Genomic DNA, 120664 nt, shown 5'->3' on the forward strand with positions numbered 1-120664 from the left:
TATGCCATTAAATATTTTTTTTGCAATTACACAATATAGAAAATTATTAAGGAGCATACAACAAAGTGCCCTATTTCCTTGGATGTCCCATGCTGACAGTCCTAATACCAGAAGTCTACAATCTACTTCTCTATATTATAAAATGTGTTTTTTCCAGTACCCTGTTGGAGATATTTCCCATTAGGTTCTGTTCTGAAAATGTATTAAATGAAAATAATTTTTCTATTTAACATATTCTGCAATAATTGTAATTTTACCTGTTTTGGACACAGGACAATTTAATGCAGCATTGTTTTAACCATTGCAATTTTTTATTTCACATTAGTTTTCTCAAGACTAAAAGGGCTTCATAGTATATATATATATATATATATATATATATATATATATATATATATATATATATATATATATATATATGTGTGTGTATATATATATATATATATATATATATATATATATATATATATTATTTTTTTTTACTATCATTGTAATTTTTAATAAAAATTAGGCAAAACACTAAAAAATATTTTATTTTTTTTCTAAGTTCCTTTAAATAAAAAAAAAATTACTGCCCAATAATTACTTAGCAAAATTTTCACCCTGATAAAAATATAAAATATATGTAGCAGGTACAGATTTATACAAACCCAAATCCGATCCAATTTAGTATATTATTAAAATTGCTGTTGTAATATGTATAAACCATAGTGATCTATTTTAAGAAGATATCCGCCATGTTAGAATATTTCTTATCTTTAGGCAACATCTGTTTCTCACTTACATAGAACTATACACTTTTGTGACAGATCTTGTGGCTTGTGGTTAGGCCGAAGTCTCAGAATATATTTCCTGTTCTAATTGTAATGTGCGTCATTGAGAAGAAAACAGGAACATGCATTATCAGGGTGGAAACAGATGTTTTGCTGAAAATGTCTTGTGTCTTTTCCTGATAACATATAGGAACTCCCTCATTAGTCCCCACCTTTCCTTTTAGAAATTGCATAAATACTGTGTACCTGTTCTGACTAAAGCAGAGACCTTTTGATAAACAATCAGCAACTCACCATGTGTAATCATTGGTTTCTCTCAGATCTGATGGGTCACTGACAGTTTTCCTGCATTACCTAAGAGTACACCTGGGTGGTTATATTACCTGTTCCTCTTCAATTACTATAGTAGTTTTAAGCCTGGTAAAATACTAGATGCATTCTCGTGAACAATTAAAGTCTTACTAAAGGCAAAATGTTTCTTTAGTTTTGGATAGAATGGAGAGGGATTAGAACATCTGTCCCTGGAACAATAATAGAAGTAGTATGTTCCAATGGGTACACTAGTTATGTTGCCCCTGGTGACCAAAAGGTATTCCCTCCTATTTTGGCTATGGGACAAGTGAAGGGAAATTTTCCCCAATGGGACACAGATGTCAAAAAGAACACTGACAGGGGTGATAAACATCCCCCACTCTATCAAAAAGTTCTGATTTTAGTTCTACTTTAAGTACAGTATGGGAATTGTAAAAAAAATTCAACATATTTGAACAGGCAAACATTAGACCATTTGTATTACTGCCCTTGAGTCTCTGTCATTGACATCACAAGATGTTTGTTGGTTACCTGCACTGTCTGTTTCTAGTTCAAATTAACTACTTGCGGACCAGTAGCCGCAGTTATACGGCGGCAGGTCGGCTCTGCTGCACGAGATCACGTAGCTACACGTGATCTCGCTATGCAGCCAATAGGGACGCGTGCGCCTCCCGCTCGCCCCTGGTCCCGACGCGTGTGTCCGGCGGCCACGATCACCGCCGGGCACCCACGATCGCTCGTTACAGAGCGAGAACCGGGAGCTGTGTGTGTAAACATACAGCTCCCGGTCTTGTCAGGGGGAGAAATGACCTATCGTCTGTTCATACAATGTATGAACAGCGATCTGTCATTTCCCCATGTCACTCCCACCCCCCCTTCAGTTAGAATACACCCAGGGAACATACTTAACCCCTTCCTCGCCCCCTAGTGTTAACCTCTTCCCTGCCAGTGGCATTTTTATAGTAATCAATGCATTTTTATAGCACTGATCGCTATAAAAATGGCAATGGTCCCAAAAATGTGTCAAAAGTGTCAGAAGTGTCCGCCATAAGGTCGCAGTACCGATAAAAATCACTGATCGCCGCCATTACTAGTAAAAAAAAATATTAATAAAAATGCCATAAAACTATGCCCTATTTTGTAGACGCTATAACTTTTGTGAAAACCAATCAATAAACGCCTATTGCGATTTTTTTTACGAAAAATATGTAGAAGAATACGTATCCGCCTAAACTGAGGATTTTTTTTTTTTTAATATACTTTTGGGGATATTTATTACAGCAAAAAGTAACAAATATTCATTTTTTTTCAAAATTGTCGCTCTATTTTCATTTATAGCGCAAAAAATAAAAACCGCAGAGGTGATCAAATACCACCAAAAGAAAGCTCTATTTGTGGGATAAAAAAGGACGCCAATTTTGTTTGGGAGCTACGTCGCAGGACCGCACAATTGTCAGTTAAAGCGATAGTGCCGAATCGCAAAAAGTGACCCGGTCATTGACCAGCAGTATGGTCCAGGGCTGAAGTGGTTAATCTTTTGGACATATGGCCTCACACGTTCATCAATTTAATATGATGCAGCATATATAAGTTGACTCAATTACTGCATAATGCCAAGGCCCCGAAGCTGCACAGCAATCCTAAACTATAAAGTTTACTCCACCATGCTTCACAGTCATCATGGGGTTCTGCTCCTGAAATGCTCACTTCAGTTTGAGGCACACATGTTACTGTGGCCAAACTCCTCTGTATTTGATTGATCAGTCTTCAGCACATTGTTCCAGGTTGTCCTAACTATATTTTTGGACAGCAAAAGCTTTTTCTTAATACATCTCTCATGCAGATTAAATTGGTGCAATCTCTTTTTGATTGCAGATGCATGCACTTTAACCTCAACTGTTGAAAGAATTATCTGAACAGCCCAAAATTAAGTTTTACAGTTCTTAAAGACTTCTTTTAGCATCAAATGGTCAGCTCTTTTCAGAAATAGGAACTCGCCCGGCCAGAGTTAGCAGGTAAAAGCAGCTTTAGCTCAATTCATCAAAGCCACGTCCCCAAAATGTTTCACGCTAACCCCTGGGGCTTAATCAAGGATCTCTGGGTGAGATGTGCAGCAGTCGGGCTATCTGTTCCTATTTCTGCAGTGTGCTTTGGGTATGAAAGGACCTCTCCTCAGCCTGCACCCTCGCTGGTCAGCGACATCCAACTCATCAGACTTTGATAGCCTGAGTGAGGACCCTTAAGCATTATTGTGGGTCACAAATGGGCTGGCCAGTCCTGGACCAGTTAACACCACTTGTTTTCAGATCATTTGGTGATATTTTAAAATCTGACAATAGATGGTGGACGGGAGTAGGCGGGCAGCAGGAAGGTGAAAGGAGTCAGTGATATTGGATGGCATAACAAAGCACTGACTCCTTCACCATGGATAATGCAGTATTCAGATAACCCTGCTGATAGCATCCAAGTACATTACAGGCATCAGTTATCTAAAAGCTGTAATTTTGGGGCAATGGGGTGGTCTCCTGCTGTAATATGGGGGGGATAAGGGCAGTCCTCTCCTCTCTCTCACCCTCCCTCTCTTACTCCTCTCTCTCAGCCCCCTGCCTTTTCCCTCTCACCCCCATTCTCTCAAATCTCCTCTGACCCCTTCCCTCTCACCCCCCTTTCTCTCTCTCTCCCCCACCCCCATCTCTCTCACCCCTCTCTCTCCCTGCCCTCTTTCACTTTCACTCCTGCATCTCTCACCCCTCTCTCTCCTCCTTCCTCCCAGTTTCCCTCTCACCCCCTTTGTCTCACCTCTCCCTCAGACCCCCTCTCTCACCCCCTTTATCTCTCTATTTCCCCACTCCCATTTTTTCACCCCCTTTCTCCCCACCCTCTTTCTCTCCCCTCTCTCTCAGCCCCCTCTCTCCTCCCTCATTGCCCTTCTCCCTCCTGATAACCCTGCTGATAGCATCCAGGTACATTACAGGCATCAGTTATCTAAAAGCTGTAATTTTGGGGGATGGGGGTGGCCTCCTGTTGTAGTATGGGGGATACGGGAGTCCTCTCCTCTCTCTCACACCCCTCCCTCTCTTACTCCTCTCTCTGTGCCCCCTCTCTTTCTCATGCCCATTCTCTCACCTCTCCTCTCCCTCTGACCCCCTCTCTCTCACCTTCCTTTCTCTCTCTCCCCACCCCCATCTCGCTCACCCCCTCTCTCTCCCTACCCTCTTTCTCTCTTGCCTCTCTCTTGCTCCTCCCTCTCTCCTACTTCTCTATCTCACCCCTTTCTCTCTCCCCACCCCATCTCTCTCTCCCCCCTTTTTCTCTCATCCCTCTCTCTCTTACATCCTCTCCCTCCCCCTCTCTCTCTCGCACCCCTCTTTCTCTCTCTCTCTCTTACGTCCTCTCCCTGACCTCGTCTCACCCCTCTCTCTTGCTCTCTCTTACATCCTCTCCCTCTCTCTCTCACCCCTCACTCTCTCTCTATCACCCTTCTTGCTCTCTTACATCCTCTGCCTCACCCTCTCTATCACCTCCCTCTCTCTCACCCCCTCTCTCTTACACCCTACCTCACCTTCCTTGCTCTCTTACATCCCTCTCTTTATGCCACACCTCCCCTCTACCCTTTCACCTCTTTCTTTCTCTCTCACCCCCTCTCTAACACCCCTCACCCCATCTCCCACCTCCCAATCTCTCTCACCCATCTCTCTCACACCCCCTTTCTCTACCTACACCCCCCTCTCTCTCCCCTTTATTCATCTCTCTCCTTCCCTCCTATTCCTATCTCTCCCTCTTCTTTTATTTTTCCCTCCACCTCCTCTTCCTCTCTTAGATTATAATAGGAGTTTCTGTCATATTTCAGGTTCTCAGTAAAAAATGTGTTCTGTTAGTAAATTTTCCATGTTTTGTACAAAGTAATAAAATAATAAAAAATAAAAACTCCTGACACTGTCAACTTCTCTACTAACACCAACCTCTACTCTGTTGACACCATCCTTTTTGGAGGGAGGCATCGAACAGATTAGAACCCCCATTTTTCACACAAATAGAGCTTTCTTTTGGTGGTATTTAATCACTACTGTGTTTTTTATTCTTTGTGATATAAGTAAAAAAAATGTTTTTAAAGTTTCTATTATAAAATTTAGCAAATAAGTAATTTTTGTTCATAAAATTGGGCCTAAATTTATACTGCTACATATCTTTGGTAAAAATAACCCAAATTAGTGGATATTATTTAGTTTTGTGTGAAAGTTACAAAGTCTACAAGCCATGGTGCCAATCATTAAACATTTATCACACCTGATCACATCTGATGTACTGATGGCCTATCTCATTTCTTGAGGAACTGAAATGTCAGGACAGTAAAACTACCCCTCAAATGGGTCCTTTTTGGTAAATAGGCATGGTGAGTTTTTTGAAGTTGTAATTGTGTCCCACAAGACTTGGGAAAATTAAGAAATGATTATGTGTTTTTTTACACAAAATTGTCATAATAACAACCTATTTCTCACACACAGCATATGCATACTTGCATTTACACCCCAAAATACATTCTGCTACTCCTCCTGAGTATGGTGATACCACATGTTTGAGACTTTTACACAGCCTGGCCACATACAGAGGCCAAACATGCAGGGAGTACCAACAGGTGTTCTAGGAGAATAAATTACACATATTGGCCCGGATTCACATACATTGGCACATATTTATGCCGGCGTAGCGTATCTAATATACTCTACGCCGACGTAGCGCAGAGAGGCAAGCACCGAATTCAACAAGCACTTGCCTCCGAAACTGCACTGGGTTCCCTCGGCGTAAGCCGTCGTAGGTGGAAGTGGGCGTGAGCCATGCTAATGAGGCGTGACCCCATGCAAATGATGGGCCGAGCGTCATACAAGTACTTAAAACGAACAGTGCATGCGCCGTCCTGTGGACGCAACCCATGCTCAGATTCACGTCGAAACAACTGCCTAAGATACGTCGAATCACTGCCTACGACGTGAACGTAACCTACGCCTAGTCATATTCATGTACTATACGTAAATACGTAAACTATGTAAAATACGACGGCTGTGTTCCCTGGTCCATACCTTAGCATGAGTTGCGCCTCCTATATGGGGAATAACTTTACGCTGGACGTACGACTTATGCAAACCGCGTATATTATTGAATAGGAAATCAATGGGAGCGCCCCTTGCGGCCAGCATAAATATGCGCCCACAATATGCCGGCGTAGGAAAGTTATGTTGGTCGGATGAAGCCTATTTTCAGGCGTATCTTGGTTTCAGAGTACGGCGCATAGATACGACGGCGCAAATTTACACTTACGCGGCGTATCTCGAGATACGTCGGCATGAGGCCCCGTACACACCATAGAATCTATCCGCAGATAAATCCCATCAAATGGGTTTCAGCGGATAGATTCTATGGTGTGTACACTCCTGCGGATATTTATCCTCGGATAAATCTCCCCTGGGATGGATTTTCAGCAGATGAATATTTGCTGACATGCTCAACAAATCCATCTGCTGAAGTCCATCCCAAAGGATGGATCCGCTCGTCTGTACAGACTCACCGGATCCATCCGTCCAAAGGGATTCCCCGCACGCGTCGTAATGATTTGACGCATGCGTGGAATTCCTTATATGACAGCGTCGCGCCCGTCGCCGCGTCATAATAGCGGCGACGGCGCGACACGTCATCGCCAGAGGATTTCAGCGCGGATTTCAATGCGATGGTGTGTACACGCCATCGCATAGAAATCTTCTGAAATCCTCGAGAGGATTTATCCGCGGATACGGTCCGCTGGACCGTATCTGCGGATAAATCCTCTCGTGTGTATGGGGCCTAAGTGCTTTGTGAATCTGGGCCATAATTTCCAGAACAGGGGAATTACCTACGAAATAACCTCATTTTGGAAAGTAAACACCCCAATGTATATTTTACAAGAAATTATGAGTCTTTTGAACATTTCATTTTTTCCATAAGTTTTTGGAAAATGTGGAAAGAAAATGAAAACGTATTATTTTATTTTTTTTTACACAAAGTTGTCAATGTATAAGATTTTGCAAACACATAGCATGTACACAGCAAAATTACACCCCAAAACACATTCTTCTACTCCTCCCGAGTATGGTGTTACCACATTTGTAAGACTTTTGCACAACCTGGCCACATGCAGAGGCCCAACATTCAAGTAGCACCTTCAGGCGTTCTAGGAGCATAAAGTATACATATAATTTCCAGGACAGTGGAATTACCCACAAAATGACCACATTTTGGAAAGTAAACACCCCATCATATATTCTACAAGGCATTATGAGTTTTTGAGGCAATTATGAGTCATCGCTACATCTAGAACTCCCCATACTTTAAATCTTGTGCATGCTTTCCATAGAAAGCATTGGTACCTGTAAAATGTGTCAGAGGTCCTGTAAATAATGTACATGCTGGAAAAAGCTGTATCTGTAGCCTGTGAGCACTCCAAACAATTAGGGCAGCGTAAGACAGAAAATTTGTATTTGCAAGACATGTAAAGGTTGTAGGTCTATTGGGCTGTCGATTTCACCTTCATGCTCGGTTCACACTATTGCAGGATCCCCACATCCAATTTGTAATAGCAGTAGATTGTGAATGGCTCTCTATGGAGCTGGTTCACATATCTCCGATGCAGCTCCAGTGCGTATTTGCACCGGATCCCTGTGCGCCTTTTGGTCAATTTCAGGTCCCAATTCAGCCAAAATTTGGGCCGAAATCGGACCTGAAATGGTTAACTAGGATGCTGGACCCCTGCTGGGAGCCGCATTGGTATTAGGTGTGAGCCTCAAAAATGTACTTACACTCCAGACATGCTCGTCGTAGCACTTAGCATAGGGTTAGCAAAAGTTTCACAATAACAAACTAACTTTTCTTGCATTGAGAGGGGGAGGTCAAAATATGTTAAATTATTTTAAATTCTGGTCTTGCCAACTGGATATCTATCAAGTCTGTGTTTTAGAATAGAGTTGCTATGAAAACTCAACTATTGGGAAGCATTAGCATAACAAAATGTACTAAGCCAAAACCAACAATAATGTACTATCCCTTTCTCCCCAGCATATACTGAATAGGCTGTTTTGTTTGGAACGGCAGTTCATGTCTTTATTCATTTTTCACATTGTACTTATACCAAACCTAATGGCAAACAACAAAAAAAAAACATACAGCTTGTGACAAAACTCTGTGAGTACAAACTATCATAAAATAACCTGAAAGCCTGTCTTAACCAAAAGTTAATGATCTTCATTTCATATGGAAAGACTGATCTTCTGGGACAATGCTAAACATAACTCCTTTAAGATCACTTGGACGATATGGGAACACTTATGTTATTCCTCCACCTTTTTCACATACATATAACTATACTTGAGTGATGTTGAGTGCTTGCTTGACCTCTTCTTCTTTGGTCACTTGGGACCCTCAGAGGCGATACTGTGGCCTGCACCCTGGAGGTGAGGATGTGGGAGTCGCCCCTCTCCACCTTCTCCCATTTGTTCATTTATTTAAACCCCCTCCCCATTTTATTATTTTTCTCTTCTTTTCTCCCCTATTTGTCTTCTTCTTTCCTTCTTCTTGTCCATCTTTTTTCCTGATTAACTTGATAACTGCTTTCATATATCAAGCCTTCTATATCATGTGTACACCTTAAAATTCCACAATTGCTTTATATCACAATAATGGATGAGCTTCGTGTTCGAGTCGAACTCATGTTCGACTCGAACATCAAATGTTCGACCGTTCGTTGAATTACGAACTTTATGTGCCGTTTGCGCCAAATTCGAGTGGTGTGTCACGGCCCTTAATTCACTGCAGCTTCGCAGTGCATTGCTGGCTGATGATTGGCCAAGCATGCACTATGACCCGCATGCTTTGGTCAATCACAGCGCGCAAAAAACGGAGAGCCATAATTGGCCAAAGCCAGGGTGGCTTCGGCCAATTATGTCAATGGGGGTTTAGTACACGCCCCACACTATATAAGGCCGCCTCCGTGGCGGCCTTGTGTAGTGTGTTGCGGTGGTTAAAGACAGATAGAGAGAGAGTGTGTCATTTATTTTGAGTTAGATAGAGCAGGCAGGCAGGCGAGTCAGTTACAGTTACAGTGTGTAGAGGATATATATGCATCCCAGGTGTTGTATATATATTTATACACTGTATTGCGTTTAGATAGATCCGTTACTGTACGAAAGAGGGCAAGCAGGCTCTGTGTCTAGAGGCAACAGTGCTGGTCGTGGACACGGTGTATCCTCATCAGCACGTGGCAGTGGGACACGCTCGCCCTTTTTTTCAGCTGCTGGCCACGTTGAGCCGCAACATGCCGAACACTTGGTAGAGTGGATGACCAACCCGTTCTCATCCTCCTCATCCTCTCTCACCCAGGCTCAGGGTACTTTGTCTGGCAAAGCAGCTGCCAATGCAGCCTCTTCCCTCTGCTCAATGGCATCAGTCACTCCTTCCCTAGCCCCACCATGTCCTACTGAGGAGTCCCCCGAACTGTTTGACCACAGTGTTGGGTACATGCTTCAGGAGGATGCGCAGCGTATTGAAGGCTCTGATGATGGTACACAGCTAGAGGAAGGCAGTAATGTGAGCCCAGAGAGAGGGGTGCCCAAGAAGGACAGCAATCTGGCAGTCATGTTCCCCAAGCTGCAGCATACTGTCAGGTTGTCTACAGTGATGAGGAGGGAGGAGATGATGAGGTCACTGACTCCACGTGGGTGCCTGATAGGAGAGAGGAGGAAAAGGAGGCACATCTCCAATGAGGCAGGATGCCCACCGCCTGCATCACAACGCAGAGCTCTGCATGTGCAGGGTGCTGCTGTCTCTGCGTTATTCCAAAAGTTATTTGGTGTGGGTCTTTTTTGGGACGAGTGCATCAGATCACACCGCTGCTATTTGCAACATATGTCGCAATCGTATCTTGCGTGGCCAAAACATCACCCGCTTGGGCACCACATGCTTGACCAGACATATGTCGACCTGCCATGCAGTTCGTTGGCAAGCGTACCTCAAAGACCCACACCAAAGAACAAAGCGGACCTCTCCTTCCTGGGATCTCTTGCTGGGATCTCCAACCCCACTATACCTTCAGTCCTTTCTGAAGCCTGCACTGATAGGACTGAAGGTGTAGAATTAGGTGTGCCACAGCCAAGTACTTGCGGGCAATCTACTATCGGTACACGGACATCAGATTGTACCAGGCAAATTTCCCTGCCCCAGTTGTTGCAGCGCTGAAAGAAGTTCTCTCCCAGCCATCCACATGCCCAGCGGTTGAATGCTAGCTTAGCACTTCAACTGCTGCCTTTTCAGTTGGTAGACTCTGCCCCCTTCCGTGAGTTTGTGGAATGTGCGGTACCTCAGTGGCAGGTTCCCAAACGCCACTTTTTCTCACAGAAGGCGATTCTGGCTCTCTACCGGCATGTGGAAGGCAATGTCCATTCCTCGCAGGGCGGTCAGTGGTAAGGTGCATATTACCGCTGACTTATGGTCCAGCAGGCATGGACAGGGATGTTACCTATCTTTCAAGGTACAGTAGTGTTGGAGGTTGTTTCGCCACCATGCCTCCAAAATGCTACTACTGGTGATTGTGACACACCTCTCTCCTCCACCCCCTCCTCTTCTTCCTCTGTGGCCTCTTCCTGTGCTGATTTGTCCTCGGAACCAGCGGTGCTCCGTAGGCATTCAAGGGGCTACGCAGGTACGCAGGCACGCAGGCAAAAAGATGCCATGCGGTGCTTGAGCTGGTGTGCTTGGGGACAGGAGCCATACTGGGGCAGAGGTTCTGTCAGCTCTGCAGGGGGAGGCTCAGAGGTGATTGACGCCACAGCAGCTTAAGCCAGGAATGGTGGTTTGCGACAATGGCACCAACCTTCTCTCCGCCCTCCGACAGGGACAACTGACCCATATGCCCTGTTTTGCTCATGTCCTTAACTTGGTGGTGCAGTGGTTCTTGGGCAGGTACCCGTGCTTACAGGATGTCCTGAAGCAGGCCAGGAAACTCTGTGTGCATTTCTGATGGTCATATAATGCCAGTCCTCGGCTGGCTGACCTCCAAAAGGAATACAACCTACCCAAGAACCGCCTAATCTGTGACATGCCCACCAGGTGGAACTCTTCGTTGGCCATGCTGCAGCGGCTGCACACGCAGCAGAGGGCCATCAATGAGTATCTGTGCCAATATGGCACCAGGACAGGGTCAGGGGAGCTTGGTTATTTTCCCCACGCCAGTGGGCCATGATCAGGGATGCATGCACTGTTCTGTCACCATTTGAGGAGGCCACAAGGATGGTGAGCAGTGACAGTGCATGCATCAGTGACACTGTCCCTTTTATCCACCTGTTGGAGCACACGCTGCATAGAATAATGGACAGGGCCCTTGAGGCAGAACAGAGGGAGGAAGAGGAGGACTTCCTTACCTCTCAAGGTCCCCTTTATCCAGACAGTGTTCCTGCTTGCCCGCCTATCACACAGGAAGAGGACGAGGAGGAGGTGGATTATGTCAGCATGGAGGTGGAGCCTAGTACTCAGTATCAGCAGAAGTCTTCAAGGTCTAATTACAGTTCCAAGAAACCCATGGACTTGTACATGGCTGGGACGAGGTGGCTGCGGATCATGTCGTCCTCAGTGACCCAGAGGACTCCACACCGAATGCCTCAGCAAACCTACGCTGTATGGCCTCCCTAATCCTGCAAAGCCTGCGGAAGGATCCTCGTATTTGTGCTATCAAGAAGAGGGATCATTACTGGCTGGCAACCCTCCTTGATCCACGTTACAGGGGAAGGTTGCAGACCTTATCTTGCCGGCACAGAGGGAGCAGAAGATTAAACATCTTCGGGAGGTTCAGAGACTGGGAGGTTACAAAATTCTTGTCCTGGACAATGTGTTGCTGAGGCTTCGGTCAGTCAAAGTAGGAGCGGTGGAGAAGGTGGCCGTCTGACCGATGCGTTCAGACAATTTTTTAGTCCGCAGCCCCAATGTATGACCAGTTTCAGCAACCATTGCCAGCTTCGGTTTTACATGGTGCGGGAATACCTAGGGGCAAGATCAGACTTGGACACCTTTCCCACTTAAAATCCTCTGGGTTACTGGGTACTTGAGGATGGATCACTCGCCAGAGCTTGCACAGTATGCAATTGAGCTACTGGCCTGTCCTGCATCCAGCGTTCTTTCGGAACGCACATTCAGTGCTGCTGGAGGCTTTGTAACCGATCACAGGGTGCGCCTCTCCACCGACTTGGTCGATCGACTGACCTTCATAAAAATGAATCAGGCTTGGATCACCACCAGCAACCAAGCACCTGATGCTGATGTAACTATATAATTTGTTTGCAAATGTCAGATCCCTTCAAGACTACCTATGCTGATGCTGAGTGACTATCCTGTCATGCCGAGTGACTATTCTGTTATGCTGAGTGACTATCCCTTTCCTCCTCAATGATCATGCTGATAGCATGTAAGAACATTTTTGGTTCTGGGCACCGCCACCAGTGGCTAAGGCCCAATTTTTCTGCCCCTGTTTAACAGGGGTGTGTAATTACAATTTTTGATGCAATACTTTGCAGCAGGGCTTATTCCTGTGCTCCAACTAGAGTATCTGTGAGGGGTTGCAGTGTTGTGGCACCAGCACCAGTGCCTAATGCCGCATACACACCATCACTTTATGTGATGAAAAAAAAAAAAATTTTCTGTGAAGTAAAAAATTACCTTTTTGAAACTTCAATTTTCAAAGACGAAGTTGCCTACACACCATCGTTTTTCTCACAATGTTCTAGCAAAGCGAGGTTACGTTCCACTGCGTTTTTCCATTGAAGCTCGCTTCATAACTAGCTTCTGGGCATGCGCGGGTGTAAAAACGTCTTTTTAAACAACGTTTTTTGCTACACACGGTCAATTTCTGTGAAGTAAAAAACGACGTTTTGAAAAACGACACATAAAATTGAAGCATGCTTCAATTTTTTTTGGTCGTTTTTTACAAGACATAAAACAACGTTTTCCCCCACACACGGTCAATTAAAGTGACGTTTTTAAAAACGTTGTTTTTTTTCATCACATAAAGTGATGGTGTGTACAGGGCATAAGGCCCAATTTGTCTGCCCCTGTTTAACAGGGGCATGTAATTACAATTCTTGATCTAATATTTCACAGCAGGGCCCATTCCTGCGCCCACCAAGAGTAACTGTGAGGGCTTACAGTGTTGTGGCACCACCACCACCAATGAAGGCCCCAATTTTCCTGCCCCTGTTCAACAGGGGCATGTAATTACAATTCTAATCCCTAATCACAATATGCTAACCTTATTGAAGATTGCATTGATTTTCCAATCATGAATACTCACTAGTCAGAAGCTCCTAAACCTACTAGAGGTGACGTAAATACTTGACCCGTGGTACATTTTTGCTGTTAGAGGTGAGAGTTTATTTATATGATATGTGGCTTTTCGTGTATACTGTTGAATGTCGACTTTATATTTTCTTGATACATTGGTTACCGGAATATGTTGATATGACCTACTCTGATACATAATACCTTTATTTTATTGCCTCATATTTAGTACATTGTATAAGATGTGTCCACATGATTTGTATTGCTTTTTTATAAACTTTCAGAAAATAAGATTAAACATAATTTAATAACATCTCCAGTCATCCTATTAATAATCCTACTATTCAAACCCCACTGATGCATCAATATAAGCCTATTTAACTGGTGGTTATGTTATTGTTACAATAACAAGCAAATAGTGTGGGAGGATAACTTGTCACAAGACTGGAAGAAACCTCAGGTTAATGGGTCTGCTCCTTGCAAATACTTGACTAACCCCCTACCCTACCACATTTTTTATTAAAATTATTGAAATTCACTTCAAGCTCATAGACCGGAGTGGCTCGGGTAGACAAGGGATATCAAACATATATGGCATACTGACCCAGTCGAGAGGATCGAAGAAGCTGAAATGTGTAAGGGCCTGGGAAGTAGAACTAAAACAAAATCTACCAGAGGACAAGAAGTGACAGGTCCTGGACTATGTTCACTCTTCCTCTATCACTCAAATAAAAGAGATGAACTACAAGCTCTTGACTAGATGGTATTTTGTCCCACCAAGACTTCACAAAATAGACAGCGAGACGTCATCTTTATGTTTGCGAGGATGTGGGCTGGAGGGAACTCACGCCCACATCTGGTGGCAGTGCCCGCGGATACAGAAATTCTGGAAAGAGGTCTTAGGTCTGATAAAAAAGATAAGTGGGACAGAGGTGAAATGAGATCCATGGGCCTGTCTGTTCCGCAGCACGATTACCCCAAGGAAAAAATATAGAATGTCCCTGATCCCTTACCTTTTAAATGGAGCAAAGGCAGTAATACCAAAGAATTGGAAGAAAGAAAATGCCCCATCAGTGGGGGAATGGCTCAGGGAGGTTGGGAAGATGGGAGACATGGAGGAATTATTGTCAATTCAAAACGAATGCAGGCCCGAATTTGAAGAGATTTGGAGAGGCTGGAGAGAGTTTAGGAAGACAGAAACCTTTATCAATACTTTAGGTCAGTAGGAGGGTGGGGATAATGGGGGGACTAAGGCTTTTCCTCTCGGTCTCCCTTTTTTTTTATTTTTATATATATATACACTGTAAGAGCACTTTAGAGATCTTAAATTAGCATCATGATATTAAACACTATATACACGTGTAATACACCTTTTTTTTTTTATTTAGAATTACTGCACAAGCACTTTAGAGACTTGGGAGTTCAGGGCCAGATTCACGTAGAAGTGCGGCGGCGTAATGTATCGTAGATACGTTACACCGCCGTAAGTTTTCATCGCAAGTGCCAGATTCACAAAGCACTTGCAATGAAAACCTACGCCGGCGGTCTCCGGCGTAAGCCCGCGTAATTCAAAGGGGCGTGTGCCATTTAAATTAGGCGCGCTCCCGCGCCAGACCTACTGCGCATGCTCCCTTTTGAATTTACCGCCGTGCTTTGCACGAAGTGACGTCATTTTTTCGAACGGCGACGTGCGTAGCGTAATTCCGTATTTCCGGACGTCTTACGCAAGAAGGAAAAAATTTTGAATTTCGATGCGGGAACGACGGCCATACTTTATACAGCACATACGTGTGCTGTGTAAAGTTATGGCACCAAAAACGACGACTAACTTTGCGACGGGAAACTAGACTAGCAGCGACGCAGCGAACGCGAAAAACCATTGTGGATCACCGCAACTCCTAATTTGCATACCCGACGCTGGTTTACGACGCAAACTCCCCCCAGCGGCGGCCGCGGTATTGCATCCTAAGATCCGACAGTGTAAAACAATTACACCTGTCGGATCTAAGGGCTAACTATGCGTAACTGATTCTATGAATCAGTCGCATAGATACTCTGAGAGATACAACGGAGTATCTGAGATACTCCGTCGTATTTCGGCTGTGAATCTGGGCCTCAATATCTAGACTTACTCTCAAGAGGCATGGAAAACGGCCATGTCCAGTTCACACAAACGGGGGTGTGCTTGGGGCTGTATGCACAGTCCCTCTAATTAAATTTCTTTATCGGGCTAAAGTTTAAGGCACTTCAGCTAACAATGGGGTTCCTTTTTTTTTTTTTTTAGGGCACTATATATTAAACACTATACACATGAACTTAATGGGATGGGTTTATTATAATTCACCCCTCTTTTTTTTTTCACATTCAACTGACATATTGCAGAAGCACTTGGGCACTTTATAGAGTGGGTAACTTCATAGTTAGATAACAACATAAGAGGCACGACCAAAGGGTCTGGTCCACATATATGGGGATGTGCGCGTTTTTTTCCTCTTTCTCTCTTTCTCTTTTCTTCTCTTTTTCTCTTTATTATCTTTCTTACTCTCTTCCTCTTTCTTTCTCTCCCTAACCCCCCCCCCCCCTCTTTTTCCTATTTTCCTATGTTCATCTCTATCCATTTTCCTATGTTTATCTCTCTCCATTTCTACATATTATGCTAATATGGAGACTTTGACCTCTCAGTAGAGAAATAGAGCCTGCTAAATCTCAAGTCTAGACAAGAGGATAGTGGGAAAAGGCGCTACAAAGCAGAATAAGAGTTTGGGACCTTGGGGTCTCTTTCAGGCTTAAAGTATTGGTTAAAGGGGTTGTAAAGGTAAAAATTTTTTTGCATTAAGGTAAAAAAACATCTTACCCTTCGAAAGTCCCGGGCGCGTTCTCGTCATCCTGTTCGGTTCCCAGCCTGGCCGTTGATTGGCTAGGCTGGGCGGATTGATAGCAGTGCAGCCATTGGCTGGCGCTGCTGTCAATCACAGCGGATGACGTGGCGCACCGGGGGGCAGGGCCGAGTGATACAGTCGGCGGCTATGGCCGCCGCTGTATCACGGGAGCGCGCTCGCAAAAGCTTTCCACCATGTGAGGGAGCTCGCATGAAGGTGGAAGCTTTTGCAAGGAGGAGCAGAGACAGCCGCCGAGGGACCCCAGAAGACACGGATCGGGGCCACTCTGTGCAAAACAAACTGCACAGCGGAGGTAAGTATAACATGTTTGTTATTTTTAAACAAAAAAAATCTTGCCTTTAGTGTCCCTTTTAGGCCCCGTACACACGAGGGGATCTCCGCTGGAAACGGACCGTTTCCAGCGGAGATTCCTCCTCCGGATTTGGATCCGATGGCTTGTACTCACCATCGGATCAAAATCCGCGCGGAATTCATCCGCGGTGACGTGTCGCGCCGTCGCCGCGATGATGACGCGGCAACGTGCACGACGCTGGAAGGTAAGTACTTCCATGCATGCGTCGAATCATTACGACGCATGCGAGGGAGGGGAGTGGACGGATTGATCCGGTGAGTCTGTACAGACCACCGGATCAATCCGCTGGACCCGATTCAAGTGGATAGATTTCTTAGCATGCTTATATCCGCTTGAAATCGATCGGCCCGAGAAATCTCCGCGGATAAATATCCGCTAGGCCATACAGACGACCGGATTTGTCCGCTGGAACTGATCCACGGATCAATCCCAGCGGATAGATCCGGTCATGTGTAAGGAGAATACGTTGAGACCGGGTATAATGGGGAAGGGTAATGTATGTATATGAAGGTGTACAGTATATTTATGTAAGATGAAATGTTTTTGTAAAGATTTGAAACAAAAACGAATAAAGAAAACTTTGCAAAAAAAAGAAATTAACTTAATTATACATTCACATGTAGCACCCTGCGCCCAATGACTAGGCACTATGTCAAATTTAGAGGGTGTCTGATCTGGTAGTTTAGCTCAGACTCTGTTAATTAGGATTAAATCAACCTCTGTTCCAGATATGGCTGTGCCTGGAGGGATTTCCTTTGCCTGTGGTGGTACCGCCACAGGCCAATGTTGGAACTAAGGCAAGCCATGGTGTATTGAGTGGGAGTGGTCTCCCCGCTGGGCATGCTGGGGAAGGATACTTAAGGGGCAGACACCATTTTACTGGGACCTTTTTCGCCTTGTGGCCCTCCTGATGCGAGGTATGTGTTGTGTGATTTTTTAGCCTCTGGACCATGCTGGCCCGAGGCTGCATTTTGGCCTGGTAGGCCCAGTTGCCCTGACTGGGGCCTACACCATAAATGTGATCCTGTGCTGTCTGTCCTGCAGGAGGAAGCCATTCAATGGAGGAAGCCAGGGGAGGACCTGTCCCGGAAAGGACCGAGCAGAAGGCTGGTACTTAGGGAGAGGCCTGGTAACCTATTGGAGGATGCATCGTAGCCTACAATACCTTACAGTGAGCCAGGTTGGCTTAAAGGCTCTATAACTGTAAGGCTGGATCTACGAGTATCAAATCCTGTGGCAGAGGATTCCGGAATCCCTCATCTGAACTTGCAACCAGTCTGTGGCAGAGACTGAGATTATCCTTGTCCGTGCATCATGCCAGCTGCTAGGCCAGGTGAGAGGAGCCTATCCGGGTGAGCAATACCCACTTAAGAGAAAGTGGTGAGTGTGACATTGAAGTTTAGCAATTCCCTGGTGATCTGTTTTGTGTGCCTGAACCTTCCCCTGATCCTTCACCCCTCTACTTCTACAAGTTGTTTAAAAATAAAAGCAAAAGAAAAGAAACTATAACTTGTGGACATTGAACTTTTTGCTGACTCTCAACCCCTAGAAGATGAGGAATGAGGTAATGTGCAAGGCCCAAAACTAAACAGCAGCTCCTACAGGGGTAGTGCTACACGCGAGGGCTCGTCCGGGATTTTCCGTTTCCTCTCGCAACTGGAATGACAGTTTTGTGTTATTCAAGAAGAGTCTACAATTGAGAGGGTGCTCGACTGTGCTTTTGAAAGAACTTAGTGCAGATCACTTCGGTAACTGCGTAGGCTCTGGGCGGAGTCCTAAAGGAAAAGCCTGTGAGCTGCATGCCAAAAAGATACCAAGGGGAGGAGTCTCCGCCTGTTGCGTGAGACGCGTGAGTGTGTCTGGCGCCATAGACCAGGAGCGGTTAGATCAAGAAAGAAGATCGGAAAGCAACCATGTCGCTACATTTGTGGGAACCATACATGGGAGCATAGAGGGCTTTCTGTGCCCACTGTTGTGGAAGCCGAGCCATCCGGAGCCCCACTGACAGATACGGGGATCCGACTGAAGCCATGCGGATGTTTTATTTTGTAGACGAGTAGAGATGTGGAGGCGCTGGGCATGCTGTGCCCTAAGTGTGAAGAACTGGCTGTACAGTTACGTCCATTTGCCCGGTGTCTATCCTGTGGGGAGTATTTGTTCGAGGTGGAACAACCCACGATGCCGCCCTGCGCCTATCAAGTAGACTGGAACACAGGCATTGCCATGTTGGAGGATATTGCCTTTGCCCCTGCAGTCCAGCTCGCTACGTCTGATACAGTGAGTTATTCCAGGAGAGATGTCGCTGTTAACACAGAGCCATCAGCGGACATCGCTTTGGACACCGCTTCTACAGCACTCGTCCCCTTCGCACCAATGCATTCAAAGGAAGGTGGGACATGTGAAGGCTTCCCGCGGCCGCCGGGCGAGACCTACCCCAGAGTCAACAGGAACTGGACCCCGTGAGAGGTGATATCCCCAGGAAGTCCACGTCAGGAACCGGTAAGGCAATTGGGGAGATAGTACCTGGGACTGTGCATACCTATTTTCCGGCAGAAGAGTGGGAGGACTCCGAATTAGACTCTCTGTTGGACATCGGCGATGATGACCTGTTTGAGACCATGTCTCGGGAGTTATCGTGGAGCAACAAGGGAAGTGTTGTATCAGCACATGGCTGTTCAGAGTGGATAGCTATGGACTCGGGGGAGACAACACCCAGGGTGAAAACCCTGGACATCAGTAAGGGAACTTTGCCTAATGAAGGGACTTTGCCTGATAGGGAGACTTGGTCTAAACCCACCAAGTCCTTGGTGAAGAAGTCCCCAGACTCATGTGTGCTACCCGGCACAGGAGGTCCCCGATCATTGCCCAGATTTGCCTGCCTTAAAAGAGTGCTAATTAAAAGGGTAGCCATGTAGTACGGTCTGGAATTACCTTATGTTCCAAAAGAGGTCATGCAGGAAATTGAGACCAACAGAAAGCAGTGGTGCAATGAAGCCATTTGGGACTACCTGGCTGTGCCAAAACCATTCAGAAATCTGGACTACAGTATTCGTTCATTATGGCTGAACGATTCAAATGATGTTTGCTACATTGGAGTTACGGCCGACACATTTTTGCTGATCGGGTGGTCATTTGCAGACCAGGTAAAGATGACATTGTTTATTTTATTACCACCCTGGACAAGCAAGGAAACTCACTGACTTTGCCGGACCCCAGGTTTTATCTGTGATCTTACAAGATGACCATTGCCTGCATTTTTTTCCCTTTTTCTCTTCTTTTCACCCAAAAGAGAAGAAAGTTCCAAATGAGAGGAATTTTTTTTCTCTCTCTCTCTGCATTAATTGAACTTTGGGGAAACTTAGACAGTTATGCCGCATACACACAATCATTTTTTCGGCTTGTAAAAAACAAAGTTTTTCAGCATCTAGAAAAAACATATTTTTTTCCAACTTCATCATTAAAATGACGTTGCCCACACACGATCGTTTAAAAAAAATGCTCTAGCAAAGCGCGGTGACGTACAACACGTACAACGGCACTATAAAGGGGAAGTTCCATGCGGATGACGCCACCCTTGGGGCTGCTTTAGCTGATTTTGGGTTAGTAAAAGACGATTTGCGCTATTCTGTCTGTTACAGCGTGATGAAAGTGCTTACTCCATTACGAACTTTGTTTTTTACAAGCCGAAAAATTATCGTGTGTACGCGGCATTGGGGTTAGGGTTGTTGAAGACGTCGAGAACAAGATTCTTCATCTGCTACATCATTTTTTGCTTGTTCTGAAGGACTGGTGCAGTGTTATGGTTACTGCCACCAGGTGGCAGTAGTCGGAAGATTAATAAGGGACTCCCTTTTGTTTTAGGTTTAGCCATATCTTTAAAATAAGGACAGTTCCACCTTTGAGGAGGTGCAGCTCTGCTTCTTTTAAAATGTCCTGATATTATAATGTCATTCGTTTGTATGTTTCTGTTTTCTTTTAGGTATGCCGGATCTTCTGTCAAGACCACTGGAGAGTGGGTGGGCTAGACAGTTAGGGAGGGAATGTAATGTATATATTAATGTGATGTTATTGAGAGTTCATGTCACTGTTTATATATTTGCTTCTTTTTCCCTCTTTCCCTCCCCATCCAAGTTTTCTGAGGTTCAGGTGCTGGTCTTCAGGAGTGAGGACTTTTTTTTCTCCCAGACACTGTGGACAGTGTCTTGTTAAAGCAGGGAGAGTATGTAGCGCCCTGCTCCCAATGACTAGGTGCTATGGCAAATTTAGAGGGTGTCTGAGCTGGTAGTTTAGCTCAGACTCTGTTGATTGGGGTTAAATCAACCTCTGTTCTGGCTATGGCTGTGCCTGGAGGTATTTCCCTTTGTTTGCCTGTAGGTGGTGGTACCGCCACAGGCCAATGTTGGAACTAAGGCAAGACATGGTGTATTGAGTGTCTTTCTTCGGTAACAGCCCAGTGGATCATGCTGGCCCAAGGCTGCATTTTGGCCTGGTAGGCCCAGTTACCCTGACTGGGGCCTACACCATGAAGGTGATCCTGTGCTCTCTGTCCTACGGGAGGAAGCCATTCAATGGAGGAAGCAAGGGGAGGACCTGTCCCGGAAAGGACTGAGCAGAAGGCTGGTACTTTGGGAGAGGCCTGGTAACTTATTAAAGGATGCATCGTAGCCTACAATACCTTACAGTGTGCCGGGTTGGCTTAAAGGCTCTAGAACTGTAAGGCTGGATCTCCGAGTATCAAATCCTGTGGCAGAGGATTCCGGAATCCCTCATCTGAGCTTGGAACCAGTCTGTGGCAGAGACTGAGATTATCCTTGTCCATGCATCATCTTGGCTGCTATGCCAGGTGAGAGGAGCCTATCCGGGTGAGCAATACCCACTTAAGAGAAAGTGGTGAGTGTGACTTTGAAGTTTAGCAATTCCCCAGTGATCTGTTTTGTGCGCCTGAACCTTCCCCTGATCCTTCACCCCTCTACTTCTACAAGTCGTTTGAAAATAAAAGCGAAAGAAAAGGAACTATAACTTGTGGACATTGAACTTATTGCTGACTCTCAACCCCTACACGTCGAGGAACGAGGTAACGTGCAAGGCCCAAAACTAACCAGCAGCTCCTACGGGGGTAGTGCTACACACAGAAAGTGTGCTCAGGTAACGGCCTCCTCACCTTATTCCATGCTTTCACCATGATTAAGGGTCCATTCATTTTGAAAAATATATTTAACCACTTCAGCCCCGGAAGATTTAGCTACTTAATAAACAGGCCATTTTTTTTGATACAGCACTGCGTCGCTTTAACTGACAATTACGCGGTCATGCAATGCTGTACCCAAACACAATTGATGTCCTTTTTTTCCCACAAATAGCGCTTTCTTTTGGTGGTATTTGATCATGTCTCTGGTTTTTATTTTTTGCGCTATACACAAAAAGAGAGACACAATTTTTTTAAAACACAACATTTTGTACTTTTTGCTAAAATAAATATCCCCAAATATTTTTTTTTTTATAAAGTTCATAAAGTGCAAGTGTATTATTCTACATATTTTTGGTAATAAAAATCGCAATAAGCATATATTGATTGGTTTGCGCAAAAGTTATAGCGTGTACAAAATAGGGGATAGATTTATGGCATTTTTATTATTACTCTAATTTTTTTACTAGTAATGGCAGTGATCTGGGATTTTTATCAGGACTGTGACATTATGGTGGACAGAGCAGACACTTTTGACAAATTTTTGTAACCATTGACAATTATACAGCAATCAGTGCTATAAAAATGCACTGATTGCTGTTTAAATGTCACTGGCAGGTGTGATCAAAGGGTTAACTGTGTTCCCTAGTGTGTGTTTTAACTGTGGGGGTAGGGGATTGACTATAGGACATGAGAGATCATGGTTCCCAGCCAGTAGGAACTCATGATCTCTCTCTCCTCACAGAACTGGGATGTGTGTTTACACACACACGTCCCGGTTCTAGCTCTCGTACCACGAGCATCAGCTTCCCTGGAGTGCAGTGGATGCACGCATGTGCCTGCTATCATGCTTAAAGGAGACGATGTACAGCTACGATGGCTCCCAGGATCGTGCCGACCTGCCACAGTATAATGACGTTTGGTAAAGGGGTTATACATATCACGATCACTTAAGTCCAGTATGAATTTGTTGTACTTTCACTGTTTCCTATTTAACTTTTAGTAAAACTTAATCAGATTCACTTGCACTTTTACAACTTCTCTAGAATTTGTATTTTTTTTAAACTGAGTTTGCTTTTGGGGTCAATGATTTGTAATCATTGCCAGAACAAGATACTGTGCCAAGCAAGGTGAAGATGTCAAAGTGTGCCCCTGTATTCTACCTGAGGCAGATGGAGCTTACACGTTTGCGCATACAGTGACAAGGTTGGTTTAGGGGCAGACATAACAGTCCTAGGGTTACCAATTTTTCCATGGAAATTCCTACAATAAACAGACAGCTTGGCTGCCTAGACTGCCAGAGGATTCTAGTAGAGTAGGCCAAGCCACTGTTGTGAAACTGTAGCTCAGCCTCTGTGACATGCATGCTGATTGTCCACTGAGACTGACGGAGTACTGGCAAGTACACACTGATGTGTTTTAAGCATTTGACATAACCAGCTCTTTGGTTTATGTGACGGAAAAAAAGAAAACACCGTATTGAATGTACTTTTGTGGCTTACAGATATCCGTGTTCAAATCATTTAAATCAATCACCAGGACCAGATGGCTTACACCTGAGAGTCTTAAAAGAGCTTAGTGATGTTACAGCCAAACCTTTCCAAAGTGTAGCGCTACTCTCGTGAGGGCCGCTGTTAGTGTACCCCACTGGTTGCCCCGACTCTGCAAATCCTCCATCACCCTGGGTTCAGTAATGTTTTCACCAACTATCAATAATAAGAGACTTGCACAATATCAATGAAACATTGAAGTTTGTTTACTGTAGTAAAAGGGACACATTAAAAAGTGCAAAATATTACACTGTAGATCACAAAGGTACTTTTATCTGAACAATATATCACTATGAAAAAGGCTATTTGGTAACTTAAACCTTGCAGTGACGAAAAGGTACAAAATACTTAATATGATCCAATTTTAGTCAAACCCTAATGCTCGTACACACGATCGGAAATTTCCGATGGAAAAAGTCAGACTGAATTTTTTCATTGGATATTCCGACCGTTTGTATGCCCCATCGGACATTAGAAACAGAACATGTTTGGAATCGGAAAATCGGAAATTCGGAAATTCCGTTTGTCTGTATGGAACTCCGACGGAGATAAAAACACGCATTCTCGGAATCAATTCGACGCATGCTCAGAAGCATTGAACTTAATTTTCCAGGCTCGTCGTAGTGTTGTACGTCACCGCCTTTTTGACGGTCGGAATTTGGTGTGTCCGTGAAAAACCCGTCGGAGTCTATTTTGGCGGAAACTCCGATTGTATGTACAGGGTATTATACGATTACAGAAACCTATGTGAACAGGTCAGCAGAAGTGTAAGGAACTGACACTTTATTTTTCTTGTCAGAGTCACTCACTTCTGTCTCCTCAACCCACAGACCATTAACATCAATACAACACAACAGAGCACTATGCAAAATAATGTATCTAAATTGGCTGGCTCCTTTAAATAGATTTGCAGAGAATGAAAGCAGACCTTTTTGTGCTAAATAACTTTAGTCACTAGAGCAAATAAAGAGAGGATATAAAGGTTGAAAAGTTACTCCTTGAAATCCGGCAGTCTTCAGCTAGCCTTGCAGTGTTAGGAATAAAGTAGTCCACTCCTGGATGGTAGGATATAGCAAAGTTAACTGATCTGTGAGGTACCTGTATTTCACTTCAAACTTTTCCCTTATGGCTTTAATAGTGTTGTATCCAATGGGATTGTTGCTAATAAAGATGTGAATAGAATATAGATGTCTGCATACAGTGTTCAAAGAGTGTAAACACTGACTTCAATGGCACCACAAGTACCAGAAAGCTGGATTAAGTGTTTAATGTATATATGCAGTGTTCTAATGATTCTATACGTGCTAATGCCCACTCACCACACTGGATACAGAAGCCGCTGGACACGATTAAGGTGATAGGGGTGAAGGTTCTTTCCGGAACTCCCCTGATTCCTGGCTCTGGGAATGGCGTCTGACCCCGTCACAACACGCTGTGGCCTACCCGGATCTGGAGTGCAGGCGTCGCTGTAAAATTTGGAACAGTCTCCAGTCCGCTGTAGTGGAGAAGAGATGCTGTCCGCAGGAATCCCTCTGGATGCAGCTGTACGACTCCATGCTGTGCAGGTCACAAATCAGCAGCAGCTCACACTGACACAAAGCTCTTGCTGACAGAATCCAAGCTGGTGTTCCAAGAGAGCGAAGTAGGCCTAAGCCAGCCCTTTTATATCCTCTTCCAGCAGTCTGTTCGCTCTTCTCAGCATTCTGGTAAAGGTAGTTCAGGCCAGTCTTACTGGAATTGAAACCTTGGCATTCTGAACTATACATCCCACGGTGCTTTGCTGTACTCTAAGGCCTCGTACACACGATAGATTAAACAGAGGACACCGGTCTGAAGGACCGTTTTTATCGGTCCAAACCGATCGTGTGTAGGCCCCATAGGTTATTTAACCATAGGTTAAAAAAAAGCCAACTTGCTTTAAAATTAACCTATGGATTCCTAACTGATGGGGAAAAAAACGATCGTCAGTAGGCACGTCCATCGGTTAAAAATACACGCATGCTCAGAATCAAGTCGACGCATGCTTGGAAGCATTGAACTTTGTTTTTTTCAGCACGCCGTTGTGTTTTACGTCACCGCGTTCTAACACGATCGTTTTTTTAACTGATGGTGTGTAGGCACGACGGACCATCAGTCATCTTCATCGGTTAACCTATGACAACGGTCCTTCAGACCGTTGTCCTCTGGTTAACCTATCGTGTGTACAAGGCCTAAGTTTATTCTGAAAGGAAGTGACACATAGAGCCAACACCAGAGGGAGACAACCCCACATTAATTAACACTACACACTGTCCCTGAATTGCAGGCATAATAGCAAGCTCCTGGTTACATAAGTTTTAAAGGGGAGTTCCAGGCATTTTTAATGTTTATTAAAAGTCAGCAGCTACAAAAAGTGTAGCTGCTGGCTTTTAATAAACATGCACGCACCTGCTCCACAATCCAGCGACGCGCCGGCCGGAGCTCCGCTCCTCTCCCCCCTTTTCCAGCCGTCGTCCTCATTGTTACTGTGGGCACCCGGCCGTGACAGCTTTCGGCTTCATGGCCGGGCACTCTCTGCGCATGCACAAGCGGCGCTGTATCTGATTGGACAGGCGATCGCCTGGGACCTGTAACGTGTCCCAGGCGATCGCCTACAGGGAGGGGGCCGCCAAAAGGCAATATGACGTATCGCCTTAGCGGCCCCTCAGCGGAAGGAGGAAGAGGGACAGGATGTCCCACTCCTCCTGAAGCCCCCCCAAAAAAAAAATTACATGCCAAATGTGGCATGTAAGGGGGCGAGGAGTTTTGGGTGGAACTTTGCTTTAAGTACAGTATACCTTGGAATGGTACCAACTGATCGTCAAAAAGCAAATATGGTACCAATATTAAAAAACGTCAGGAATCCCTGGAAACTACAGACCATTCTGCCTAACATCAATGGTATGTAAAAAATTGGAAAGAATGGTGGGCGATTTTATCCAAGAACTTGCCAGCAAATATGGTATCAGTAACAGTAACCAACATGGATTCATGAAAGACCGTTCTTTTCAGGCCAACTTTTAACCATTCCATTGGTAAGTGAGCAGTAATTTGGATAGAGGAAGACTTGCAGATGTAGTTTACCTGAATTTTGCCAAAGCATTCAATACAGTACCCCACAGACACCTAAATTGTATCTATGGTCAAAATGTAAAATCATATTTTAATTTTCATATTGTATTTCAATTATTTCTAGTCTACTCCTATTAATTTGAATGGTCTCGAAGGTTGTAAACATACTTTGTGAGGATCCCCACACTTTACTTACTTGAATTCTGTGCCAGAGGCAGCTCTCTAATTAGGCAAATAAGGCTGTCGCCTAAGGCCTCACACTCACAGGGGCCTCGCGACCGCCTAATTGAAGAGCTGCCTCTGCTAACAATGCCGCTTCGGTAGTAAGCTCCAGCCAGCAGCGGTTTAACATTGCCCGTGAGCTCCTTGGCCATGCAGTGGAGAGAGGGGACAGAGCATGGCTGTGTCTTGGGGAGGAGGCTGGGCCAGCGCTGTGTTGTTTGGGGGAGAAGATTCCAGCAGATAGAGCTAATTCCCGCTGCTCCGGAGACGCAGATCGCGCCATCCCCCACAGTCATCACCTCCCCACCACTGGAGTGCTCAGCAGAGTGGTCCCCACACACCCAGAGGAGACATCTGGCATGCAATAGTGAGGAGGGGATAAGGAGGGTCCCACGAGCGATATACTATATGGAGCCGATGGAAGGGGAGGTAGGAAAGAAGCAGTGTCCGGACAGCCACGCTCTGGGGCTGTCAATCAGTGTGGGGGGAACTGGGGCTCCAGCTGCAGGAAGAGGCAAAGCTACCATGCCTTAACCCCCTTCTACAGCCAGCTACCACCAGCATGAGAGAGCCAGCCCCCCCAGCATCCCTCAATCACAGACTGGCCTTTAAATTCATCCCCTGTCCCATCCCCTCCACTACACTCCACTCCCTTCCTCCTGATCATCAGTGTCACTAACAGTAAGGACAGCTCAGTCCTGTGCCAGTGTCCCAATGTGCCCACCTGTGATTGGCAGCCCCTCACTCATCCACGTCACTGGGAAAGCCCAGCGTTTCCCCTTGCGTCAGAGGGGGCTGGGTCACGTGATGGGTGGCCCCGCCCTCAACTACATAAGACCTGTCAGGCTAGCCGCGGTCATTCACGGGGTGTCTCCGGTGGAGTAAGGATCATGTCCGTGTTCCTCGCTGGACATCATCGCTGGAGCGTGGAGATCACCCATCGCTGGATACCAAGAATGGATTCCATCGCTGGAGTGGAGATCGAGACATTGCTGTAATCTTTTTTTTCTTTTTAATTATGGACTTATAAAGCTGTGTCTGTGTGTTTTTTTAACAATTTGACTCTTTTTTTGTGTGAAATGATAGGGGTGCAATGTACCCCTTATCAATTCACATAGTGGGGGGGGCGGGATGTGGGGGTCCCCTTTGTTAAAGGGGGCTTTTAGATTCCGATAAGCCCCCTGCCCGCAGTCCTCCACAACCACCGGGCAAGGGTTATGGGGATGAGGCCCTTGTCCCCATGAACAGACCCCCAAAGCAGACCCCCAAAGCATCCTCCCCATGTTGAGGGCAACTGGTACGGTTCAGGAGGGGGGACGAGAGAGCGCCCCCTCTTTTCCTGCGGCCTGCTAGGTTGCGTGCTCAGATAAAGGGTCTGGTATTGATTTTTGGGGGGACCCCATGCCATTTTTTTTGTTTCGGCGTGGAGTTCCCCTTAAAATCCATACTAGATCTTAAGGGTCTTGTTTGAATTTTTGGGGAACCCCATGTCATTTAAAAAAAAAAAAATGATGCGGGGTTCCCCTTAATATCCATACCTGAAGGGCCTGATATGGAATTTGGGGGGACCCCCACACATTTTTATTTTTATTTTGGTTCCCTGCACAAAATGTCATTTTTGAAGGAAAAAAAGTAATTTAAAACTACTTCCCCTATTAATAAATTGTCGTGTACCGGCAATACAGATAAAAGAAATTGAGAAAAATGGCAGGGGTTCCCCTTAATATTCATACCAGACCCAAAAGGCCTGGTAATGAACTGGGGGGGACCCCTGTCATTTTTTTCAATTACTTTTCTCTGTATTGCCGGGACCGACAATTCATGAACAGCCGATAGTAGTTTTAAATTACTTTTTTCCTTCAGAAATTGCACTTTGTGCAGGGACAATTCTACGCACGGGAAACATGCGCTACTTTACATGCATACTTCAGACACCCCCCAGGTACGAAATTTAAAGGAATATTTCACTTTTATTGTTTCACTTTAAGCATTATTAAAATCACTGCTCCCGGAAAAACGTCCGATTTTAAAACTTTTTGTTGCATTGATACATGTCTCCTGGGGCAGGACTCGGGTCCCCAAACACTTTTTAAGATAATACCTTGAATATTAACCTGTTTGATTCATCTCTAGTCACTAATCCTCAGTAATGATGTCCTTGAAATGAGTTCAGAGAAACATAACAAAATGAATAAAGGTGCTGGAGAACCTCAGTTATCAGAACCAAATGCAAAAATGATACTTATTCTCCCTGGAGAAGAGCCACTTAAGGTGCTATAAGAGTGTCATTAGTATCACAAAAAAAATGGGTTTATAGATTCCAAAAATCTATTTGACCAATAATTGTAACATGAGCATATTTTACTTTATGAATTTTGGTCAGCAGTTAGAATCTGAGGCTTCCTCAGTGGCGGTGCATCCATTAGGGGCGCATGGGCGTTGCCCCCTCTCTCCTGCCAACCCTCTATCTCCATAGATAGATTCATACATTGCATGAATCTATCTATGGTCACTGCTGCCACCACATATTCAGGTGCCCGGACCCTCTTTGGGTGCCCGGAGCCTGAATTACAGCAGTGGGGTATTTTTTGGAAGCACCTGATTAGAGCCGTAGGCGCTCGCTGTTCACTCAGCGTTGTGTTAGAAAAGCGAATGAATATTTGCTTTCCTAACACTCAACCGCCTCTCAGCCAATCAGGTGATCGGTATGTTACATGTCACCTGATTGGCTAAAAAGACAGGCACTGTGATTGGACGCCTATCAGGCGTCCAATTATAGCAGAGGATGGGAAGAGAGGACAGGAGAAGACATTGAGGGGCGTGGAGGACACTGCCGCCATAACTCACTGCCCCACCGAGACAGGTAAGTGCCGGGCGGGCGGGGGATGCACACTGGCAGCATTTGATGGGCACATTAGCGGCAATTGATGGATACAATGGTAGCATTTGACGGGCACAGTGGCAGCAATTGATGGGCACAGTAGCAGCAATTGATGGGCCCACTGGCAGCAATTAATGGGCACAGTAGTGACAATTGATGGGCACAGTGGCAGAAATTGATGGGCACAGTAGCGGCAATTGATGGGCACACTGGCAACAATTGATGGGCACAGTGGCGGCAATTGATGAGCACACTGGCAGCAATTGATGGGCACAGTAGTGACAATTGATAGGCACGGTGGCAGAAATTGATGGGCACAGTAGCAGAAATTGATGGGCATACTGGCAACAATTGATGGGCACAGTGGCGACAATTGATGGGCACACTGGCAGCAATTTATGGGTACAATAGCTGCATTTGATAGCACATTGGCGGCAATTTAAGGGTGCAGTGGCTGCGTTTGATGGGCACAGTGGCTGCATTTGATGGCACAGTGGCAGAAATTGAAGGCACAGTGGCTGCGTTTGATGGGCACAGTGGCTGCGTTTGATGGCACAATGGGGGCAATTGATGGCACAGTGGCTGCGTTTGATGGCACAATGGCTGCATTTGATGGCACAGTGGCAGAAATTGAAGGCACAGTGGCTGCGTTTGATGGGCACAGTGGCTGCGTTTGATGGCACAATGGCGGCAATTGATGGCACAGTGGCTGCGTTTGATGGCACAATGGCTGCGCTTGATGGGCAAAGTTGCTGCGTTTGATGACACAGTGGCTGTGCTTCATGGGCACGGTGGCTGTGTTTGATGGCACAGTGGTGGCAATTAATGGGCACAGTAGCTGCGTTTTAAGGGCACAGTGGCTTCAATTGATGTTTTTTTTTAGTTTGTTTGCCCCCCAAAAAAAATTGAGCACCAGCCGCCACTGGGCTCCGTATTACGTTTCTTATGATCTTCAAGCTATCCTTTAACTATTTTAAAGAAAAACATGTTGAGAAAGGTGTCCTATTGGCAACCTTTTGCTTGATATCATTTGGGTAAAAGAATAGAAGGAACCAGACAGAAAATTGTCAGTAAAACAGGGGCTGCTTCCAATTAGCTGATGCTCAGGTATTCTGACTACCGCTGGCCCTGGCTGTCAGAATACAATAGCCAGCACTGTAGATTTGTCTATTTACGTTATATGAAGGAGTCTTAAGGGGCGTACACACTGGCAGAATAACAGGCAGCAGCGGCCTCTCCAATAGAACTTGTACCATGTGTACCGTAGCCAGTCCAGCAGGTCCGAAAAAGGTCTGCCCATCGGCACCCGCTGGGTTGAACAGAAAAACTACTAGCGTGTACCAGGCTTGATGCCGCGTACACACGATCATTTTTCGGCATGAAAGAAAACTTCATCATTAAAAACAACGTTGCCCACACACCATCGTTTTTAAAAAATGATGAACAAAGCGCGTGACGTACAACACGTACAACGGCATTCTTAAAGCGGAGGTTCACCGGTATAATGCATTTTTTTCCCTTAGATTCCTGCTCATTTAGTCTAGGGGAATCGGCTATTTGTTTTAAAATCCGAGCATTACTTACCGTTGTAGAGGGCGATCTTCTCCGCCACTTCCGGGTATGGGCTGCGGGACTGGGCGTTCCTTCTTGATTGACAGTCTTCCGACAGGTCTTCCGAAAAGGCTTCCGACGGTCGCATCCATCGCGTCACGATTTTCCGAAAGTAGCCGAACGTCGGTGCGCAGGCGCAGTATAGAGCTGCACCGACGTTCGGCTTCTTTCGGCTACTCGTGACGCGATGGATGCGACCGTCGGAAGCCTGTCGGAAGACTGTCAATCAAGAAGGAACGCCCAGTCCTGAAGACCCATACCCGGAAGTGGCGGAGAAGATCGCCCTCTACAACGGTAAGTAATGCTCGGATTTTAAAACAAATAGCCGATTCCCCCAGACTAAATGAGCAGGAATCTAAGGGTATCTAAGTTTAAAAAAAAAATTATGGGAGAACCCCCTCTTTAAGGGGAAGTTCTATTCGCCTTTGGGCTGCTTTAGCTGATTCCTTGTTAGTAAAAGACGATTCGCACTTTTTTGTCTGTTACAGCGTGATGAACGTGCTTACTCCATTATGAACGGTAATGGTTTTACCAGAACCAGCGCTCCCGTATCATAACTTGCTTCTGGGCATGCGTGAGTTTAAAACGTTGTTTTAGCCCACACACGATCATTTTTTACAACCCGAAAAACGTCATTTTTTAAAACGACGTTAAAAAATGCAGAATGTTCTAAATTTTTTTTGGTTGTTTTTCAGAAACTGAAAAATTATGTGCAGCCGACACATGATTTTTTTTAAATGACGTTTTTAAAAACAACGTTTTTTTTCATGCCGAAAAATGATCGTGTGTACGCGGCATTAGAATTTTTGTTCAGCTGCAAGATGATGGTGAAAAATCTGTCTGGCCAGATCAAATCTTGTTTGTATTATGGGAGGTAGTTTAACAACCTCCCCTAAAAAGAGCTGTCATCATGTCAAATCCCTGGCTAAGCTTCTGCATTATTGGTAATAAAGACTGTTTGCTTTTTTCTGCAGTATTCACTTCAGCCCTAGACAGATTAAGCTGCGTCAGATGGCATTAATGACCCCATACATTTTCTTACATGTTCCAGCTAAATGTTTATTGACGGGGAGTTACAAAACATTTTGGGCAGAGCACAAACAAAAAAGGTACAGGACATTATGTTTAGTACAACATTAGGCACGAATGTAGAACAATAATAAAGCAGAAAATCTATTCAAAAACCCACTAAGACACTAAGAACTAAACTATATTATAATTGCCAACATAGAACAACATCAAGAACATTTCCAGGGCCCAAGGCATCTATAAACTGCTGTTTACTGACACAAACAAGGCCCTACTGGCCAGTAGATTTCCCACCAATGGATGGAGACGATTGGGATGATAGATGGGATAGCCCTTTTACTAGTCTAGTGTCAGCAAGAGATCATCATATTCAATATAAAATGCTTCACAACTTGTATTTGACTTTTTCCTTCTCAGCCCTCCTGCTCTTCCCTGCACGCCGACTTTACACACATGCAGTATTTGGGGGTGGCGCAGCCATCCAGAAATTTTGTCTGGATGTCATGCAATGTATTAAGGCAGCCATGAAGCTACATATCCAACCTTAATGCCACGTACACACAATCGGAAATTCCGACAAGAAAACCGTGGATTGTTTCTGACGGAATGTTGGCTCAAACTTGTGTTTCATACACACGGTCACACAAATCTTATCGGAAATTCCGACCTTCAAGAACGCGGTGACGTACAAGACGTATGACGAGCCGAGATCAATGAAGTTTAATAGGCAGTTCGGCTCTTCTGCTTGATTCTGAGCATGCAAGTTTTTTTGCGCGTTGGAATTGCATACAGATGAGCGGATTTTCCGATAGGAACTTTTTCCGTCGGAATCCAGGAAACATCAGGATCTGCGCTTTGCAAACACTTGTGTCATGTTGTTCCTTGATTTCTCAGCTGAAACCCAGAAAAAATTACACTCCTTTAATGATGTCCAGAAAAGGCTGAAAGCTAAGTATATTCAGTATAGCATGCTCTACCCCAGAAGGCTCAGTGTTCAATATAAATGGGCTGTAAAAAAAACTGACAACCCGCTGGAGGCCTGTGAGTGGCTTGAAAGGGATCCTTGAGGTCCTCTTGATTCAAGACCTGCTTCCCTGGCAATCATCATAGTTCCTGGGACCACCTGGATCTGTGCATTGCTGCACCTGTTGCAGTTTCCAACCAGGATTAATCTCTGCTGCTAAGTTATTGAATTTCTGCTGCTTTTTTTGGTATACGAATTTCTCTTGACTACACTTGTTTGAGTACTATGTACTACTTTCTGATCCTCACTAGATGACACCGGTTATCCTGTTGATCTCTCCTACTGCTAATACCTGCATTGATATGCTTCATGATCCTGTGGTATGGGGCTTCCAGCGGAGATACAGGGATATCACCTTGCTCTGACGAACTTTCAGGGACTACGGTTGGACTTCTTTCTGTTCATGTTTGGAAGTAAGCTGCATACCAGACGTTGTTTTTTTTTTCTTTTTCAAGTTCGGTTCTGGTATAATGGCAGGGGGCACCAGTTCTATGGGAAATTGTTCCCTTACTTCTCAAAGCAATAGACAGGCTTGTCAGATGTTACCTATATTCTCCTGGTCTACATTTCCTAGGTTACACTGTGATGGCTAACCCAATCAGATTTGTGTCATGGAATGTCAAGGGGTTGAATGATAAGTTTAAAAGGGCATCAGTTTTCCAATATCTTAAACAATCTAAGCCACATGTCGTCCTCCTGCAGGAGACGGACCCGGATGGTAATAAAGTGCCTGCTTTATGCAGGCCATGTATACAGAGAGCCTTTCATGCAACATTTTACACATTTGCTAGAGGAGTATCTATTCTTATTAGTGAGGCCATCCAATATACTATTCACCAGGTGTTTTCCAACCCGGTGGGTCGATATGCGGCTGTAATACTAGATGTCTGCTATCATAAACTGCTGCTTGTGAATGATTACTTACCTCCACCTTTCCACGCTCAATTGTTATATGATTTATTTGTTAAGCTTGCTCATCTTCCGTTGGTATTGATGGGTGATTTCATTCCTATTTTGAATGCATTGGTAGGGTGAGATCTGCTGAACTTCTTTCATGGGCCTCTGTGTTACTGGAAGTAGGCCCAGGAGTTTCTGGAGTCTACTGGTCCAAGGGTGGTCCTGTGCTGTCTTGCCTGCGGGGAGAAGCCGAGCAATTGGAGGACCTTTTCCGGAAAAGGACCGAATGAACGGCTGGTATCTCAGAAGGGGGCCTGGTGACTCAATTGGAGGATGCATCCCAACCAATCTACCTCACAGTACTGCCGGTGTATTGCCACATTCTGCTGCCTATCGTAGAATGCTGCGGAAGTCACGTGGCGGCCAACTGCGCATGCGCGATGCGTTCCAAACGCAAGTGCGATGTGTTTCAATGGATTCACGACAGTACACACCAGTGAAACCTCGGTCGGCATCCAGGCTCTTTCCTTAAAGCGGATCTCCACCCTAATTACAACATTGCTTCATTGAGACTTGCGCTATATACAATCCTAAAAACGGATGTTTTGATTTAGTAAATATGTACAGTACCTGTACATTGCTGAGGCTTCCGGTCTGTATCGTTGCGGGAGATTGACAGGCATTGCGTCACTTCCCGTTCGATGCTGTGCACTGTGGGAGCTTCTCTCCATAGCTCCCTGTCTTAACTGCGCAGCCGTGATATCAAATCTCGCGCTATTTGCCGTTGTCATAGCAACACTGACGCTCCCGCCTCTCCTCCCCGTTGCTCGTGCGCATGCGCGAGAACGAGCGGTGGATGCTGGGACATCAGCATCCACCCGAACAAGGAAGTGCCTGCTCGTGGGATAATGCCCACAGTTAAAATGGCAAATGATCAGAACGGGGAATATAACTACATATTTAGCACAGAATGGCAACGGAGCGGCCGCGGAAAAAAAAAACGTGAGTTTAAACAATAACTGGCATTCACCATTTAAATAGCCCTTAAAAAAAAAAAAGTTTTTCTGTGGGAGATCCGCTTTAACATTCCCGTGGATTGGAGGATGTTAAAAAAAGAGCCAGGAGGCCGAGCGAGCGGAGCGAGCCGTCCGAGCAAAGTCCGAGTAAATCCACATCGCCTTGAATGCCGGGTTCGCTGGTGTTTACTGTCGTAAATCTATTGGAATGCATCGCACTTGCGTTTGGAACGCATAGCGCATGCGCAGTTGGCCGCCACGCAGTGGCGTCTACAGCTTTCATATTTAGGGGGGGCACATGGGGGGACAGGGACAAAAGTAGGGGGGCCAACTATAAAATGCAATTATATATATATATATATATCCTGGGGCCCTTTACTACGATCCCACTATGGGCCCTTTCATATGTTCTGCAGTGAGCTCCCTTCCTACTATACTGGGGCCCCCCAGGGTGGCAGAAAACAAGAGATATATGTCACCAGCACACCAAGAAAATATAAGGGTCCAAAGCAGTGGGAGAACTATCATTGTTGCAAAGGTTGTCTTGCCACCGGGCCCTGGTGTTCTGCCACAGTGGGGATCCCCAGCTGTCCTGGCCCTGCTATTTACAGCGCTGGTCTGGCATCTGTCTCCTTGGCAGCGGCGGCAGTCTATTAGGACCTAGTGCTGGTTATGGGTGCATGCAGGGGAAGGCTGGCACTATTGGTTATAGAGAGCTGAGCCCCCAGCTGGTCACCTAGCAGCAGTAATGCTGTATAACCTTCTCTGTTGACATGCTGATCGGCATGTGATCCAGGTGATGCTCCCAGTCAGATCTAATAAACACAGTAATTATTAGCATCAAGAGTACAACCACATAAATATAATCAACCGTATGATCAGCAGCCATGTGGGCTCTATGCCTGTAAAGTGTGGGCTTTGATCAATAAAATCTCTGATATTTATGACTAGGATTTGACTAAGAGCATCACCTGGATTGCATCCCGATCAGCATGACAGAGAATGGTCCACTGCTGCTAAGCAACCTGCAGGGAGCTCAACTGTCTACAACCAATAGAGATGGGCTCGGGTGTGTTTGAAATCCCACATGCCCGATCCCGCCAGGAAGCCGACACTCCACAGTGTTAATCAATGTATGGGCTGCCTAAGAGCTAAGACCAGCCATAGACAGTTTAAATCTCAGCTGGTTCAGCAGAAACTGGCTGAGATTTGAACCATTAATGAGCAGATTATCTTATGATTAGTGGTTGCTGTATAGCCACTGATGATAATCACTGTTTGTCGGGAGAATATAATTGCTGGGCAGGAGGGATATTCCCCTGTCACCACTGTCTGTTGATGGGGGAATCATGCAAGTTTCTTTCCTGCAATCTGTGGATGCAGGAAAGAAATTTGCACCGTATATTATCTGCCTAACTGAAAGTGAAAGTAAATTGTGAATGTTTTGAAAGAACAGGAGAGGGGGAGGGAGACAGATGGGGGGGAGAAGGGATGGAGATAATGTAGTTCAGTGATTACAGTGTACTGCAGTCTGCAGTGCACACACTTAAACACGGTCCAGGCTAGAATATCTGGTTGTGTGAGCGCTCGCATTATGCAGTGATGGCGAGCAGAGGGAGGGGGAGGAATCCCCCGCAGAGCTGACTGGGGACGCTCTCCCTCTCGGGGAGCAAAATACAAAAATTGCAATTGCCCCTGCCGCCACGTGACTTCCGCAGCATTCTACGATAGGCAGCAGACTGTGACACTACACCGTCTTAAAGACTCTGGTACTGTGTAGCTGTGCTTAAACTTGGAAAAACTGTTTGGTTATGCAATCCTGTAGCAGAGGATTGTGCAACAACCCCATTGTATTCGTTAAGTCTGTGGCAGAGACTTTGTCTGCGCATTACACCGGCTGCTAGGTTGGTGAGAGAGGCCTATCCGGTGGTTGCAGGATCCAGTGCTGGAAACTGTTTGTCCTCTGAATCCAAGAAGTACCTGTGATCTGCAAACTAGGTAGCTAAATCTCCCCTAACCCTCCATCCCTCTATTGCTGCAAGTTTAATAAAAGCATTGGAAAAGAACATGACTAAGTGCTTGGTGCATACATCTTTGGATGTATTTTCCAATACAGACTCCTACTTCTGATACGGTGAACAGTGAGGTAACAGCAGACCCAAATCTAATCCAGCAGCTCCTACGGGGGTTGTGCTACACTTAATAGGGTTTAGGTCTGGAGACATGCTTGGCCAGTCCATCACATTTACCCTCAACTTTCTTTAGCAAGGCAGTGGTCGTCTTGGAGGTGTGTTTTGGGTCGTTATCATGTTGCAATACTGAGCTGCGACACTATGATAACCAGCAGGATAACATGCCGACACACGCTCGAGGGGAGGTGCAGCGCACCGATCGGAGGTGCTGTGTGTCAGTCTTACACACTGCATCTCTGATTGTAGTAAGAACCCTCAGACAGGGGCTTCTTACCACGTGATCAGCTGTGACCAATCACAGCTAATCATCACGTGAACCAGGAATTGCTGTTAAACATCATTCCTCAGTTTGCGCTGACAGGGAGAGCCGATCGGCGCCACTACTTATCAGAGGGGGGTCTGTGCTGATAATCGGCACATTGATTATAAGTACAGACCCCATTTAGCTGCCAATCAATGCCCATCAGCTATCTACTAGTCAGTGCCCCATCAATAAAGTCTGTCAGTACCAATCAGTGCCCACCACAGTGTCAATTAGTGCCCATCACAGTTCCAGTCAGTGCCCAGCAGTAACACCTGTCAGTACCTCATCATCAGTTCTGCTCATCAGTGCCACCTGTCAGTGCCAATTAGTGCCGCCTATCAGTGCCCATCAGTGTCACCTATCAGTGCCTATGAATTCTACATATCAGTGCCGCATCATCAGTGCCCATCAATGCCACCTCATCAGTGCCCGTCAGTGAAGGAGAAAACTACATTTTATGACAGAAACTAAAAAAAAACAATGTTTTTTCAAAAATTCCAGTTCTTTGTTTAGAAAAAAATAAAAACCCCAAATACCCTAAATACCACAAAAAGAAAGCTCTATTTGTGGGAAGAAAATGATAAAAATTAAGATTGGATATGGTGTTGCATGACCGCACAATTGTCATTCAAAATGCGACAGCGCTGAAAGCTGAAAATTGTCCTGGGCAGGAAGAGGCGAAAGTGCCTGGTATTGAAGTGGGTAATGTAATAGACCTTATGTAATATATGTTTAAAATCCTTTTTTATGAACATACATTTCATAATTTTACAAAAAAAGTTTAAAACGGATTAACCTGATTTACATGGAAAAATTTGCCTTGGTTCACAACCAATTCGGTTCGCCACCAGAGTCATTTCACAAATTAGGTTTGTGAACCGAAGTACCACTGTGTGTGTGTGTGTGTGTGTGTGTGTATATATATATATATATATATATATATATATATATATATATATATATATATATATATATAGATAGATATATACTGTTATACTGTATATACAGTATACTGTATATATGCCTTTTTGAACTTACCATATATAGAGTGACAATCATATATTGGTTGTTATGTTCACCATTTCTTGCACTTTATTTTGGATGTTTTTTTACTGTTTATGCATATGAATTTTCACTTCGTAAAAATTGTTTAGCACTGCACATTCAGTTTTCGTATATATCATATAATACTGTTTAAAGTCTGACTATAAAATGCATAATTCCCAATATCTGACACAAGCATTTATAATAAATCACATATTGAAAACTTGACACGGAGTAGAGGAACAGATTGTAAAAAGCAAAGTGCTCTACTGTGTAGGAGAACTTTACTCCTATATGGAGCCCATGAGACCACTGGGCTGTGTGGCCTCTTAAAATTCAATTGCAAGCTGCATATGTTGTCATTACTTTAAATTTGCTAAACTGCTTATATTCTGGGTGTAGCAACAACATAGTAGCTCTTAGGTCTCGAAGTAAAGAAAGGATCTGCAGTGAGGTTCAAGTCTTCCTTTTTCACTTCTGGTGGAGGAGTGAATGTAAACTTCTGTAACATTCCTGTGATGAAAATGAAAAGTTCCATTCTGGCCAGACTCTCCCCAGCACACACCCTGCGTCCTGTGTATAAAAGATAAATAAATGGTTATTAGGGCAAAGTTAGACTTAAAGTGGACAGTTTTCTTGCAATTCCCAATTCCCAGTTTAAATTGTGTTTAAACTGAGGCAAGTAGTGCCCTCCAAAACACAAATACAGTATTTTTTACATTGGTGGTCAATGGGAAGAATGCTTCTTATGCCGCGTACACACTGTCGGAATTTCCGTCAAGAAAAGTTCGATGTGAGCTTTTGGTCGTAAATTCCGACCGTGTGTAGGCCCCATCGGACCTTTTCTGTCGCAATTTCCTGGTTCTCAAATTTTCCGACGGGAAAAGTTATTGTCGTAAATTCTGATCGTCTGTATGCAATTCCGAAGCAAAAAAACATGCATGCTCGGAATCAATTCCACGTATGCGCGGAATCATTGAAAAACAGCCATGCTATTATCAGATATCACTGCTGTGGTTTTTGATGCCCCTCGGCCTCCTAACTGTGTTTTAAAGGTTAAACTTCACATCTATGCGATGCATCAGAGTACAGTATGTGCCTTGCTGCAGAACAGCCTATAAATTTGAGAATTAACTGCCTGCCACCCCTCAATAGCACCAAAGTGCATGGGCCTTTTTTTAATTTTATTTTTTAATGCCGCTGCACCAAAATGCATGGTGCTTTTGTTAGCATGCATTTTTTTTTTATTTACACACATTATATATATATATACAGGGTGGGCCATTTATATGGATACACCAAAAACAAAAGTTGGATTCAAAATGTCCGACTTCAAAATGGCCTCCATGGTCACCACCCATTTTGAAAAGTTTCCCCCCTTACATATACTAATGTGCCACAAACAGGAAGTTAATATCACCAACCATTCCCATTTTATTAAGGTGTATCCATATAAATGGCCCACCCGGGTGGATCCATATAAATGGCCCACCCTGTATATAATGTGTGTGTAAATAAAATAAATCACAAAAAAGCATGCTAACAAAAGCACCATGCATTTTTTGGAGAATCGTGATCTTCATTCATTTTTTTTTTTCTTCCCTCCACTTCAGACTCAACCTCATAGAGTGTGCATTATATGCTCATGTTCTGCGTACCAGCCCATTGCATCTCTATATTGGTTTTGCATCATGAGTGTCGCTTCTTTTTGTGTGGAAATTTGCTTTTTATTCCCCTTTTTTTTTTTTTTTTTTTCAATATGAGTATATATTATAGTTATTTATTAAATATCACTCCTCGTGTTTATGAGGCACAAAATAATTATAATTTCCATTATCCCCCCCTGGTCCTTCCCCCCCCCATCCCCCCTATCTCACCTTAAACAATCTCTTATATCTCTAGTTCTCTCTAGTTTTCTCCTAATGTATCTTTTAAGTATCTACCCTTAATTTTTCTGCGTGACTCCACGATTTCTTGAAAGTCCTCCATTTATCCCATTTCGTGGTTTGTAAAATGTTGTTACCCTCTATAGCCTCTTTTAGTTCTTCCATTTTGTAAGTTTCTTCAACCGCATCTATCCACTCCCAAATTAAGGGGCACTCCACCTCTTGCCACTTCCTTGGAATAAGTCTCTTAGCGGCGTTTAGTAGATGCGGCACGAGCGTTTTCCTGTAGCTTTTTATACCTTCCTCCCCCCCATGGAATAGGATGACCCATGGGTCCATCTTGATCTTTTTCCCCGTGATCTCTTCCACACAGGCCAAATTTTTTTCCCAATACCTCTTAACCTTGGGGCATCCCCACCAGAGGTGTGCCATATTTCCTGGTGATCTACATCCCCTCCAGCACTCTCCTGTCTGTTCTTCTTTAAATTTTTTTAGCTTATCCGGAGTCATGTACCATCCGGATATGCATTTAAAACACATCTCCGCAGTACGGCTATCTACCGCCGAAGAGTGTGTCAGAGCCAACATTTTATCTATTGTGACCCTATCCCGCTGTGTTCCTAGTTCCCTTTCCCATTTTTCAATGTATGGAGGTACGTTCCGCTCATCCATCTTCAATAAAATCCTGTATAACCTTGAGGTAATTCCTTTAGATCTTTCCATGGAACATATTTTTTCTAATTCTACTAGCTGGTCTCCCGCTCTCAGCGGACCAGGGAGATCCTGGATAAAATGTTTAAGCTGCTGGTACCTCCATTCATTAATTTCCATTAAATTATTTTTAAGTTTTAACTCCTGTAGTGTTATTATGTGGCCATCCTTCATTATATCCCTTAATTGTGCCGTGTCCTGTTTGATCCAATTACCCCCGACTTGTGTTTTACCTGGTGCAAAATAATCGTTATCTTTTAGTGCTATTAAAGGTGAATTATATTCCTTCTGAGTTTTTTTATAGACATTGTCCCATATTTTAAGTGCATTTTTTGTTATTTCATGTGCGTTTTTATCTAGAGTCCTAAATTGGGGAGGGTTCCAAATTATCTTGTCCAACCTCGCCTGTGCTAACTCAATTTCTAGACTTACCCACCTTTTTTCTTTGTTGGCTCTGGCCCACTCCACCACCCTTGTTATTACCACTGCATCATAGTATCCTTTAATATCCGGAACCGCTAAACCCCCCTTTTTTTTTGGTTGTTTTAGGGTCTGGAGTGATATCCTATGTTTCTTATTTCTCCATATATAATTCATAATTAATTTTTTTAGTGCCGAGAATAGTGTTCTCGGGAGGGCTATGGGAATCATCTGAAATTTATATAAGATTTTAGGTAAAATAACCATTTTGCAATAATTGATTCGTCCTATCCATGATATTCCTCTATTTTCCACTCTTTTTGTTTCTGTCTTAATTTCATTTAATAGGGGGATAAAGTTTATCTTATACATTTTTTTAGAAGAATTTGCTAGCAATATCCCTAGATATTTAAGTTCTTTGACCCAGGCGAAATGGTACTTCCCTTTCAAAAATTCCTCTTCCAATTTACTTATATTTATACTCATAATCTCCGTTTTGGTGAGGTTTATTTTAAAATTCGAAATTTCCCCGTACTCTCTGCATAGGTTTAATAGGTTTGGGATTGATGTTTTGGGTTTATCCAAATAGAAGAGGACGTCGTCTGCAAAGGCAGAAAGTTTGTATTCCTCCTCCCCTATTTTAGCCCCTTTTATTTCTTGGCAGTTACGGATCCTGGCCAGAAGAGGTTCCAATGAAAGCACAAACAGGAGTGGCGACAGAGGGCACCCCTGCCTTGTACCGTTTTTCATTGAGAAGGTTTGAGATAGACTGCCATTTATCTTTATTTTGGCCGTGGGAGACAAATAAAGGGCTGCAATCCAGTCTATCATTCTCTGTCCAAACCCCATGTCCTTCAGGGTAAGCAACATAAATCCCCAGTCTACTCTGTCGAACGCTTTTTCTGCGTCGATCGACAGAAGTAGACCTGGGGACCCTACTGCCTTCATTCTCTGGAGTATCAAGAGTGTTTTTACTCCATTGTCTCTACCCTCTCTACCTTGAACAAAACCCGTTTGGTCCGGATGAACCAATTTTGTCATTTCCTGTCTAACTCTTCCGGCCAGTACCTTTGCGTATAATTTTATATCTGTGTTCAGAAGAGATATCGGCCGGTACCCCGGACAGCTTCCCGTGTCTTTACCTTCCTTTGGAATAACCGTGATGGTTGCCTCTGATGCTTCTTTACTTAATTTATACTCTCTTCCAAGGCCATTAAAATACTGGCATAGTTTTGGGAGGAGGATCTCCTTGTATTTTTTGTAATACATCACAGTGAAGCCGTCTGGACCCGGGCTTTTACCGGCCTCTGAACTTATTAATGCTAGTTTAATTTCATTTTATGTGATAGGCCTGTCCATCACTTCTGCCTCCATTTGACCAATTTTCGATATTCCTGCTTCTTTTAAGAATGTTGTGATCTTATTTTCTTTTTCCCCTTTTTGCCAGTTCTTTTGTTTTACCGAGTATAATTTTTCATAGTATAATCTGAATGTTTCTGCAATAGCTTTTGTTGTATGTGCAACCTCGCCTTTTTCGTTTTTAATTTTGTCTATATAATTCCTTGATTTCTTTTTTTGTACCATCCGAGCTAGATGTTTGCTTGTTTTATTCCCCCACCTGTATCTTTCCCTTGCTATTAAGTTAAATTCCCTTTTTGTATCCTGATCTAAGAGTTCTTTTAGTTCATTTCGCTTGTTTACTAGGTTTAGATATAGGTCTTGTTGCTTTCCCATTTTCTTGTGTTTTTGTTCAAGATTAAAAATCTCCCCTATGAGTTTTTCTTTTTTACTACTCTCTTCTTTCTTCCTCCTTGCTCCTTCAGAGATCAAGATCCCTCTTATCACCGCCTTATGGGCGTCCCATAGTGTTGCTTTAGAAATTCCATCTATCTCATTTGTTTTAAAATACTCTTCTAATTCTTTTTTAACCCTCAGAAAACTTTTCTCTTTGATTATTAGCTCCTCATTAAGTCTCCAGTTTTGATAGGGCTTTTGATTCCCTGAGATATTTATGGATATGCTAATGGGGGCGTGATCCGAGATCGTCATGGTTTCTATTCTTGTCTCGACCACCGTTTCCAGCATTCTATGATCTACCAGTATGTGGTCTATCCGCGAGTAGCTCCCATGGACCGGGGAATAAAACGTGTAATCTCGTTGGCTTGGGTTAAAGATCCTCCATGTATCCACTAATTGGTTTCTATATAAACTTTCTTTAACCTTTCTTAGTTGTATGTCTTGGGTTTCTGTTGTCTGGTGAGTCTTATCTACTTTCGGGTCCATGCAAAAGTTTAGGTCACCTCCCAATATTAACTTTCCCCTCCTAAAATCTTTTAATTTCCCTAGTATTTCCAGCAGGTATTTCATCGGGGAGGTATTTGGGGCATATATATTTACAAGAGTGTATTCCTCCTCCTCCAGTTTTCCCCTTAAAAAGAGGAATCTCCCTTCCGGGTCTGTCATTCTATCTATTGGGACAAACCTAGTCCCCTTCGCTATTCCGATTGCTATCCCTCTAGCTCTTTTGGAAATAGTATCTCCGTAGTACCATCTGGGAAAGATGGGGGAGTATATCCTTGTGTTTGACCCCAGTGTAAGATGGGTTTCTTGTAAAAAGGCAATGTCTGTCCTGTACCTTTTCAGCTCCTTTAATATCTTATGTCTCTTAGTTGGGCTGTTGAGGCCTTTTACATTATAGGACAGACATTTAATCACTGGCATCCTTGTTTACCTTTCTTCGGGCTACGATCTCTTTTGATTGTTTTGGTGAGATAGGGTTTCTTCCCTCCCTCCTTCCCATCCCTCCCCCCCCTTCCTTCCCGTCCCTCCCCCCTCCCTCCGACCATCCCATCCCTCCCCCTTCCCTCCCTCCTCCCTCCTACCCCCCCTATCTGGCCTATTAAAGGCCTCTGAACCATCTTCCATGTCATGGTTCAGGTCACTCCGGGTGGGGTCTGAGACCACCTCCCCCCTCCCGGTTCTCCACCCAGGAGGGGGGGGGAGGGGACAAGACCCAAGCCAGAGGTCTGAGGAGAGATCCATCCAGAGGCATTAGAAGGAGAAACAAAACAAAAGAAAAGGAAAAAATAATAAAAAAAAAAATTGCAACTGGAGAGAACTAAGGAAAATGGGGATAGGGGGAGGTTTCCATTCTCCTCCCCTCTCCCTCCCACCTCCGTCTCCCCTCCTACCCCCAGCCTGGTAGCTCAGGGACCTGAATATCCAATTTCCTACAAAATTAATTTAGGTCCTCGGGGAATCTTAGTGTCGCAGATCTCCCCTCTTTTGTTCCAATTAGGCAAGCAGGGAATCCCCAATTATACTTAATATTCAGGTCTATCATCTGTTTTAAGAGCGGTTTTAACAGCCATCTCCTGGTCAGGGTTTCTGGGGCCACGTCGGTGAATATCTGCAGTTCCGTCCCTTCAAACACTATCGGGGGTTGTCCCCTCAGCTTTTTCCAAATTGCTTCTTTATCTTCATAAAATCGGAACCTTATTATGACATCTCTTGTTCGTTTGGAGGTCAATCTTTTCGGATTTCCTACTCGATGGACCCTTTCGATCCTAATTGGATTGTCTATTGTTCTTTCCAGTAGTGGATTAAATATCGTCTGTGTTATTATCCTGAGGTCCTCGCCCCTTTTCTCTGGTATAGACCTTATCCTTAAGTTTTGTCTCCGACTTCTGTTTTCCTGATCCTCCAATTTGTAGAGAATATGCCTCTGTTGAAGTTGAATCTGATCCATCTGGGCTTTTAGTGTATTTGATTCCTGTTCTTGTTTCTCTATTTGTTCCTCTGCTGTTTCTATTCTGGAGAGCATGTGGCCAAAATCGGTCCGTAAGTTCTGTATTTCACTTTTTATCACGTTTTCCAATCTTAACAGCATCTCTGCCATTTCTCCTTTAGAGGGGGACTGAGTGTCTGTGCTTCGTTCATCCATCCTGCTGCTTTCCAGTACACTACCTGTGGGCCCCTCCTCTCTTAGTTCTATAGATGTTTCTCTGGAGATATCACTCTGGGGTTTCTTGTTTTCGGCCTTTTTAACTTTATTCACTTGTTGTTGCTTTATTGCACCCTGGCCTCCAGGAACACGCGGGCTTTCCCCTCTGGTTACGAAAGGCCTTTTTGAGCTTGTTGCTGTTATGTTACTTGGAGTAGTTGGGGGCCCCCCTTTTGTTGATCTACTCGTCATTCTGCTCATGTTAGTCTCCTTCTTTCTGATTCTCTTCCCCAGCTTGACCTCTTATTCCCAACTAGTTAATACAGAAACCGATATAAAGGGATAGACCGATATGAAGGGCTAGGCTAGATTGAGCCAGAGATTTACTTTGTAGGGATTTGCTATTTTATTTGTATTTTATTTTTATTTTCTCTCCCTCTACCCCCCTTTTGGCTCTTACCCTACTAATATTATCTCAGTATTCAGCGGTTCTGGCAGTTTGAACAGCGCTTATCGATGTATATACCAAATATATACCAAATATTTATGTGCGCAGAGGGCTAGGTAAGAGAGAGGGAAAAAGAGGGTCACCTTCTAACCCTTTATTTATGGGGTTTATGGTATGAAACAGAATTTGAGTTTCAGATTTCTTCAAAGTTCTTTCTCCTTTATATCCCCCACCTCTTCTCTTTTTAATTCAAGGAAGGCATACAGACAGTCTGTTCTTCGGATCGTCTGATTATCTAGGTATTTAAAGCCCGGTGTTAGAAATGCTCTCGGGGTGTACGTGAGCAGTGACCCCTTTTCGATGCAAAAGGGTACCGAGGGATTCCCTAAATATATGGTCTCATCAATAGAGAAAAACAAATGAAATATTGCTTCCAGTGTCCACGATTTTAAGTTGTACAGATCATATCCTACATTTATGAATCCACTTGATTCATATCCACGTTTTATATGTATTTTCCTAATTTTAGCCAAGGGTCCCTTTTATTTAATATTACTTTCTCACGTAATATATCCAGGGGGTTTATTTATCCTCAGTCTTCCTTTGTTTTAAGGGATATCGTTGTTCCCCCTTTGTTTCCCCCCCTTTTTTTTTCTCTCCTCTCTCCCCGGTTATATACTTATCCACGTTCTTTTTTTTTTCTTTAAATATTGCCTGGTCAATTACAACAAATAGTGTTTGTATATGCAAGGGATATGAATAGACGGAGTTCCCTTATTTACCCTTCAGTTATAGGGCTTTGAGGAGGGGGACAGGGTGACTTCAGGGATCTTTCCCTTTTCCTGCTGTTTAATGACCAGGGAAGCAAGTGGACACCCAGAAAGAGATAGAGGACAGACCCAGGGGTGCCTAAGGATTCCCTGAGGGGCATATAATTTCCCCGCAATCAAAAAAGAAAAAACAAAGAAAAAAAAATTAGGAAATACAAATGAGCAGGCCCATCCTTCAAGCAAAACGTGCAGGTAGAGTTTTGAATACAAAATGTATATGCCAGTTTTACCTATTCTGGGTATTTCAAATGCGATATAGGTAGTCCCACCCAGTCCAATAGTATAAAAAGGTGCTGTAGCAATCAGTTATCTATAGTAATACATCTTATCCACCCTTTTATACAGGTTCACTTAGCATAGATAGTTGGTTGTCTCAAAGTTCCCATTAGCCTCACTTATTGATCTTCCATTCTCATATGTTAAATTGTTCTGTGTCATTTCATACATTGCAGCTCTAATTTAACTTCTCCGTGCAAAATACATCTCTCTTCATCATAAATCTACCATAAATTGCTGTTTTTTGACCATCTGATTCTTCTTCAAGAAATTAAGTCCTAGTATCGAAAGTACCTCTAGTCTGGATCAGCTGAGGAGAGAAGTGCGGATGGTATCCATCTGGGCTCCGCGTCCACGCTGGCTCAACATACTCACATCAGTGTGGGCTAGGAGCTGGGGCCGGTGTAGTCGGCGGGTACTGTCCTCCCGCTACTTACCCTGCGTCCTGTGTCCGTTTTTCCGGTGCTGCGGCGCGGCGCGATACTTCACCGCCCGCAGCCCTTAGCACCACGGGACACGAGCGGGTCCGATGGTCCAATGGAGAGCCGATGGACAGCACTTGCTGCATACGGGAGCTGTCGTCTCTCCCCCTCACTCAGCGCGTTCCGTCCTTCCTCCTAGCAGTCCACTCCCGCACCCGTGGACGCATCGCGTCCTCACGTCCTCACATGGACCCGCAACATGTCTGGAATGGGGGTAGAATGCGTGATCTTCATTCTAAGCAAAAGAATCGTGATTCTCATTTTTCCCAGAATCGTGCAGCTCTACTGCCTTTAGGAATTAATATGAGAAACACCAGCAAATCTATTGACGTAGCTTTAGGTGCACACTGTACAGAGGACACAGACAGTACACCACGTGAAAATACTGCAGCTAGCACAATCACCTGCCTGCCTGTCAGTATATTAGGAAGAGTGCATCTATCTAAACTCAATACAGTGTATAAATATATATACAACACCTGGGATGCATATATATCCTCTACACATTGTAACTCTAACTGACTAGCCTGCCTGCCTGCCTGCTCTATCTAACTCCAAAAAAATTACACTCTCTCTCTCTCTCTCTGTCTCTCTCTATAAACCACCAACACACTACACAAGGCTGACTTCCAGGCATCATTATATAGTGTGGGGCGTGTACTAAACCCCCTGAGCCATAATTGGCCAAAGCCACCCTGGCTTTGGCCAATCATGTCCCTCTGTTTTTTGCGCGCTGTGATTGGCCAAGCATGCGGGTCATAATGCATGCTTGGCCAATCATCAGCCAGCAATGCACTGCGATGCCTCAATGAATTATGGACCGTGACACGCCACTCGAATTTGGCGCGAACGGCCCAAAACATTCGTAATTCGACGAACGATCGAACATACGATGTTCGAGTCGAAGCTCATCCCTAATCATTACACATAGGCAAGGTACCCCTATAAATCACCAATGAATAAGTTAGATTAGAGCATTGAAAACATCTATCCTGTTGTTATTTGTTGTGCACAGTAAACTATTAGTGGGATCTGATGAATCCCTGACAATCAAATTCATAGAGTTAGTATTATATTTGCTCACCTTTGGAGAATGCAAAGAATTCGTCTCTCTTCAAAAACTTCCCATTAGCATCAAGGAAATGATTGGGGTAAAATCCCCTGGGGTTCTCCCATTTAGTTTCATCATATAAAATTGATGTGAAAAGAGGAATCACTGTGGTTCCCTAATAAATGATAATGAATAACATTAAATATCAATTGACCTTTAATTCAAATTTTCAGAGGCAACAATGTCCCACTATTACTCATTTTTTATCACAATGATTTCCTTAAGCCTCTGAGGAAGTCATTATGACAAAAAAATGTGTAGGGCAGGTTCTTGTGATGTCACTACACAGTCTGAAATAATGTGAATGCATTTATTTTAAAGTGTCTGATGGTATTTAACTATTGTAAGTTTTGCTTTTTCCCTTGATATAATCATATGGATCCTCATCTGGGATATTTATACGTGATATCTATAACCTACTGAAGGGAGTAGTTGGTTCAAGGATACATGCTGAAGCGCTATGAGACATTCTGATTTTGGGGATCATAATTAAATTGGTTGTAAACCATTACATACAGTATACCCAGTGAAGTGACCTGCCTCAGGTGATAAACAGAGATGAAACAAATCCTCCTACATAGGTTATACCTGTTTATTTACTCCCTGGTTGGAGTAGCGTGGGACCTGTCTTCTTTACATTGTGAGTTATTTTGTGATTGGGTAGATGTGCTCAGTCGGATGGCTAGCATCATTCAACCCACCTTCTCTGAGTCCAGAAACCCAGCCCAGACTGTGACTGGACAGTGACATGTTTCTTGTCAGCACATGAACTGATTGATTCTTTGTGCTGCTTCTTACTCTCACATTTCAGGTCTACCATACAGGGACTGGAATAGGGTGACACCAGGTATTAATAGGTACTTATTCAGATACTTATGATCATAGGTGTGCGCAGTGTATTGCATTAGGGTGTGCACCCCAAAGCTCGAACACACACTACTGATCACTCACGATGTTCATTCAGAAACGGAAGGGGATGGTCAATTACATATTTACTGGCCCCTTCCTCCACTCATCCTAAAACATCCTTGCAGCAACAGCTGGTGGGAGAGGAGGGAAGCTGGTTGCACTGCAGGGGGAAAGAGGGAGCCAGGGCAATAGGGGGAATCTATGATGTAAAGGGTGAATAGGGTGTGCCTGGGCACATCTGGCACACCCTGTGCGCACGCCTATGCTTATGATGTATCAATGATTGCACAGTCGGATTAATATGTGTCTTTTATATCTGCCTAGAATTCAGCGTTAAACTCTTATTTCTTTAATAGATAGAAACAACTTAAAGCTTTCAGATGTGCCCAGTGGGGTAACTATACAGCTGCTTGGGAATCTCTACTCTAAAGTTCTCTATTCCCCTTACTCAACAAAATAATTCAACTTTTACCTTAGGTATAGTGTAGCCTCTGAAGCTGATATCTGTGGGTGTAGCATGTGGCAGGAATTGGAGGATGTTCCCAAAACGTTGAACTTCATGTATAACTGCGAGGCAGTAAGGCAGCACCTTGTGGTCCTCCCACCTCGGAGGACGCTCCAGCCCAATCACATCTTCAATCTCATCCTGAACTTTTTCTTAAATAACAAAACATTGTGATTTTTTTCACCCTCTTTGATTATTCGCCTTTGGATTATCTCTTTTTTACACTTTTTTAGTTTGTTTTCATTAGGATTATTTCATCATCTCATTTTTATTTATTCAGTTTTTTTTTCATTGTGGTTTATAACAACACTCTTATATGTTTCATTCACGCACTGTTCATAATTTTTTTCCCATTCTTTTTGCTCTTAGCCAGTTGGCACCAGTTTTTCATCCTTCATCACTATTCTCTTCACCTGGGCTGGTTGGGAGCAGCGATGACCCTTTTACCTCTTTACATTGTGATTTTGTTTTACATTGTGATTCTGCACAGCTGGGAGCTTGTCTGTTCATGCCTGGCCTTCACTTGACAGTTTGCAAAAGGAAGGAAGGAGAGGAGGAATATGACTGGCTACTTCAGTGGGTTCAGAATAAACCCTGCACCCTGGGCACAGAAGGTATGGATTAGGGATGAGCTGAACACCCCCCCATTCGGTTCGCACCAGAGCCTTCGAACGGACCGAACATTCGCGCGAACATTTAGAACCCCATTGATGTCTATGGGACTCGAACGTTCGAATTCAAAAGTTCTCATTTTAAAGCCTAATATGCAAGGTTATTGTTGTAAAACGTCTTTGAGAACCCGGGTCTTGCCCCAGGCAACATGTATCAATGGAAACAAAGTTTTAAAAACTGTCGTTTTTTCAGGAGCAGTAATTTAATGATGCTTAACCACTTAAGCCCCGGACCAATATGCAGCCTAAAGACCCAAGGTGTTTTTACAGTTCGGGACTGCGTCGCTTTAACAGACAATTGCGCGGTCGTGCGACGTGGCTCCCAAAAAAAATTGGCGTCCTTTTTTCCCCACAAATAGAGCTTTTTTTTGGTGGTATTTGATCACATCTGCGGTTTTTAGTTTTTGCGCTATAAACAAAAATAGAGCTATAATAAATATCCAACAAAAACATATATAAAAACATTTTTTTCCCTCAGTTTAGGCCGATACGCATTCTTCGACCTATTTTTAGTAAAAAAAATCGCAATAAGCGTTTATCGATTGGTTTGCGCAACATTTATAGCGTTTACAAAATAGGGGATAGTTTTATTGCATTTTTATTATTTTATTTTTTTTTACTACTAATGGCGGCGATCAGCAATTTTTTTCGTGACTGCGACATTATGGCGGACAATTTTGACACATTTTTGGAACCATTGTCATTTTCACAGCAAAAAATGCATTTAAATTGCATTCTTTATTGTGAAAATGACAGTTGCAGTTTGGGAGTTAACCACAGGTAGCGCTGTAGGAGTTAGGGTGCACCTAGTGTGTGTTTACAACTGTAGGGGGGTGTGGCTGTAGGACTAACGTCATCGATTGCGTCTCCCCTATAAAGGGGATGACACGATCGATGCGCCGCCATAGTGAAGCACAGGGAAGCCGTGTTTACATACGGCTCTCCCCGTTCTTCAGCTCCGGGGAGCGATCGCGACTATAAACAAATAGCCGCACCGTGGTCGCGAACCCGACAGCCGCATGTAGCGGGGGGGGTCCCGATTGGACCCCCCACCCGCTAATAGGCAAGGACGTACATTAACGCCCATGTGCCTGTACGTGCCATATTGTGGACGTACATTTACATGCGGAGGTCGGGAAGTGGTTAAATAAAAAAATAAAAAAATAATGAAAAATTCCTTTAAATATTGTACCTGCTGGGTGTCTATAGTATGCCTGTGAAAACATTTTTGAGAACCCGGGTCTTGCCCCAGGGAACATGTATCAATGGAAAAAAAGTTTTAAAAACTATCGTTTTTTTCAGGACTCTTTTTTTCAAGAAAGACCCGGGTTCTCAAAGACGTTTGCACAGGCATACTATAGACACCCAGCAGGTACAATATTTAAAGGAATTTTATTTTATTTTTTTAATTTAAGCATCATTAAAATCACTGCTCCTGAATCTTTAGGTGCAAACTATAGAGCTCACGGCCAGTACACACCAAGTAGCTTTAGGTGCAAACTACAGAGCACACGGCCAGTACACACCAAGTAGCTTTAGGTGCAAACTACAGAGGACACAGGCAATAAACCACGTAAGAATACTGCAGCTAGCACAATCACCTGCCTGCCAGTAAATTAGGAAAAACTGATCTAGCTAAACTATACAGTGTATAAATATATGTACAACACCTGGGATGTATATATATCCTCTACACACTGTAACATTAACTGACTAGCCTGCCTGCCTGCCTGCTCTATCTACCTGCAAAAAATTACACTGTCTCTGTCCTCTCTTAACCACTGCAACACACTACAGAAGGCTGACCTGCAGGCGGCCTTTTATAGTGTGGGGTGTGTACTAAACCCCCTGAGCCATAATTGGCCAAAGCCACCCTGGCTTTGGCCACTTATGGCTCTCCGTTTTTTGCAAGCTGTGATTGGCCAAGCATGCGGGTCATAGTGCATGCTTGGCCAATCATCAGCCAGAGATGCCGCAGTGAATTATGGTCTGTGAAACGTAACTCGAATTTGGCGCGAACGACCTGTTTTGTTCGTATTTCGACGAACGATCGAATATACGATGTTCAAGTCGAACATGAGTTCGACCCGAATACGAAGCTTATCCCTAGTAGGGAGCCCATGCTCCAGACCATGCAGCTGTAATGTGCAGGGAGCTCAAGAGAGAAAGAAAGGAAGAGCTAAAGTGCTGCTGGATTCTGTGTGCACAGCAGGAAGAGAAGCTGAAAGTCACAAGCTGGTGTGCTGTGTTGTGAGCAGAGGAAAGAACCCCAGAGGACCAGACAAGTTTTGGATTCTCCATAGAGGGAGAAAGGAAGGGACTAAGCCAGAGGATCCTTGTGAGTGAAAGGCTTAGGCTTGAGATGGGAACTCCACAAGTTGGTGTGCCTTTTAGCTGGCCTTCATGGTGCAGACTGCCAACCCAAGGATACCTACAAAGCATCAGCGGTGAGAGGCATTTTGGTGGCCTGTACTTTGCAAAAGATGTTTGCAGATGCTGAACTTTGCTACTGCCAGGAGAATCTGCCCAAAACACATTGGGAGCATTTCTTTGTGGATTACAAATACTCTCACGTTGAGAATGAGTGCTTCAATGAGAGTCTACAGGCCCTCTACCAGTATATTGTACGTGGGTTTTTCCTCTGGCCTAGGGAGAGTAGATGAGCCATACTGTTTATTACTTCTGCTGGTGTTCTCTTAAGAATTCTATTTCTGTCTTCCCCCCCCCCCCCCCCCCGTGTGTTTGGCAAGGCCTTTCACAGTTAATAAGAAGGAATAAAAGTCATAGACTGTCTTAACAATTGTTTGTTTCTGTGTTTAATATCAGGTTAACTGTGTTGTTGCTGTAACTTTGTACTCTGTTCTTCCTTTTGCAGGGCTTGTTCTGGCTCTAATAAATCCCCTTGCATGGTTACTGATGTGTCAGTGTTGGGTAAAGTTTAGAGTGGGTCGTAACTGGGGATGAAAGAAGGTTCCATCTGTCCAGCAACTCACTATCTAGTTAGAATGACCCGGGATCCCTTAGACCACTTGTGCAGAGTGATGACCATGTCTTTAAGTGCAAGTAGAGTCACAAAAATCTACCCAGTCACTTCTGCTGGGTGATGTCAAAAATAGAATGGCCAGTTAGGGCTAAGTGTAGTTATGGACATCACCAGAAATGCATGGACAGAGGATCAGATCTGTCAAGTTTTTTAGCCTTAGCACCTGGCCGTTGAGTGTTTATACTAGACACAAAGGTAAATTGTGATACCCTCCCACACATATGCACTTTTAGAATGGAAAAAATAAATACCAGCCTGTGTTCAAGGCCTGAACCTGAATCTATCAAGTTGAGGTACAGGAGTAGTTACTGCAGCCTCCACATCCATCCTCAGGGTACCCCCCAGCTCAGTTTTTACAGAGTAAAGATGAGCAGAACTAACCTGGACTCAGAATGCAGGGTTTTCCCAAACATATTAAAAGTTCTGATGCCAAATCTGAACCCTGTTGAAGTCAATAGGAGCCAAAATTGTCAAATTACCTTTCTATATTTTTAAGGCTAACAGCTAAGGGATTGTTATAAAAGTGCATGGGGGGGGGGGGCTGGGCACTGCCCCAGGGGACATGTTCCTTTTCCAATGGTGCCTGTTTAAGTAGAAGGCATCTACAATAAGGCTTTTCTCATCTCAGGTGCATATGTGACTCTGCTCTAACGGGACTTTCATGACAATCACGCAGGGTAAATGCCTCTATGCCTCACTCGACTGGAAGAACCAACTCCAGGTTTAGATATTAGAATGGTGAAAGGTATTCTCCAAAAAATAAAATAAAGAGGAGATTGAACCCAATGCTGCAAATCAGGCCTTGCGGACTCTGATGAGGGCACAACATTTAGACCCCATAATGTTGAAACTTTAGATGAGAAATTCGAGTGAACCACTGAGTTATTTAAGACAATTCAAGAGACACTGCTAGCATCTAGGTTTCAGAAATCTAGTACTCAATACAGGTTCTGGGCAACAATGCACCCAGACCTCAAATAGCCTACTTCTGTTACAGCAGGGATCCTCAAACTACAGCCTTCCAGCTGTTGTGGAACTACAAATCCCATGAGGCATTGCAAAACTCTGACATTCACAGACATGACTAGGCATGATGGGAATTGTAGTTCCTGAACACCTGGAGGGCCGTAGTTTGAAGACCCCTGTGTTACAGGAATGAGCACTGAAAGACAGAAAAATTCCTTTAATTCTTGGAAAAAGGGCAATACCAAGCCCAATGTCTAAAAGCCATATGCTCTCGGAACCTGACAAAGCAAGAATGCCAGGCAGTACTGGATCTGATATCTGAAAAGCAGCTGAAGAAGTTAACTGGGTATTCAACCCAGTCAGCTTGCTCCAACTAGAAGGAGGTTTGAACCTTTAAGTAGAGCCTCTTCTGATCTCTCAAAGAGACAATTAAAAACACCTCCCTCAGCACCAGGCTTTCTATGTGTGCAGGCTCAGTCAACTAGATCTGTGACCACAGCTGCTTCTAAAAGGCTGGTAAGCCCCTCTCCAATAATGCCTGTTTAAGAAGAAGGCATCTACAATAAAGCTATTCTCTGCTCAGATGCACATATGACTCTGTTATAATGAGTCTTTCGTGACAATCATGCAGGGTAAATGACTCTATGCCCCACTGGACTGAAAAAACTCCAGGTTTAGATCTTAGAATGGTGAAAGTTATTCTCCAAGAAAACCGTAGATGTGAAGTGCAGGAGACAAGCACTGAAAGAGAGATCTCAATGAATCCTTTTTGGGAGATCTAAAAGACCTGAGAGAACAACAGACAGAATTAAATAGAACTGGAACAATGAGAGAATCCAGAAGCCTGTACGCTTCTACCATATTAGTGGTCTAGAAGAAGAATTACTTCATCAGAATGTGCAACGGTTACTGCACTCTAAATCGAATAACCTCCCCAGACCACCCCACAAATAGAGGATGCACTCCAATGCCCACCAGGGGTCAAATAATTCACCATGCTTGATCTGAGGAGTAGACACCACCAGATCTCCATCCTTCCTTAAGACAGAGATGAGACCTTCTTCATATGCCCTTATATGCTTCAAATGAAATATTTTGAGAAATTCAAAACTGAAGCTCCAGAGTTTGTGCCACAGCTTTGAGGAGAAGAAAGGCAGGAAGCTACATCTGTTGACTCTGCAGAAGAGGAAACACCTAGCCTAGAGAGTACATTCAAACAGCAGATTCATTCTCCCAAGAGACTTAATTATAGCTTAAATGGGAACAGCTCTGAAGAGGTCATCAGCATAGTGTTCAGACTCCCTGATGCGCAAGTATATTCAATCATCGTAACGGTAGATGATAGTTGCAGCCCAATTCCTGACACACCTTGGTGGGACGTTCCTTTGCCCACACCATTTGTCAGTGCTTGTTTTATAGTTATATGTCAATGTTAATTATGTTTATTAAATTACTGTTAAAACTATAGCTTCTTTGGGGGACCAAAGACTTATGGTTGGGAGAGTGTGCAGACCGTCGGGGACCCAGTCTTAACAATTGTTTGTTCCTGTGTTTAATATAAGGTAACCCTTTCGCTTTAACTGTTTAGGCATATTTCAATTTTGCAAGGCTTATTCTGGCCCTAATAATTCCCTGCATCCAATTTGCATGTCAGGGGATTGTGACCGGCTCTTTATGGAGTCGGTTCACACATCTCCGGTGCGAAATGCACAGAAGTCCTGTACGTCTTCTGGCCTGTTTCAGGTCCAAATTCAGCCAAAAATTTGGACTGAAATCAGACTTGAAATGGTAAATCAAGACGCACCAGACCCCTGCTGTGATCCGCTTTGTGCTGCAGTGTGAACCCAGCTTAAAGTGTTGGGCTCTGTTTAAGGTAAGTCATCACTGAGGACAGAAGAAGGACCTATCTATGCAGCAGCTCCCTATGGATCTACAGCTGCAATAAGTAACACATGGACTTGTCACCTCCTGGGGTATGTGTACCAGAGGTTCAGAAGCAGACAAAAGGGTCTTTGAAATCTATAACTATCTTGCGAAAACATTTGGTCAGTATGATGTAAAGACTGACATGAGCGGTTAATGTAAAAAATGTTGTTGCTATATTTTATATATATATATATATATATATATATATATATATATATATATATATATATATATATATATATATATATATATATATATATATATATTTATATACACACACTATGCCTTTAACGTTAAAATATTTTTAAATACTGAAACAGAGATTTCTTTTTCAAAGAATTCTTGGATACCATGCTTTTTAGATTAGTTTTTCTTTGATTCCTTCTAGTCCTGAGGAATACTGAAAAAAGTGTGCATTCCATAATGTGACATAAATATTTTCCAATGAATAGCCAGTTAAAAATTCTTACTTTGAATATGAGGGTATTTCATCATGAGCAGGATGGCCCACTGTAACGTAGTTGAGGTTGTCTCCGTACCACCAAGCATGAGATCAAATGTGGAAGCCAACAGGTTCTTCTCTGTAAAGAACTTTTCTTTCTCCTCCAATGCCTTTTCCTTTTTGGGCCAATATTAACATCAATTAACATGTTAAGCATTTCATATCCCTTTAATAAACATTTAATAAACATCTTAATCCTTTTTTTTTTTTTATCATTCACTGTTATCCCTTGTGAACAGATTTAGCAGGGTGTACACTCATTCTGTGTAACCTTCCTCCCTCAGCATTACATATCCCTGTACATATTGTTTCTAGCAGACCTGCAAGGCGAGTAGATTCACAATATGAACATACATAGGTATAATTGGTTTGTATATTACTGTATATATAGCAACCCCTTCGTTTTCACAAAGGAAAGACATGGAAAAGGGCATTCTAAGAGACCAGTTTTCAGCAAATTTAGTTAGTGGTACAGGCCAGAAATAAAACCAAAGGCACTAGGTAGGTAGGCACTAGGCACTAGACATGCATCTTAAATAACAAAAAAAGTTGGGGGAGTCTGGTGACATTGTTGTATAGACTTCTATACTGTGCATTCAGTCCACTCTAGCAGCAGCTTTGAATATCATTTTTTATGATTTTTTGAATAAGTAAACCTAAATACATTACTGGAACCTTATTATTTCCTCTTTGAGGAGATGATGGATTTTGAGCTTTGACCTGTCTTCAGGTAGCTGCATATATATTTCTGACCTTTTTATCATTAAGATTTCTATAGTGCTTGGTGATAATGAATCTCCAACATAAAACATATTTATAAAGCTGTGAATGTAGCATTTACCAAACTTTCATTGCAGGTAAATCTTTCTGGTGCACATTTTAAATTCCAATAATTGATTTGCCTGCAGGTTTAGAGAATGTCACATTCACTGCTTCATATCCCATCTGTCCTGAAAAAAATTGTGTATAATATGTTCTTGTAGCCTACAAAACCTAATAGATATAATGTGTGAAACTCATACATGGGCAAAATGAAACTTAAAACTCTCTGGGACTCAAGGAGATTTAAAGAGAAAAAGGCCATTAAGCAAGCCTCGTGTTTCTCCAAAACCCTCGGATCACGGATCACCAATTGTCTCCCGCAAATTTGACCTTATTATTTTCCTCTGGGGATGTCTGATCACACCCCTGTGGTTTTATGGTTAACTGCACAGCCCTCTACTTCCCTACCTATAGCTCCCTGGAAACTGAAGGCTTTTTGGCTTTATCTGCTTCCCTTCCAATATGCGTATAGGACTCCAAATTGACAGCTTTTTTCTTAACCAACAGTATGTTGACACCTTACGGAAATGGGAGGCATTGAAGGCCTGTCTTAGGGGTAATAAAATAAATGCTGTTAAATACTCTTCCTCGGCCTTCATTGAGCAGGTGGAAAACCAGGTACAACCATGTACAACAGTTGGAGTTATCATATGTGTCTGATCCCTCTGACTCGAGAGAGGCATGAATGCTGGCTCAGGATTCTCTGCACCGTCTGAGATCCTCCACCGCAGACCATAAAAGTTTCTTTACAAAAATGGCATTCTACGAGAAGGGGAAGAAAAGGGCTCAAATCGCCAGTTCCCAACAGTCTCCTTTAGCTATAGGGGCTGTTTGATCCTCTACGGGAACACTCAAGAGTAGGGATGGGCCGAACAACTCCCTGATCAGTTTAGCACCAGAACTTCCAAACATCGCAAAAGTTCGGAACAAATAGCAAACCCCAAAAAATATAAATTGCCTATTTTGAGGCTTAAATGCAAGTAATTGGGCATACAATGGTTATGCCTTTTTTTTAAGTTTGTAAATAACTTAATTTTTAAATTAGCAGTGATTTATTGATGCTTGAAGTGAAAGCTTAAAAATGAAAAATTCCTTTCAATATCGTGCCTTGGGGTCCCCTTAATCTACCTGTAAATTGGCACATATGTACTGTGTAGAGAAGCTGCTGCAGCAATAATTGAATTATAAAGCCCAAAAAATGAAATTTTCCCAACAAGCTTTCTTTATTTTGTAAGCAATGGCTTGGGGAGCCATTCTGTATGATGAGGCCACAATGTAATACCCTTCAGGTCTGGTATTAATATTAAGAGGAACCCTGGGCCAAATAAAAAAAATGGCGTTCCCCCCAAAAAATCCACGGGCAAGGGTTGTGGGGATGAGGCCCTTGTCCCCATCAACATGGGGACAAGGTGCTTTGAGGTGGGGGTGCAGAGTCCCCCTGCCCCGAAGCACTTATCCCCCCATGTTGAGGGCATGTGGCCTGGTACGGTTCAGGAGGGGGGTGCTCTCTCGTCCCCCTCTTTTCCTGCAGCCTGCCAGGTTGCGTGCTTGGATAAGGGTCTGGTATGGATTTTTGGGGGGAACCCTACGCCATAGACTTTTAAGCGGTGTTTCACGGCTTTCGAATTTGCCGCGAACACCCCATAATGTTTGTTTTTCAACGAACGGGCGAACACCCGATGTTCGAGTCGAACATATGTTCGACCCGAACATCAAGCTCATCCCTAGCTGGGAGATAACAGCTCCACAATGTGATGGAATAAGGTGGCTGCTCTCTACTCTTCCATGATGGCTGTTTTGTTGGGGTTGTGCCTCACCCTCACTTTCCTCCTCTGCTCTATCTGGCACCCAAGTCGCATCAATGACCTCATCATCTCCTCCATCCTCATTACCACTGGAGATAACTTGGCAATACGCCAGTGTTCTCCCCTCTCTGTAGGCTCATGTTCCTGCCTTCCTCAACCTCAGAACCAACATCTGAATCAAGTAATGGCTGTGCATCATTAAGGAGCAAGTGGCTGATGTGAACAAGGAGGCAGGTTTAGCCACTCTGGCAGCTGCAGTGGACTGTGTACCTGTCTTTGCTTGGGTGACAGAGGATGAGGAGGGTTTAGTAAGCCAATGCACCACCTCCTCTGCATTCTGTGGCTGGATAGCATGAGCAGCATCTCTAAACAGAAATATACGGCGTTAAGTAACACACTAAAATATACTGGGCCAGATTCATCAAGAGATACGCCGTCGTATCTCAGAGATCCGACGGTCGGATCTATGCGACTGAATCATAAGAATCAGTTCCGCATAGATCTCCCTTAGATCCGACTGGTGTAAGTGACTTACACCGTCGGATCTTAGGCTGCAATCTCCCGCCGGCCGCTAGGTGTCGCCTCGGTTTTTTACGCGTCGGATATGCAAATGAGGAGAACCGCCGATTCAGTAACGAATGCCCACCCGTCGCTTTTTTTTCACGTCGTTTGCGCTCGGCTTTTTCTGGCGGATAGTTACCCCTGCTATAGCAGGGGTAACTGCGCCGTTTCCTATGTTTAGTATGGCCGTCGTTCCCACGCCAAGTTTTAAATTTTAACGTCGTTTGCGTACGTCGATTCAGAATTCGGCCCGACGCAGGTTATGCTCACGCCGAAACCACTGACATCCTAGCGATGTCAGTGTGAGCAATGCACGCTGGGAAATTTAGCCGGCGGCGCATGCGCATTTAAATCGGTGCGGGGACGCGCCTGATTTAAATACTACACTCCCCCTAGCCGCGGAATTTGAATTCCGCCGGGGGAGTTACGATCCGCCGGTGCAAGTTTCGAGGTAAGTGCTTTGTGAATACTGCACTAGCCTCTCAAAATTGTGCCGGCGGATCGTAAATCAGATAGATTACGCGGATCTAAAGATCCGCTAATCTATCTGAATCTGGCCCACTGTGTTAAGTGTGCACTAACGCATTGAAATATATGCCATTAATCTTGCAGTAACGCACTGAACTGTACTGCGTTAAACTAAAATAAAATATACGGCATTGAACTTGCAGTAATGCAATAAACTATACTGCATTAATTGGAACATGAACAAAATAATTGTATCGGCACAGAGTGGTCCTGTGAATACTTCTAAAATAATCAGTGTCACGTCCTATGAATTGAAACAATACTTTTATAATAGAAGGCCTGGACTTTTTAGGCACAACCAAGTTGGTAATATACAGATGAAACTCGAAAAATTTGAATGTCGTGCAAAAGTAAATTTATTTCACTAATACAACTTAAAAGGTGAAACTAATATATGAGATAGACTCATTACATGCAAAGTAAAATAGTTCAAGCTGTGATTTGTCATAATTGTGATGATTATGGCTTACAGCTCATGAAAACCCCAAATCCACAATCTCAGAAAATGTGAATATTGTGAAAAAGTGTAATATTCTAAGCTCAAAGTGTCCCACTCTAATCAGCTAATTATGCCATAACACCTGCAAAGGGTTCCTGAGCCTTTAAATGGTCTCTCAGTCTGGTTCAGTAGGAATCACAATCATGGAAAAGACTGCTGACCTGACAGTTGTGCAGAAAACCACCATTGACACCCTCCATAAGGAGGGAAAGCCTCAAAAGGTAATTGCAAAAGAAGTTGGATGTTTCCAAAGTGCTGTATCAAAGCACATTACTAAAAAGTTATGTGGAAGGGAAAAGTGTGGAAGAAAAAGGTGCACAAGCAGCAGGGATGACCTCAGCCTGGAGAGGATTGCCAGGAAATGGTCATTCTAAAGTGTTGGGGTTTGAACTATCTTGCTTTGCATGTAATGAGTCTATCTCATATATTAGTTTCACCTTTTAAGTTGCATTAGTGAAATAAAGGAACTTTTGCACGAGATTCAAATTTCTCTGAGTTTCACCTGTATAAAAAGTTTATTATGATCATTCCATAATCATAATTGAATCCAAAAGTGAGGCTATGTAGCAGATTGAGATAAATACAATGTCCTAGGCTCTGAGCCTAGGACATTGTATTTATCTCAATCTGCTACATAGCCTCACTTCTGGTTTCAATTATGATTATGTAATGAGTACCTTTTCATTTACATGTTTATACGCGGATTTCCAGTGGCTTTGTACAGTATTAATTGTATAACTTTTCTGTATTGACTTCTCAAATGTGGATATTTTTGATGTATTTTCTATATGCATAATAAACTTTTTATATATTAACCATTCAGCCCCGGACCATTTGGCTGCCAGAGTAATTTTTGCGATTCGGCACTGCGTCGCTTTAACTGACAATTGCGTGGTTGTACGTGGCTCCCAAACAAAATTGACATCCCTTTTTCCCACAAATAGAGCTTTCTTTTGGTGGTATTTGATCACCTCTGTGTTTTTTTTTTGCGCTATAAACAAAAAAAGAGCAACAATTTGGAAAAATAAACCTATATTTTTTACTTTTTGCTATAATAAATATCCCCAAAAAATAGATAAAAAAAGATTTTTTGGTTCGCATCCAGAACATGCGAACGGACCGAAAGTTTACGTGCACTTTCGAAAACCGATTAAAGTCTGTGGGACTTGAACGTGAGAAATCAAAAGTTGCGAATTTTAAAGGCTAATATGCAAGTTATTGTCCTAAAAAGGGTTTGGGGAACCGGGTCCTGCCCCAGGGTACATGTATCAATGCAACAAAAAGTTTTAAAAACTGCAGTTTTTTCAGGAGCAGTGATTTTAATGATGCTTAAAGTGAAAAAATAAAAGTGAAATATTCCTTTAAATATCGTGCCTTGGGGTGTCTATAGTATGCCTGTAAAGTGGTGCGTGTTTCCAGTGTTTAGAACTGTCCCTGCACAAAATGACATTTCTAAAGGAAAAAAAATGATTTAAAACTGCTTGCGCTTTAATGTAATGTGTCGTCCCGGCAATATGGATGAAAACCATTGAGAAAATGGCATGGGTACCCCCTCAACCCCCCCAGCCCATTACCAGCCCATTTGGGTCTTGTATGGATATTAAGGGGAACCCTGCACCCAGAAAAAAAAAAAAAAGGAAAGGTGTGAGGCCCCCAGGCCCTATATACTCTAAACAGAAGTATACAGGCGGTGCAAACAAGACAGGGACTGTAGGTTTTTTCTTAAGTAGAATCTGTTTGTAATTTTGAACTGGTACATTTTTGAAGTGTAGTTCCAGCCAGTAAAATCTATTTTTAAGCTTTTTGGAAAACATAAGGAAGGGTTATCACCCCTGTAACATTTGTTTTGCTGTCTATGCACCTGTTCAGAGGATTTCACCTCACTTTCTGTCCAAATGACAATTGAATTTTGATAATGTTGGGTTTTTGGGGAAACAAGGATTGTTGATAAAGCATCAGTGGAGAGGAGACACCTTTTTCCCATATTAACTCTTACAGGAGAGAATTTCCCATCCTAGGGGTAGATTTTCTCTCACTTCCTGTTGTCTCCCTCTGTTTGTAAGTAGGAGTCGTTTGAAAGTTGGATGATTGAAAGTAGGGGCCGGCCTTATGTACTCTGCAGAAATTTGGGCCTTAGGTGTTGGTGTTGCCACAACACTGTAAGCCCTCACAGTTACTCTTGATGGGTTCAGGAACGGGCCCTGCTGTGAGATATTAGATCAAGAATTGTAATTACATGCCCCTGTTGAACAGGGACAGAAAAATTGGGCCTTAGACACTGGTGCCACAACACTGCAACCCCTCACAGGTACTATAGCTGGAGCACAGGAATGAGCCATGCTGCAAACTATTACAGCAAAAATTGTAATTACACACCCCTGTTGAACAGGGGCCGAAAAACTGGGCCTTAGGCACTGGTGCCACAACACTGCAACCCCTCACAGATACTCTAGCTGGATCGCAGGAATGAGCCCTGCTGCAAAGTATTGCAGCAAAAATTGTAATTACACGCTCATGTTAAACATGGGCAGAAAAGTTGGGCCTTAGCCACTGGTGGTGGTGCCCAGAACGAAAAATATTCTTACAAGCTATCAACATGAACATTGAGGAGGAAGAGGATAGTCACTCAGCATAACAGGATAGTCACTTAGCATCAGCATAGGCAGTCTGTCAGGGCTGGGCTCAGCCCTTCCTTCTCTGTGCCGGCAGCTCAGCTGCCAGCTAATTGCCAGCTCCCATCTCTCCACAGTGATCCACCTGTTGATGATCCCGTTCATCAGCTCTGCCTACTTAAAGCCTTCCAGTTCATTTGCTCTTCGCCTTCGCCTGTGTTAACATCACAAGAGACTTTCTCCTGCGTTCCTGTTGAAGACCTGCTTGACTACGTTCCCTCTGGCCCTCAGATTCTGCTTGCTGTACTATTACCTTTATCGCTGGCTCTTGGACATTGGCTTGACCAACTACCTGATCCGGTTACTGAACTCTGGCTATGTTTTGACTATGCTTACTCCGTTTACCTTTTTATTTTTATTATTAAACAAGTGTGATTTAACTGTACTTCTGTCTCGGTCTTATTCAAGGTTTCTGACACAGTCTTGAATGGATCTCACATTCCAAAATAAATTATTCGGTTACATCAGCATCAGGTGCTTGGTAGCTGGTGATCCAAGACTGATTCATTTTTATGAAGGTCAGTCGATCGACCGAGTCGGTGGACAGGCACATCCTGTGGTCGGTTACAAAGCCTCCAGCAGCACTGGATGTGCGTTCCGAAAGAACGCTGGATGCAGGACAGGCCAGTAGCTCAATTGCATACTGTGCAAGCTTTGAACAGTGATCTATCCTCAAGACCCAGTAACCCAGAGGATTTTCAGTGGTAAAGGTGTCCAAGTCTGATCTTGCCCCTAGGTATTCCTGCAACATGTGAATCAGACGCTGATGATGGTTGCTAGAACCGATCATACCTTGGGGCTGCAGACTAAAAAATTGTCTGAATGCATCGGTCAGACGGCCACCTTCTCCACTGCTTCTTCTGTGACTGACCGAAGCCTCAGCAACATGTTGTCCAGGACCAGGAATTTGTAACCTCCCAGGCTCTGGAAACGCATTGTACAAACCTTTCTGCAAGGCCTCCCGAAGATGTTTCATCCTCTGCTCCCTCTGCGACGGCTGGATAAGGTCTGCAACCTTACCCTTGTAACATGGATCAAGGAGGGTTGCCAGCCAGTAATGATCCCTCTCCTTGATACCACAAATCCGAGGATCGTTTTGCAGGCTTTGCAGGATCAGGGGAGGCCACGCAGCGTAGGTTTGCTGAGGCATTCAGTCCGGAGTCCTCTGGGTCACTAAGGACGACATGATCCGCAGCCACCTCCTCCCAGCCACATACAAGTCCATGGGTTTCTGGGGACTGTAAATGATCCCTTGAAGACTGCTGCTGATGCTGAGTGCTAGGCTCCACCTCCATGCTGACACAATCCTCCTCCTCTTCATGTGTGATTGGCGGGCCCGCAGGAACACTGTCTGGATAAAGGGGGCTTTGAGAGGTAGGGAAGTCCTCCTCTTCCTCCCTCTGTTCTGCCTCAAGTGCCCTGTCCATTATTCCATGCAGCGTGTCTGCTCCAACAGGTGGACAAGAGGGACAGTATCACTGATGCATGCCCTGTCACTGCTCACCATCCTCAGTGTATGTTTTTTGTAAAAAATATGCAGATTTGTGACTGCTCGCTGCTCCCTCTCCCAATCTGACAGCTACAGGGAGGGCTAAGAATTCCCCGCTGATGTCAGTCAGGAGGAGGGAAGGAGAGGAGGAAAGCAAGTACAGAGCGATGCTTTGAAATAAAGTACAAATCAACATACACTAATGCATAGATCATTTTCTAACAGAGGGGATTGTATATACATTACACAGTAATTTTAGCAGCAGGAGAGGCGTGTGCTGTATAACATGCTTTAAAGGAACAGGATCCAATTATTATTATTTTTTTAAGGGTTACAAACGCTTTAAGCCCCGCAAGGATCCAATAAAACCTGTTTCCTACAAGCCAATTTCTTTACTACAAAATTATGTTAAAATACTAGCTAAGTATTAGCTCTTCGGGCAAATTAGGTTATTCTGTCAATCATTCATTCTCACCAAGCAGGTTTTAAAAAAAATCCACAGCCACTAATCTTAGACGGCTTTTCCTGAACATGCAGACACCGGCTGATAATGTGGGTCACATGGCTCTTTTATCCCTGGACACCAATAAGGCGTTTGACAGCATTAGCTGGCAGTATCTGTGGGCAGTATTATCGAAATTTGAATTAGGGTGTCTGACAGGGTATCACATGCTTTTGCTTTTGGTAAGGGGACTAGGCAGGTTTGTACTTTGTTCCCCCTACTTTTTGCTATTGCAACCCAATCCTTGGCAGCCCTGGTTTGTAATAGTCCCCAGGTCACCAGGTTCAGATATGGCGAGCTGCATGAGCTGCATGAGAAGATCATGCATATGCTGATGACATGTTGTTATTTTTGAGAGACATTTCTGCCTCCCTACCTGTGACTATCTATACTGTGACTATCTCTAATTTTGGTCATTACTAGGGCATCACCATCAATTTGGCTAAATCCGCTTTGATGCTGTTGGACGATGAACCAGGATGGCCAGTGATGGTTTTGTGCCCCATCTCTGTTGTCCGCTCCTTTAAATACTGTACTTAGGTCTCCCTCATGCTCACTGAATATTGCCGACTAAACATTCACCCTCTGCTGACCTGTTTCAGGGATAGGATTTATGTAGGGAATAAACTTAAAATGTCAGTGGAGAGGAGAACTAATCTGATAAAGATGATCCTCATGCCACAATTGTTATATTTGTGTCTTATTTCTGTTAGATAATATTTTTTGAATGGCTTATCTTATCTTATGACTGGCTCGCTAGGGCAATGTTATGTTATGGTCTAACAACTTTTTACACTGGAATGTTTTATCTTATTCAGTAAAACTTTCTTGATATAAAAATAAATGGCCTGGGGACTCAAGTGGTTAATGATGCAATAAAGGGAGTATGGGAGATGTACAGAAGGCCATAGCAGCTACTCAGATTTCACTTATAAGCCACCTAAATGGTCATTAAAGGGTACTGAACCATGTACATTGCTTTGCTTCACTTCTTAAATCTGTCAGGTGTTCTTAAAGTGGAACTTCAGCTGTAAAGGGAAGTTCTACTTATTCCCCCCTCTCTATTGGGAACTTTTTTTTGGTTTAAGGGAGCCAGTCCTTATTTCTGACAGATACCCACTCCCATTTCCACTCTGCTCTCTTTGGAAGTTCGCCCCCCTTCCCACCTGCAACTGCGGGACCATTGATAAAACACAGTGCATGTCATGTACAGCAGTGGGAAGCCAGCTGTGAAGCACCGAAAAGTCACAGCCTACTTACCACAAGCAAGAACCGGTGTTGGGGATCCAAAAGCGGGTGAAGAACTGGCCCAGGTGATGACAATGCTGGATCTCTGGGCTTCAGTATACTAAAATGGGTATATGACAGCACGGGTGCTGAGAGGGCTTCTAAAGGTTCCTGAAGATATTGTTTGTGGCTCTGATCGAGGACACATTGAGGTAGGCAGGATTTGGAGGTGTGTTGAGGTCTGAATACCACTTTGGTTTGGTGAGTTTAAACCCCAGAGGGGAGTGTGACACACTGTTTGGAGGAATCAGGTAAAAGGTGCAAAGTTTACAGACAACACTAAAATTACCACCTGTGTCTACTTCAGACTTTTCTCACCACCATCTGCTATTTCTATTGTGTTTCTATTGTTCGCATATGTTAATATGCATACGTTAGCCAGTCATTTCAAACCTTGACAGGAGTGCTGCTTTGATGAATATCTGATACTGGTTTAGTATTGTGAATTATTTGTCTTATGAGAGAAGCTGTCTGTGATTATTGGTGAAAATTTGGTGAAGATTTAGTGATGTCACCACTGTGCCACTCACTGTTCTCCTTGCTGGAGAGGAAACTGTACATGAGGACCTGTGAACAAGCTACTTCATGCTTCTGCTTCATATACTATGTGAATCTCAGCTTTTTGCACCTCTTCTGTTGCTTCTTGCTAACTAAAGTCCCTCATCAATCTTTGGGCCACCAGTCATTAGAAGAGCAACAGCTTCACAAATGTAGAGAGGCTTCAGGCAATGCTGATCACTAGACCTTTGCCTTTTTTTTGTACACAGCTTATGTTTCATTTTAAGAGAAACAAACCATTTTGGATTTGTAATTTATGATGCTTACCCTTTCTTGTTTCTGTAGGAATGCTTCACCGTAAGTCCTGAAGACATCTTCACATTTAGACTCTTGTGCTTGTTTATAAAGCACAAGCAATATTTCATTAAGTTCATCAACTCTCTTTAAAACAATGCCAGGAGTTTTCAAGAAGTATTTTAGTATTGGGAACACATTGTAGAACTGCAGATGAAATGAATACAGCAGTTCAATAAAAAATGCACTTGGTAGTTGCAATGTTTACACCATAAAAGCATAAGTACATTTGTGTCTATGGCAGCCTTCTTTAGATGCAGAATATTTAATTATAAGCAAATTCATATTGATCCGACATTGTTCATAGGTTTTAAAAGTAATTTTTTTTAAGTGAGGCATACTTCCCTGCAGCCCAAATATTAGGGAACTGGTCAGAGTTCTGGCAAGCCCCAAAAGCGCTGGGGCTTGCCAGAATTTCCACGGACTAACTGCAGAAGTGTAAAATAAGCCAATGTATGGTAGGATGGGGTATGATGTAAATTACTAGATACATTGAGTGGTTGAGGAGCTTTGCTAGCCTTCTAACCAGCAATTAAACATACAGTCAAGGTGATTCCCCACCAATCTGTGGATTATTCTTGTCCTATATAGTGTCTTGAAACTGGTGTAAGTCTTCCATCTCCTTGTTGTTTTAGGCAAAATTAGCCCCTTAAATATTGTTTAACTGCTGGTCAGTGCAGACACCAACCAGCAAAATGGTGTTTTGGACTCTGCACTATGAACTGTGGACAAGGTTCAATATGTGCCTGTATCCTAACCAGTGTCGATCCTGACCTCCCTGGGGCCCTAAGCAAAATTACATGTCACATTAAAGTTGAGAATCGGGGGGGGGGGGGGGCGCTGCCGACAGTGACATGTCACATTAAAGTGAGATGAAATAAAGAAAAGGGGGCTCCAATAGCGCAGGTCAATAAAACCAAGGTGAGGTTTATTCAGTAAAAGTCATACAAGAATGATGACAATAAAAGTGATCACGTGATGAAGCAATATGGGGTGCTCAATGGCGTACCGGACGCGTTTCGGCCACAGAAGCCTTCAACAGGGGCGTTTCGGCCCTGTTGAAGGCTTCTGTGGCTGAAACGCATCGGGTACGCCATTGAGCACCCCATATTGCTTCATCACGTGATCACTTTTATTGTCATCATTCTTGTATGACTTTTACTGAATAAACCTCACCTTGGTTTTATTGACCTGTGCTATTGGAGCCCCCTTTTCTTTATTTCATCTCATGGTTTGACCGGAGCTTCAGCCGAGTTCATTGCTTGCACTCCTGGATACGCAGTCTAAGGATCCCACCCGGAATCCGTTGGAGTTCTACAGCACGCCATTTGAACATCACTGGTTCTCGGTGTCCATGCCAGTTGGAGCTTCATCTACAACTTCCATCCCATACCCGGTTGCAGTGGTCCCGGTTTCCCAATGACCACTATGCCGTCTGACTCTTTTGCTGTACAGTATCAGAGTCCAACTCATCCGGTAAGCGTATTTATACCTACCATACATCTGATATCATTGCGATTTCTTTAGATCACTGCAGACAACTTGATCACCTGTTTGTTTCTTCAATCATTGGACATCGGTCCACCCTACACCCTTCACCAATTGTTCAATTGATGATCCACTTCAAGTTCCCAATAGAGACTTGGTTTTATGTTTTGTGTTTTTTCTTTTTCATGGAACGTTATTTCTGACTTTTATGTCAGTCAGATATGTGCACTTGCACCATTTAATGTCGGTGCCCCACTTGGCATCTCACATTGTATTTTAGCGCTACATTTTTTGTTCACTATCAGAGCCTATGGCTCTAATCATGTGCTTAAAAAAATATTGGAATCCATGCATCCGGAGCACCGCATGTAGATTAGGAAGTGGGGTGCATGGATTAGGGGGGTAGTGCTCCTGCGCCCTACACAGTGGTCCACCACTGGTGAGGTGTCATTATCTGTGCTAAGGCACACTGCTGTCAGTGTCACTGTGAGAGTCAATTTTATGTGTGTGTGCCTGTCCATTCTAATTTCTTACCTTCCTGAGTCCTGTCCCTGAGCTACTTACCTAATATATCGAAAATAAAATAAAACATATGTTTTTTGCTTTAATATATACCTTAACTCACACCACTAATGGCATATTGTACTTGTTTGACTGTGCCAGTAAATTGTGGGTGTTGTGTCAGTAAATTTCAATTTGGTAGGTTGGCAACACTGAATTGGAGGCATGTGGAATCATGGGATCTATAGTTCCCTGTGGTAGCACAGTGATAGAAAATGATGTGCTAGCTCTGCAAAACTCCTCCCATCATCACTATCATTATCTAGCGGTGGAGGCATGATTGGAGAATTGGAGACAGCAATTGCAGGTGTATACTGAAATAATAATAATTTCAGGCATAGAAACAGGATTACCTATTCTGCGAACTAGGATTTCCATACCTTGGACGAAGGATGTGCAGTGAGTTTAACAACATCATCTATTATTTCTGTCAATTTCTTAAAGGTTAGATCATCATAGTCAAAACGTCTCCCAAATAACATACTGAAGGTAATATTGGGGGGAGCACTATAAAAAACCTGTTTTTCAAAAGGTTTACCTAAAGGACAAAATAAACAATGACTGTTAAAGAACAATGCTTATATTAATTGTTCAATAGTATACTTTAAATCATTTTACTTGTACAGAGTTGTTAAGAAAGTTGAGTTGTCATGGCTGCCGAGGACTCTTGTAGACAAAAATGATTCAGGCCATCTTCATCACTTAATTTTGCCTAATGGAGACAGTCCGTAGAAGGTACTTTTTGCTCTTTGGCAACCAACCTTATACAGGGTGCATTGACTAATAACAAAGCAGCACTATAAGGTTTCTAAGGAGAGAACACAGCAAAGACTGTTTCCTTTCAGACAATATTAGGCTGATTTACTAAAGTTGTGTTAAAATGTACTTTTTTTATGTTGGGCTTTAGAGCACATCAACAAAATACAATATTATATACATGGGGGGAACTAATGCGCAAACCAACCTAACCAGGGCACAGAGAACTAAACCAATAAATTAAAAACAAATATCAAATAATGAATCTACTAAGCAGCAGCCACGACTACTAGTGCTCACACACTGATACAGATTAAGAATAGGGGGGTGTAGTTGTGCTTGCTGATAATACAATGAGGAATTCTATGTAATCATAATAACAATTCCTGTTAATAAAAAGAAAGTGTTTCCAAAAATAGTAATGCGAACAAATATACACCAATTTCTAGTGGGTAAATACAACAATTCCTGTGTATCTAAATGTGTTCCACTCCAAATGTAATCAAAACCACCCAACATCAATCAAAAAATGTGGAGGGTGATTGGAGTGAAATAATAATCTTTCCTTTTGAGGTAAACAAACGTGCCAACAAGAGCACAGTGCTGATGAGGTGAGAATAAAAAGTAACTATAAATAGTCATGAAGGATATGATCATTACAGCAATATTTCTTCATTAACCATAAATAAAAATAGAATAAATGATATTAAATGTGAATAAGCAATAAAATACATAAAGTGCTAAATCCACTAACAGTGCATTGGGCAAACATATGTGAAATAAATAGTAGATGAAGTCCAGTGAAAATGGTCTTGTAAGTTAATTCCTTGATAATAAAATGTTCAATATCATGCATGGGTGAAAAAGACCCAATCCATGAAATTTCTGCAGTGAAGGTGTCCCACAAAATGTATCCACCACTGGATCAAACACAATGAAGTGACATAAATATTAAAACATGCCAATTAAAAAACGTGTCAGGTGCACGGTCGTGCAAAATAAAACCAATCCAATGTTCATAAAAAATTTCAATCACTGATTTCCAAAGTGCATATGTGCTCCACTAATATCAATAGTCCACAAATGATTCTTCAGTGCATGATGACAAACGTGCACACGTGCTTGCAAACAAAGAACAAACAACAAGATTTCCACAGTGTAGATGTGTAGATAAGTGTTTCTAGAAGCCCCTTACCTTAAAGAGGTTTATAATAAGCCTATGGTAATGCTGTGATCTTTGAGCCTTCATTTGTGGGATTGGAGCAGCAGGCTGGCTGTGGGACACGTACTCCTAGCCTAATCAGCATTACCATAGGCTTATTATAAGCCTCTTTAAAGCGGGGGTTCACCCTTAGAGGGCACTTTTCCCCCTTAGATTCCTGCTCGTTTTTACTAGGGGAATCGGCTATTTATTTTAAAATATGTGCAGTACTTACCCGTTTACGAGATGCATCCTCTCCGTCGCTTCCGGGTATGGGCTTCGGGAATGGGCGTTCCTTCTTGATTGACAGTCTTCCGAGAGGCTTCCGACGGTCGCATCCATCGCGTCACGATTTTCCGAAAGAAGCCGAACGTCGGTGCGCAGGCGCAGTATAGAGCCGCACTGACGTTCGGCTTCTTTCGGCTACGAGTGACGCGACGGATGCGACCGTCGGAAGCCTCTCGGAAGGCTGTCACTCAAGAAGGAACGCCCGCTCCCGAAGACCCATACCCGGAAGCGACGGAAGAAGATGCAGCTCGAAAACGGGTAAGTACTGCTCATATTTTAATACAAATAGCCGATTCCCCTAGACCGAACGAGCAGGAAGCTAAGGGGATAAAAAATTTTTTTTTACAAATGGGTGAACTCCCGCTTTAAGGTAAGGGGCTTGCAGAAACACTTATCTACACATCTACACTGTGGAAATCTTGGCGTTTTTTCTTTGTTTGCAAGCACGTGTGCACGTTTGTCATCATGCACTAAAGCATCATTTGTGGACTATTGATATTAGTGGAGCACATATGCACTTTGGAAATCAGTGATTGAAATTTTTTATGAACATTGGATTGGTTTTATTTTGCACGACCGTGCACCTGACACGTTTTTTAATTGGCATGTTTTAATATTTATGTCACTTCATTGTGTTTGATCCCGTGGTGGATTAATTTTGTGGGACACCTTCACTGCAGAAATTTCATGGATTGGGTCTTTTTCACCCATGCATGATATTGAACATTTTATTATCAAGGAATTAACTTACAAGACCATTTTCACTGGACTTTATCTACTATTTATTTCACATATTTTTGCCCAATGCACTGTTAGTGGATTTAGCACTTTGTGTATTTTATTGCTTATTCACATTTAATATCATTTATTCTATTTTTATTTATGGTTAATGAAGAAATATTGCTGTAATGATCATATCCTTCATGACTATTTATAGTTACTGTTTATTCTCACCTCATCAGCACTGTGCTCTTGTTGGCATGTTTGTTTACCTCAACAGGTAATCTTTATTATTATTTCACTCCCATCACCCTCCACATTATTTGATTGATGTTGGGCGGTTTTGATTACATTTGGGGTGGAACACATTTAGATACACAGGAATTGTTGTATTTGCCCACTAGAACTTGGTGTATATTTGTTCGCATTACTATTTTTGGAAACACTTTCTTTTTATTAACCGGAATTGTTATTATGATTACATAGAATTCCTCATTGTATTATCAGCAAGCGCCACTACACCCCCCTATTCTTAAAATACAATACTGCTGTGTGAATAAGATAAAATATTATCTTAATCTTACAGTAGAGGACTGAAGAATAGATCATTTGACCATGGATTATATGTTGCTACCTTCAGGTGAGTGAAAGCTTTTGCTGGAAACCATCTCCCAGGGTATATACCGTATTTTTCGCTCCATAAGACACCCCCCCCCCAAAAAAAAATAGGGGAAAATGTCTGTGCGTCTTTTGGAGCGAATATTGACGAGACCTCCCCCTGACCTCCGGGAATGGAGTGTGTTAAGCCTGCCTTTGATTGCCGCTGCACAGCTGCTTGTATAGATCTGGTCACAAGTCACATGTCTGGCTCTGTTCCTCCGCACCGGACAGCATAGCACTGTTCCCCCCTCTCCTCCCTGATCACCGGGAACGCAGTGTGCCTTCCCTAGGCTGACCCTGGAGTATTTGGGTCCTCCAAACCCCCCCCCCCCGTTTAACATCTGACAGTTTGCGAGTGGGAACCTCCTCCACACCCTCCACATCTCACTGTCTCTACACAGAATCAAGGTCCGTGACAGCTATCCATTCCCCCCAGGACTGCAGAGGATGAAGAACAGGCTGCACACCACAATGTAATCCAAAATATTTATTTCGACATCCTGACGTGACACCACAAGTTCAGATGCCTGGTATGGTAGACGCGGGTGTAATTTTTAAGCGCTCATAGTAGTGTGCAACTGAGCTTGTGATTTCACTTTGGGATGTCGGAATAAAGATTTTGGATTACATTGTGGTGTGCAGCCAATTTTTTTTTTTGTGCAATGTATCCGGAAGCTAGCCAAGGTGTGCACCCACCATTCATCAGGCTTCCCCACCTCACCTGGAGCGGCAAGTCTTCTTTGCTCTACAGAGAATGATATGCTAGCTGTGAGTTACTAAAATTTCCAGGCTTCTCTATATTTGATCATCTGGATAATGTTTGTGACCTCAGTTGAAGTCTGCATTAGACGAAACGCGTAGGTTAATACGCCAGCTCCAGCCACCCTAGAACTGAGCTTTTATATTTTGCAATTTGCATTTTTATATTTTACAATTTTTATTTGGAATTTTTTGTGTGCATTTGGTCATTTTGCATTGACTTGTATGTGGCTGTGAAGAAGTTTTATAAGAATAAATATATTTTTACTGTTTTACGCTATAGGGAGCCATCCCCTTTTTTCTTTTTCCCCTTTAACACATATCATCACTGTTTGGTGAGGTGAGCACGGACCTACCTGTTTTTTTCTTCCTTATATTGGATGAGGATCGCATGCTGCACACATTTGATAGTGTGTACACCAGACCATCGATACATTAAGGAAGAATTGATAGTATCAATGAGGAATCCCGGTGGTCGATCCAGTTTTCTATGCTTGTAAGATCCCCCACCGCAAGGTGAGCTGGATCCATATGGTTCACTAAGAGCACCCATCCTTATCCCCTATTCTGACGGTGGAGGCACTCCCGGGTGTTTTTGTCATCTCACAAGTTTTCCAGCTTAAGTCCAAAGACTATTGGATCACCTATGGCTTATTATTAGTCCAATGACGAAGCTGTGATGATACTTTTTACAACAACATTCTAACATTGTAGACTAATCATTTAGTGCACTTTTGTGTTGTTTATTATATATTAATTTATTCGTTTCCCTAACATTAGGGATTTTTTATATTGTTCATACTATTAATGTTTCATGCACACTGGTTCTTGGAATATTGATATAATTATTTATATGCACTTTGGAGATTCACATTTTATGTTACACTCTAATGTCACATATTTCCTCTAAGGCCGGGTACACACGAACAAACATGTACGGTGAAAGCGGTCCGTCGGACCGTTTTCACCGTACATGTCTGCCAGAGGGCTTCTGTACGATGGTTGTACACACCATCGTACAGAAGTCCGCGCGTAAACAATACGCGGGGCGTGTCCGCGTCGTCGCCTCGACGATGACGCGGAGACATGGGCGGGCCTGCCATTTAAAGGCTTCCACGCATGCGTCGAAGTCATTCGACGCATGCGAGGGACGGCGGGCGCCTAGACATGTACGGTAGGTCTGTACTGACGACCGTACATGTCCGAGCGGGCAGGATTCCAGCGGACGGTTTTAAAACACGTCCAGGAATATTTGTCTGCTGGGAAAAGGCCCGGCGGGCAAATGTTTGCTGGAATTCGGCCCGCTCGCGCCCACACACGACCGAACATGTATGCTGAAACTGGCCCGCGGACCAGTTTCAGCATACATGTTTGGTCGTGTGTACGGGGCCTAAGGGTTACACCCTATGAGGTCTTGGATACAGTCATAGGGGAGGATATTATCTTTAAGATTCATCTCTCCTGTTTCAGCAATGGCACCACACTTTTATACTTTTTTACTTTTACAAACAATCTTTTTGTTGTGTTTGGCAGCTTGCATTTGTTTTTTCTTGTAAGATTGGCGCAATATTTGTTTCACGTTTTTTTCAAAGGATACATTTGTTATTAAAGCTTGATACTTTTTACTTACATTTTCTAGTTTATGGACAAAACACTGGATCACTCCTTGTGTTGGTTTTTTCACTGGGTTGGCAGATCCTATGTAAGCTATGTAAGCTCAACACATTGATTATTAAATAAACTACCTTTATACGTAGAACTTTTAGAGGCCATTATCCATTACGCAATCTACAAGACTGTAATTTTTCTCCCATATCTACATTTAGACCATTTGGTTCAGAATATTTTTTCAAGTTTTCCTCCTCTAAAACCTAGATGCGTCTTATGGTCAGGTTCGTCTTATGGAGCAAAAAATATGGTATATAACCCGGCCTACTCCAAGAGCCTCCAGTTTTTTGCTAGTGTTCCTAACTGATGGACCTTTTTCTGATTGATACGGATTTCTTTTACTTCCTTCTATCAAGATCTGACTGCTTATCACCTTATTTTGCTGGTGTACACAACCAATTTACTCTTCGAAATATATTGTCATTCAATTGACAATATAACCATTAAAATGTTCTGTTAATGCATTAACAACGTATAAACATTTTGGAAGTAAATACAGATTATGTAGGCAATTATAGGATTCAGAATAAAGATTCTGAGAGAGCTTAAAACCCAAATAGAAGACAAATCATTATAGGAAAACACTATTCATGTTGTCACTTTTGAATTGACTTGATTGAACTTAATAATAAAGCAATTAAAGACAAATTATCAGGTATTAAACATCGATCTTTAAATTTGGATATGTTAACTATTATTGAATTCTGTACATAACTCACCATTATGAGACTGAATGTATGCATTTAAGAACTGCAGTTCATCAATAATCCTGCCTTCAATTGACCCTTTTCCCATCCCAAGATCTCGCAGAATGGTCAGGGTGAACCTTCGGGTCACCTTCCATGTCTCACTATTTGAGAAAAGGATTCCTAAGAGAAAAAGAAGTTATGTATGTAGAATGCTGGAGATTATTTTGCCGAAAATTGTGTGTGTGTGTAAAAAAAATATATAGATGGTCAAATGATTTGTTAATATAGCTTTATATTAGCCATTCACACTAAACTTGTAGATAGAGTTTTGGAAAAAAAAACTCTTAAAACTAAATGTTCCTTCAAACTAAAATGCATGTCTCTAAAGCAGTGTTTCTCAACCAGAGTGCCGTGACACATGCACCCTGGGGTGTTGTCTGGGTTCCCTTGGGTGCAGTGAGCTTGGGACGCAGTTTGCCCTGGATCATTGTCATAGGTACATGGTGAAGTTGTCATAGTCATTGTCATAGGTACATGGATCATTGTCATAGGTACATGGTGAAGGCAGGACATCCTCCAGCACCATAATAACCAATGGCAATGATGGTCCTTTATCCCACACCATGGCCATTCAGGACTTTCATCCAGGGCAGGCAGCATGCAGGGCTGGCCTCAGTATTCAGGAGAAAATGGAGGTCTGCCACCTGAGCCAAATGGTAGAGATCTGGTGTGAAGAGGGGACTGTGTGATTGGGGTCTCTGTAAAAGGTGCTATGTAATTGAGGGGTTCTACGAAGGGACGTCTGATGTTAATGGGTGACTCTGGCCTTTGATGTGATGGGGAAACCTCTGATGTGAAGGGGAGCTTCTGATGTGAAATGTCATCAAGGTGACTGTATGCATTGTCCGAGGCATAGGTTACCTAATGTTAAGTAACATTAACATTTTTAAATTTTAGACTGGGTTGCCTTGAGATTTTCCATAAGATGAAAGGATTTAGCTGTTTAAAGTGTGAGTAAACTCCCATGTATGACTTTTACCTATCGGTAAGCCTATAATAAGGCTTACCTATAGGTACTGTACATATCTCTTAAACATGCACCATTTAGGAGATATTTATCTTAGATGCAGCCAGTGATATCACCGGCGCATGCTCTCTGAAGGAACAGCATACCAGTGCCATAAACAGTGACTCCCGTGTGCCAATCAGATAGCTGAAGCCCGCAAACCCGGAAAGAAGACTGGGTGAAGATAGAAGCTCCATCAACAGTGACAGCACAACAATGGAGGGCTTTGTTTTCTGGTAAGCCTGCCATGCAATGCATAGTAGCACATTATTTAAGCAGACTTAAACTGCCCAGGCCCGTTTTTTTTTGGATGCGTTTTACTACCACTTTAAAGACACAAATAAATGCTACTCTTTATTCATTATACATCATTACATGCAAACAGCGTAAGTATCTCCATTTGGCTTGGTATAAGCCTCTAGCAATCCCCTGTTCAGCAGAGATGAGCTGTGTTACAGTGTTCATTCTCTAACAAGAGGCACGTTGACATGAGGTGAACGCAGAGTGACAATGGGATGTCAGCAATCTGCTGGATCACTCTCTAGTCATATGCTATTAGAAGTACAAGACCTGTAAAAGTTGAATTTAACGGCAACAGATCCCCTTTAAACTATTTTAAGCTTTACAGGCAGTATATCGCTAAAAATAGCAACTGTAAAGCGCCTCTCCTGTCACTCCAGTGCAACGGTGCACAGGCGGGACTTAAAAAAAGTCCCGCAAGCAGCATCTTTGAAGTGCTTTAGGAGCAGTGTATTTACCGCTCCTAAAGCGCCCCTGCCCATTGAAATCAATAGGCAGTGCCACCAAATTGCCTGCAAAGCGCCATGGTAGCGGTACTTTCGGTGTGCTTTTAACCCTTCGCCATGAGCAGGGGTTAAAAGCGCCCAGCTAGCGGCTGAAAAGCACCTCTAAAACTACGGTAGAGTGCCGCTAAAACTAGCGATGCTTTACTGCTGACGTCCTTGCGCCTCAGTGTAAAAGTGCCCTTATTGCCAGACGGAACCTGCTGTACCATGTAAAGTGAACTAAAAAATTTGTGCTAAAGGTGCAAAACATATGTAATAAATAGATAAATGGACCTGCAGCAAGCTGTCACAAAGGTGCTAGAACCTCAGAAGACAAAAGATAAAATATGAACAGCGCTTGCAGGATATAAGTGCAAACCCACACTTACTAGAAATGCAAATGAATTATGTGCTCAAAAAATATAAAACACTGGCAGTGCTGACAATCAATAATAAAGACAAATAAACAAGCAGTCTCTTTCAAAGTGCTGAAAGCTCCAAAATAAAGTACGTAGGTGCTAGAAAAATTTCAGGTGTCTTGTGCCACACTCCCCTCTTGTGACCCCTCTCTTCAAAATGAAAGGACCCTCAGCTTTGCAGTCTGGGATCAAAAGCACTCTGAACTATATGATCTGGATCATGAAGATTGGATCAATTTCTCAGAAGCCTCTCCATTGGGGACGTTCAAAGTAAGCTAAAAAAAACAAGAAAGACAGGGAACTAATAGTGAAGTCCTCTTGGATATGTAAATTTGTGCAATCTAGGCACCACTCACGAAATAGCTGGACTAAACAGGCATCAGTGCTGAGATCCTGGTCTGCTGCTGGTCGGCGTGAATTCTACGGAGGGCGTAAGTAGCATCAATGGTTACGAAACTGGAAGTACGTCAACGCGTTTCACACCTCCAGGGCGTCTTCAAGGAATTGAGGACTCCCTGGAGGAGGGGTGAAACGCATTGACTTACCACCGGTTTCGTAACCATTGACGCTACTTACGTCCTCTGTGGAACGCACGCCGATCAGAGGCAGACCCGGTTCTCTGCACTGATGCCTGTTCAGCCCAGCTATTTCGTAAGTGGCGCCTATAGATTGTGCAAATTTCCATAAAACTTTTTTAGCACCTACACACTTTATTTTGGAGCATCCAACACTTTGAAAGAGACTGTGGCCCGGATTCTCATACGAGTTACGCCGGCGTATCTCCAGATACGCCGTCGTAACTCTGAGTCCAAGCCGTCGTATCTATGCGCCTGATTCTTAGAATCAGTTACGCATAGATTTGTATTAGATCCGACCGGCGTAAGTCTCTTACGCCGTCGTATCTTAACTGCATATTTACGCTGGCCGCTAGGGGCGTGTACGCTGATTTACACTTGGAAATATGTAAATCAGCTAGATATGCAAATTCACGAACGTATGCCCAGCCGACGCAGTACAGATACGCCGTTTACGTTAGGCTTTTCCCGGCGTAAAGTTACCCCTGCTATATGAGGCGTACATGAGGCGTACCAATGTTAAGTATGGAGGTCGTTCCCACGTCGAATTTTGAAAATTTTACATTGTTTGCGTAAGTCGTTCGCGAATAGGGCTGGGCATCATTTACGTTCACGTCGAAAGCATTGGCTTCTTGCGGGTTAATTTGTAGCATGCGCACTGGGATACTTTCACGGACGGCGCATGCGCCGTTCGTAAAAAGCATCATTTACGTGGGGTCACATTAAATTGACATAACACACGCCCACATCTACCACATTTGAATTAGGCGGGCTTGGGCCGGCCTATTTACGCTACACCGCCGCAACTTTGGTTTGAGAATACGGCACTTGCCTGTCAAAGTTGCGGAGGCGTAACGTAAATAGGATACTTTACGCCCGCACAAAGATACGCGGTTCTACGTGAATCCGGGCCTGTTTGTTTATTTGTCTTTATTATTGATTGTCAGCACTGCCAGTGTTTTTAAATAGTTTGAGCACATAATTTATTTGGACTTCTAGTATGTGTGGGTTTGCAATTATATCCTGCAAGCGCTGTTCATATTTTATCTTTTGTCTGCTGTACCATGTACTTGTATGAAAAAGTACCCTGTTCTCTTTGTATTGCATCCTTTGTGTGAAATCCCTGGTGTTACCAGCTGTAAAGAAGTATATCCTACATCAGGATCGCTGTTTTTTAGTTTCATTCATGCTTGAAAGGTAGCACTGTATTTCAAGCACTGCAGCTACAGTATCTCTCATACAGGGAGGGGATCCTTACATTAATCCATCCCTCCTCTCCCTCTCACCATTCACAGAACACTTTGTTTTTTCTTTAAAGAATACAAGACCTTAAAGGGGTTGTAAAGGTTTTTTTTTTCTAAATAGGTACCTTTAAGCTAGTGCATTGTTGGTTCACTTACCCTTTTCTTTGATTTCCTTTCTAAATGTTATTTTTTAGATATGTGCATTCCCGATCGTACTAATGTTATTTTCGTACCCGCAGAATAATGTGTACATACGAAAGCACCAAAATACGAAAACGACGGGATTACGAATGAGCCGCATAACGAACAACCGCAAATACGAACGAACGATCTGACGAAAAATGCGACAAAACGAAAACGGCAAAAGAACGAAAATTACATCTATAACAAAAGATTTGCATTCTGTATCCTGTTTGAATCCCCTCTCTGCTTGTATCCTCAGCCGTATGTTCACACGACATCCACAACAAAAGATTTGCACTCTGTATCTTGTTTGAATCCCTTCTCTGTTCGCACCCTCAGTCGCATGCTCACACGACATCCACAACAAAAGACCCGCACCCTGTATTTTGAATTCCTTTTTTCTGTTCGTATTTTGGATTCAACAGAATGCAAATCTTTTGCCACAGATGTTACACGAACACACGACAAAAACACCAAAAGAAAAAGGACCCAAAATACAGAATGCAAATCCCTTGCCACAGATGTAATTTTCGTTTTTTTGAATGGGCAGTGAGTGTAGTTAGTGAAGCAGCTTCTCTTTTGTGCTGAGTACAGTAGTACAGTAAAGCCAAATAAACTTTTCTGTGGATTTTCATCTGAAGGGAGATCAGTTGGCCAGACTTTTGAACCCAAAAATGGTTTTCTGATGGAGTTTAAAAACAAACAAATTTTCTGAGAACGAACGGAAAACGATCGTTTTTATGTTTGTTGTTAAAAAAGTCTGACCAAGTGTATGGGGCTTAACAATCGTTAATATGGATGAGCCGCGTGTTGAAAGTGCCGCGAATCCCGCGATATATTTACGAAAGTAAAAAATGACGAAAATCCTTTTTCTGTTCGTATCTTCAGTCGCATGCCCACATGACATCCACAACAAATTGTCATAGATGTCACACGAACACACAACCGAAAACACGAACGGAAAAAGGAATCCAAAACACAGAATGCAAATCATTGACGAAAATTCACGAAAATTATTGTCTAACAAGTAACGAACATGAATTAAACAGAATAACGAACCATCCCGCATGTACGAAAATAAAACGGTAACGAAAATACGAAACGATCGGAATACGAAAAAATCTCGTCGTACGAAAAACGAACGGGAACGAACAGGAAAACGGGCGTCTTACGAAAAACGAACGGAAACGAACCTACGGAACGATACGAAACAGAACAAAAAAAAACGAAAAAAAATTCTGTGCACATGTCTATTATTTTTCTTTGTCTGAATTTTTCACTTCCTGTTTGTCCTCAATAAGCTTGCCCCCATCATCCGAGCCATTCTGGCTGGGGGTTAGTCAGCGTGCTCGCCCCCTCCCCAGGGACTAGATCCCTGTGGGGAGACGCTGTGAAAACAGGGATGTAGTCCCAAGGGAGGGGGAGAGCACGCTGACTAATCCCCAGCCAGAATGGCTCGGATGATGGGGGTAAGCTTACTGAGGAGAAACAGGAAGTGAAAAATTCAGACAAAGAAAAAAAACATTTAGAAGGGAAATTGAAGGAAAACGGTAAGTGAATCATCAATGCACTAGCTTAACCACATGCCGACCGCCTCACGCAGATATACGTCGGTAGAATGGCACGGGTAGGCACAAGGACGTATATATACGTCCCCTTTAAGAAGCGTGCCGTGAGCTCCGTGACTTCGACTGCAGGCATACCTGCGATCATGTCACAGTGAGGAAGAAGGGGGAAATGTTTATGTAAACAAGCATTTCCCCAGTCTTACTAGTGACAGGACAGTGTACACAGCTTTCTGTAATCGGAAGCTGTGATCACTGTCGTGTCACACATAGCCCATCCCCCCTACAGTTATAACACAACCCTAGGCACACTTAACCCCTTCACTGTCAGTGTCATTTTCACAGTAACCAGTGCATTTTTATAGCACTGGTCGCTGTAAGAATGACAATGGTCCCAAAAATGTGTCAAAAGTGTCCGATGTGTCCGCCGTAATGTCAAAGTCACGGAAAAAAACTATCCCCTATTTTGTAGATGCTATAACTTTTGCGCAAACCGATCAATAAACGCTTATTGCGATTTTTTTCCCCAAAAATATGCAGAAGAATACATATCAGCCTAAACTGAGGGAAAAAATAATTTTTTATATATTTTTTGGGGATATTTATTATAGCAAAAAGTAAAAAATATTGAATTTTTTTCAAAATTGTCGCTCTATTTTTGTTTATAGCGCAAAATTAAAAACCTCAGAGGTGATCAAATACCACCAAAAGAAAGCTCTATTTGTAGGAAAAAACAACGTAAATTTTGTTTGGGAGCCACGACGCACGACTGCGCAATTGTCAGTTAAAGCGACGCAGTGCCGAATCGCAAAAAGTGGCCTGGTCTTTGACCAGCAAAATGGTCCGGGGCTTAAGTGGTTAATGGAACCTATTTAGAGAATAAAAAAACAAACCTTTACAACCCCTTTAATGTGAATGGACAAGGGAAGAAGAGGGATTGATAAACTACGGGATCACTTTCACAGCTCTTGTCCATTCACAGAATGCCTGTGCTTTGCTGCACAAATTAAACTGTGATTTTTACACTATACAGCAGTGATCCAGATGTGAGATATATACAAGTAACTTTTTTGTACACACCCCAAATATCGCAAAAACACTCTGGCTGGAGTCTCTCTTTAAGGAGTTCACTTATTCACTGTACCTTGGTTATGCTGAAAGTCATCAGCAACGGGTAACGCACCACGATCTCCAAAATCATAGTTTGCCTTCACCAAGGCTTCTTGATTGGCTTCATAACCAACCAAAACCACTGCTTTTATGCTTCCATAATGGAATGTGAAGAACGTGCCATACTTTTTCGCCAGCTGAAAAATAGGTTTAACACAGAATCTTTATTAGAGAGAAGATTCAAAACAAAATGCTACAAATGTTACCAAATGTTAAAAAGAAAGCCAACAAAGAGTATACGTACAATTACTAAGGAGAACATATTACTGTATTGTGTATTGAGTCATCCATCCTGATACATGTGTGAAACCAAGCCCCAGGGCTGTCTTAATGAGAGGGCACATCTGGGCACTGCCCAGGGCCTCATCTGCATGGGGGGTCCCTGCACTTTCCCCAAAGCACCTGGTCTTTGAATCCTTGCTGCCCTGAAATTGGGGACCCCATGATGGCACTGAGAGTGATGGATACACAGGGGAGGCAGGCTGGCAGCCGTGTGCCATGCTGTACAGAACGATACCTATTATTTCACAGCCAGCAGGGAAGGGCAGGGCCGGAGGGTCAGTGATGCTCTGCCCCCGCCCCATGCAGCTTGAATGCTCAGGAATCAAAGGCTGCGGGGTAGGAGCTGGAGTGAGAGCTGCTGAGTCGGCAGCACTGAGAGCCCACCTGCGGAAGTAGCATTGTGGATGGTGTCATGGTGAGCCCAGCTGTCCAGCACTGTTTGCACCGAAAGGCTTGGAATGCCCAGAGGGCTTCTCCCTCCTTCTAGCAGTGTATGTGAAAATATTGCGCAAACTTGTAATGAAAAAAAGGTGAAAAGGTGGGCAGCCAACACACAAAAAATATTTGTAAAGATAATATGTAAAGAAAAGTGTAGCGCCAATATAACTCAGCTCCACTTAGGTGGGAACCCAAAAGGAGAGAGATAATGTAAAATTGGAAATGATCCAAATGTGTACTTAACACTGTGAGGTGTGGTGACAATTATGTGTAATTGAGAATTTTATAAAATCCCAAAAATAAATAAACTTATAAGATGGGAATAAACACCTAAGAGGCAAAAATGTCTGTGAGACAAGTATTCCTGTGTGAATATTAGTGTGAACCCCAGAGGATCAACATATACCTGTTGCCAGTTAAGTCCTGTTAGGAACTTTGGAGAGAGGTATTAATACACTCAAATAAACACACACTAAAGCAATTAACCTGCAAAGGCAGGTGAGCTATAGGTTCAAAACAAGTCCTTTTGGGAAAACATCTTAAATCATTTGGGATGATATTAAATCCGCATAAATTATATATAGTCCGATCCTCTGTTGGGAATAATACATATATATGGTCCTTTTGATTGTATAAATGCGATGTATATCCTCAGCAACACACTTCAATCAGACTTTTGCGAGAGAAGAAATAACTGGGTACTCTTACCAGAACACGATGACCCACTGCTCATCTTACGATGGGTGGGTCTCCAAAGCTTGTACGGGCCGATTGCCCTCTCTGGTTACCCTTGCGATGTTGTTCTCTCAAGGCCTCTCCAGCCTTATGTAGTCTCCGGATAGTGGTTGGTGCAAGATTATACTCACAGACAAAAGGACGCAGGTGTTCTCCAAAAAAGGCAGGTGATGGAATCAGTAGTTGATCACAACAGAGTATGTGAAAAAACAAAAAAAGGGCTCCACATAGTGTAAAAAAGTTACAGTTTTAATGAAAACTTCAAACTTGTGTCACTTAAAAGGTGAGCACTCTGGATAAAAACAACACTTTGAACAAGATTTTCAAACAATGTTCAGCAGTAAAAATCAAAAATCCAACAAAAAATCAAATAAATCCAAAAAATCCAAAGAAACCATGCAGCAAACAAAAAAAAAAACTTTCCAATCCAATGAACGGACAGAAAATATATCCACAGATAATGCAGGTGATGGCGGTATGACCTGTGTACCCTACCGGTTTCGTCGCTATAAGGACTTCTACTGGGGTGTATACAGAGGTCTATGTTCTGTATCCAGTTATTTCTTCTCTCGCAAAAGTCTGATTGAAGTGTGTTGCTGAGGATATACATCGCATTTATACAATCAAAAGGACCATATATATGTATTATTCCCAACAGAGGATCGGACTATATATAATTTATGCGGATTTAATATCATCCCAAATGATTTAAGATGTTTTCCCAAAAGGACTTGTTTTGAACCTATAGCTCACCTGCCTTTGCAGGTTAATTGCTTTAGTGTGTGTTTATTTGAGTGTATTAATACCTCTCTCCAAAGTTCCTAACAGGACTTAACTGGCAACAGGTATATGTTGATCCTCTGGGGTTCACACTAATATTCACACAGGAATACTTGTCTCACAGACATTTTTGCCTCTTAGGTGTTTATTACCATCTTATAAGTTTATTTATTTTTGGGATTTTATAAAATTCTCAATTACACATAATTGTCACCACACCTCACGGTGTTAAGTACACATTTGGATCATTTCCAATTTTACATTATCTCTCTCCTTTTGGGTTCCCACCTAAGTGGAGCTGAGTTATATTGGCGCTACACTTTTCTTTACATATTATCTTTACAAATATTTTTTGTGTGTTGGCTGCCCACCTTTTCACCTTTTTTTCATTACAAGTTTGCGCAATATTTTCACATACACTGCTTTTTGGAATTTAAATATTTATATATTGCAGCATCTTCTTCCATTTGAAAAATGGACATTTTCGATTACCGCAGTAGTTGCACTTTTAATACTGAAGGGGTTTTCTCAGCCTTAAATTCAGACTCTGAAATTGGAGGTCTGTTTGTTAGGCTGAAGAACATTATGACCTCAGAACTACACCTCCAATGGGACACTGCCTTTTTGGAGCATTACACCAAGGAAGAGATGGTCCCGAGAGGTCTTAGATGGGATGTTCATCCCCAACAAGGAGACCCCGACCTGGAATCATGGTTTGTTTTTTAATAAACAGGGGCTATCCCTTTTAGAATTTTTAACTGATAGAAAAAAATCCAAAATGGTTTTGTTAGATAAGGAGATTAAAGATATTAAAGAAAAGCTCCTAACATCCAAAACTACACCTGAGTACAGCACACTATCCACCAACCTAAAAAACCATCTGGAGAAGGAGGAACGTGAGCAAAGGATTAAGAAGCAAAAGAAATACAATAGGGATCTTGCCGATTACAAGGCAGGTACTGTGTTTAGTTGGCAAACAAATGCCAATTTTAACACAAATACCGACCACCAACAGACAGATATGGATTTGTCGCAACCGTCCACCAGTGATGCCAAAATCCTCTCTTTCTCGCAGCCAGTATTGGCAGCAGTACCCTCTACAAGGTCAAGTGGGTCTAATGTTAGACCAGCTGGACCCCGCACCCCAAATGCACATCAGAGTGGTAACCCACAGAATAACAGAGGAAAGGGGAAGGGACCTCGAGGTAAACACCATAACCCAAGAGATCATTCACGAGAAGGACGGTCACGTGACTATTCACCCTATGGTGAAAATCACAACGATTACCCCCAAAGACATCCTCCCACCACCCCGAGACGGGGAGGAGGAGGGGGGTCTACATACAGGGACTATCCACCGAGACCATATGACCAATATGGGTACATGTATCGAGAGGTCAACCAACATGATAGATCCCCATATCATTATAATCAAGACCAACCGAGACCAAACCACCCAGGGGATTTTTACAGGGATCATGCCAATTACAACAGAGAGGACGAACAAAACGCGGCACGAGAGGGGGGCGGCGCGCCCGGTCGAAAAAGGCCAAGGGTTCAATAGGGACAGGTATCTTCAACCTCAGCACCACCACACTCACGGAAGCTGAAAAGGTTGTTTTGGACAAGGGGTTAAAATTTGTTCCCCCTAAGAACTTAAATAAGTTTGACACATTTATAGACGTCCAGAAGTTTGTGCGCAAGCTCAATATTCAACGCTATTTTTTGCGTAATCCAATTAGGTCAAATTTATCAGAAGTAACCTCAGAAATCATCCATACAGGCCTTTCGAACCCATCCCTTTTCAACCCTCCCTGCCCAATGGCTCCAAGTGTGAAGGTGTTTAGGGATTTGGTTTTGAAGGATTTGGATGACCTTCCCCCAAAAAGAACATATTCTGACCCTAATATCAGGAAGGGCTTGAAAAGTTTATGCGAACGCAAAGACCTTATCATTCGCCCTGCAGATAAGGGAGGAGGGATCGTCATTTTGGACAAATCAGCATATCATGAAGAGATGCTCAAAATACTAGGGGATTCTGAAACCTATACTAAATTACTTTCAAACCCCACTAATAACTTTAAAAGCTCTCTGACGAAGCTCATTGAAGATGGTACCCGGAAGGGAATTTTGGACAAAAAAGAACGAGCCTATCTGGTCCCAAAAGTACCACGAATTCCGGTGATGTACTTTTTACCGAAAATTCATAAAGATAGTGTCCATCCCCCGGGGAGGCCCATTATTAGCGGGATTAACTCCATAACAGCACGCTTGGGCAAATATATTGACTACCATCTTCAGCCCATAGTCAAGGATATCCCCTCCTACTTAAAAGACACTAGGCATGCCATCTCACTCCTTCAGGACATAGTATATGAGGAGGGCATGCTGCTGGTGACAGCGGATGTTGCCTCTTTATACACCTGTATTGCTCATGAGTTGGGGTATAAAGCAGTTGAATGTTTTTTGGGGCGCTCAGAAACCCTCCCCGGTGCGCAAAAGACCTTCATTTTGGAGCTCCTGCAGTTTGCTACTGCGCACAACTATTTTTGGTATGACGGGGAATACTACTTACAACGCAAAGGAGTGGCAATGGGGGCAAAGTTTGCCCCCAGCTTGGCAAACATTTTCATGGCCAAGTGGGAGGAGGATGTCGTCTATGCTTATAATCGACCAGAGGTAGTACTCTGGGCTCGATACATAGACGACATCCTCCTCCTATGGAGGGGGGACCTGGAGTCCCTTAACAACTTCATGGTCACCTTGAATACAAATGATTTGGGCATTAGACTCTCTCATGAGGCTAGCCATTCTAGTATTCACTTTTTAGATTTGGAGATCTTTGTCCAAAATAATCAATTAACAACCAGAACATACTTCAAGAGCACCGACCGGAACGGCTATATTCCGGTTGACAGCTGTCACCATCCATCCTGGCTCTCTTCGGTACCTAAGAGTCAGTTGTTGCGCATTAGACGTAACTGCTCGAACATCGAAGATTACCAGACACAAGCGCAGATCCTCAAACAAAGATTTGTAGATAAAGGCTACACAGGTCATTTGGTCGATAAGGAAATTAACAATATAGCAACAGTTGACAGAATTTCATTTACTGTGGCACGACAAAAGGAGGTGGGAGATTCTAAGTTCAAAAATTCTTTCTTTACCTCGTTTTCAGTGCAATACAGGCAAATAAAGGGGATCATCTCTAAACACTGGAAAGTGTTAAAGAGTGATGGAATTTTGGGGCCATCCCTTCCTGAAAATGCTGGAATAATCTACAGAGGGGCCACCTCGTTGAGGAACCAGATTGCACCTAATGTCCCTGATCCCCCCATAAAGCCGTCTTTCTTTCCCCTTTCAAAAGGATACCATCCCTGTAGGAGACGCACAGTGTGCACCAACAATATATGTGGTAGGAAAAAAACCACAAGTTTTAGGTCCACCACCACGGGGATAGAATACCCCATGCGTCACTTCTTCACATGCGCCACAACCAATATCGTATACTTGATCACCTGCCCTTGTGGAAAACAGTACGTTGGTCGTACCATACGGAGCTTTTCCACAAGGGTAGGTGAGCATGTGGCAAAGATTTTGAAAGGCCGTACTAACCACACTGTACCTAGGCATTATGTAGAAAAACATAATAAAAAACTAGAAGGCACAAAATTCCAGATTATAGACAGGTTTGTCCCCCACTGGAGGGGCGAGCCCAAAGTCAGAGGGGTGTCTAAGCTTGAGGTATTCTGGATTTACCAGCTAAAATGTTTTGTTCCATATGGGTTAAACGTTGAGTGGGACGTTAACGCCTTCATCAACCAGGCTTAGCGCTTTTTTTCCCTTGGTTTGCCCGGGAGATCTTATATGGTTTGGACAAGTTTTTTATTGCCTTAGTACATATAAGAAGCCTGATAAATTTCTATATTCCTTTTATAGTTCTAAGTGAAAATATATAATGTGGCCGGTTTAAATGCATATTGATGATTGGTTTTATGTATTATTATTTTTATTTCCTTTGCACAATGTTGATCCACCTGTCTGGAATTAAATCCTTGGGACCCACGTTTTCACTCTCCCAATGTATGTATAATTACCTGGATGTGTTTATGACCATCAGAGGGAATTGTGGAACACCCATACTATAGGTCTTTGCTGTCAAATGACTTCAATGAAACACTAACCCTAGTTGCCCACAAGATGCCGCTGTCCTGTATGCAGGAATCTGCTTGCATGACGTGATAACGAGGCGTGGAACGCATTGTGACACGCGGACACACGGCACTGCTATATGGAGAGCGTGTGCGTTGCGTCACAGCGCTGTATGAACACATCCCCCGGAAGTGCGGCGTGAAAACGAGGCTTGAATTACCTTGTGACACGCGGAAGCGCGGCACCAAGATGGCGATGATGTGCGCATGCGCGTGACGTCATGACGTCTAGCGCTCTCTATACCAATGGGCTTATGCGAGGGGTGGAGAACGAGGACAGCGTTAAACTGGACAGTAATAGATACTTCCAGCATACACGCCCACTATCATTAATGGCCCTCCCCACCACTTCCGGGCTTTGGAGAGCAAATCCAAACATGTGTGCCTAATTGGAGCGCACGCCGGAGTCAGCTGTGGAACAAGGTAAGATTGCAGACAGGTGGACCTTTTAGGCTTTATATTGGCAGTGGATGGCATAGACCTCTGTATACACCCCAGTAGAAGTCCTTATAGCGACGAAACCGGTAGGGTACACAGGTCATACCGCCATCACCTGCATTATCTGTGGATATATTTTCTGTCCGTTCATTGGATTGGAAAGTTTTTTTTTTGTTTGCTGCATGGTTTCTTTGGATTTTTTGGATTTATTTGATTTTTTGTTGGATTTTTGATTTTTACTGCTGAACATTGTTTGAAAATCTTGTTCAAAGTGTTGTTTTTATCCAGAGTGCTCACCTTTTAAGTGACACAAGTTTGAAGTTTTCATTAAAACTGTAACTTTTTTACACTATGTGGAGCCCTTTTTTTGTTTTTTCACATACTCTGTTGTGATCAACTACTGATTCCATCACCTGCCTTTTTTGGAGAACACCTGCGTCCTTTTGTCTGTGAGTATAATCTTGCACCAACCACTATCCGGAGACTACATAAGGCTGGAGAGGCCTTGAGAGAACAACATCGCAAGGGTAACCAGAGAGGGCAATCGGCCCGTACAAGCTTTGGAGACCCACCCATCGTAAGATGAGCAGTGGGTCATCGTGTTCTGGTAAGAGTACCCAGTTATTTCTTCTCTCGCAAAAGTCTGATTGAAGTGTGTTGCTGAGGATATACATCGCATTTATACAATCAAAAGGACCATATATATGTATTATTCCCAACAGAGGATCGGACTATATATAATTTATGCAGATTTAATATCATCCCAAATGATTTAAGATGTTTTCCCAAAAGGACTTGTTTTGAACCTATAGCTCACCTGCCTTTGCAGGTTAATTGCTTTAGTGTGTGTTTATTTGAGTGTATTAATACCTCTCTCCAAAGTTCCTAACAGGACTTAAAGCGGTGGTTCCCCCTTAAAAACAACTTTTTTTTATTCCACTGGCCCCCCACATTACAATCGAATTAAGGCTATTATTTTTTTTTTGCTGCTGTACATACCTTGATACAGCATCTTCACCCGTGCATCCGGGTTGCGGGTCCCGCGGGAGTGGGCGTTCCTCACATGTGTTTGATTGACGTTTTTCGGAAAAACGAGCTCTCCCCCCGTCGCGTAAGCCGCGTCACGATTGGCGAAAGGAGCCGAACGGCGATGCGCATGCGCAGTATAGCGCCGACTCGCCGTTCGGCTCCTTTCGCCAACCGTGACGCGGCTTACGCGACAGGGGGAGCTCGTTTTTCCGAAAAACGTCAATCAAACACATGTGAGGAACGCCCACTCCCGCGGGACTCGCAACCCGGATGCACGGGTGAAGATGCTGTATCAAGGTATGTACAGCAGCAAAAAAAAAATAATAGCCTTAATTCGATTGTAATGTGGGGGGCCAGTGGAATAAAAAAAAGTTGTTTTTAAGGGGGAACCACCGCTTTAACTGGCAACAGGTATACGTTGATCCTCTGGGGTTCACACTAATATTCACACAGGAATACTTGTCTCACAGACATTTTTGCCTCTTAGGTGTTTATTCCCATCTTATAAGTTTATTTATTTTTGGGATTTTATAAAATTCTCAATTACACATAATTGTCACCACACCTCACGGTGTTAAGTACACATTTGGATCATTTCCAATTTTACATTATCTCTCTCCTTTTGGGTTCCCACCTAAGTGGAGCTGAGTTATATTGGCGCTACACTTTTCTTTACATATTCTCCCTCCTTCTGCCTGCTTGATTGGTATAGGTGAATCCAGCGCTGGAGGTGGGCACAAAGCCAAAAGTTTACATGCACTGTATCTCCACTGGAAAAGGGGGTACTACATGGATGGATATCAAGGGTGTATGGGGGAAAACAATGCTAAGGGGGGGATCTTAGGTATATAGGGGGTAGCAATGCTTGGGGTAGCTTGGGTGGCTATAGTGATAGAGGTATCAGGGATGTGTAGGGGGTATCAGGGATGTTGTGGGGTCACATTACAAGGGGTATCTTATGGTATATGGTTACAGTGCTGGGGGGAGTATCTGGGATGTAGAGGGGTCAGAGTGCTGGGAGGATATTTGGGGTGTAGAGGGGTCAGAGTGCTGGGGGGATATCTGGGGTGTAGAGGGGCCAGATAATTACTTTGCCCAGGGGCCCAGGTGCTATTAAGACAGCCCTGCCAAGCCCCCTTATAACCTCCTGAGAAGATGATGATTTTAAGCCTTCAGTTACTGCACAGATTGGTGACTATTGCATCTGATTCATTTCTGAATTTTGAATAAATGGTTTTAGTGAATAAATCAAACTGAGTAAAATGGGCTTGTCAAAACAAGAGGGTTAGAGAAGCCCTGCTACTGCAAGCTTACAATCTTTACTGGGTATATGTGAGGGTTTATATCCATTTTAAGTTGAACCTGAGGATATCTATGACAGGATTACACATCCTGATCCTATCCCTTTTTACCTACCGTATACAATATTTTCTTTCCCTCCTTGCCTTCTATTTTTTCCTTTGTTACTCTTCTTTTATCTTTACTTTGTTAAACTTTCACAGGAGCCCAGGATCTGTTACTAACTACAATTCAATAATTTCTCAGCTCTTATTTATGTATATCATTTTTTAATGGTTTGATGTTATTACATTTCAGCTGTTATATGATAAGATAACGTTATGGGCCGATAGCATTTGATGTCCAATACATATAACATAAACGCTCTTTCAGATATGTACCGTTATATATTATATTTAAAAGCATAATATATGGTATGATTCACATGTTATTTCCAATACTTCCTTGTTGTACTGTATCATATCTGTTATCAATAAACTTTTATTGAGAAAAAAAAATGTACTGTTAACAGTAATAACCTTTCACAGTGCAGGCTCGGCATTATCAAAGCATGTCCTACAAACTGGAACTGGAAAATAGTTTCACTGCAGAGTATAAAATACCAGAGGACTCTGGTATAGATACATAACAATGACAATAACAACTCTAAAATTTGATAAATCACCTATTGTAGTGACTATTACAAGTAGGTCACTGTAATGCCTCGTACACAAGGCCGGACTTTCCGAGAAAAAAAGTCAGACTGGCTTTTTCTCTCGAAAAGTCCGACCATGTGTAGCCTCCATCTGACGTTTTTGGTGGAAGTCCGACAGACCTTAGATAGAGAACCAGTTCTCTTTTTGTCCGTCGGACTTCCAACCGGCTCAAGCGGACTTTTGCACGGTCAAGAGTCCAGCCGTGTGTACGAGGCATTAGATGTTGGATTTGCAATTTGTTTTATACAACTAAGAATTCCCAAGTCCAAGATCAATAGCAAGGACATCTCACTTAGGGAGCCCTAAGAGATACAGTGTAATGCCGCGTATACATGATGGGAATTTCCGACAACAAATGATCGATGGGAGCTTGGTGTCACAAATTCCGACCATTTTCTGTCAGAATTACCGACAACAAAAATTTTAGAGCTGGTTCTCAAATTTTCTAACAACAAAATCCCTTCTCGGAAATTCCGATCGTTTGTGGACAATTCCGATGCACAAAATTCCACGCATGCTCTGAATCAAGTACGAGACGGAAGCGCTCGGTCTGGTAAAACTAGCGTTCGTAATGGAGATAGCACATTTGTCACGCTGTAACGGACTGAAAAGCACGAGGCTGAATCGTCTCTCACCAAACTTCTACTAACAGGACTGGTATTGAATTCCTTTTAATAGTGCCGTCGTACGTGTTGTACGTGACCACGTTCTTGGCGTTCGGAATTTCCGACAACATTTGTACGACGTGTGTATGCAAGACAAGTTTGAGCCAACATCCGTCGGAAAACAATCCACGGTTTTGTTGTAGGAATGTCTGATCGTCTGTACGCGGCATAAGAAGCCATGGTTGTCCCAGCCCACAAGTCTCCAGTTATAGTTGATATATAATGTTTGGATAGATTTGCCTTTAAGGATGTATGCAAAAGGTTTAATTAGATTTTTAGCTACTCTTGTAATCAAGCCATCTGGCAAGAGTTTTTATACTGCAGTGGTGGTACCTCAAGGATATGACTGGATTTTCCCGAATAATCTATTTAAAAAAAAAAAAAATCCCTATGTAACTTTTTGACTGTGTGGCATACAATTATAATTTAGAAAGGTAAGTTAAGTGCAAGCAGAGATAAATACAATACCTAGAATGAATGGTTTAGATTTAGAGAACTACACTAATTTCTGTCAATCAACCCACAACAGTATCATATATACATTTTGTTAAAGTATATTTTGTTAAGATGTAAAAAAAATAAAAGGCTCTGCGGTACAAACAAGCTTACCAAAAAAGTCAGTGGGCTAGATTCACATAGATTAGCGGATCTTTAGATGTGATTTACGATCCGCCGGTGCACTTTTGCGAGGCGAGTGCAGTATTCACAAAGCACTTACCTCGAAACTTGCACCGGCGGATCGTAACTCCCCCGGCGGCATTCAAATTCCGTGGCTAGGGGGAGTGTACAATTTAAATAAGGCACGTTCCCGCACCGATTTAACTGCGCATGCGCCGCCGGCGAAATTTCCCAGTGCGCATACTCCAAATGACGTTGCTAGGATGTCATTGTTTTCGGCGGCAACGTCAATTGCGGCCATCCGTATTCCAGACCGACTTACGCAAACGACGTAAAAATTTGAAACTCGGCGTGGGAACGAAGGCCATACTTAACATTAGCTACCCCTCATATAGCAGGGGTAACTATCCGCCGGAAAAAGCCGAACGCAAACGACGTAAAAAAAAAGCGACGGGCGGGCGTTCGTTTCTGAATCGGCGGTTCTCCTCATTTGCATATCCGACGCGTAAAAGACCGAGGCGACACCTAGCGGCCGGCGGGAGATTGCAGCCTAAGATCCGACGGTGTAAGTCACTTACACCAGTCGGATCTAAGGGAGATCTATGCGGAACTGATTCTTATGAATCAGTCGCATAAATCCGACCGTCGGATCTCAGAGATACGACGGCGGATCAGGAGATACGCCGTCGCATCACTTTGTGAATCTGGCCCAGTATGTAGCAACCCATAGTAACCAATTATTATATTATTATTATAATTACCTACAGTGAACTAAAGTAAACTAAAATCTGGTTGCTATTTTACTGCATTTTGCACATCATCAGTGCTATTTGCACCTTTTATTGTTGAATAAGCCATTTAGTATGTGGATTAATATGTAAACTCTGGCTCCTTTAAAATAAATAACATATTAACAGGAGATATTTTATGTCATAATCCAAACTGGATAGCAATAGTCAAAGAAAGGTTAAGACAGGTAAATAAATACTAAAGGCTTTTAAAAAAATTCTATGGTCAGAGCATACACTTCCATTGTATACCATTATCATTGGAATAGCAACACAAATCATTTTTCTTTAACAATCCACTATAAGCTTACTAGAAAAATCTTTTTTCATGTTGTGAGTTATGCCTGTCTATTGACCATCTCTTTTCACATTTTCCTGGATTCTCTGCATGCTTTGCAGCTTCTTTACTGTTTACTTTCAATTTCTTAGGACTATATATCCCATGGTACCTAGATGCCTGCAAGAAGTGATTCCTGTATTGGCTCCGCCTCCTGAAGGCTCTGTGAAATCTGTGATACAGCAGTGCCTACTCACAGGGCATAGTAAGTATGTGTCACAAAATTCAAGGAAGTAAATGTGTAAGGATATTCACGCTTCACAGAGCAAGCTTACAAACTTCAAAATTGTCAAGATGAATAGGAGTAGGCTAGAATTGATTGAAACGCAATGTGAAAATTAATATATGACTTTACATTTTGACTATAGATATGTATTAACCAGTGGCGGCTGGTGCAACATTTTTCAGGGGGGGGGGGGGTTGGGGGGGGGGGTTGGCGTCAAACTAACACCAACCCCCCTTCCCCCGCAGGAGATGGACGGTGGATAGGAAGGTGGCGATTGCTTCAAGCAACACCCCCCAGTGTTCGATGGATGAGAAGGCGGTGGCAATCCCCCAACGCAACCCCCCTCCTACTGCGTGAGACAGACCTTACCTTAGAAGGCAGGGGGAAGAAAGAGCCGGGGCCGTTGCTTCTCCTCCTGACTGAACAGACAGTGGATTAGGCCTCTGGCTCTAATCATGTGCTTTAAAAAAAAACATTGGAACCCATACGTCCAGCACCCTGCATGTAGATTAGGGGCCAGATGCATGGATTAGGGGGGCAGTGCCTCTGAGCCCTGTATGGATGCGCCGCCACTGTTTTATTACTCTACTGCCACTTAGGAAACCAAGTCCCATCCAAGCAGTACTGGAAATCTCAACTTTGGCAAAGGCACTACATAGATGCAAATAAAAAGACACCTCCTATCTTGCTGAATTGGAAGTGTTTTTATTATAACTCATGACACACAATGGCAAGATCACAGTCAGACACTGGAGTGTTAAGCCTCGTACACACGATAGGTTAACCAGAGGACAACGATCTGATGGGTCGTTTTCATCGGTCCAAACCGATCGTGTGTGGGCCCCATAGGTTTTTTAACCATAGGTTTAAAAAAAGCCATCTTGCTTTAAATTTAACCGCATGCTCAGAATCAAGTCGACGCATGCTTGGAAGCATTGAACTTCGTTTTTTTCAGCACGTCGTTGTGTTTTACGTCACCGCGTTCTGACACAATCGTTTTTTTTACTGATGGTGTGTGGGCACGACGGACCATCAGTCAGCTTCATCGATTAACCTAGGACAGCGGTCCATCAGACCGTTCTCATCGGATGGACTGATCGTGTGTACGAGGCTTTAGACTATGGGATTTAGATGGACTTGACTAACAAACTGAAACTGAACTCCATCTAACACTTTATAAGCAATAACAGAAAACATTTTTTTTGTTCCTTTTGTAATAAAAGTTTTACAAAAATGAATAAATGATGATCATTGTAAGCCCCCCTCTAAGGTTTGTCTCATCCCTCAGATACTTTTTGATACTTTTTAGACTTATTACTCCTGGCATTATGCTTCAAGGACATGCCTTCTTATTTATATCTAAATAAATATCAAAGTTTATCATACACGAGTTAAAGCATTATTAATCCCAAAAACTAAAATGCATTAAATTGCAGCTCATCAATTCTTAGATGCAGTGACTGCATTAGTTTAGTTCTTTAGGCTTTTGCCCCCTATTTTCACCAGGTGATTCTGCCAGTAAGTCGGTTATTTTTTCACTTACTTTAACAGACCAAGCTGCCCAAAGTAGCAGTTAAAGGGATGATACAAACCACTTAACACTGAGAGGAGTGCTTACAGCGATAAACTTCTATTCATTCATGTAAAACTTTTATCACAAAAGGAACAAAAAAACAGTGTTCTGTAATTGCTTATAAAGTGTTAGATGGAGTTCAGTTTCTGTTTTTTAGTCAAGTCCATCTAAATTCCATAGCCTAACACTACCCTCTCCCCAGACTGACAATGCTGCTGTCCAAAGATGTCTCTGTTGCTCTCCCATCTAGTGTTGAGCAGAATACGCCATATTCGATTTCACGATATATCACGAATATATAGCCGAATATTCGAGAAATATTCGCTAAATTCGAATATTCGTGATATTTTATCGAAATGAAATTTTTGCGAAATTTCGCTATTGCAAATGCAAAAATAATTGCGAAATTTCGACAACAGCGGAAGGAGCACTCTGATTGGCTCAGAATATTTGTGATATTTTGCACTCTGATTGGCTCAGAATATTCGTGATATTGTATCGAAATTTCTCAAAATACGAATGCGATATTGATGGCGAAATTTCGGAAGGAGCACTCTGATTGGCTCAGAATATTCGTGATATTTTACAATACAAAATAATTTCGAAATTTCGACAAATGCAGAAGGAGCACTCTGATTGGCTCAGAATATTCGTGATATTTTACAATACAAAATAATTGCGAATATTCGGCAAATGCGGAAGGAGCACTCTGATTGGCTCAGAATATTCGTGATATTTTACAATAGAAAATAAAAAGTGTTTTGCATTGGTGGTGATTCTTTACTCTATCCATCTGTCACAGCCGTTTGTCAATCAAACACCTTGAAGATTGAACACGTTCATGCTGCATGCTTTGGACTTTTTTTCACTTCACATATCAAAGACATTTTTATGAAAGATTATTTTTCTATTATTGGGACTATATTTCTTTATATATTTGTTTCACTGTGTATTTCACAAGTTATTTGCGCTTGCTTATTTTATAATTTGCCCACATGTCTTGTCACTAGACATATTTTTTTATTCTTGTAGAGCGACTCCATTTTCTGTCTTGTATTAATTTATGTTGTATAACATTTTTGAGTTGCTGCTGTATTCTCCCCTTTTTTTAAGGTATGCGCAATTTTTTCCTTCTTACAAAAAAAAATAATATCAAACATACAAATATTCATAACAGAAACATACACAAAGCCCCCCCCTTTTGCATCAGAGACAATCAGAGTTCTCCTACCACAGTTATCAAAAATTCGCAATCATTTTCGCATTCGCATTAGCGAAATTTCGCAATTTTTTTTTTTTATATTCGGCAACATAAAAGGATCGCCTCAGCTTAGCTACTCGGCCCAGGGTCTCTAATCATACCAGCAATGCTTTTAGACGTCGATAGGATGTGATCTGTTTTAAAAATAAAATTGAAAAAATGCGAATATTCGGAATAGCGAATATTCACCGCGAAATTCGAAATACATCGCGAATACTCGAATATGCCATATTCGAGCCGAATATTCGCAATACGAATATTCGTGAGCAACACTACTCCCATCTAGAAGGGAATCCCGGGGGGGCAAAACCGAGAACGTGCTCGGTAACTTTCCTCCTGTACACACAAGAGGTTTTCCTGTCTGCGGTGAGAGCTTTGGCCGGGAATCCCGGCCGTGTGTGCGCTCCACCGCAGTGTTTCCCATAGGGAAACTGCCGGGAAAAAGACCGCCGGGAACCGCGGCAGGAAAAAAGAGAACATGTTCTAATTTTTCCTGCCAGGATTCCCGGCGGATTTCCTGTCAGGAAAACTGCCATGGAGCATACACACGGACAGTTTTCCCGGCCAAAAGCTGTCATGGCAGTTTTCCCGACGGGAAAACCTGATGTGTGTACGAGGCATTAGACAGGAAATTTTACTATGTTACTAAAGAAAAAAAAAACGTAAAAAAAACTTTTTAAACTCACCTCCATGAAGGTGTAATCTTGCCTGGCAATGTCCAGAATGTGCAGGTTCCCAATTATGGGGAGAGGTCTGGGTCCCGGAGGGAAATTGTAAATCTTCTTTTTTGGCAGGCTGATTAGGATTTTTATGCACATCATAACCAGGGTGCATATTAGGAAAAGTGTCACCGCTTCTGGTAGAATTGCCATGGTTGTTGTTGAATTCACCTCTCTAAGCTGGAACTTCAGGGATGGAACACGTCTTTTTTATATATAATCCAAGTATGTCCCATTTCTAGAACCCAACTCCACCCCATCCAAAAAAAATGTTCTTTACTTCAGAATGTTCTTTTGCTGCGTTGTGCTGTACAAATAGTATGCTGATTCAACAGAGATGAAGAAATAATGAGCCTTGAAATGTTGGCAAGCGTACAAGCAACATTTTCTTTCTTTAACTCATTTAATGAATAGATTATTACAATGATTAAATGATTACAAAGGACATCATTTTACTGACCCTTGCCAATTTACAAGCTACAAGCAAAAGAATATTTTTCAGTTGTCCATCAAATTTTTGGACAGTCACAGTTTTTAAAGGTGTGTCCCTGGAAATGCTTTTGTTTGAAGTTGGCACTTTTTCCATAAAATCCTTTTTACTCTGCATTATAAGTTAATTTTCTATTATATATTAACCACTTCAGCCCCGGACCATTTGGCTGGTTAAAGACCAGGCCACTTCTTGCGATTCGGCACTGCGTCGCTTTAACTGACAATTGCGCGGTCGTGCGACGTGGCTCCCAAACAAAATTGACGTCCTTTTTTCCCCACAAATAGAGATTTCTTTTGGTGGTATTTAATCACCTCTGCGGTTTTTATTTTTTGCGCTAAGAACAAAAACAATTAGGAAAAAAATGCAATATTTTTTACTTTTTGCTATAGTAAATATCAACAAAAAATATATATAAAAAAAAAAATGTTTTTCCTCACTTTAGGCCGATATGTAATCTTCTACGCAATAAGCGTTTATTGATTGGTTTGCGCAAAAGTTATAACGTCTACAAAATAGGGGATCGTTTTATGGCATTTTTATTAATATTTTTTTTTTTTACTAGTTATGGCGGCGATCAGCGATTTTTATCGTGACTGCGACATTATGGCGGACACATCAGACACTTTTGGCACCATTTTGGGACCATTGTCACTTTTACAGCGACCAGTGCTATAAAAATGCACTGATTACTGTAAAAATGACACTGGCAGTGAAGGGGTTAACCTGTAGGGGGCGCTGAAGGGGTTAAGTGTGTCCTAGGGAGTGCTTGTAAGTAACTGTTAGAGGGCGTGGAGTGCATTTGCGTTCCAAGCCACTGCTTTCTCTTCCGGCTGGGTTTCCCTGGGTTGCTCCTGCCCAAGGGCCCAAGTGCATTGGCGCTGCGGGCAGTGGTGGTATCATTTTAGTGGAGAAATTGAATTGGCAGTCAGTACTGTCGATGTAGGGATTTCTCTGTAGGCAGCGTGTAGCAGTTTCCCAAAGTGCTGTGTGCAATCATCACAGAATCTGCATAACACCCTGGTATGCTGCCTGTGTGTTTCTGCTATGATTTGATCATATGTGCAGGTTTTTATGTCTGTGAAGTTCACACTGTGGGGTGTATCACTGCCCCTCGTGTGGCCAGCCCTGGTGTAGCAGGTATGAGATGGTGGGTTTAACCCTTTCCTTTCCTTGCTGACCTGGGTACTCTTTGAGTTCTTTTACTATTTCCTTTCTATCCTATTTTGCCTGAAGGGCCTGGAAATTGAATTTGGGGGGACCCCCACGCATTTTTTTTTTTTTTTTATGAATGACTTTTCTCTGTATTGCTGGGAGCTGAAAATTTATTATAGCTGCGAGTGATTTTAAATGACTTTTTTTCTTTCAGAAATTACACTTTGTGCAGGGACAGTTCTAAGCACGGGAAACAAGCGCTACTTCACAGGCATAATATACACTCCCCTAGGTACGAAATTTAAAAGAAAATTTCACTTTTGTTGTTTCACTATAAGCATTATTAAAATCACTGTTCCCGAAAAAACTGACGTTTTTAAAACTTTTTTTTGCATTGATACATGTCCCTGGGGCAGGACCCGGGTCCCCAAACACTTTTTAGGACAATAACTTGCATATTAGCCTTTAAAATTAGCACTTTAGATTTCAAACGTTCGAGTCCCATAGACTTTAACAGGGTTCTAAAGTTCACACAAACTTTTGGTCTGTTCGCAGGTTCACCAAACGGGGGGGGGGGGGGGCTGGGGGTGTTCAGCTAATCCCTATTAGGCTGTATCAGATGACATTGATGACCTCAGATATTATCTTACCTGTTGCAGCAAAATATTTATTGATAGAAATGTATACAATATTTTGGGCAGAGCAGAACAAAAAGACACATTGTTTCAGTACAATGGGCCAGATTCACATACATTTCCGCTACACAGCGGCGGCGTAACGTAATCCATTTACGTTACACCGCCGCAAGTTTGCAGCATAAGTGCCTGATTCACAAAGCACTTACCTGTAAACTTGCGGCGGTGTAATGTAAATTCAAATGGGGCGGGCACCATTTCAATTAGGCGCGTTCCCGTGCCGAACGTCCTGCGCATGCTCCGTCGGGTAAATTACCCGACGTGCATTGCGCTAAATGACGTCGCACGGACGTCATTTGTTTAGACGTTAACGTAAATGGCGTCCAGCGTGATTTTTTAAATTTCGACGCGGGAACGACGGCCATACTTAACATGGCTTAGAACACCTAGGGCTCAGCCCTAATTTTACGCAGCGTATCTCTACGGAAACAACGTAAAGTTAGATCGACGGGCAGCGCGGACGTTCGGGAATCGCCGTAACTAGTCATTTGCATATTCTACGCCGACCGCAATGGCCTCGCCACCTAGCGGCCGGCCTAGAATTGCATCCTTAAGATCCGACAGTGTAAGTCAATTACACCTGTCGGATCTTAGGGCTATCTATGCGTAACTGATTCTATGAATCAAAAAGAGAAATGCATCCTCACATGTAGTGCGCATGTGGATGCACGATGATAACACGCATGCCACGTCCTAAACAAATTTTGTAAAGAGAGAATAGACTAGGGGCTAGTCATGGACTTTACGGGCATTATATGTTGGTAAAGATACAGATCAGCACCAAAAAAGGATTTTGTATAAAAATGTTATTTATTACAAAAATATATTTTTTAGACAAATTAAAAATATATATATTCTCCAAGAAATATGCATAAGATCATAAAATAGCACAGCGTACGACAGGGATTATAGAGGCTAAAGCATAGAAGGTTTACATCTGGTTATAGTTAAATGACATTGAGGTCAGAAGGTCATAAAGAAATAGAAAATAAATAACAAAATTGTGGTGCGGACATCCGCTTTAAACCATCAATGTGTAGTTTATCTCCTGGAGAAAGCCTGCAGAATAATCCGCTGAGGATCTTAAATGCTGACGCTGGACTGGTAGTGGCCCGACTTGTTTCGCGCTTAACAGATATGCGCTTCTTCAAGGGACCTGTTTAGATCAATGTGCTATAATAATGGAGAAGAGGACATAAGTATATAATATAGTTTAACAAACATATGTATACAAACAGATGTGTGAAGTTTAGCAGGGTAATTGTGAACACTGGGAACCATAGTGCATGTATAAAAGGACCAGAACAAGAAAAATCACCAATGTGTACCATAGTTGGAAATATGGAGCCCAATACACCACAGAGGAAACTGGTCGCTGGAGAACCCACAAATTCCACTACAATGGAGACAAGGGGAGCGATAGAAAAAGATACAACTGTAGCCAGGGGATAATAACATAGATGCTTACCTGCAAGTCAAAAGACAGTAAAAACATATATAGGTCCAGGGCTGGGCAGATAGTACCTTATAAAATAAAGTAACTATATAAAGAGGCCAGCAAAGAGTGACCAGTTAAGTGGACTCAAATGGATGGCCTGGTGAATCCAAAAAATATCTGCAACAGATATATTAAATAATAAGTAAACAATTGCCAAAAAGGAGCAATTAATAATATTGAGGACAATTGTTAAAGGTTGTTAACAGGCCAATAGCTTACCGCGTATTATAAACAGCTAAATGAATCTCAGAGAATAATACAGAATGTGAGAAATATTCCCAGGAAGGAACCAAGTTGTTATGGAGGTAGCATAGGGGGTATAGTGGTGTATAATCCCAATTGGGAAAAGACCAGGGATACCAGGATAGTCCAACTGCTGAGACAAGGTAAATAGGAGATAGAATTAGAAGGAGCCTGTCTGGTTTAAAAGCCGAGGAATAAAGATAAGCAGTCAGTTTACCTGGGAAGTAGACTCTGGGCACGCAAATCAAATGCCTATGCCTCCCGGGAGGCTAGGATGGTGAAACGTGAGGCCAAAAGGCCTATAAATAGTCCCCGAGTCCCGCCTCGAATGAGCAATCAACTCGGCGCTGCCGAGTGACGTCATCGAAACTGGCCGCAATTGATTCCAAAGTGCGCGCGCCGTGACAGGAGCGCGCGCAGTATCGGAAAACAGTGAACCACAGGGCGATGGCGAAACGTCGCCATCTAGTGGACACTAAGAGATACAGCCCTGATGTGGAAATAGGCTGTATCTCACGCGGCCACATTGTGTGGAAAGAGGGTCGAAAAGAGGCAGCCATGAGACAGCCGTGAATGCATAAAAGCCAATTGGGGGTTTCCAAGTCTGGTCCAGTAACTAATACAGCACCAGTTCACAGTGATCACACATTGTATACAAAAAAGGGGTAACAATACTTAATGGGAAAGAAATTAATATAGCAGATAAATATGAAATAGAAATTTGGGCAATATAACTCTAGTATCAAAAAAGCGGTAAACAAAAATGGAAAAGAAGAGATGCAATATAAATAAAAAAGTAATACTTGGAAAAATATTTTTGAGAACTAGAACAATTCAAATATATTGATAACATTACATGAATGATAATCAAATCCAAATATATATATAGATATTGATTTTTTATATATGAGTATTAAATAGCGAATAAAAGGGGGACAGGTAACCCCCATAATATCTCTTGAGTTGGAAGGGAAAAGGGGGGGAAGAAAAAAGCATGAAAAGGGAAGGGGACTGGAAGGTTGAAAACGAGGGAAAAAGGGAGTTATAGAATTTGATACCAATAGTGATGGAAATGGAAATTGGCAGATAAACATCAACAGTTACGTATAACCATCTATAGAAAGGACTTATATGATTGTGATTCATTAATGCCTGGAGGTTGAAGAGCATTCAGACGTTCAATCCAGTATGCCTCCTTTTGAAGTACCCTTTTGAGTACTGATTCTATGAATCAGCCGCATAGTTAGGACGGGCAGATCACAGAGATACGATGGCGTATCAGGAGATACGCCATCGTATCTTTTTTGTGAATCTGGCCCAATGTACTTAAAGTGGTTCTTTTAAGACTGCCCACCACACATACTGCGGCAGGGTGGCTCTATTGCGCGAAACTATGTACCTGTAAGTCGTTTCATGCAATAGATACTGTGGGGATCCGCCCCTTGTGACGTCACCACCCATCATGCCCCGGCGGAGCCTCCAGATGATGTCACTGGGTTCCCCCTGGCTATATAAGTAGTGGCACACGGCGGCCCTAGCTTTACACCGGGAGAGCATTGAGAGAACATCGGAGGAAGAACAGAGGCAGAAGACAGCAGGGGAAAACAGCAGGAGAAGACAGCGGGAGAAGATAGAGGAAGAAGACATCGGAGAGAGGAGAAGCAGCAGAGGGAGAAGACAGCCGCAGCAGAAGTCATCAGCAGTGAGAGGAGAAGAACTGGAGGATGAAGACATCACCGGGGGAGAAGGAATCGGAAGGAGAAGAGATGGAGCTGCTTTAATAAATTACTTTGTCAAAAACCTGTGTACTGTTTTTATTTTTGACACTTTTTGGGTGAACAGGTAGGAGTACGATTTACCCCATATTCATTCACATAGGTTGGGGGGCCAGGATCTGGGGGCCCCCTTGTTAAAAGGGGCTTCCAGATTCCAATAGGCCCCGCGCCCACAGACCCCGACAACCAATGGCCAGAGTTGTTGGGAAGGGCCCTTGTCCTCATCAACATGGGGATAAGGTGCTTTGGGGTGGGGGGCACATTTAGCAGCTTTTAGAGGGATCTGATGTTTTTACAGCTCAATAGCCTCTGCTCCTGAACACACAGGCTGACGTTTTTTTTCTGCAAAAAAGTAATAAAAATCCTGCGAGCCTCAATCAACCCAAAGCCTAATTGATATTACTAACCAGCTGAAAGCGTTACACACGTCTCATTAACGTGTGCAAATGGCAAAAAATAGTACGTTATACGCTGCAGTGTATTGTTTCACGCCATACATAGATTGGTGCACTGGCGCACCTGGTACATGTGAGTACCCCACGTGGGGGTTGTTTTCACTTGTTTAATAAATTTTAATTTTAACTATATCACACTATCAAGGCTTTTTATTCCCCATTATTCCCGAGATACTGCATTGGAAGCTAAGGATCCTGTTACCATTATAGAACCCAGGGGTGGTTCACAAGCGTGTACTGACTGAGCGTAATTGCTAAGTCGCACGCTCCAAGGTGAGAATTTAATACCTAGGAGGTCACCGGAATAAGAGCACCAATGCATGATCTGCATTCTGCAACACCCATCAATCATTTTCAGACGCATGGATATATAAGCATGGCAACAGTGCTATAACTGGATATCACGCATATGCACTTTAGCACGTCTCTCAGCACGACTGTCACAACATTGTTTTCTTTAATAAGATTTGCTTTTGCACAGAAGCACCTTTTGGAATTTATTTAAAGTGGGACTACTGATGTTCTGTACATCCCACTGGACACTAATGTTTGTGATATAAATCAGTTGGATGCACAGGAGCACTTAACTATTATTAATGTTTTGATTTACGTGGTTTTATTGTCATTATTGTTTATATCACTTTTATGTCATTCACGCCACATTAACACTATGGGGATTATTTACTAAAGGCAAATCCACTTTGCACTACAAGTGCACTTGGAGGTGCAGTCACTGCAGATCCAAGGGGGACATGCAATGAAAATAAAAAACAACATTTTAGCTTGCACATGATTGGATGGTAAAATCAGCAGAGCTTCCCCTCGTTTCAGATCTACCCCTCAGATTTACAGTGAATGCACTTACAGTGCACTTGTAGTGCATAGTGGATTTTCCTTTCGTAAATAACCCCCTATATGTGTTTATTTATCCTCCAGTATGCATTTACTGTGTAGTATTTCAGAGTGCAGCGTATAACGTACTATTTTTTGACATTTTTTTCTACTGCCCCTTGTAACGGAACGTCCCACACTCCGCTTGAGAGCTTCCGTCATATACTGCTTCCTATCAGTCTAGATATAGATATCAGATATTCCAACTGCTATCAAGCACACAACGAGACGAGACTTGTTTGTCTGCTGAACATGGAGTGTTTATTAGAACTAAGAATACAACCTTATATACAGTTAAAGAGGAGGTAACCAGAACATAAATTAACATGAGCTAATTAACTAATCATTTACCCAGACTAGGTGACCCATAGATATGACCTTTCAGGGTAGACGTCGTGTCTCCTCGCTCACCTGCTATACAATACACATTATCATAAGTGTAAACACAGGACATCTTCACACAATAGCAGGGTCAATTAGCACAGAGAACAGACAGATGGCTGGAGGTGACAGCATTAGCATCTCCTTTCACTGTATGTCCCAACAGTATGAATCAGTCACTCTAATATGGCATATACAGGGTCCCCAGGCATACAGCTCACAAAGAGCACCGTTCCCCCAAATGCCAGGCTAGCATTCAGTCCCCTCCAAAAGCCTCTGTCCTGGGTGAGTCTGTCACACCCCTGAACTCTTAACACCTCTGACACCAGTTTATGTGTGCATGGACACATAGGCTAACATGGAGGGGCATTTAGAAACAGTTAAAAAAAAAAACAACGTCAGATGCCCCTAACAGCAGCTGTAAACTGTCCTGTGTGCATGAGCCCTTACAATTGCTTTAAGTTAAAGAAGAAGTAAACCCTCACACGAAAAAACGGGGGAAAAAAAACCCCTGAAAGACAAAGGCATAATCAGCTAGTATGCATAACATGCTAGCTGATAATGTATTACTAACCTCAGAACGAAGCCCCCACAGCGGTCCACGTCTCCCCCTCTGGCCACCGACATGTTGTCCCGGAGTGACTTCCGGGTATCGCCGCTCCGACGCTGTGATTGGCCGGAGCAGTGATGACTTCACTCCGCGCATGCGCACAAAAAACGGCATATGCTGGGGAAGAAACGGCACAGTTTTGTTTTTGTTAAAATTTCCGGCGGACTACAAGTGAAATATCTCCTAAACGGCGCACGTTTAGGAGATATTTACACTACCTATAGGTAAGCCTTATTCTAGGCTTACCTATAGGTAGAAGTCCAAAACGTGGGTTTACACCCACTTTAAAGACAGGCAGTCACAACAAGGTCTATTCAATAATCTATGCAAAGATCAATTTATAATCTAACAGGAGGAAAGATCCAGATGGACAAGGCAATATAAAACAATAAAAAAATTAATAAATCTCCCAGCACATTTTCCAGCTAGTCAGCACTGGAGATGAGTTTGGCCATCCTAAACAAACAGGGATGTGGCTCATGTAGTCAATGGTCTTGTCAGTCTCCACTACAGTTGGATTTGGGATGCCATAGTCCATTATCACCACTACCGCTCTCCTGAGTGCGTCCACCTGCAGGGAATGTCTACTAGAAAGGGTAAACAATAATACAATGTTAAGAAGTATGTCAGATCTCATAGTTTATTCCTGCTTTTTTTGGATATATCACAAAAAGAATACTAAGGGGTAGATTCAGGTAGGGAGCGCGTATTTGTGTGCGGGCGTAACGTATCCTATTTACGCTACGCCTCCGCAACTGTGACAGGCAAGTGCAGTATTCACAAAGCAAAGTTGCGGCGGCGTAGCGTAAATAGGCCGGCGTAAGCCCGCCTAATTCAAATGTGGAAGATGTGGGCGTGTTTTATGCTAATTTATTGTGACCCCACGTAAATGACGCTTTTTCTGAACTGCGCATGCGCCGTCCGTGAAAGTATCCCAGTGCGCATGCTCAAAATTAACCCGCAAAAAGCCAATGCTTTCGACGTGAACGTAAATGACGCACAGCCCTATTCGCGAACGATTTACGCAAACAACGTAATCAACGGAAAATTTGACACGGTCCCGACGTCCATACTTAACATTTATATAGCAGGGGTAACTTTACACCGGAAAAAAAGCCTTGCGTAAACGGCGTATCTGTACTGCGACGGCCGGGCGTACATTCGTAAATAGGCGTATCTAGCTGATTTACATATTCTAGGCGTAAATCAGCATACACGCCCCTAGTGGCCAGTGTAAATATGCAGTTAAGATACAACGGCGTAGGAGACTTACGCTGGTCGTATCTTAGACAAATTCTGGCGTATCTGAGTCTTTGAATCAGGCGCCAAGATACGACGCCTCATACTCAGATATACGACGGCGTATCTGGAGATACGCCATCGTATCTCCTACCTGAATCTGGCCCTAAATGCCTAGGATTCTGCAGAAGAGATGGGATAAAAATAAAAAATAAATCTGAAGAGTATCTAATATGGTTGGGACTATTTCATGGAGCTAAACTGTTTATTTTCTAAATGAATACAATGACCTCTAGAGGTTTAAATGTGGAACTAGGCAGAAGTTATTTTATTAGTAAATATTACCCAAAGATCCTTGCTCATATAAAGTTTGTGCCAGTATTTATATGGTAATATTTTATGACACCGAAAGACTTGTGCAGTGTACAGGATATACACTTACCGGCCACTTTATTAGGTGCACCTGGTCAATTGCTTGGTATGGTAACACAAATTGCTAATCAACCAATCACATGGCAGCAACTCAACTCATTTAGGCATCTAGCCATGGCTAATATGACTTGCTGAAGTTCAAATTGAGCATCAGAATGGAGAAGAAAAGGGGATTTAAAGTGGAGGTCCACCCTAAAAAAAATTAAATAGCCAAAAAGGCAAAAAAAAAACGTATACTTACCAGAAAAGGCTGTTACTAGGCAGATCGTCCAAATTTGCCTCTTCCTCGTCCGTGGTGAGGTTCTGTGTTCTCCTCCTCGCATTGCCTCCTGGGAAATTAAGGTGTACTGGCTTCTGGGACACACATGGTGGTGTGCCTATTCACAAAAAGCCACGCGACTCGCGCATGTGCAGTAGGAAATGGGCAGTGAACCCGCAAGTGGCTCCGGGACCTGGTCCGAGGGACGGATCGGCCTTGGGTGGCCGACATCACGGGCAACCTGGACAGATAAGTGTGCTTATTAACCACTTCCTGACCGCCGCATGTAGATATACGTTGGCAGAATGGCACGGACAGGCACATCAACGTACCTGTACGTGCCTGCCTAGACGTGGGTCGGGGGTCCGATCGGGACCCCCCCCGCTACACGCGGCGGTCGGGTTCCCTCGGGGAGCGATCCGGGACGATGGCGCGGCTATTTGTTTATAGCTGCTCCGTCGCGATCGCTCCCTGGAGCTGAAGAACAGGGAGAGCCGTATGTAAACACGGCTTCCCCGTGCTTCACTATGGCGCTGCATCGATCGAGTGATCCCCTTTATAGGGGAGACTCGATCGATGACGTCATTCCTACAGCCACACCCCCCTACAGTTGTAAACACACACTAAGTGTACACTAAATCCTACAGCGCCACCTGTGGTTAACTCCCAAACTGCAACTGTCATTTTCACAATAAAGAATGCAATTTAAATGCATTTTTTGCTGTGAAAATGACAATGGTCCCAAAAATGTGTCAAAATTGTCCGAAGTGTCCGCCATAATGTCGCAGTCACGAAAAAAATCGCTGATCGCCGCCATTAGTAGTAAAAAAAAAATAATTAATAAAAATGCAATAAAACTATCCCCTATTTTGTAAACGCTATACATTTTGCGCAAACCAATCGATAAACGCTTATTGCGATTTTTTTTACCAAAAATAGGTAGAAGAATACGTATCGGCCTAAACTGAGGAAAATTTTTTTTTTTATATATGTTTTTGGGGGATATTTATTATAGCAAAAAGTAAAAAATATTGCATTTTTTTCAAAATTTCGCTCTATTTTTGTTTATAGCGCAAAAAAAAACCCCGCAGAGGTGATCAAATACCACCAAAAGAAAGCTCTATTTGTGGGGGAAAAAGGACGCCAATTTTGCCAAAAGCGACGCAGTCCCGAACTGTAAAAACACCTTGGGTCTTTAGGCAGCATATTGGTCCGGTCCTTAAGTGGTGAAAAGTCAGCTGCTGACTTTCAATTTTTTTTTTTTACCGCCGGACCTCTGCTTTAAGTGGCTTTGAACATGGCATGGTTGTTGGTGGCAGATGGGCTGGTCTGAGTATTTAGAAAACTGATTTTTAAGCACAACCATCTCTAGGGTTTACAGAGAATGGTCCGAAAAATAAAAAATAATGAGTGAGCGGCAGTTGTGTGGACAAAAATGTCTTGTTGATGTCAGAGGAGAATGGGCAGACTGGTTTGAGATGATAGAAAGGCAACAGTAACTCAAATAGCCACTTGTTACAACCAAGGTATGCAGAATACCATCTCTGAATGCACAACACATCAAACCTCAAAAGGCTACAATTTGCACAGGCTCACCAAAATTGGACAATAGAAGTTTGGAAAAATGTTGCCTGGTTTGATGAGTCTCAATTTTTGCTGCGACATTCAGATAGTGGGTCAGAATTTTGCATAAACAACATGAAAGCATGGATCCATCCTGCCTTGTATCAATGGTTCAGGATGGTGGTGTAATGGTGTTGGGGATATTTTCTTGGCACATTTCAAGCATCATTTAAATATTACGGCCTACCTGAGTGTTGGAGAAGCAAACATGACTTAGGTCTGGACTTTACAGTAAAGAGCTTTGTAGCATATCAGAATTTGCATAACAAAAGGTCTAGGACTAGGCCATCTAGTGTGGCTATAAGCTTCAAAGAGAGGAGAAGGGATGACTTGGCGTTATCTGATTGGACAGGCAAGTGTGGATGGTCTTGGGTGAGGGAGAATGATTGTTAAAAGCACACACCAAAGAGTAAGCTCTCCCTATTTCTCTACCTCTTGGTTCCTAGCTGCCACATGCTCATCATGGGAGCTCTCGGCTCCTTGCTGAGCCAGCTGATTTTACAGATGTGATAAGTATCTTTAAATCTCTCTTGTATATATATATTGTGATGTTTAATGTGTGAAGTTGGAATATTCCTATTTCCTTTGGAATAAACGAAAGATGTTAATTTTACCAGCAGCAGTCCGTGTGTTAATAGCCTTGTAAAGTGCGGCAGTTACTTCACTGAGTATTGTTGCTGACCATGTCCATGGTGTACCCATTTTCTGATGACTACTTCCAGCAGGATAATGCACCATGTCATGAAGCTCAAATAATCTCAAACTGGTTTCTTGAACATGACAATGAGTTCACTGTACTCCAGTGGTGTCAATCATATAGGAGGCAAGAGCAAAGAACCATAGTGCAAATCACTAATAAAAAATATTTATTTCCATATAAAAATTCTGAGTAATTTTAATTTTTAAGCGTATGTGTCCACAGGCAAAGGTGGACATGATGAGTCTTCAGGCATGGCATAATTTTCTCTGTTTAGTGATGCTGCCCGTTCCTCCAGCCACAGCATGCAGAGGAGGTGGTGGACTGGCTTACTAAACCATTTTCATCCTCCGTCATCCAAGCAGAGACTAGTGTGCAGTCCACTGCAGGTGCCAGGGTGGCTAAACCTGCCTCCTTGTCCACAGCTATTCCTGCCATGACCCCAGCATCAGGCATGGAGGAGTCAACTGGGTTATTTTAAATATAAATTGTTATTGTTTTATAGAAACATGCCGTATTTTTCGGCGTATAAGATGACTTTTTAACCCATGAAATTGTTCTTAAAAGTCGGGGGTCGTCTTATACGCCGGTAACCTAACATGCAGACCGCGGCCGTCCATTTTTCAAAAGCAGCGCCTCCTCCTTCTGCTGTTCCGTGATAGGCGGAACACTCAGCTTCCCAGCAGAGCCTCTGTTCAGTGTTCCGCCTATCACGGATGCCCTCTCGTCCTCGGTCGAGAGGGCATCCGTGATAGGCGGAACACTGAACACAGTGGGGCTGATTTACTAAAAGCAATGCGCTGCGCTGGTTCATGGCTTAATTGGCACGCCGGATGAATCCTTAATTAAGCGCATGAACCGGCACAGCAGCCGGCGCAAAGCAATTAATATGTAAAGCCGCCAAACTCCCTTTAGAAGCCTATGGGAGAAATCAAAAGTGTTAATTTTTAAGGTTAATATGCTAATTTTTGTCCTAAAATGTGTTTGGGGACCTGAGTCCTGCCCCAGGGGACATGTATCAATGCATTTTTTATATTTTAAAACGGACGTTTTTTCGGGAGCAGTGAATTTAATAATGCTTAAAGTGCAACAATAAAAGTGAAATATTCCTTTTAATTTCGTACCTGGGGGGGTGTATAATATGCATGTAAATGAGCGCGTGTTTCCCGTGGTTAGAACTGTCTCTGCACAAAATGACATTCTGATGGGAAAAAAAGTCATTTAAAATCACTTGCGACTATAATGAATTGTCGGCTCTAGGCTCCCGGCAATTCAGAGCAAATTCATTCATAAAAAAGCGTGGGGTCCCCCCAAATTCCATTACCAGGCACTTCAGGTCTGGTATGGATATTAAGGTGAACCCCGCCTTAAAAAAAAATGACGTGGGGTTCCCCCCAAATATCCATACCAGGCCCTCAGGTCTGGTATGGATTTTAAGGGGAACTCCACCCCAATTTTTTTTAAAAAAATGGTGTGGAGTTCCCCCAAAAATCCACACCAGACCCCTTATCTGAGCACGTAACCTGGCCAGCCGCAGAAAAGAGGGGGGGACGAGAGAGAGCCCCCCTCTCCTGAACCGTACCAGGCCACATGCCCTCAACATGGGGAGGGTGCTTTGGGGTCCCCCCCAAAGCACCTTGTTCCCATGTTGATGGGGACAAGGGCCTCATCCCCACAACCCTGGCCGGTGGTTGTGGGGGTCTGCGGGCGGTGGGGTTATCGGAATCTGGAAGAACGGGAGCACCACACGGCGGGAACTTCAATTGGAATCGGTGCGTCCGGGGAAGAAGAAGCCGGTGCAAGATGCGGATGAGAAGACCGAAGGAAGGAGAAGAAGATGGAGGAAGAAGCAGGTGCAAGATGCGGACGAGAAGACCCAAGAAAGAAGCAGAGGAAGAAGAAGATGGAGGAAGAAACCGGAATGAAAGCAGAAAAGAAGAAGATGGAAGAAGAAGCGTGGAAAGAAGACATTAATAAAGGAATTGTCAAAAATCGGCTATTGTATTTTTTTTACATTTTTGACACTTTTTTTGGGTGAAATGGTTGAGGTAGAATGTACCCCATTACCATTTCACACAGGGGGAGCGGGATCTGGAGGTCCCCTTTGTTAAAAGGGTCTTCCAGATTCCGATAAGCCCCCCGCCCGCAGACCCCCACAAGTATTCAGGCAGGCATTTTTGGAAGGCGTCAAGTAATGACTGCCATTACACTTATGGGTGTGCTGTATTTTTTAGAAAAGTCGAATATTTTTTTATATTGGGAAAAAAAGTCCCCATTGGAAGATTTCCCCTCACTGTTTTAATGACAACCCTAACTTTCTGCCCCAGTGACAACGGGCCACCATGATGAAAAATAGATGAACCCTCTAAGCCCCCATTGCCTATCAGTGAAGCACCTTTTCCTTCCCCCACCCCCTATTGAAGGCATAGGGCGCAATTCACGAAAGGCTATCGAATGCTATATTTGGGTCACAGGACACAATTCCAATCTGGTATTGATTCTGAGAGGGACCGCATGTCAACATTTTAAAAAATTGTGTGGGTCCCACCCCCCAAAATCTATACTTATCTAAGCATGCAGCCTGGCAGGCCTTGAAAGGCAGGGGGTGAGTGGGATGAGAGAACACCCCCCCAAACCCTACCAGGCCACATGCCTGAACACTGCCCTTTGACCGACCCACATGAAAATAAAAAGGTTCTGCCTCATTGATTGGGGCATGCTGAGTTGATGACATTACAAGGGGGAGGGGTCCCCCCTGGCAAAGCACCCCCATGTTGACACCATGTGGCCTAGTATGGTTGGGAGAGGGTGCCGTTTGCTCGCCCCCATCTTTTCCTGGCCTGTAGTGCCATCTTTAATGCAGGGCAAAAGGAGAAGCTGCCCCGGGCGCAGTCCTTGACGTGGGGCCCAAAGCAGCTGCCCACAAATAGTTTTTCTGACTTTTGCTTTCCTGCGCGCACACACACAACAAATGCAGCCTCCACCCTAGAAGTCTACAGCATGCTGTCCAATCAGCAGCAGATAGCAGGGTGGCTGCAGCCAGTGTTAGCAGGGCAGAGGGTGGGGCTCTGGAGTTCCACTATGCATGGCCACGGCTGCACTGACTCGTGTGGGTTGAGCTGGCATTGGGGAAGGAAGGTGATGGAGGAGTAGAGGGAGTTGCTGGCTGCCTCTAGACACCCAACAATGAACTGCACTGGGAGGACAAACTCTGTGTAAGTTTCACTTGTCCTATATGACTTCCCTATTCCTGGATGGTCCTCTACTGCAGGCGGCATGACTAGTCATTTTATTTCTGGCAGCCCATTCTCTGGGGTTCCTGCTCACATTGGGCTCTGTTCCTACCTGCACTCAGTTAACTTTCATAGTTGTGTGTGCTCTGCTCATTGCTAATAACACGTTCTAGGATTTTTCTCCTCAGTTTTTCACCTCCCCAGCCCATGATGTGCAAACAGTAATGCCGCGTACACACGATCGGAATTTCCAACAACAAATGTTTGATGTGAGCTTTTGTCGGAAATTCCGACCGTGTGTAGGCTGCATTGGACATTTGCTGTCGGAATTTCCTTGCTGGTTTTCAAATTTTCCAACAAGAAAAAGTTCTTGTCGGGTATTCCGATCGTCTGTATGCAATTCCGATGCACAAAAAAACCTGCATGCTTCGAATCAAGCCGAAATGCCGAACTGCCTATTGAACTTCATTGATCGAGGCTCGTTGTACGTTTTGTACGTCACCGCGTTCTTGACGTTCAGAATTTCCGACAACATTTGTGTGACCACGTGTATGCAACGCAAGTTTGAGCCAACATTCAGTCGGAAAAAAAATCCACGGTTTTGTTGTCGGAATTTCCGATCGTGTGTACGCAGCATAAGATGATGTGCTGTAACCTTCAGCAACTAATCAGTGACCTGTAATGATGTGCTGTAACCTTGAGCAACCAATCAGTGAGCTGTAATGATGTGCAGTAACGTCTAGCAATCAATCAGTGAGTGGTAAGGATGTGCAGTAACCTCTAGCAACCAATTAGTGAGCCTGGACCAATCAGTGAGTGTGGAACAGTTCTTTATGTTAACATTATTAACCACTTGCTTACTGGGCACATATACCCACTTCCTGCACAGGCGAAATTTCAGCTTTCACAAATAGAGGTTTTTTTTGGTGGTATGTGATCACCTCTGCGTTTTTTATTTTTTTCGATATAAACAAAAAAATAGCGTAAATTTTTAAAAAAACACAATATTTTTTACTTTTTGCTATAATAAATATCATATAATATTTAAAAAAAAAGTTTTTTTTCTCAGTTTAGGCCGATATGTATTCTTCTACATATTTTTGTTTAAAAAATCGCAATAAGCATATAGTGATTGGTTTGCGCAAAAGTAGCGGCTACAAAATAGGGGATAGAATTCTGACATTTTATTTTTATTATTTTTTTTACTAGTAATGGCGGCGTTCTGCGATTTTTGTCAGGACTGCAATATTCTGGTTGACACATCGGACACTTTTGACACATTTTTGGGACCATTCACATTTATACAGTGAACAGTGCTATAAATATGCATTGATTACTGTATAAATGTGACTGGCAGGGCAGGGGTTAACACTAGGGGGCGAGGAAGGGGTTAAATGTGTACCCTGGGAGTGATTCTTACTGTGGGGGGAGGGGACTGACTGGGGGAGGTGACCGATCTGTGTCCCTATGTACAAGGGACACAGCATCGGTCTCCTCTCTCCCTGACAGGACGTGGAGCTCTGTGTTTACACACAGAGCTCCATGTCCCTGCTCTGTCACTGCCGATCACGGGTACCTGGCGGACATCGCGGCCACCAGGCATGCCCATCGGCAGCTCTGTGACGGGTGCCCACCAGTGTCCGGAGGACCCGAGGCTGTAAAAAGACGGCCTCCCAGCATTGTAGAGCCACCTTGTGGCCGTCTTTTTACAATGGCCCGGGTCTGAAGTAGTTAAAGTTTTTTTAGTCTATGTGTGTGTTTGTTTTTTGGGATGTTGGGGTGAAGAGTGAATTTGCAGGGGGACAAGGGCCAAAGAAGATGTTTGCCTAGGGTCCAATCAATATTACAGATGGCCCTGCCGGTCTACCCTAGGCTTCATGTTCGGATAAGGGTCTGGTATAATTTTTTTGGGGGGGACCCACGTCATTTATATAAAAAATAAAATAAATACTGGCATAGCGCTCCCCTAAAATGGGGTTGAATTGGGGGGGGGGGGCACTATGCTTTAATGTTTTCAATGCCTGCTCTTCTGTTTACATTCTGCTGTCAGCAGGGAATCCCACTGACAGCAGACGGGTCACTGGTTCAATCACCCGAAGGGTCTGGAATGGATTGGAAGGACCCTATGCTGTTTTTTTATTTTTTTTTATGTCAACTCTTCTTTTGCTTACATTCAGAGAATTGCACTGAGAGCAGATGAGTCACTAGTTGAGCCAACAAGAAAAGAGATACATGTCAAGCAGTTCACAGGACTATTATTTGGTAGAGAAATGTGTTTCCTTCTAGTGAGAACATTTCTTGGTGTTTACATTTTATAGCTAAAGGTAAAGTATGGTGTACTTTTAATAAATACATATTTTTTAATCTATTGCAGTGTCTATCATAATTTTACAAACTTGCGTTTTGCAATTTATCCACTAGATGGAGCTTTCAGTGTTTCACTGAAAGCTTGAGAAAAGACTTCAGATACACCATATTACTAAAAGTATTGGGACGCCTGCCTTTATACGCACATGAACTTTAATGGCAAATGTATTCTTATTCTATTTAGTGAACAAGGTTAAGCTGCATTATGTTACCTACAGGCTATTCTATTAGTGTGAAGTTCCATTGATGTATTTTACTTTTCTTGTTTTATATTAAAGATAGTGGGCCAGATTCACAAAGAGATACGACGGCGGATCTCCTGATTCTTACACCGACTTACACCGTCGGATCTTAGGCTGCAATCTCCCGCCGGCCGCTAGGTGTCGCATCGGTCTTTTACGCGTCGGATATGCAAATGAGGAGAACCGTCGATTCAGAAACGAACGCCCGCCCGTCGCTTTTTTCTTACGTCGTTTGCGTTCGGCTTTTTCCAGCGGATAGGGGTAGCTAATGTTAAGTATGGCCGTCGTTCCTGCGCCGAGTTTCAAATTTTTACGTCGTTTGCGTAAGTCGGTCTGGAATACGGATGGCCGCAATTGACGTTGCCGCCGAAAACAATGACGTCCTAGCGACGTCATTTGGAGCATGCGCACTGGGAAATTTCGCCGGCGGCGCATGCGCAGTTAAATCGGCGCGGGAACGCGCCTGATTTAAATTGTACACTCCCCCTAGCCGCGGAATTTGAATTCCGCCGGGGGAGTTACAATCCGCCGGTGCAAGTTTTGAGGTAAGTGCTTTGTGAATACGGCACTAGCCTCGCTAAATTGCACCGGCGGATCATAAATCACATAGATTACGCGGATCTAAAGATCCACTAATCTATGTGAATCTAGCCCATTATATTTTTCTATATTGTGTACTGTTGTGCCTATAAAATCCACGCTTCATGTTCATTTTTCATATTTCCAATAATCAGGACGTGGCACATTTATTACTCTCCGTACTGTATCCACAGTACCAGTCTGTGACGATACACAGTAATTCTGTTTATCAATCCCAGTCTTAGTCTGTTGGGTTGAATATTGAGTTGCCCACCCTTTGCAGCAATAACAGCTTCAACTCTTCAGGGAAGGCTGCCCACAACGTTTAGGAGTGTGTCTATGGGAATGTTTGACCATTATTCCAGAAGCACATTTGTGAGGTCAGGCACTAATGCTGGACGAGAAGGCCTGGCTTGTAGTCTCTGCTCTAACTCATCCCAGAGGTGTTCTATCGGGTTGAGGTCAGGACTCTGTGTAGGCCAGTCAATTTCCTCCACCCCAAACTCTCTCATGTCTTTATGGACCTTGCTTTGTGTACTGGTGCGCAGCTATATTGGAAAGGGAAGGGGCCATCCCCAAACTCTTCCCATAAATGCGGGAGCATAAAATTGTCCAAAATGTCTTGGTATGCTGACGCCTTAAGAGTTCCCTTCACTGGTACAAAGGTGCTAAGCCCAACCACTGAAAAACAACCCCACACCATAATCCCCTCTCCACCAAATGATTTTGACCAGTTGTTTTTCAGGGGCTGGGCTTGACCCTTAGTTCTAGTGAAGGGAACTCTAAAGGCATTAGCATACCAAGACACTTTGGAAAATGTCATGCTCCCAAATTTGTGGGAACAGTTTGGGGATGGCCCCTTCCTGGTCCAACATGACAAATGCACCAGTGCACAAAGCAAGATCCATAGATACATGGATGAGCGCGTTTGGGGTAGAGGAACTTTACTGGCCTGCACAGAGACCTGACCTTAACCTGATAGAACACAATTAGAGCAGAGATGGCGAGACAAGCCTTTTCATCCACATCAGTGCCTGACCTCACAAATGCACTTCTGGAAGAATGGTCAAACATTCCCATAGACACCCTCCTAAACCTTGTGGACAACCTTCCCAGAAGAGTTGAAGCAGTTATAGCTGCAAATGGTGGGCCAACTCAATATTGAACCCTACGGACTAAGACTGGAATGCCATTAAAGTTCATGTGCGTGTAAAGGCAGGCGTCCCAATACTTTCGGTAATATAGTGTATAAGAAAAGGGCTTTGCTTTCAATGGGTCATCATAGTTTTAGTAGACTTGCATTGTGAGATGGATTAAAGGGTCACTAAAGGATTTATTTTTTTAGCTAAATAGCTTCCTTTACCTTACTGCAGTCCTGGTTTCATGTCCTCATTGTTCGTTTTTGCTCTGATGTTGCTGTAATTTTTCTCTGTTCTGGACACTTCGGCCCGGATTCAGAAAGACTTACGCCGACGTATCTACTGATACGCCGCGTAAGTGCACGGATGCGCCGGCGTATCTATGCGCCTTATTCAG

General features: G+C 43.2%; 1 protein-coding gene across 1 annotated transcript; it reads right to left on the bottom strand.

Annotated features, from left to right (window-relative positions):
* Positions 1-38743: 38743 nt before the first annotated feature.
* On the bottom strand, positions 38744-100554 carry LOC120943446 (cytochrome P450 2W1-like). The gene is made up of 9 exons (XM_040356751.1): positions 100232-100554; positions 84145-84307; positions 77194-77343; positions 70803-70960; positions 68347-68520; positions 57325-57472; positions 50216-50400; positions 48808-48949; positions 38744-39300 (listed from the first exon to the last, which is right to left on the bottom strand). Exons 1-9 carry the CDS (start codon positions 100415-100417, stop codon positions 39113-39115), a joined length of 1494 nt encoding a protein of 497 aa, XP_040212685.1. The 5' UTR covers positions 100418-100554; the 3' UTR covers positions 38744-39112.
* Between the last annotated feature and the right edge of the window lie 20110 nt (positions 100555-120664).

The sequence above is a fragment of the Rana temporaria genome, chromosome 6, assembly GCF_905171775.1.
Source record: "Rana temporaria chromosome 6, aRanTem1.1, whole genome shotgun sequence".
NCBI lineage: Eukaryota > Metazoa > Chordata > Amphibia > Anura > Ranidae > Rana > Rana temporaria.

Bases quoted from the DNA above. Each gene is read 5' to 3' on its own strand.
- LOC120943446 (XM_040356751.1), bottom strand. From the start codon at position 100,417: ATGGCAATTCTACCAGAAGCGGTGACACTTTTCCTAATATGCACCCTG. The intron at 57,473-68,346 runs GTAAGCATCATA...TGGCCCAAAAAG, and splicing joins TCCTACAGAAACAAGAAAGG to GAAAAGGCATTGGAGGAGAA. The intron at 48,950-50,215 runs GTAAAAGTTGAA...ATCATTTATTAG, and splicing joins GAGGCTACACTATACCTAAG to GGAACCACAGTGATTCCTCT.